The following is a 141,927-nucleotide window of genomic DNA, read 5'->3' on the forward strand; positions in this document are numbered from 1 at the left end:
AAGGAAAAATAAAAACTTGCAAGATAGTATTTTAGACCGTTTAGTATAAGGAGAAAAATACATGTGTAAAATTACTTATAAATTGTCCCAAATGAAAAACAGAGATGTCATATAAATAATAATATTTCTCCTTTATATATTTCTACAGCTTCCATTCACCCTATTGAGAAAGAAATGAAAGAAAAGGAAAATATTAGAATAAGTGATATGATATAATAAAAAGAAAAGATTTGAAAAAGAACAAAGATGAAGTGTATCAAATAAATGTTTTTTTAAAAGCATCAAATAAATGTTTATAATGGTGCCTATGTATCATTACCTTTTATATTGATGATTTAGAGGTAGATACTTCAATTTTTTTTTTACCCATGTAATTTAGTTAAATGAATATATATACTTGCTTGTGACTCGAATAAATCTTATTTTCAGGACTAGATTGATCCGAATCTTCCCCTATTGTATACACATATGGAAACAGATCACAATAACTGTTGTGATGCATTAAATCAAAGTCAAATTTTATGGAACTATAATTAAATCAATGAAAAATGGGTAAGTCTTTAGTAGAGGCAAGTATCCTTATAATTGGATTTTTTTTTTAAATGAGTCGGAAATTTTTTTATTTTACCCTGGAAATTTGTGCTTTGATTAGTTTGATACATATGGATTCTGTCTATGAGCTCCACCTCTGTTGTGCCCAGGTTGATAGCAAAAACCTTAGTAAACTATTCATGTTTTGCTGGTTAGAACAACCTCAGAGTCAGAGGCAAGCCTTGCTTGAAACAGGCTAGGTATTTTTGAAGGTTAGTTTCTAACATTCTGTTCAATACTAAATTTCATATACTAGAAGTTAGGTTTGACTAACCTTTCTGGATTCTATATGAGGATGACCAAGTAACTGTTAAATCAATCAGCAAGCAACTCCATGATGTAGTGTTGCCTCGAGCTTAGATAAGACACTAGAGCTGTATACATGAATATGTTGTATGTTTCTATTGCAGGCAGAGACACCTGAAAATTTGAAGTTTGTGTTCTCAGACAATATCAATTACCTTAGAAATATTGGATAGAAAGTAGAAATAATAAAACAAGGATTTGTTTCTTTGCTGACCCAAATAATGTCTTCGAAGAGGCCAAAGAAGTCTTGTTTGGGAAATATTTTTGGAAGGCCCTTTCAATAATTGTTATTTGATTAATTTCAGGTTTGTTCTCTAAGTTCTCTTATACCATTTGAAGCCAGAGAAGATCTCAAGTAAACTTTTGTTTTGCAAACTTTAGCTTCCTTGTCTCAGATAACAGAAACATATCCTTAAATTACTCAAGCAGATTGGCATAATTTACTTGAAGCAGACTAATCAATTCAAGATACAAGTAACTTTTGCCAAGCTTAAAATTAAATTATGTGGGAGCAGAAACAAAGTTAATTTTTGAAACATAAGAGGCTAAGAGGTTTGAAAGTAAGATTTTAATAGTGCATTATCTAACAATCCAACAGTATTTCTAATTGAGCAAAGGGTACTTGCATGATAGTACCATAATACAGGTACAACAAAATCAAAAGCCTAAACCCACTCACGAGCTGTTTTCCACTACTGCTACACACTGGAAAAAAATATGTAGTGTTGATTTTTTCCACAAACATCTCTTTCATGCACCAATTGGTGAAATAGGAAAACAATTACTGCACTTTTCAGCTTTGTGTTTTAATAGTTACGTACGTGGAACATTGATGTGCGACTTTGAAAACAGGTTCTATTATAGTTGTATAGCATTTACTTTTTTTGAAAGCGAAAACCAGATCAACAGTAGCAATTGCCTGCTTGGTGCTAAAGAAAAAGAGGGGAATTGCTGGCATAGACATAGATCCCCTATCAAATCAATGGCACCCCACCTAGGGTTAACAAACTACTCAATAAACATTGTTGGTGATAGATAGGGATTACAAAGAAGAGAAATCCATTTATTGATAATCATCCTTCTCTGTATAAATTAAAATAACTATATCAAACAAGAATGAACGTATTTAACCATTTTTTTTCAACTAGAATTTAATTCTAATCAATGTTATGAAAATCGAACTAGTATCAAGACATTTGTTTAAGGTTAAGTGATTGAATCGGAATTAATAAAATAATAATAATAATAATATTTTTTGGTAAAAAATAATAATAATTAAATAACAAATCAGAGATATAATACCCTAACATAATAACACTAAAAACTAAAAATAACACATAATTTTATAGGTTTTTAACATGATTTTGAGATAATAATTCCAGGTTGGTCTCCATTCTCATAGCCCAAATCAAGCACTCTTAGAAGTTTTTTGCTATGCTCAAATTGAACTAAAATACACTGAATATTATATGTCGATTATATTAAAAACTCCATTCCTAAACCTGACATTATTTTTATTCTAATCCCTACTACATGTTAAAACTTTACATTTTGCTTTCTGCCTGAAAAAATTATTTGACAATATTTTTTCATTTTCATCACTATATCAAAAGATAATTATGTTCTATTTTATTCTTACGAGAAAAAATATATTTTAGTCTCTATATATATTTTGGCACATTTACTTTTGGTCCTTACATGAAAAACAACAACTCCATACCATTATAATTTTGGAGACTAATTTGTAAAACAAAATTCACATAAAAATATAAATATAATTTTTCATATAAAAAATAAATCTAAAAGTTAAGTGTAAGAACAAAAATTTTCATTTAACCTTCAACCTCATTTTCGCTGGTGTTAGTTGAAAAGGAGAATCACCTACTATTGTCCGATTTATAACTATAATCCCTGAGAAAACAAGACTCGTCTTCCATCGTTTTAAGGAAGAACAATTGCACTGGAAAGATCTTTTATCCTATATATTTTGGGACACGCACCTTGCGTTTAATTTTTTTTTATTGTAAATTAAATGCATCTAACTTTTGGTAACTTCATTACGGTCTAATGGTATCTTGGTCATACTAAAGTTGATACGAGAGGCTATCACCCTCTCCAAATATAACTTTTTATATACGTAGCTTTACATGATTATCCAATTGTTTATCACATCATTAAGCAGTGTGAGTGTAATCATGTAGTTCTGTTAGCAACAAATACCAATACTAATTGATGAGGAGTTGTTTTAACCAAAACACCCAGTAACAGACCAATATCCAACCACTCCTTTATAGTTTTTCTTTCCACTTTTTTCGTTGACCAAAAATTCTATCAGCTCCACTTGAAGATTAAACACATACCCTCCAGTTGTACGTGTGTGTATATATATTTATAACACATCCCCAAATCAGGTTCATCAACAACGAAATCTTCCTCTGAAATCATAGTAAAATACCTCCCCACTGAAGTTCAAGTTCTTGTGTGTAAAATGGCCAACATTTTCCTACACAATGGGGGCAACACTTGCAAGGCTACCCTCTATCTCTTATTCATAACCACAACCTTTTTTATCGCAAACTCTGCAAGGATTCTAGATGAAGTGGAATCCCAACCCCAAGCCATAGGCAATCTACCAGCACCTGGAGCTACCAATCCTTCACTCACAACAGCTCCAGTCACCACCACACCACAGATAGATCCTGCCACCACTTTGCCAAGTGGCCAAACATCTGCACCCACCACCATATCACAGGTAGGCCATGAAACACCCATACTTTAATTTGTTTCACGTATATGTATATGTATCCTAATCTGATACACATTAGATACTATATACTCTTGCATACTTTTTCCATACATATATGTGAATTATCCATGCCTTTAAAAATGCTAAGAAAATCTAATACAACTAATCAATTACATATGAGACGTGGAAGCATGTGTGGTATAGAAATATAGAGACATTTTCCATTAATGACCAAAAAATGGACATTGTCCTATTTATGAATGATCTCAAAGAAAGGAATGAGATTGATATACTACTTTTCATAGGAAGGAAGTAATTTAAGATGATGATGATGATAATGATTTATAATTTTTATTTTATTTTCACTAATGTCCTAGAAGTATGTTATTAATTTGGATTTGTAAAATTGAAATTATATATTTATTATATTTTATGAATAGACATGTATGTTACACGTGGTATCCTGTATTGGATTTAATACATGTATCGTATTTGTGCATCATAGCAGGTAGGTCCTGCCACCACTTTGCCAAGTGGCCAAACACCTGCAACCGCCGCCACCATGAACCCTGCTACTACAGAAGACTCTGGAGAGGAAGATGATAACCAAGTAGAGCCACCAGTTCCAGAAACAGAAGCTCCAGCTGCTGTCACTGCACCGGCTGAAGAGGAAACTCCAGCTATCCCTAGTGCGGCTCCAGTGACACCAAACTCTTTGGCAAAAGAGCCATCTTTTTCTTTCTTCATGCATGACATCCTTGGAGGGTCACGTCCATCAGCAAGAGTGGTAGCAGGAATAGTAGCAAACACTGATGTCACTGGCCTACCATTCTCAAAGCTCAACAACAACCTCTTCCCAATCACTGGAGGAATTCCACTGGTAAACCCCAAGCTCAACGGCATCATAACCAACAACAATCTCCCAAACCTTGTAGGCCTCAGTGGTGCACAATCCTCCACTGTGTTCAAGAACAGTGGCACCAGCAACACTGTCACTGGTGGCAACAACCAACCATTTGTCTCAGCAGGTAACCTCCCTGCAGGATTCACCATCCAGAAGCTCATGTTCGGCTCGGTGACGGTGATCGACGACCAGCTAACTGAAGGGCACGAGCTTGATTCTGCTGTGATTGGAAAGGCACAAGGGTTCTACTTGGCAAGTTCATTGGATGGTAGCAGCCAGACCATTTTGTTGACAGTTTTGGTGCATGGTGGTGAGCATGATCAACATCATGATGTGGTGGATGACAGTATCAATTTCTTTGGGATTCATAGGACAGCTTCATCAGAATCTGAGGTAGCAGTGATTGGTGGGACTGGCAAGTATGAGAATGCTAGAGGGTATGCTTCACTTGAGACTCTTCTCAAGGAGGACCAGCACACCACTGATGGGGTGGACACCATCCTGCATTTCAATGTCTACCTCACTGAGTAGAGAGACTAGCTACCTGTCATTGTGATTGATTGCCTTTCATATTTAGAGTTTGAATTTGAATATTTGTGTATGGTTTGTTCAAATTGGTGCTATATGTCTCTGTTAATGCTTCATCAAGTTTGAAACAAAGCTCATTCTGCTTTCTTTTACTCACTTTTAGCTAATGTCTCTTTTCTTTCCCCATTTCTACTACATACCATACCATGAGAACATTCTCTTATGCTACATATCTCATATCTGCCATGCCATCACCTATATGTGTATTATCATTATCTTATAACTAATACTTCGTTTAAGTTTACTTTTTATATGATCATGATTACTATATATAGTTACCTTCATGAGAGATTATTAGTGTCATAAAGATTTCAAAAATTAAATATGATAGTTCAAACCCGTAATATTTAAAGGGTTTAATATTTTTTTTAATTCTTAATTTTTTTTAATTTCTAAAACTTTTTTTAGCATTTTTTATTCTTATAATTTTCTTCTTTAACAGTTTTAGTTTTTTCTATAACATTAACAAATGACTTAACAAGTACAATAACACTAACTGACCTGTCGTGTATACCTATAGTAAATAAATATTATTAATTAGCCGCACCTCAGACGATCCAAAGAAAGAACAGCGAAAATAAACGAATACACAATATTCTGGATTTTTTGTCACTAATTTGAGTTGTTAGGTCATCAATGACTTCCAGACATCCTTAATGATCTTCATACAAGATAATATGACAAATATGATGGACTTTTGTCCCTGGCATTAGTGTATCAAATAATGTCGCCACCAGTAATGCCAACATAGAAAAGGGAGATAAATTAGCTGAAAAAAGAGAGTAAGAGAAGTAAATTATTCACGGGCTCTCAAATGCCCTTGATTAGAGTCATAGGAAGCAGTATATCACCTTGTCAAAATGTTTTGATTCAAGCCCTAAAGGAGCTAAAGCTCAATAATGGTGGCCAAAGAAATTATGTCCATGTGCTGCAGAAAGCCTTTTTTTTTCTTACTAATTTATCTCTATGAATTACATTTAATTTGTATACGTTATTTTCAAACTTTATTATTCTTAGTTTAGAATTTTATATTTTACACACCTCATAAACACAATTTAATATAGAGTCAGAAATACTCGAACTGTTGATAACTTATTTTTAAACTAACGATTGAAAATTTGTCAATCAAAATTGCAATCGTTCTGTTTTCCTAAAGTTCATCAATACAGACCGAGAAGGTGCTACGAGGATGTGAATGAAGAGGCTTTGAGTTCAGGTAGTATGGTTCAACTTTTAATGTGACATTTGGGCATTTGGCAATTCTTTCTCTCATTCCTGACAGATATCTTGTAAATTTTCTTCTTTTTCTCTGGTTTCTCATTAATATCTTCCAAATCTAAAAGTTAACATTTTGCAATTCTTTATCTTATTCCTCACTAATATCTTCCAATCCTCAGCTTCTTTAACTTGAACCAATTTTTCTTTCCTAGTTGAAGAAGTCCCTCTGTTGCCTCTTTTAAAAGCTCTTCGAGATTATGTGCCTTCTCTACTTGCAGGTTGCTTCCTTTTAATCCCCGTATACATTCTAGGCTCTCCAATCTCTGAAGTCTTATAAACATCTCAACATGTAAGTCCATTATCTCCCTCAAAAACCCTTTCATCTCCAACTTCAGCATCGTCCCCATCCATCTCTCTGACTAGTCACTCATTACATTCATCAATATCACAGAGGTTAATTGGATCAACTTCATCCTTATGGTTTGCTTAAGGGTTGGTTACCAAGTCATGCAATCTTTTATGCTCAAACCTATTCCTTTTCTCAATATAATCTTTAACATTGAGATAAATAACTAAGAAATAATTATAAGAAAGATTTGGAATTGATTATTGACTTTAAAAAAAGCAAATTACTTCCTCATAGACACTTCATTTATGTTCACAATTGAATGCACTACAAATAAAGCTTTAGATCTTTATAGCTAGCTTTTGCAAATTGGGAATTGAGCTACAAAGCCAAAGAAAATGTATTAAACAGTATTTAAGCAAGTGACTTAAAAAATAGAAGTTTAAAAGTTATATAAGCTTTGTTTGTTACTCGGTGAAACAGTTTCTCATTAATATGGCAATATCACTCCCCAAACATATCATCCACAATTTTATAAGTGTGCAACTTCAACATGATCTTCTGCTCCACCTAGATATCCCACCAACTTATTGATGCATGTACATAATTCCCTTATAACCTCACTATCAAATTGCATATGAGAATTGTCATTGAACTCTGTATTCGAAAAGTGGACAACCACATGTAATGGGTGATGAAGTTGGATATTCCATCTTCGTTCAATGATTTCAAACACATCCTTGTATTTACTAACAAAAAACTTCATAATATATAGTTTCCTTTGTCTTTTCCATTGCTTCAGATATAGCTCATAATTGGCTTTCCCTCACCATCAACAAGCCGAAACACTTCCACAATAGGAGTCATGACTTGGAGTATATACACCACATTCTCCTAAAAACTCGACATCAATATATAGTTTTACTTGCTACCTGTTTCTTTGACAACTTGTCTGCATTCCACACGTCTAAGACAAACATTTTTCTAAAGATTTGCTTTCTCTTGGTGAATCTTTTTCCATGTAAAGAAAACAACATCTTGTAAATCTAGTTACTGCATGTATCACTAACTCCCTTTTGTTTGTAAAGGGCCTCAACAAACTCAAAGTACTTGAATAGATATAAATAAAGTAAACAATTTGGATTATTCATTGTATTGTCTTCTTTATACTGGGAAGTTTACCAATGTCCTCCAACATTAAGTCTATGTAATGTGCTGTACAAGGAGTTCAATAAATTTTAAGTCTTTCTTCTTCCAACTAAGAATCAGCAAAAACATAATTACCCCCATTATTAGTTATGACTTGGACAACTTTTTTCTCACCAATCTCCTCCGCAATAGAATCAAGCAATTCAAATATTTTTTTCTCCTATCTTCACAAAGGTAGACCCATCAACTGACATGGTGAACATTGTTCTGGCAAAAGAGTTCACCAAAAAGTTAATCAAATACTTTTATTCATTTCCATTCAAGCATATATGACATTATGAAACATCCAAAACTTGCCAATTGTTCCCTTTGACCCATCATTAAATTATCAATGTACTCCAATTCCTTTTGGAGGAGTGAGACTCTTATATCATGATAGCTTGGAGGTCGTAAATGCGGTCCAAAACTTCCAACAGCTGCAAGCATGACATAAAAGCTTTGCAATTTGATCATGTGGAAAGAAAGCTCAGCTTGGTACCAAAACTTAGCAATATATTGGTGGACCTTTATTGTAGCTTGTCTGTCACAAACCTCTTTTACACTTCAATTTCATCTTTCGGTGTTTTGCAATTACAGTTTTCCGTCGTCTACAAAATAGAACAATAGGTCTTTTCAAATCTCTCTTCTTAAAAGCACTAAGAGCATCTTCAATAGATGATTAAAATTTGTGATCTTAATTAATTTTTTTTTATATATCTCAGGTTTTCAGGTTGCCATGTCATTCCAAAAATCTTTCTAATTTTTTATTCCAATAAAAAATCAAACTTTGTCATCTTAAATCATTTTGTTTAAGTCTCATAAGGGATCCATCTTCTAATTCAATAATTTATTTTAGAATAAATTAAAAATAATTAATTATATAATTTTTAATGATGAAGAAAATTATTCAAAAATATTTTTTTAATAATTAAAATATTTATTCATCAAGATAATTTAAATTTACAATAATACATATTAGTAATAAAAAAAAATACACATCAATATTGAGCAACAAAAATTAAATTTAATCATTATTCTGATTGAAATGCTTACAAATATATTCCATTAAATTTGTTTCCCAATGGTTGGATTCTCTAAGAGATATTTGAACTTTAATTCTCTAAAATCTCTTTCCTCCAATATATAATCTTTTTAGTAAAATATACTCATATTGTGCCGTCTTGGATATTTTTGAGGTCCGAAGCAAAAACTTAAAAAAAAACCCCTAAACAACGAAAAACGGAAACGTATTTTATAAATAATTCATCGACAAAAAATTTCATGAATTTATAAATTCAACTGTAAAAAAAATAATACACAAAACTCTTATACATTAAAAAGTACACCAAAATTATAAAGTTAAAAAAATTGGATTTTTTGAAAGTTGTGGAGTCCCTCAAAATGGGAGACCTGAGCCGTAGATCACCTTACGCATGTGTATAAACGATATTGTATTCACATTTTTTGATATTTTTTTCAAATTACACATGATATTCCTCTTATTTCTATTCCTACACTAACCTCTTTAATTGTTTGAGAAACTTTACATTGACATCTCTAATACATTATACTAGCCTCCTTTAGTTGTTTGAAAAATATTTCGTTGCAAATTGACGGAGGAGAGGTTGTTGTAAATGTTAAAAAAGAGACATTAAATGCAATCTAAATAAACCTCAGAGTAATATCAGTATAATTTACTCAATTTTTTGTGTTTATTTTGCATCACTCTTTTTCATCTTGTTATACTTCTCAAGTGCCCACAACTCTTCTTTAACTTCTTCTGGACACAGCTTAGGCAAGCTCAAACATTACCCTTATTTCCCCATAGATGTTTTCCTCTTGTAATTCTTCCTTTCATGGTTATTTTAGACAATTTCATTGGTTTAATTTTCTTTGATAGGATGGCAATGTTCCCATCCTATGTCTAACCAATTACTTTTGGTAATAGAGTTTGATGATACATGACTATGATTTTGGGTACTTAGACATTAAACATTATAGGTTTAGTAAGGTAATATTTGTATAGTACAATTCCTCTAATGGGAACGAGAAATAATTTACAGGAAATGGCATATTACTACAAGAAAATCACAAATACCTTGCACAATCTCAATGTTACAAAGACTGGTTTTCTAATATAACTCGAAATTTACATTCTAACCTAAAAATTAGAATATTTACACTAATAAATCAAGTCAGTGATATTTATTGACAAATTTTAACAAAGTATGACCTAATTGCCAAGAGTTCATAAGCCACCATTCCATTAAACTAATATCTAAAACATCTCAAATCAAGATCAATTCCAGGGGTACATACTTCTCTTGAAGCAATTTTATAAATCGATCTTGATCTTTCAAGCACATAAGTGCATATGAACAAGATCTACTGAATCTAGCCTCCAGTCTTCAATTAACAAATCTAGATGGTGTAAAATGCCATCAGAGCATCAATAGGAGCGTGAGTATCATCAGGAAATCACAAAAAAAAAGGTCTATCATCACGAGTGGTGAACTAAGCTTACATCATAGTCTGACAATTACCAATTATGTCCAAGACCCATTTGTTATAAATAAACATATTTTTTTTAACTCGTTAGAAACCACGTAATATAAGCTTCCAAGAAATATATCAAGGTATTCGTTCAACTTATTTTAGAAAACCAAAAGTCAGCAAAGTAAACCCAAATCCATTTATTTAATTTGAATCATTAGTCTACTTATTGTACGTAATTAGACTAAAAATGGTTGAATATAATTCATCAATTCCAAAACAAAAATAATAATAAATATATAAAGTATATTAGGCACTTTGGTATTGATTGGTCCCACTTTGACTCAATTGTATACTGAATTCTAAAGATATTAAGCAAGTCTGTTGGTAAAAAGAGAAGAAATGGAGGGAGAGTTCACAAATTTAAATCATTCCGCTTACAAAAACTAATAATAGTAACAACTAACATTTACTGATTAAGATAAATTGTGTATTGAGTTCCGTATAGCCAAAAGTATTGACATTTTTCGTTTGCATAGTATTAACTTCTATCATGACTACTCAAGCTAGTTATATATGCACATTTATCATACCTAAACTCCGGAGGCAATGACACAATCGGCAAGTACTTCCATTCGAATTCTCGATTTCTTTTCATTTTTATGAAGGTTTGATGTAATTACAACTGTACCTATCCAATGACAAGTTACAATATCTCAGCAAGTTTCTTGAAGTTAAACGGGCCGTAATTGTGGCCATGAATTTCAAATGAAACATTTGTAAAAAGTTTGGTGACATCTTTCCCTTCATTATAACCAGAACACCAATGGAAATCGCCTTGAGCCGCCAACATATACCGCTCAGCTGGGGTTATGACGAAAACAATGGGAAGAATCAGATGTACTATGTACAACACTGTCCTTTCAAGGAAATGGTACAATCCATGAGAGAAGTTGTTGGACAAACAATTCATCTTCAGAAGGAACTTAAACGCATAATATTACAGTAAAAAATCTGCAAAACAAAATAAAATGAATGATATGGCTGAATAATGAATTGCAAAAGTAGCAAACTAGTGAATTCGAAAACAAAGCAGAACTAATTTAATCACCAGATTCATTGAAATGAGACGTTGACTCTAAATATGAAAAACTTGTAATGCAGAGGAACCTCAGAGAAATACAACCAGAGACAAAAGGAGATGACCCGCTATGTCAAAACTCAGGACAAAAGAGACACGACAACTAAAGGTTCCAGGGTTGTATAAAACCTGTATTTTATATTGATTTAAAATTTGAAAATTTAGTCTTTTAATATTAGTCTTTCATTATTGATTTATCTTATACAACATACAATGTGATCCTTCTGCACATTCAATTTTTTTCAACTTGACTTCTCATGATTAATGTTAGCTTTTTTACTTAATATATTGTATAACATTGAAAAACAGGTATTTAACTATCATCATTTTAATTCAACTACAACTAGTTATTGTCTACACCAGTTCAATAATCAATTTGGTTTTTATAACATCACTGCTAAGTGCTAACATTCGCATGAAATACAAGAAACAATGAAACCTGAATAAGATATCCCATCTATATTAAAAATAAAAACAATGGGAAACAAAACCCTGCCACCTACAAATCATGTATGGTGTAAACATGCACAAGCATGTGCAAATTACTCCAAAGAGCTAACGTGGTGCAACCATAGTTAATCCTATTTTACCCTAAAATGACCTCCATAAAATTATAATTCTGCTAGCAATGCCTAGTGTCAACAACAAAGACTCAAATCCATGCAGCAATTGCTCCCTCTGCCTCAATTGCTTAAAATGCAGACTGCCAAGAGAGCTTTTGACAAAAAAGAATACCCAAACAATGGGTGAAGCAAACATGTTCTGCCCACCCAAATAATCCACGTCAATAAAAGTTATGCTTTAAAAGTTCAATATTGACCAAAGGTGACAGACAAAAAAGATCATGGTTGCTTACCTCATTCTCCTCTCCAATCTATTAATTCGCTTCGTGGTGCATATAGGGTAGCTGCTCGTTCTTCTGCCTCAGTATCATTTACAATACCTCGGCACTTTGGGAAGCCACAGTAACAAGCAAGTCGTTCATCAATTGAGAAAAATCTGTCACGTGAATTAAATAAAGTTAGCACAATATTAAATTAAAAAGAATTACAATATTTGCTAAGTGTAGTGCTACACACACTACTAAAACCAATACAAAAGTGAGTTCTGTATGGTTTTTTGTTCACATGTCAGTACTCATTTGGAGAAGAGGTAAACCTGTAATCATATGTAAGCTCTTCCCACTGTTTAATGTCCCTCTTCGCAAATATTATAATATGTTCATCGCCATTAACACTTATAACTCTGGAATAGCAATTTGGCTGCACTCAAACAAAAATTATAAGCAATTATTTTTTTTCTTTAGCAACCAAAATAAGGCTGAATGAATTCTTCTGTAAATAAACAAGTTGAATTGCAATTTTTACAAACTAATGTCAAAAGCATAGGAGTCAATTCCATACAGTGGCACAGAGCAGCCATATAGAAGGTAGCAAGATGACATGTATTTTGAAGTCAAGGTACGCATTACATAAATTCTGCCACACATATATGTTGGAAAAAAATACCTAAAATTAAAGACATTCATATTAAGCCATTAAAGTTAATCAATGGGAAGATCATACCCAATTAGAATAAAAAAAATGAAGGGAAGAGCTTAGAAGAACTGGAGAGCACATTAAAAAAAACAAAAGGCCTGATTCAGACTTTGAGAGAGGAGAAACAGCAGAGGATAAAACAGGAGTCAGCCAGAAGTGGCTGGAAAATGCTGTGTGATGTCAGAAATCTAGCCAGAGAAAGTTGGGTCTTCCGCAGAGAGAAGGTCTGAAGTTCCTCACTGAGTGGGTAGGGCAAGCGAGGGAGAGTGTAGGGTTTCAGATCTGATTAAATGAAAATGGAACAAAATTCCAAGATTGTCCAGCACCAAACAACACCATTCGATGGCCAGAAGACTGAGAAGAGGGATTTTCACTTGTGGAAAGAATAAGTGCCAAGATGGCCACAATTTCACACAAAAACAGTTGCAATTTGCAAAGCTACACAAAACTGATCCGCAATGAGCCACACAGAAATGGCAGAGGGTCGCAAAAAGACCTAGCAGTGCTACCATGCACAATTGACTACTAAGGGCTACTTTCATGTGACAGGGCAACTATGTATAGTTAAGGCCTTATAGGTCTTACCAAACTGTTCCACAATCAATGCAATCCATCTTATCAAAAGTCATTTAACAATGCTATAAATCTGTCAATACAATATAACAGGGCTTAAGTATTCTCAAGCATACAATCCCCAATATTAAGAATTAGAAATCCTCCAGGCTCCAGTCTTCAAATAATAAGCTAAAAAATGTACATTAAACACTATCAAGTGAATATCATACATCAAATTAAGGCTAATTGATATGAAAATGTTTAACAAGCAATAAATGAATTCATGTAAAACGTAAGTTTAAGTGTGAAAGGACATACTGCACAAGAATGATTAATCAAATGAGCAATGCTTCCTGCTCTAGTAGCATCAATGACTCGTTCATCATCAATACGAAACATATATGTTCCAGCACCCTGCATCAGGGAAAGAGACAAGTTACTTCATCTTTCATAAGCACCTACATAACATTCCAGAAACACTATCTTGTTCATAACAGAAGGTGCAATAATTGAAAATACAAGCACCCCTTGGGAATGAGAAAATAGAGAGAAAAATAAAAATAAAAAAGCCCAGCTGAAAAGAATCTAAGAATACCATTAAACTTTACTAGCTAATCTAAGCCAACATCATTTTCAAACAAATTAGCTGCAGACAACTATACCAGCACGTTTGATAATTCAGAAACACTTACCACCAACGAATTGTATATGAAGTGCTCTCTCCGGTCAGCTATAGGTGGTCTAACAAGTTCACCAGTGTATTCAATCACCTGAATAAATAAAATCAATACACTCATCCTTAAAGTTGAAATGCTCTAACAAGGGAAGTTAATTCAGATGGAAATTATTCACTTTACCATGTCTCCACCTTTATATGCATGCTTTGCAAAGATGCCAAATCCATGAATTCTTGATTTCCCTTAAAAAAAATCAATATTTAATGGTAAGACAGGATAACTCCATAGCTAAATCTCAAATTACAACTTTAATCAGTAATAGTCAACTTTCCAAAAAAAAATCACAATTGCAGCAGAACTATTCCTACCAAATGCCAGTCGTTTCCGAAAGGTTTCCCTCATGTACGTATATTTTTCAGAGATAGAAAGTATGCTGTTTGATGTGTCAACCAGAGAGGTTCTCAGCCTTTGTTGGCTACAAAAGAATTTAGAGCAGACTCCTCTGCCAGAAGGCTCTAGGTTGTTTAGTGAACCATGCTGACAGTATCCACCTACTAAGTAAGGTTGATTCTCCACAAACAAACGTTTCAACGATGCAGCTGCAAGTGCTTCAGGTTCTTTTCGACCTCTCCTGCCAAAGTAATCATATGGCTCTGCCCAAGAATAAAGACAGACCTTATTTAATAAATTTATCTTTAAAATATAAGTTGAGTAATTTATAAGTTAAGAGGGCCAAATAGAGATAACAAGAAGTGCATATCCTAGACCAATAAGAGAGCTAAAATGCATAGATGAGAACCTCCAGCAAAATCTTTCCCACGAAAGATATAAAAAGTGCAAAACTCATCAAATTGAAAAAGTGACTCATCTTGCATACCCATTACCCAATCCAAGCAACATACAATAGTGGTCTACATACTTCAATATTATATATGTATCTTCATGGCCTCTAGTTGAGCCTTAGAAGTATCAATGCAAAAAGCATCCTTAACCAAATTATATAATTCACACCTAAATCAACCCAAGACACGGCATAACAAGCTGGACAACTAATAACTTGAGCAAGAGATGCAAGAGCATCCTTTGTACCAGTGCAAAATAACCCATTTTATGAACTAAAATGATAGATTGAGGTTGCCTGTATGTATTCATTGGCTGATTACCAGATACAATAAATGGGTGGCTTGGCATTGATCTTTGGGGGAAAAAAAAAGACACCACTCATAAGACATTTTACACATCAGCTCAGCTACTCTGCCACCCAGCTCCTAGCACGCTACTATTTCCCTTTCCAGATGGCACTAAAAACACTGTTTAATAAACAGACAATTGAAGACTCAATCAAATCAAAAGAAAATCATTTTCAAGCAATGTGATTTGACTATCCTTGCCAGTCATCCAGTATGAAGCGAAGCATGTGATTTGCAACTCAATTCAATTTATGTTAAATAAGGAATAACTGGAAGTGAAACAAAATGCTGAACATGAACAAGAATTTATATAAAATAGCAACGTAACAAGAGAATGGATTGAAAGACAGTGCAACAGCAAATGGTCACCAAACATAATTTCTATTTTTTCTTGGTTGCTGGAAGTTAAGCAAGCAAACGATATGAAAGTGATGATTTGCTTTAATAAAACAAGTGTCCAATATCATACCACTTCGAGCACAACCAGACAGATTGGGCGGTGGTTCATAGTCTGAACATAGACCAGCAACTCGGACCATACGTTCATCAGCAACAGAAGGCTCATTAGATGGTTGCCTATGTTTCTTGCAGAAAGAAAGCAAGCGTATGCACTGATCTTCATCATCATCAACAGAAAGGAGATACAGTCTGTCCTCATTCTCAAGCTATACATCATAAAATTAAATAAATAAATGAAAACAAAATTACTTTTTGGGCTACAAATTGTATCAAACCAACACACTATTGAGGTTAAAACAAAATAACTTAAAAAACACGTATTGGAAAAAGGAGGGAAAAAAAGGAGAAATACCTCAACACAGAGACCAGCAGCACGTGCACAGAGTGGATGGTATGCTACTCGACAAGAATTATTTGAACACTACAGAATTGCCATAAGAAAAAAAATGCAATTAAAATTTTAAAAAATCACTTAACATGATAAATACTAGCTAAGCCCCATGAATTATGTGTTATACATGCATAAACATAGACACATGGCACACATCAAGTGAGAGTAAGACAAGCTAATATAGACCCATACAATCAAACATTGATATTCAAGATTGGTTTTACTTAAGTATAATCTTGACCGTTCTTGTATATTTGTATGGTTAAGAGTAGCTCCTCTCAAGCACACACCAGCTATGCTCCCCACATACACACATGAAATCTTTTCAAAAAATGGCAGTGAAATTCATGTATGTTTTGATTGTCACTTTAGACATAAGGTTGTTGATTGATCATTGATGTGGATTAGGTAACAGATATTTGGTGCTTCAGCTGTCAAGAGTTACCTGCCAATTGACCAAGAAAAGGCCAACTTAAACTACTATTTAATTTAAAACTCAGATGACTTACTTGGATGCAGGCACCATAAGATACACCGCATATGCTGCATAACAACTTCCAGCGGTCCTGTTCAGATACAGAATTAAAAGGAAAGCAAATGGAGCAGTTCATACTGATTAAGAACTAATGACGAAATCATTGACACGAGCAATTTGGTAAAAAAAAAACTAACAAAAATGTTCATAGCCAAAAAAAACTTAGAAACACAAAAGCAAAACAAAAGAAAATAGAGAGTAATAATTAATGAAAGCCTACCTTACTGATTCTACTCAAACCATCAATAGGCTCCATTCTCTTTACATCAGCTAAGCAAGTTTCTGGCAAAAAATTTAACACTTAGTAAACATAACCAAACTAAGGAGTAAAGAGAGTAAATAAAGTCATACACAAACAAACCAGGTATCCACATGGCACAAGCCAAATGAGCCCACCGGCCATCTGTAGTAGGCTTCATTGCACCACCTAGAAGAAACTCCATTAAATACCCAAAGACATATAATTCTAGTTTTCAGTATAAATATATTAAAAGATTTCAGCATACCTATGAGTGGACATAAGCAGCAAGGTGGAGGAGGAGCACCCGAACGACATAAGTTACATAACCATAGCACCCCATTAACAGGTTCAAGTTCCCCATAGCATCTAGCATGGACCTAAGTGAACATTACAATTCACAGTTCAATATCAATAAATGGATAAAGTAGTAGAGCTTTTAGCAGTATCACATTGTGGGGGATTGCATAAATTTTTTTACAGAAGCCATACCATCATTCTGCATTTGTCACACTGCAGAAACAGATTGTTTTCATACTCCTACAACATAAATAACTCCCATTTAACAAGCAAAACATGGAGTATATAAGCAAACAAGCAAGAAAGGTAACAACATTTCTATTTCCTTAAAATGAATTTAAACCGCAGGATAAAGTAGAAATAAGAAATACAAATTGCAACTAAAAGAGCATGCAAGTGTATAAAACAACAAGCAGGAGCTCTAGAGGATTGAAGAGGAAAACAAAACTCTGTACCTCATCCATGTGGCACACATTGCACTTATCGAGGTCAAACCAATTGATATGAACTTGTCTATAACCAAGAGGCAAGTTATTATTATATCTTCTGGAACCTAACTTGCAAGTTGAGTTCTTTGAAGAGATTTTGGATTTAGACAATCCCTGAAAATAACAGCATTTCTTTCAGTAAAAATTAAGCGCCAGGTACACAACTTGAAAAGTACATGCATTATAGCAAAAACACTTGGTTGGCTCAAGAACTTGAATATAGCATAAGAGAAAGAGGGGGGAGAGAGAGAGATGAAGCTAAACAATGATCACGCAGCCAATAACAAGCAAAAAAGATGCAGAATAGTAGAGAGAAGGGAAGCACATGAGTAGATTGGCAATGCCTGCAAAAGTGTCAACTTGGTACAACAATAACCAAGCTTTATCCTACTGGATGTGATCAGCTAATATGAAATGATACACACCATTGAGTTATATAAAAAACAAGCACTCTTAGCTCACTGTCTTCCTTCCAAGGAATAAATTACAACATTTTCAGGTTAATTCCATTAGTTTCCAAATTATTGACTTATGTTCCAGATCAAAACAAAGAATTAATAAAAGAACATACCCGTATAAGTTTAAGTACTATAGGATTGGAGAAACCAAACATATCAGACCCAGATTCGTAGCTCTTTTCTTCCCCACCAGCAACAGTACCTTCAGAAGCATCCTTTTCCATTTTCTTTATCTTTTCGTATACCTCATTCCAGCAAGCAGATGGTGTATAACCATTGAACTGCAACCAAACATTAATAACATGTCATTGGTGGGACTGTGGGAATTATAAGGTTGGCAGGGGGGGGGGGGCGTGAGTTTGAACCCCCTGACCCCGCTAGCATTCTAACAAAAAACTAACATTAGCTGATAAAAAAAATATATAGCAGCGTAAACATTAGATAATTCAATATCAAATTATCAGAGAAAGAGAAACAAATGTCTACTGGTGCAAAATCATTTCTTATATATAAAAAAAATCATATAGTAAAAACCAACCTGCTCACCACCTTCAACTGTCACTCTAAACAGAGGACGAACTTTGGATTCTGGATCTCTCAACACCTCCATCTTATAAGGTGCAGAAACTTTAGGGTCTAAACAAAAAAAAAAAAAAAAACAGAATTACAAGAATTAAGAATATAACATGTTTAACTAACATTCAAAAACCAATCAAAAGAATATGACATGTCAACACCCCAAACAACAACAATAAATGTTTCACCAGTAACTGAAGTAAACTTCCTCACTGCTGTGTACCCTTCAGGCCAGATGAATCTTCCATCCCGGAAAGCAGAATCTTCAACTATTTTTCCTGAAAACAAAAAAGAAAGTTTAACATCCCTATGATTACATTGGCCATTTGGCAACAGCCAAAATGCCAATAACCTGGAAGTAACACAATAAAGGGGAGAGAGCCAGAGAGAAGTCAGCCTCTTTCCTGATATATAATTAATAAAATATGCATGCAGTAAATCCAGAGATTTTTTTCAGCCATTGCATTTATTAGAAAACAAGGTCAATTTTGGTTGAAAACACAACTATGTTGCAAGATTAATAAAATAAAGATCCAAATACCCAATCTATCCTATGAAAAGAATAATCAACATTTTGATGGTTATCTTGGAAATCAGAAAGTTGCAAGATTAATAAAATAAAAATCCAATCAGGTAAAAAGATTAATAAAAGGTTAACATGAACAAAAAAATAATGGTAATCAAGAAAAATTACCAAGGCTTAGAATTTGGAGGTCTCCTACTTCATATGGAAAAGTTTCAATGGTTTCCAGAGCCGTCAAAGTCCCATTGTCATTTAAACAATCATCACCTGAATCTGTACATCCTCCATCCTCTCCACTTATGTTGTTACAGTCATCAGCTGTACATCTTTTCCGCAACTCTAGCATCTCTGATGGAAGCTTCTGTTCACTTAAATATCTGTTTGAGTGAAATAATTGCAAAATCAACAAATTTGAGCAACCATTTGAAAATTCTTCCCTTTTGATTATCAATGCAAAGAGATATATGAAAATGCAACATTACAGACAATGAAGGCTTAGCTCGTTAATTTAATTAAGCTGACTAAGCAGGAGACACAATGCCTTAAGAATTACCCTCAGCAACTAAAGCACACATAAGATATAGTGCATTTGAATGAATCTAAGATCACAGGTCAACAAAAAACTGAAAAATCACATTATTAGCCAAACTACTTAAATATTAGACAACTTGAAAAATAAATACATTGACCCGTTGTAGGTGATAAGAAAAAGGAAAAGAAGATTATCAAACTTGCTTCCTCAGTTTAATATACTTTATTCATATTCCACAATGCAATTTTTTAAGTAGCCACTCTAGCACATTAGACCAACTACAAGAAGCTGAAAAAGAAAAACATGCAAATTAGCAATAAATTTGTCCAATAAAATTGCAATATCAACATTTTACGGTTCACAACATTTGATGTTCTGTGTAAGAAATATAATAACAAATGGAAAGAAAAGAAAAGGCACAATTAACATTACCTTTTTGCCTCTTCTAAACCTTCAATAAAACTATGTTTCTTGCATTTTGAGTGTAGATCAGTAAGAAGTCCACTGAGAAATGATTTCACCTGTTGCAGTCTAACCCTGAAAAACATGAAGAATATGCAACAGAGAAGTGCATCTTAAAAAGGAGGAAAGAATTTTACAATATAAAGACAACGGTCTCCCACTATTTTTCTTAATTTTCACAGAATATCAAACCTTGCAAAGTCATGGGTGCCAAAAAATTGGACAGGAACTGATCTTCCTCCCAAAAACATCTTTAAACCCTTACAGTTGCTAGCAAGTGATTCATCCAGAACAACAGCTGGCCACATTGCATGGCCTGCAAAATAATAAAAAGACACAAGCATTATAGATGATACAAAATTAACAAGATCTAATAGTAACCAGAAATGCAAGTAATAAAGAAATAAGGTAATTTGAAGTAGACATAGTATGATCTCCTGAAAATAGAGTTTACAAGAAGGATGTAAAACAATGGTAAGGTTAAAATTTCTTATATTCTGAATTCTGCTTTGTTCTATGTTGTGTGAATTTTGTTTTGACATTAAGGGGGATAGACTGTATACCAGCCTCCTTCAGTATGATACCAGATATAACTTAATAATTTACTATATTAAGTTCAACTTTAATGCTTGAATTTGAGGATCATGGGACAGAATGCATTCCAGTCAGCTTCAGTATGATACCAGATACAAGTTAATAATTTACCATACTAGTTTCATAAAGTATACATATGAAATGAATGCAACAAAAATAATAATGGAAGTTATTCAAAGACATGGTGCACCAAAATTCTAAAAAATAGGGCATCAATTCAAATAAAGGTTTCTGCATACAACCATTTGCAAATGGAACAACAAAACAAGATTGAGAACAAACCTGTTAGCTTGGCCCATATGATATCCCCAGGCTCAAAGTCTTGACAATCATCCAAACTAGCAGCCAATGCAAGCATCTCTTCAACATCATAATCAGAGACATTATTGTCACGAACTTTGGCAAAATTCAATTTTAAATGTTTCATCTCATCGCGGGAAACATGGAATCTTATATTTTCATTTGCAAGAATTAAACTTTCCTCATCACCATCATCATACTTGACCTGCATATAGTTGTTAATGAAAGGATGAAATTTCAAACATGTACAATATTGTAAAAAACACATAGATCAAAGATGCACAAATTTATTCATTTATTTAACTCAAAGCGATCCATATTAGAGTGATAATTTAGATAATAAAGGCCATACATGATGTATCTTAGTTTCCTTATCATAACTTCTGACATAGCCAATGTATGCTTTTAAATCCATGGGCCAGTAAACCTGCAGAAAACAAGTTTCAACATTGAAAAACCGTAATTGCATAAACAAACTCAGTGGAATGAACATACAACGGAAACGTTACAAAACATAACCTTGCATCGTAATCCAACAAACGCCTCAGGATCAGCATTATCAAAAGTCAACCTGCAGCAAGTGCAATTAAAAACCATGTAACTCCTACCATACAGAAATCACAAACCCACAAAAACAAAACCTCTCACAACCCTATCCACAGAACTAAACATTTTCCTTTCCCCCTACATATTAACCAAATCAGAAGCTCTCATTCCTTCAGTCCAAACAGACACTACATTTCAAAAGAAACAATAAACACTTAAATAAAAGCTGATACTCCGAATCTTCCATTTTGGCTAGTGAGATCTAGCAACTAAGATTTTTTTCATCTTTCCCCTCCCTACCACAAAACACGAAGCAGAAATTCAAGCAAAGCTCAAATTCACGGAGCTTCTGCTTCTAAAGTCCAAACAAGCAATACTTTTATCAAAACACACAAAGTTCCGAAGCAAACCTACGAATCTTCAATTTCCTAAGTCCAAACAAGCAATACTTCTCAAAACCCACAAAATTCCAAAGCAGACCCACAATCCCCAATTTCCACAAGAGCAACACTTTCTCCCAAAGCACCATACAGAGTTAATAAACAAAAAAAAAAAAGTGAATTACCCGACCCATTTCTTCACATTGCGAGATTCGGGCAACATTTTGGGCAAATTCTCCAAGGAACCACACTTAGCATTCCCAGCAGCACCGGAATTCCCAAATTGATTTCTGCATTCCCTCAATCTGGGCCCGTCAACATCCCCAATCGCAGTATTCAAATCCACACCCAGCCTCTCCAACTCAGTGCTCCCAATTTTCCTCTTCTTCAGCAACCTCCTCTCGCTCTCGTCGTTCTCCGCGCCGTCGGCAAACGACGCCGTCGCGGAAGGGGAATGCCTCTTGCGCCGGCGCCGCGAGTAGACGAAGAGGAGAGGGGGCTTGGGAGGAAGGGTCAGGGACGAAGAAGAAGATGGCGCCGTTTTCTTCTGGTCGTGGTTGTTAAAATGGTTGTTATGCGTTAGGGTGAGTTTGCGAGCTTTGATTTTCTTCGACATGACGTTGGAGGAGCCGCTGGCGGTGACGCGGCAGGGAGAGGTGGCGGAGTAGAGGTGGTCGAGGGGAAGGTAGCGGATGGGAGTGCCGCGCGTGGTATGCACGTCGATGGTGGCGTCATCGTCACCACCACCGCCACCGCCGCCGCCGCCTTCTTGGAACGCTGCTGTCATGTTTGAGAAATGAGAATAGCGGAATCGGAAGAAGAATATGAAATGTTATATTGAGTTAGGGTTTTCGAGAGAGAACTAGAAAGGAGAGGGGTGGTGTGTGTGCGTGTGTTTGGTTTGGAGGGAGAGGGGTTATTCGTCCAAATAATTCAGTTTCCCGCCGTGTGAAAGACACACTTTCACACACGCACACAAAACACACTCGCCTTTGTTGGTGGTGTTGTTCAAAGTGAAGGAAAGGAGGGAGGTGCAGCACTTGTGTTGTGCACACACAACAAAAAAGACAATAAAGAAAAGGTTCTTCTATCTATTATCTACCAGTCACCACTGTGAGAGATTATATCATATACTATCTCGTACTATCAGAGAAATAACAAGACCCTCGTCACCATCGTTTCAACACGTTTTTGTTTTCCTGTTGATTGTTAATTGAATTTTTGTGTTAATTTCTGTTTGATTAAATTTAAATTGATTAAATTTAAATTGATTGTTAATTGATAGCATCCCAACACCTTTTTGTTTGTGGAGGTTGAAATTAAATTGGATTGATGATTTGAATAAATGTGTTAAAAAGTGGAATTATTACTGGTATTAACTTTCTTGTGGTGGTTTGATAAAATATATATTAAATAAATGTGTTGCAAAGTGGATAATTAATTTTAATTTAGTAATGCGAGTGTGACATCTAATGCTATGGGGTTTGGAATTTGGATAACTCTTGATTGATATTTCTGTCCAATAAAATATCACTCCTTAATTAAGAGAAATAGAATTTAATTATTTTTTATTTATTCTGGGATCATACCCTTTTCAAATAGAAAGTGTAAAACTTGGGTGGATCATTAATTCTAGGGTAGTAAGCGAATTGACCTTAATCCACTCACACAGTTCATTTAGATTTGTGTGGGTTTCATTTCGATTGGATTAATTTTAATAAACCCAATTAAATTTGAATTAATGGATGGATTTAGAATTTTTGATCGATTGAAACTCGATTCAATTTATATATAATTAACTTCCTAATAGAATTTTTTTATCGATTAAAACTCAATTCAATTTATATATTTCTCAACCTAATATATTTTTATTTTAAGATAATATATTATTTTAGAGTTTATTTTAAAGTAAGATATTTTTTATGATATATATTTATATATTTTTTTCCTATTTATCATATGGATAATACTATTTTATGAATATTATTTTTAAAAAATATCCTTATGTGAGGATTTTCATAATTTTTTAAGACTTAAAAAGGTGATAATTTTTTAATGATCAAACTCGATAATTAACCCAATCTAATTTAATTAAAGTTTGATTGAATTAATAAAATAAAAAAAAAAGATAAATTCAATTTAATCAGATCTAATTAAATTTAATTGAATTAGATTGAAAAAATATATCAAACTTAACTCAATTTAGATCACTTACACCTCTAATCGATTGTATTTAGTTTGTTAGTTTGTACTATTGGAGTTATGTGGTATCTAGTTTGCTAATTACATGATTATATCAAACTATTTTCGTAACTTCCTCATTGCTTGTTTGCAAATTACATAAGTCATGTTTTGGTGCATTTTCTCACAAATGTAATACTATGTGATTCATTATCTTTTTTTTAAGTGCAAATGAGGAGACAAAGACACCTACTCGACTAAGTCTTCTACTTTTATAAATTTATGATATGTTAATGTAAGTGTTTTAGTGTAGACATAGGAGAAATTTGCTTTGAACCACGATTAACTTTGTATCCTTTGTTTACGTTTTGTTTTCCCTTTCATTTGTATTGTTTTTGTGACATTCTTATAATCAAAACTAGTCTTGCATCAAAAGATTACATTTTTTGCACAACAACCGATATCTAAAGCCTACTTCGGGAGCATTTGGTGATGATTACAACAAAGTTCGACGTACAAATTTGATCAGTGACATTGATTTTAGCGATTAGAAGATTAATATTGAAGTTTTTCTAAATCATTAAGGCCTTAAAGATGTGTTAGGAAGCATTAGCAAACTCTCAACAACTTTCACATGAAAGGAGAAAAATTAAATATGGTCGACATGACACACAACACGATTATCCTTTCTCTGAATATGAAGTTCGTAGAGAAGTAGCTAGTAAGTTCACTGCAATAAGATTTTCATGCAATTGATGTTTTTGTGGTGTTTATATAAAAATCGCTTGATTTATCTTAATTATTTGGGTTTATAAATGTTGAATAAATAAGCAAAAGGGGAGGATAACATCCAAATGTAGAGAAGTGGACTCTCCTTATTGGGAAAAATACCTAAGTCCCACATCGGCTAGAGATATAGCTAAATTAGAGTTTATAAGTGAGGGACAATCCTCACCTATTGAGCTAGCTTTTGGGGTTAAGTTAGGTCTCTCACATTATTAGATGATATATTGGGCTGGGTGTGAAGGGGTGTATTGGAAAAAATACCCAAATCTTACATCGACTAAAGATAGAGTCAAATTAGAGTTTACAAGTGAGGAACAACCCTCACCCAATGAGTGACCATTACAACACCAATGGATCTAGTCCTTTTAGGTTGGACCTTGGTTGAAACTATTGTAATTGATTTTCTTTTTGAATCTCTCATTTAGTTATCGAATTTATATTTAATATTTTTCCATGTTGACACTCTTTAGGAATTGATGTGTAACATAAACTTATAAGTAAATTATACTTATACTTTTTGAGTTTTTTTTGAGATTGTACCATATTTCTTTTTAATGTTTATAGCATTGTTCTTTAATGGAATGCATGATTTAATATTTTTCAAATACTTAAGTATATGTAAGTATATGTTTGGATGAATGTTAGTTAAATTGATTTTAGTTAAAATCGTAGTGTGATTTATTTTTTGATGTTCTCTCATAACTTAAGTTGGCGGTAAAAATTGGTATAATTTATTTTAATACATTACAAAAATTATTTAAAATTATTTTAACTTAGGATCATGGACCTAAAATTGTTTTTTCAACGTAGTTCTCGTGTCTTTGTTTTATGTTTATTAACACCATCAGTTTTTAAGTCAGGCAAGGATGAACATTGATAGGAACTAGGGTAATTGATTTTCTTTTTTGATTATGTTGATTTACTTATTGAGTTTATGTTCGGTACTTTTCACGTTTGATACTAAGTAGAAATTGATATGCAATGTAAACCTATGAGTAAATTATACTAACACTAAGTTTTCTTCCTCCCAATTTTTTGAATGTTTATGGCAATCTCCTCTACATGGATACACAAATTTCAATGCTTTAAAACAATTAAGTGTTTGTTTGGATGAACATTAGTTAAATTATTTTTATATTAAATTAATTTTGGTTAAAATTTATTTTGAAGTGATGGAATTTGTATTTTAATGTTTTTTTTTTAAAAAAACAAGCTAGTGGTAAAATTAAGGATAAATATTTTGATCCAACAAGAAACTATTTAAAATTACTTAAACTTATAATCATTTATGAACCTAAATCAATTCATCAAAATATAATTAAATATGTGAAAATTTATTTAAAATCATGTTAATTGATGTTCAGCATGATTATGAAAAATCCAATGTAAAACCAAACATCATTGAGAAAGTTAGTGCAATGTTAAAAGAATATGGAAGTAATATTTTTCAAATAATTAAAGGGGTAATGTAGAGATAAAAAAATGAAAACATTGAGTGCAATCTAAGAAAACCTTAAGATCTGTGATTGTAATTTACTTTAAACGTAACAATTGAGAAATTACGGTTTAGACTATTCCTATTCAATATTTAGAGTTTTTGAGCCCAGGATTACCACTAATTTTGCTCACACGAGGGATTTAAGTTAATAATTGGGGATAAATGATTTATCACCTCCATTAAAAAATGATCTATCACCTAAGAAATTAATGTCAAACTAAACTAGAGAAATTGATTGTGAATTGTATAACATAAAAGGATTTTGAAAACAACAACACTGCATGAGCCCCCTTAAAAAATAAAAAAAAAACTGCAACAGCTTTTGTCAAATTATACCATCAATTTTTTCTATATTACTAAACTAATCCTTTTTAAGTCTAAAAATATTACACTAAAACTTTCATATATGTTAGAAATATTACACTAACACATTCTTAAATCTTACACTAACATCCTTTACAAAGAAAATAAATTTAATAATAAAAAAATAATGAGTTTTTTTTTATAATTATACAAAATCTTAAGAGATATTATTATAATTTACTTTAAAAAGTATTAAACAGTAAATGCCAAATAATAAATAATTACTTTTAATCTTTACGATATCATCGTAATTTTGTGAAATAGAATTTATTTTTTATATGTTATCCAAACATAATGTTACTTTATATTTGAACATGAAAAAAAAGAAACACACATATAATAATAAAAGAAAAATTGAAATCATTAGTATGCAGTTCTCTAATTAGGTGGAGTTGGCAGCCAAACCCATCAAAGCGGCAGCTTCCTAGACGCGAGTCCAAAAGCGTGAAATATCCTCCAGCCGCTACAAATGTCCTCACCAAACACCAAATAACGCAAACGGACGTCAGAGGGTTTAACCTATCCCCGTACGCCTCTAACGTATCCCCGTACCCAAACACACCGCCAAGTGTCCAACTAGACAAATCAGAGAGAGCATGTGTTTTGTTTTTTTCTCTCTCCCTCGTCGCAATGAAAAAGTACTATAGGTAGTAGTAGCAAGATGGTTAAAAACCCGTAAACGTAAACCCTAGTAGTTTAAATAGCCTCCATCTTCTCTTCTTCTTCCACTGCTTTCTCTCTCAACTCAACACAAATCGCAAGGCACTTCTTACTCGCTGTTCGATTCGAGTTTGCTCTCTCGCTCCCGTTCTAAACCCTAGAGCACGCTCTTTCTAGGGTTTATATTTCGATTCCTCCTTGATTTCGCAATTCGAATTTCGCACGTTGTCGGATATTTTTTTTTGATCGAATTCTCGGTTCCATGGATCTTTCGAGTCTCGCTGTTATACTCCAGGCCGCTCTCAGTCCCAATCCGGACGAGCGGAAAGCAGCTGAGCAGGGCTTGAATCAGGTGCGACTCTCCTTTCGGTTATTATCGAATTTTGGTTCTGATCAGAGTTTTGATCGGTTTTCTCTTTTTGTTTATTTGATTGGCTTCTGCTTAAGTGTTTGCCAAGTACGGATGGTTGTGAAACGCGGTGATTTTGGTGTTGTTGTGAATTTTGGCGTGTGATTGCTAATTGAATGCAGCAGTGCTTTAATTGGATGAATTTAAATTTGGTTGTGTGTATTAATGATCTTCTTGAATATGAAGAGTTGATTTTCACGAATGTGTTTGTGAGGCTCTGATACTTGAAAATAAAGTAAAAACACATTAACTTTGTTGTCTGTTGGTATAGGTGTGCATTTATGCGTGCTAGTTGAATGTATTAGTGTTTTAATTTGATGTGTTTTTTTTTTAACTATATTAAATTAAATATACATACAGTTTCAGTATGCGCCTCAGCATCTGGTGAGGCTGTTACAAATCATTGTAGACAACAACGTTGACATGGGTGTACGACAAGTGGCTAGTATTCATTTCAAGAACTTTATTGCCAAAAATTGGTCTCCTCTTGATGGTATGCTCTTTTTATTGTTGGTTTGAGTTAGATAATGAATTTTGATGTTTGCTGATCATACTCTTCGTTTTTCTGGGTTGTCTGTGTAGATACCCAACAGAAGATCTCTCAGAGTGATAAAGATGTGGTGAGGGATCACATTCTCGTGTTTGTAACCCAGGTTCCTCCTTTGTTGAGGTACAGTTGTTCACCTCTGGCTGCCTGGTGTTTGGTAGCACATCTTCTCTATTTTGATACTTGTTGCTCTCATGACTCTCTTTACCCTAGTGGATGACCACAACTCTTGCGGGTCAACACTCTCTGGCATATTTATTTTTCTTTTGCAAATGCCTGTTTATTTCCATTGTATTGACTTCTGTTCTTTGCTTACATGTTCTGTTTATAGGGTACAGCTTGGTGAATGCCTTAAAACAGTTATACATTCTGATTATCCTGAGCAGTGGCCTCATCTTCTTGACTGGGTGAAGCATAACTTACAGGATCAACAAGTCCATGGTGCCTTGTATGTGCTGCGGATTCTTTCTAGAAAATATGAGTAAGTTTGTATCTATTAGATTTTAATTGGGCTGCCTTGGTGAATATGGTCATCCTATTTTGGTTATATTATTTCATTGAACTATACATTTGTTATAAATGATGTGTGTGTATTTATAGTTAGAAGAGTGTGGAGAAAGATACAAATGTTAGGATAAGAAACCCTCAAGAATCCAAGATGTCATGAAAAAAGAAAAAAGAAAAATCAAGAATAAACCGTAACCAAAAAAATTTCTTCTGCTTTTCTAGTACAAAAAGTAAAGACAATGGGCAAATAATTAACAATAATTATTTTTTGAACAATAATTTCGAGTTTCTTTTGAGGTGTTGAAGAGAATGAATGAAAGATTATGATGTCACCAATAAATTGAGATGTTTCAGAAAGTATGGAAAGGGAAATAAAAAAAGACTGTAGTTTACTTTGTTTCAAATGGAAGGTGCAAACCTCATCCCATATGTTTTAGTCAGTATGATTATTTTGCCATCTCCATCAATAAGATGCAAAGTGGTTGAAGATCTCCATTTCCAAACATTTGATATCTGATTTGGCCAGAGCTTATATTTCAAAAGTATCCTGTCAACCTTTAATAGTGATTGATTCTTCTTGTATATGTTAGTTTAATAAACTATTTTATTTTCTCCTCCCAGGTTCAAGTCAGACGAGGAAAGGGTACCAGTTTATCGCGTTGTTGATGAGACATTTCCTCACCTGCTCAATATATTTAACAGGCTTGTCCAGATTGTTAATCCATCACTTGAAGTAGCTGATTTAATCAAGCTTATCTGTAAAATATTCTGGTCCTCCATATATGTGCGCTTTCTCTCCTCATATGTATTGCTTAAATCAAGTGAATTATTTTATGCATTATGCTGTTGATCAAACCTTGTTCAAGATGCATGTTACATTTATCAATATTCATTCTGTTTACTACCTCTGGACTGAAACATAAACAACAAAAAAATGGTGGATGTAAATATAAGCAAATTTAACTAGTTTCGCCCTATTATAATGATATCATCCCAAAAATACCCTTCAATTAATTGAGATTGTATTTTCAATGACTCTGTTTTTATTCTTGATTCAAGTTCCAATGAAGGACATTTTAGAAAAAAACATTTTTTTTAAATGTGATTAGTAGGATTAAATCATGTTAACTAACTTTCTTAATTAGCGCAGAGTTAGTTAATTTTGCTGTGTAGCATGTATTCCTTTTTAACCCTAGGTGATCAGATCAAGGTTGTCAAATTTGAGAGAGTATGTAAACTTGTGGATTGTCTGTGGACTTGACTCATAAGATTTTACCTACAATTTAAGAAAACCCTATCATAGTATCCAAACAACATATAATATGATTAAATATTCTGCATTCCAGTTTCATAATTAAGCAAACCATATAATGAAACTTGATCAGAAACAACACCGCAATACCTTTTATTTATTTATTGATATACAACCTTAATCCCCAATCTGGTATCAATGTGATAACTGAATAGGGATGGGATTGAACAAACAGAAGAATGAAAAGAATACCCAGCTGTTCAAGAGTCCTGGGGCTCTTCTCTCCAGTCTCTAGTGAATTCTAAAATACATGATACCCCTCTCTCTTAGTTCTCCTTTCTTTTTATAAGTTCTCTCCTTTAGTCCTTTCACCTAACTAACTAACTAACTGCAGTTAATTTATATTCTGTTACATTGGGGACCTTTTAAAGACATACTGTCTGCCCTATGTGTTCTGACATAGACCTTCATTATTGAAGGCCTGCTATCTCCATAAGATTGATATTACAAGTTAATATCATACATAAATGATTAAATTGCAAGTTTGATATGAGTTTCTGTGCGAATTGACTCAGTTTTCTCCTCTAAAATACAAGTATACGAGTCAACTATCAAGTTTGACAACCGTGAAGGTTACTGCTTTAACATCCCTTGCCATTGGGCTGATATTGCTTTTTCATCATATTAAATTTCATTAAGAAAAGAATAGAAAGTTATCTTGGGGTTACTAGATCTTCAGTGACATGTTTTTCACATTGTAGTTTATGTAGCAGTGACTAGTGAACGATTCCTCTCATGTCAAATATAAGGCAAAAAATTATGGTATAAAACGTTAAAAACCCCAAAAATACTCAACTTTACAGTATCCATGTAAATCCTAGTTTCGATTAATGTGCTTGTATTTGAATAAATCTTGGTTGCTGTTGTTTTTGGTTGACCTTGCTGTTACTGGGGAAGTGGGGATAAAATGAAAGAAAGGAGAACACATATTTTACAATTGAGATTGCATTGTCAGCCACCTCAATTATTTTGATGCTTTTCTCCACTCAAATTCACATAGTTGACACGTGCAATTCTGGGTTTTGTTGAATTTTTTCAGTTGGAGATTCCTAAGCTGTTGTTTGATCAAAATATCTTCAATGCTTGGATGATGCTATTTTTAAATATATTGGAGAGGCCTGTCCCCTCTGAAGGTCAGCCTGTTGATCCTGATCTTAGAAAATCATGGGGTTGGTGGAAGGTCAAGAAATGGACAGTTCACATTCTCAATAGGCTCTACACTCGGTATGTTTAGGTGTGGATTAATTTATATAATAGTTATGAGCAATTTTTCTGTATGACTGACTCTGAATTTCTATGGCTGTTTTAATTACCTTGTGACAGTTTTGGAGACTTGAAGCTGCAAAACCCCGAAAACAGAGCCTTTGCTCAAATGTTTCAGAAGCATTATGCGGGGAAAATTTTAGAGTGCCACTTAAATCTGTTAAATGTCATTCGTGTAGGTGGCTATTTACCTGACAGAGTTATCAACCTAATTCTTCAATATCTAAGCAACAGGTGGGTATACTTTGAAGTGTCATTCTGCATCATTGATTTGGTCCAATCCAACCCCTTATTCTTGAGAGTGAAACTGTGGAAGGGTAGATATGCAGTTTTTATATTGTGGGTGGGTGGGTGTGTGGGGCGGGGGGGGGGGGGGGGGGTGGGTAAGAGGGTGCTTATGCCCATTCATATGCTTATGCGTTATGCGTTTTATTAATTTTCCATTAAGAAGATATAGGAGGAGTCTGTTGCAGTTATAACTGATACAAGGAAAATGAAAGCCCCATGTGTGATGATAGTATATTTCTGCCATAGGTGCAACATGGATGCATGTTTTCCATTTCTGCATGTCAAATCAGACCCAGAAACAAAGTTTCTGTTGTCTGCAAAGTTAGGGCATATGTGAAGAGAGATTATGAGTTGTTGAGTGCCTTATTTGCTATTGCTAAAGTGGGTACATAATAATTCGCCCTCTTATTTTTTTAACATATGCAGCATTTCAAGGAATAGTATGTATACTCTGCTGCAACCACGGCTTGATGTCCTTCTTTTTGAAATAGTGTTCCCCCTTATGTGCTTCAATGATAATGATCAAAAGCTTTGGGATGAAGATCCACATGAATATGTAAGGAAAGGCTATGGTAAGTTTGTTAAACTCAGAAAATTAGGATGAAAACTGTGTCCTCTCCTCTGGAGATTTCTCATTTAAATAATATGATACAATCTGATTTCTAGCCTTGAAGTTTGCTAAAAAACTATATACGGTAACCTACAGCTGGGCTAAGTAATTAAGGATATAATTACACAATTACAGCTATACAATCATACAAGATATGCTGGTTTAAAGGGCCAATAAATCTGCACAAATAATGGCAAATAATCTGCCCATCAATCTTGTTGACAAAGTTGTGTTGCTGTGTAAACATGGAATCAATATTTCAACAAATTGCACAGGGATATCTTATAGCTTCTAATTGTTTGTTACAGACATTATTGAAGATTTGTATAGTCCTAGGACTGCTTCCATGGATTTTGTGAGTGAGTTGGTTCGAAAACGTGGGAAAGAAAATCTTCAAAAATTTATTCAATTCATTGTTGAAATTTTCAGAAGGTAATAGCTTACTTACTGTTAGAACGAATGATCTATAATTGGGTGCAATATTTAGGATCTGTTCTGTGCTAGGTATGATGAAGTTTCTGCAGAACACAAGCCCTATAGACAGAAAGATGGTGCGCTTCTTGCTATCGGGGCACTTTGTGACAAATTGAAGCAGACCGAGCCATACAAATCTGAACTTGAGCGTATGTTAGTGCAACATGTCTTTCCTGAGTTCAGCAGTCCTGTTGGCCACCTTAGGGCTAAGGTATGTTATCCTATTCTAGTTTTTACCCCATTAATCCCCATGTGATATAGGATTTAGGTGGGGAAGAGAGAGAAACTGAAAGACAGAAAGAAAAAGAGGGAAGAACATAACAGGGAGGATAGAGAGGGAGAAAAACAGAGAGATCAAAGAACTGCATGCTGCAATTTTTTTATTATTATTCCAGTCTCCTTCTAAAATACAATATAACCATGCGATGGAATTATTATTTAGACTACACTTTAATTTTCCTGTGAAAAACAGGCAGCATGGGTTGCAGGACAATATGCCCATATTAACTTCTCAGACCAGAACAACTTCCGGAGGGCTTTGCAGTGTGTTGTATCCAGAATGCAGGATTCTGAACTTCCTGTGCGTGTTGATTCAGTTTTTGCTTTGCGTTCTTTTATTGAAGCTTGCAAAGGTGGTTTTTTTACCTTTTTGTATTTGTATAATTATATTGGATAAACCTTTATATATGATTAATGTTGTTTATGCTTATTTTGTCATGATGTATCAATGCAGATTTGAATGAAATCCGTCCTATTCTTCCTCAACTCCTTGATGGTATGAAGGCGTGAGAATTTTGTTTCACTCCAGAATTTTTATTTGACTTGCTGAATAAGTTTTAACTAAGCTGAATTTTATCCAGAGTTTTTCAAACTTATGAATGAAGTTGAGAATGAGGACCTTGTATTTACATTGGAGACTATTGTGGACAAGTTTGGGGAAGAGATGGCCCCTTATGCACTTGGGCTTTGCCAAAATTTGGTAATATATATTTTTTTCCATTGACAATTGTCTAGAAATTGTGTATAATATAGAGGTAGGAGAATAATATTTTAGTTTTGATTAACAACAGGCCGCTGCATTTTGGAGGTGTATGAACACTGCAGAAGCTGATGAAGAAGCTGATGATCCAGGTGCTCTTGCTGCAGTTGGTTGTTTACGTGCTATTAGCACAATACTTGAATCAGTGAGCAGGCTTCCACATCTTTTTGTTCAAATTGAACCTACTTTGCTTCCCATAATGCGTAGAATGTTAACAACCGATGGTCAAGGTACTTCTACCCATCCTGCATTTCTCATTTTTATGGAATTTTCTTTCATAGAAAAAATGTAATTTCCACTTTGAATGATGGCTACTTGTTGAAATTTGAGGCTTAATTTGTTTTTTTTTACCCTTCCTATTTTCAATGTCATTTTGTTTTTGTGCATGTATTCACACTTCTATTTTTCATTTAGAGAAGAATTATAAAACTTTTGGTGGAGAGGGGATCCTCTTAGAACTATAATGACAATGCAAACTACAAAGGAAAAAAAAAGAAACATCAATGGAGCAAAGCTACCAGAATCTCCCAGCATATCAGTCAGGGAAAACTCCTTAAAAAAGACCTCTTGGTTTCTCCCAGCATATCTGCCTAATCTTATTATGTCAAACTATTGTGCTATAGAAACCTCCTGAAAAATTACAAGAGTTGCCCTCAGACCACCTGCACCAAAGTGTAGTGTATATTGCACATTTCCACAAAAAAATTTCTTCTTTAATTGTTTTTTTTTTTTTTTTGCTCAGCAAAATTAAATATATTATAGATGAGTACCAGAGGTACTAAAATATACAGATTTAGAGCCATATTACAAGTAGTTTTGGACAGACAATGATACAGTAGCTGAAATATCCCAAAAACTACTCAAATAAGACTTGGAGCTATACTCTAAACCTATGATGCTGTCCTAAGAAAAGCATCTTTGAGATTTGAAGACCATTGATTGAAATGTAGAGAGAAATCTTTTTCAAAACATCTGAGCCATGTCCATAAAATAAACACTGCATCATCCATTAATTTATGAGTGTCAAAATTAGCATTGGAGAAAATGATGCTGTTCCTATGCTTCCAAATCGAGTAAGTGAGAGCGAACCACCACCACTGCCATCTTTTTTCCCTGCAACCCTACGGAAGCTCCAAAGATATGCTGACTAAAATGCTGATCCGGCTGATAAGGGAAAACACCCATCATATTTACCCAAGACTGTGACTCCCACCATAGAGGACTAACTTTACTGCAGTGGAAAAATAAGTGACTTGCAGTCTCTTCCACAGATCTGCATAAGGGGCACAAGTACTCTTGTAACTCAACCCGCTTCTTTCTCAAATTGGCTTTAGTTGGCAGTTTGTCTTGAATCAACCTCCACGCGAAGATAGCCACTTTCAATGGGACCCTAAGCTTCCATAATTCCTTGAACTTTCCATCCTGCTCTTCTCCCACTGTGACATGATGTATTGCCTTATATGCACTCTTAGTCGAATAACAGCCACTAGGCTCTGCTGCCCACTTCCATTGGTCACTTAATTCCGGCCTGATTGTGAACCCTTCCAGCTGTTGGAGGAAAGCTACCGCCATATCTATCTCGCTATCAAACAAAGGTCTCCTCCACTTAAGACTCCATTCCCACCCACCTTCTTTCGCAGCACCTATTTGATGAATGAAATGATGTTTTTGAGCTGATATGGTATACAATCTAGGATATTTATCAGCTAAGCAGTTGTCTCCGCCTATCCACCTATCCTCCCAAAACTTAAACTTGTCCCCACATCCGACCCTCCACAATATCAACCTATTCAGCTGTTGACCTTGATTCATGCTTTGATTTACTATCTTTAGATCCCTCCACCATGATGATTCAGTACTAGCCCTCGAAGCTCCATCAAGACTCCTCCATCCTCCATACTTTGATTCAAGGACTCTAGCCCAAGTCTCCTCCTGATTCTGAAACATCTCCCATTTCCATTTTCCTAATAATGATGTGTTGAACGAGATGATATCCTTGACTCCCAACCCACCTTGTTCCTTTGGCAAACACACCTTTTCCCACTTGATCCAAGGGATCTTATTTTGATCAGCTGCACCACCCCATAAGAAGTTCCTTTGTAATCTGGTTATCTTGCTAATCACCTGCCTAGGGACCCTGAAAAAAGATAGAAAATAAATTGGAATAGATGTTAGCACTGAATTTATGAGAATCACTCTCCCCCCAAAAGACAAGTGTCTCTGTTTCCATCCTGCCAGTTTTCTCTCACACTTATTGATTAAAGGTTCCCACGTCTGACATCTTCTAGGATTAGCACCAATAGGTATGCCAAGATATGTGAAAGGAAAAGACATCAATCCACAGTTGAGATAACTGGATGCACCATAAGTCCACTGCTCAGGCACCCCAAAGGCCCCACAACTACTCTTGGCGAAATTTATCTTTAACCCCGATGACATCTCAAAAGCACGAAGTATTGCATTGATTGTTCTTACATTCGCTAATGTTGCCTCTCCCAAAAATAGTGTCATCTGCATACTGAAGCAGGCTAATCTCCACCTTCTTTGAGCCCACTAAAAATCCCTTATAGAATCCTCCCTCAATTGCTTTGGTCATTAGACCGCTCAAACCTTCTGCAACAATATTAAACAAAAGGGGTGATAATGGATCCCCCTGTCTAAGACCTTTCTGTGGATAGAACTCCTTCGTAGGGCTTCCATTTACCAAGACTGAGATGGAAGCTGATTTTAAACATCTCTGTATCCACTGAATCCACTTCGGTCCAAAACCCAATCTCCTCATCATGTATATCAAAAAATCCCAAGACACTAAGTCATACGCCTTCTCATAGTCCACCTTGAAAACCATGCATGGTTTTTGACATCTTTTGGCCTCTTCAACTACCTCATTTGCAATCACCACACTATGAAGCATGTGCCTACCTTGTATGAATGCTGACTGACGATCACTAATTATGAGGGGCATAACTCTCTTCAGTCTATTAGGCAACACTTTAGCGAGGATTTTATAGGTACATCCGATGAGTGAAATAGGTCTATATTCATTCAACCCTTGAGGGTCCGCCACCTTCGGGATTAAAGCTATGAATGATGCGTTCAAGCCCCTCGGGAAGACTCCGTTGACATAGAACTCGTCAAAGAATCTAAGAAAATCTGGTTTGATGACCTCCCAAAATTGCTTGATGAATTTGAAATTGAACCCGTCTGGGCCCGGACTTTTATCACTTCCACAACTCCAAACAGCCCTCCTTATCTCCTCTTCCTGAAAGTGCTCGACTAACATGGCATTCTGATGGGAATCAATGGTATTGAAGCTGATCCCATTCAGAGTTGGCCTATCAAAATCTGTTTCCTGGAACCTCTGTGAAAAAAATCTCCTAACTTCCTCTTTGACTTCAGCCGGCTCCTCCTTCCACATCCCATCAACCATCAGTCCATTTAGGCTATTGGATCGCCTCCTGGAATTTATCAGCAAATGTTAATACCTCGAATTACAATCACCCTCCTTAATCCACCTGGATCTTGCCTTCTGACGTAACAGCGACTCATGAGTTTGGGCTGCCTCCCAAACCTTCTGCTGCAACTTCTTTTTGAGTATCCGCTCATTATCATCCAGTGGTCTGTCTGCTGATTCCTCTTCTAGTTTGTTCAACTCTTCCTCTATCCTCTTGAAACGGCTTAAAGTGTCTCCAAAGTGATCTTTATTCCACGCCTTTATCTTCTGTTTGAGGGCCTTGAATTTGTTTTTTAAAACATGACCCCCCCATCCACTCTGAGTATTGGATGACCAGGTTTCGGACACCAACTTCTTAAAAGATACATCAGATAACCAACAATCCAATAGTCTGAAAGGTTTTGGGCCCCAATCAATGGTTTTAGATCTAAGCAATATGGGACAATGGTCCGAAAAATTCCTGGCTAGCGGTGTTTGGACCGATCCGGGCCATTTGGAAAGCCACTCTGGGGAAACGAAGGCTCTATCCAACTTGCTTTTAGCTGTACCGTTCGGTCTAAACCATGTAAATCTCTTTCCCACCCAAGGCGCTTCTTCTAATTCCAACTCCTCAATCCAGCTATTAAAATCCCGTATGCTTCCATCCACCATCCCCCTCTGCGAAGACCCCACTCTTTCTCCACTTATCCTGATGTTGTTAAAGTCCCCTATAATACACCAATAACCATTTGGATTCTGGATTTTCAGCTGAGTGACTTTATCCCATAACACCCTTTTGTCCTGCAGGTTACATGGGGAGTATATATTTACAACATGCACTGCTATGGATTCTTGACCCCACTTTCCTGACAGTAGTATGAAGCCCGATCCAGCTGATTTGCTCTCCACCTTCAGAGACTTTTGATTCCAAATACAGAGAATACCACCAGCTGTATTTACGGCTGGAACCTCCTCCCAGCAGAAATCAGAATTCCCCCATAGAGCCCTGCACATACTCTTATTGACCGTTTCCTTCTTTGTTTCTTGTAAGCATAAAAGGTCAATATGATACTCTTTGACCATACGTCTAATTGCTGGCCATTTAACCCCCCTCCCCAACCCCCTTACATTATAAGAGATGATATTCATGAGTCCCTTCCCCTTCCTCCCAAGCTATCTGCCTCTTTTCCATCTCTATCTTCCATTTCTGTCAACTGTTGAACATAATCTCTTTGAGTTTTTCCTGTTGTCAGTCCCAACTCCTTGATCATTCTCCATAGACTTTCTTCGTGCGAGTCAAAAGTTTCCTCCTGGAGCTGATTTTCCTGCCTATTGTGAGTTGATGATGTTTCTGTTTGTATTTGGGGGTTGGCTGATCCACGTCCCTCGTTATCTCGCTGGAATAGTCCATTTTGAACATGCTCTGGGCTTGAAAGCACTTGGTTCGAAACAACCTCACCTATTTGGGCTTTAACTCTCTTCATTTTCCCTTTACGGGAATACGTTAACAAAGGGGTTAGGAGAGGTGTTGTTTTTAAAACTGGGCCATTTTTGGGAGAAGGACATAATTTAGGTGGGGTGTTAATAGCTTGGCCCAAATCCAGCAGCCCCATCATCTCCTTGTCACGTGACTTGGGTGAGGGGGATTCAAAATTATGTTTGTCTTCCTCGTACACCATGCCTCCAACGTTTCTTGTCTGCCTCCTCATACTATTTTCATACAAATTGCCCAAACCGTCAGGGCCGACATCCCCCCCGAGGTTATCTTCTTCCCCTAAATCGGTCTTCCCTTCTTCCTGCGACACTGGTAGCTCACGGTCCCTGGTCTGCACGCATTTATCACCTGTCAGTGCATTATCTGCTTGCTTCACGACCCATCGGACAATAGCTTTGTCCTTTGGGTCATGTCCGCTCTTCGTCCCGATCGCCTTTCCGTTTTGGTCCGCACCGGCCGCGACTGTCGCCGGTCCTTCTGACCGAGAGACCTGCCTGAGTCGCCCTTCTTCCACACCACGCGGCGACCTCTCCTCGTCGCCACCCCTATCCTCTGTGTCATCCACCGTCTCCGACTGGGCTGGAGCTCCCCTTTGGGTTTTAAATGGCACGATTTCACTTCTCCCTCTGCGGTTATCTTCCTCGCCCCCCACCACTCCCTCCGTCGCCATATCCTCCATGGCTTCTGCCTCCAAGGTCCCTCCCTTCGCTACTGTTCGTATTTCCTCCGCCACGCTCTCTATTCGCGCTTTGTACCGCCACCCCTGCAGCTCACTACCAGACCACGCGTCATCGTTACATTCGTCAGAAAGGATTTCCTCTGATGAGCTGAAGTCACGTTCCCTTTTTGGCTGCCACCTAGCTCCAAACAACCCACTCTCCTCCGCTATGTGCACCGGAAAAATCTCCCCCTGTATATGAATATTTACCGTGTGCTGAATCAGCGGTTTCCATGGCGTTTTGACCAGTATCCTCGCGACGTCGAACCTCCTTTGATCTTCTAAGCTCTCCTCAGCCTCCACCATCTCACCTATTCCCGCGACTATCTGCTTGATACAGTTCATGTCCCATGCAACCAAAGGTATTCCCCAACATTGGATCCAAGTTAGTCTAAAACCAGGGCGTAGACTTGGATTCCACTTCTCTATGGAGTAGAACAGGTCGCCCCATCCTTCATCTTCTTCATTCACCATTTTCTCTGCGTTCTCTTCTGTGAGCCCCAGTAACAAAACCATGTCATCACCGATGTACTTTGGTGATATGTTTTGTCCGCTATCCCACCATATGGCTTCTTCTATGCTATCAAAGCTAGCCAAGTTTTTCAGTCTACCCACCCAGGCCTCCTTGAGCCATTGTTTACCCGTCATCGAAATGTCCAGGTTCACTTCCGATGTGGCATTGGAACTTATGTATTGGAGTTTGGCTGTTGTTCTCCTCTGTGCTGGTTTCGGGATATTCGTGTTGACCACCTCCGCATACGACCGTCCTTGGATTCCCATATTCGCTTCTGGTAACCTGCTCAGGTACACTTCTGTTCTTCCCTTTTGTGTTTGTCCTGTCTCTGCTGTCCCCCTCTCGACTGTTTGTGATTCTCCCTTCTTTGGTCTCCCATATTTAGGGATATTAACATTCATCTTCATTCCTCCGAAGAACCTATTGTCCAAATGCTGCTGAAGTTGATGCACATCTCTCACCCCCTTATACCTCACAAAACCATATCTCCTTCCTTGGTTGTTTCTTTTCCTGGGTATGAAAACCTCTCTCACGTCTCCTTGCTGTTTAAAATGGAACCACAAATCCTTTGCTGTTGCGTCTTCCGGGAACCTCGTAAAGTAAAAGGATATAACGTCCTTATGGTCTCTCCAGTTCGCTCGCGTGTAGGATTGACGCTGTCCTGTGGCTAACCCTTCGATGGTCAGATGGGAACCCTCTGACTCTCGAAATCTGACTCTAGCTCTCCTCTCTTTCCTAGTCCTAACTCTCTCCCACCCACTGTTTCTCTCTCTACTCTCTCTCTCTCTCCATGATTGGATTGTTCTTTTCTTCTTTAATTGTATCAAGACCATTAAAGCTTATCATTAAAAAAATGGTCCGATGATTGAGGACACACTCAATATCTATTGGAAGCAAACTAGATTCACTCTTATAAGTTGCCAAAATGCTCCAAGAAAAAAACCCTTAGGTCACCTTGTCTTTTTTGGCTGTTATTGTTTACCTAGTCTAACTGTTCAATTAAACTGGTTGTTAGGCCTTGTGGAAATATTTTTTCCTGTAACAAATGGGCATGGCTAATGGTTTTTTATTCCCCTTCCAATGATGTTTAGGATGGATGTATGATGTTCTTGATAATTCAGGGCTTTCTCTGCATGCTTAAATTTGTGTAAAATGAATGTGATGCTTAAGCTTGTATAAATTTGCTTCTTTAACTTCTTGGACTTTGTATTTGTGTTTGTTTCATTATTAGATTGTGGTATGAAAGCCATGGTTTGTATATTTTAATTTTGCTTGTATTTTCTGGCTCTATTGCATTATCTTCTGTGTGTAACTGCAGAGGTTTTTGAAGAAGTTTTGGAGATTGTATCATATATGACTTTTTTCTCTCCAACAATTTCATTGGATATGTGGAGTCTTTGGCCATTGATGATGGAAGCACTGGCGGATTGGGCAATTGATTTCTTTCCAAGTATGGTGCTCAACTACTTTCAACTCTTTTTTTCCTCTCTGATAATTAATCTCCTAGTGCATGAATAATTTGTGGATGGCCTCTTTTGTTTGTTGATATTAAAGAAGTGAGTTGATCTCTGAATTAATCTGAAGATAGACACAGCTATAGACTGCTTAGAAACATCTTTTTGATAAAGAAACAAGCTAAAAATAGAATATGGACAATTTTCTGGTCAAATGAATATTCTATATCATTTTGGGTATTTATTTGTTAAGTTTTAAACTTCTGCAGATATTTTGGTTCCTTTGGACAACTATATTTCAAGGGGAACTGCTCATTTCCTTACTTGCAAAGAGCCTGACTATCAACAGAGTTTATGGAACATGATTTCATCCGTGAGTTACTTTTACATCATTACTTGAGTCACCACCTGTTTGGTTGGCCTGATATTATTATCATTTTTTCCGTTATTACTGATGTCTGTTATTTGTATATCACATTGCAGATTATGTCGGATAAAAATATGGAGGACAATGATATTGTGCCGGCTCCAAAGCTTATTGAAGTTGTCTTCCAGAATTGCAGAGGACAAGTGGATCACTGGCTTGAGCCGTATCTCAGAATTACGGTTGAACGCTTGCGTCACACTGAAAAATCTTATTTGAAATGTCTTTTCATGCAAGTGGTAAGAAGGGGTTGTTACAAAATCAATATTTGCATGAATGAATAAAATTGCCAGGAAATTGGCATTTGTTGCTTCTTTCCTTTGCTATAATGTTCTGACAGTCAATATTATCTTGATTTTTTGGGGTCTCTGGTACTGATGAACACTTAATACCCATCTGTTCTGGAACTATGTTAACTCAAAGTTTTGTTAATTACTTAATTAATTTAGTTTTGGAGTTGCACGATATATTTTGAATTTCAATTTTATTGAATGTGAATGGATTATAAAAAGTCGGATAGGTATAGTTTTGTATGGTAGTTTTCTATCCAAACACCTAACTTGTTCTGAACTTAATATGGATTGCACTTCCTTGAGTGTTATAATTTGTAGTTTTCTTTAATTTAAAATAGGAAGAGAATAAACGTAAAGGTTTTTTTTAAAACAAATCTGAGGCCTTTTCTGATTCTCACCCAGTGAGTTTAGTTTATCTATGGTAAGCTTGTCTACGGTTTCAAAGATTATTTGTCTGCAGGAAATGGCATCATAAGTTAATTCCTTCTAAGAGAAGCTAATTTTTTCAGATTGCAGATGCTCTTTACTACAATGCAGCTCTGACTCTCAGTATATTGCAAAAGCTAGGTGTTGCATCAGAAATATTCCATCTTTGGTTCCATTTGCTGCAACAAGTTAAGAAGAGTGGAATGCGTGCTAATTTTAAAAGGTTTGTTATTTTCTACCCTTTGACCATCCCTTGGTCCCACATTTGTATGTCGTTTCTGTGCACTTCCATACAACAGTTGAAATATTGTGTGACAATTTGAAGGTCTCATATGATGGTAAATTAACAATCAATATGCAGGGAACATGAAAAGAAAGTATGCTGCCTTGGTTTAACCTCATTACTGGCACTCCCAGCTGATCAATTGCCAGCAGAGGCTTTAGGTCGGGTGTTCCGGGCCAATCTTGATCTTCTAGTTGCCTACAAGGAACAAGTTGCAGGTCTGTATGTTTGCCTTGTCTCTATAACTTTGAGATGTCACAATTCATGAGGGGTATATTGATGACATTTATATCGACTTGCTCGGTAATCCTAACAGTAGTTTGTTTTGTGAGTGCCTAATTTTCAGTCCATTGTGTACTCACTGCAGAAGCTGCAAAAGAGGAGGAAGCTGAAGATGATGATGATATGGATGGTTTTCAAACCGATGATGAAGATGAGGATGGCAGTGGTTTTGACAAGGAAATGGGAGTTGATGCTGATGATGGAGAGGACACCGATACTATCACACTTAGAAAGTTGGCCGAACAGGTGTGGATATGAAGACCTTAAAAACCTTTGCTTGCATATAAAGGATTATTATATTATGTCTATATGCTTGTATGACTTCTGCTCAGGTCATTAAGGTACTTGACTTCGTGGTCCAATTTTGGTTGAATTGTAGTTACTTCTATAATATATATTTTATTATGAAGTTAAATTTTAAATTAAATGTAGTGAACAAGGAAGAAGGTTTAAAATTAAATTAATTAATTTATTTGTTAATATTGAAACTTGATGTATTTTAATTTGAATTGTTTTGTTGAAATATTTTATTGATTACCATTACCATCTAGGCATATCAGTCTCTTGGTACAGCTGCTGCCAATGCTTAGTGGCAGCATTGCATTGGTTTTGACCCCCCATACCACATCTATTGCTTAAAGCTCTGTCCACCTAGTAAAAAAGAGGGTCTAGGTTAACACTGGGTTCACGGGCTGATACAGTCAAAGAATTGGACAAGTTTCAGCAACAACCAGCTAATTGGTTGACTTCTTGTTTGTTTATTGGGGCTTTACTGGTCCAGTAAACTAGGATGTTCACTGGTTTCAGTTGAACTAGATGTTCAATTCTAGTTTTCAGAAATGGGATCCTATTCATTCAAATTTTGTGCATGTTTTGGAAACAATTGTTTTTAGAGAAATAATTGTTTAATTTTCAAAAAGTTCTTTAAGAAACAAGCAATTATTTCTCCAAAATAAGTTGAACTAAATGATTTTTTTTTAAAAAAATTTATATTTCCTTACTCCAAACACAATTGCTGTACTTTGTTTCATCTTGTATTTATTTGTTAATTATTTGTTGGCTTACTGGCTTTTATTTTTAAATCTTAGAATCTTATTTTCAATCTGCATCTGTTGCATATAGGCGAAGTCTTTCCGGCCCCATGATGATGATGATGATGATTCAGATGATGACTTTAGTGATGATGAAGAGTTGCAGTCCCCAATTGACGATGTTGATCCTTTTGTTTTCTTTGTGGATACAATCAAAGGTAAGCTAAAAAATGTTCAGGTTAACCATTGCCATCATTATTGTTCTTTGTATCATCTGACATGCCCTCCTTACCAATTAAATTTTTCCTGTAGTGATACAATCATCGGATCCATCGAGGTTTGTGAACCTTACCCAAACGCTTGAGTTTAATTATCAAGCTCTCGCTAATGGTGTTGCCCAGCATGCTGAGCAGAGAAGGGCAGAAATTGAAAAGGAGAAAATAGAGAAGTCAACGGCTGCCACAGCTTCTTAAGCTTCTGAATGTACATTATTACTGTTGCTTTTTTAATTCTCAAGTTCTCAGTTACCCATTCTTTAGGAAAATCAGAGGGTTGCCTATATTTGAGGCATTTGTCGGCTTTCTGGTCACCAGTTGTTGGTCTTTGATCATGAAGAGTTTGCAGTATTGAAGTGCCTGGGGCACTGTGCACCGAAGTAGCCATTTGCCCAGAGAGAGAGGATGATGCATTCAGGGAACTGTGGAGTCAGCAGTTTCTCCAGGTCTTAGTTCAGCTTATTGTTTGGTGCTTTGGGGCTATCCTTTTGGAGGAAAGTGCCCATTCTTGCAAAGACTGTGTTTGTCCCCTTCCACCCCTTTCCCTTTTGTGGGCTCCTTTTATAGTCTCCATGTATGTGCCAACGTATTTTTGTTTCATGGATACGATTTCTGTAATATTTGTTGCCTGTCACATAGACGGGTATGTAGGGTCGCCAATTGCTTTATTGGTAATTTTTGGTGAGGGATGATATAAAAAATTTTGTTTTTTTTACATCCTTTTTCGGTCATTATTTTTGGGTTGAGAGTATAGTCCATGAGTATTGATGAAGGCATCAGTTTTGGGTTATACAAAGCTTTTCAAGGGTCCCTTACTCTGCAGGTTGTAAAACAGTTTGATCATTCATTATATAAATATTTTGTGGCAAGAAATCAGCTCGATTCATGTTTAAGCGGGGATTATCAATTTTCTTACTAGTTTGTTTTTTGTGTTTCGGAAGATTCAACACAGAAAAAGAAAAAGAGTTCTGATTGTTTTCTGAATGAATTTATTGTCAAGTTTTCCAAACAGCTCGAGTTTTCCAAACAACAAACCTGTGGAACACTGGTTTTCATGGTCACCAGTTGTTTAAAATGACAAAAAATAAAATAAAAGAGAACAGTACTTTTTGGGTGTGGAATAGTTTTGATGAGATGAAGTATGGATTAAAAATTAATAATATAAAGCGTATAAATTTGTGTGTGAATACTAATATAACTTCTTGGAAACTTTGCGTTTTATGTTATGACTCAATAATTTTTAACTAACTTGTTTGAAGCGTCATTTCATAAGAGAAAATTCAACATTCAATTTCCTGGTGTTACATTAATGAAATTACTTTTTTTTTAAGAAGTTTTTTCTTAGGCAGCGCTTGGTGGGATAGAAGTAGTAGAAAAACTTAACTACTAAACCCTAAAATATATTTATTTAGTATAGTATTTCATGGAGTTGAAAAAAGAAAAATATAAGATACCATTTGGTTTTGATTTGAATATGAAGTGAAAAAACTAGTTAATAGAATGAATCTGAAAAAACAAGTAATTTGTTTAGTTTTGATTCTCGATTTCATAATGTATGGTCAAGTGGTCGTCATGTGCCCGTTCTTGTAATCAAAAGTGTTAAGAGTGTTCCTAGAATAAATAAAAATAATCCTAAGAGTGGATTTTTCTTTAAAGAAAAAAGAAATGGAGAAAGTGCTTGTATTGTTTTAAACTTTCTTAAAAAAAATACTTTTATATCAATGTTTTTTTTAAAAGTTTATAGAATTTGTATTTTAAAAAAAATACTTATTTTTAAAAACAAGCTTAAATAAATTCACCTATTATATATTACTATTTCTCTTTTATTATTATTAGGGGAAGAGAAACATGACTCTCTGAATTTTTTAAATAATAATAAAAAAATAAAATTAATAAAAATGGTAGAATAAAAAAATTAATAATATAAAAGTAGTGAAAATTTAATGTAAATTAAAAAAAATTAAAAAATAGTTTAAATGTCAAATTGTTGAATGAAAATGAAAAAATAATTAATGGATAATTATTTAATTTTGATTAATGAGTCAATATTAATCTATATAATTAAAGATGACTAATTATTATCATTATTACTTTAATAATATTAATATTAATAATAAAAATAAAATAATTTAAAAATAAAAAAACAAAAAAAATTACATAAAGTTATATTCTATATATTATTATTGATATATTATTATTATTATTATTCTGTATCCTCCACCAATGTGATTCTCCATACTCGTGCTGCGCGCGTGGACCCCAACTTCCCTACTCCAACAGCATTTCTCGAGTCTTCACCAAACAATCGTGTGACCACGACGACGATGGAGATGCTTCGCAGAAGCAGCAGAAGACTCTTCGTCTCCGCGTGTCTGTGGTTGCTTCTGTCACCGTCACCGTCACCGTCACCGTTGAGTGTCGTTAGCGCCGCCCACGGCGTGTTCAACGTGAAGTGCAAGTATCAGGACCGCACCCTCTCCGCCCTCAAAGCCCACGACTACCGCCGCCAGCTCTCCCTCCTCGCCGGCGTCGACCTCCCCCTCGGAGGCTCCGGCCGCCCCGACGCCGTCGGGTCAGTCCCTAACCACTGATTTCTTCCTTCAATTTTTGGACCATAGCGTTGTTTCCGATCATCTTCTGAACTGATTCATTCTATTCATAGGCTTTATTACGCTAAAATTGGTATTGGAACTCCTCCGAAGAATTACTATTTGCAGGTGGACACTGGCAGTGACATTATGTGGGTGAATTGCATTCAGTGCAAAGAATGCCCCACCAGAAGCAACCTTGGTGTATGCTTCTCATCTTTTTAGTTTAAGCTACCCTTATTATCTTCATTACTTGCCAAACGTGCTTGCTTAGTTTTTCTTTTTTTGTGTTTTGTGTATGCATTTTAAAATTAGGATGGATTACAACCTGAGTTTAAAATCTATGCATTGTGTAGCGATCTTTTGCACTGTCAACTAATCGGAAATCATGCTAGGGGTGACTTTTAAATGAGTTATTATAAAATTCAACATAATTACCTTACATGGGAGTTTCTGATTGGTTGAGAGTGTATAAAATCCTTTACACTATCAGGGCGTGTACCATGGTAGACCATCCCTTGCAAGACAATTCTCACATGGCTGAATCATGTACAGCCTTCTCATTTCAACATTTGATGTTTTTATTCATTTGAATTTCTTTTTCTCTGTGTATCGAAGATGGACCTTACACTCTACGACATAAAGGAATCCTCCTCTGGTAAATTTGTTCCCTGTGATCAAGAGTTTTGCAAAGAGATCAATGGGGGTCTGCTGACCGGATGCACTGCTAATATTTCCTGTCCATATCTGGAGATATATGGTGATGGGAGCTCGACTGCTGGTTACTTTGTAAAGGATATCGTACTTTATGATCAAGTGTCTGGGGACCTTAAAACTGATTCAGCAAATGGAAGTATTGTATTTGGGTGAGTTTTCTTTTGGCAGTAATGTGTGCTATTATGTATTGTGTATGTCTATTACTTTTGATCTGTTGCTGTTAGTGGACATTAATTTCTCATAAGTCATGAACTCAGATACCAATACCATGCATGTTTGTTCATAGTAATTTAACCTGTTGCTTTAGTTGCAAACTTGCAATAGCATAATTTCTCATATCTGGATATGATATTAACATAAAGTGGGTGCACTGGTGTGCAGGCATTGCTTTTCAAAAACTGTCGAGTATGCTTTTTATTTCATTATGAAGCATATAAATTGCGTCCAACTCCTCACCAAAACTAATATTGGAGCCTGAAAAAATACTTGACTTTGATATTGGTTTGGGTCAGCTACCAATTTGAGTAAGATTGAGAGTGAGACTGCTGACGTTGATATTGATATAGGCTTGTACTTCTTGCAGTCCTCCTTTTGTTGTGTTCCAAGCTTGAACCCTACTCAATCTGAAAAATAAATTTATGTAAAAAAAATATTGAATAATTCAGCATTTGTGCAGTCAGTGATGTATCAACAGGAACTATTTCCTGGACAATAATTTCGTTTGTTTTATCTTTGTTAGGTATGTTAAATGCTAATAGCTTCCTTTAGCACAATATCAGCGCTTGAATTTATAATCTTCCAATGCTAAAGTTTTCAGTTTTACCAAACATGCTGTAAATAACATGGTTTAGTAAATATTGAGGCAGTGAATAGAACACCTTATCACATGGTTTAGTAAATATTGATGTGATTTTGGAGGCATTCAGGTTATAATAGTTTCCCGGTGATTCTTATTGTGTATGATAATTTAATGTTGTCTTTGGTTCATATTTCTCCCTCTTTTTATATTTAAAATGATTTTTTTGCTGTTTTGTAGGTGTGGTGCAAGACAATCTGGAGATCTAAGTTCTTCGAATGAAGAGGCACTTGGTGGAATACTTGGATTTGGAAAAGCTAATTCATCAATGATTTCACAACTTGCTTCTTCTGGCAAAGTGAAAAAGATGTTTGCTCATTGCTTAAATGGAGTAAATGGAGGTGGTATATTTGCTATTGGGCATGTTGTGCAACCTAAAGTAAACATGACTCCATTATTACCAGACCAGTATGCCATTCACTTAATATACTTTAGAATGAGATTAGTTTTTCTTATAGTGTTATTAATTACTCTTTTGAGGATAAGTTTGTTTTAGTTTTTTTTTAATCATGTTTTTGTTAGTGACTACATTATTTTTTGTGCAAATATTTTAATGTTTTATGATATAATAAAACATGTAGCTTCTATTGAATTTGGGCTAAATTAACCCAAAAGCTAGCTCATGAGGTGAGGATTCCCCAAGCCTTTATAATCTCTACTCTAGCCTGTCCTTGCTAGATACTCCCTTTGGACTCATATATAAGCAAAAATAACTAATTTCACACTAATTAAGAAAGTTAGTTTACATCATTTAATTTTACTAATCTCAAGCGAAAAAATAAGGTTATTTCTAAAATATCTTTCGTTGGAACTTGCTATCATGAATAAAAAAGAGTCATTGAAAATAGAATTACAATTAAATGAGGGATGTTTTAGGAATGATAGCATTGAATAAGACAAAATTAGTTAAATTTGCTTATATTTAAGTCCAACTTACAAGATCACTTTTTTGCTTATATATGAGTCCAGAGGGAGTATTGATTAATGGTTTCTTCTCAAGTCATCAGTGACATGTCTCAACACATCTACACTCTAAATGGAATGTAGGCCTCAACTGGCTAACGAGGTCATCATTTCAGTGATATTAAAATTTTGGTTTAAAAGATTCTTTGAAGCTGAAGGTGTCATGTGTAAACTGTAATTGGAATGTAAAGTGAACTCATGTTAGTTGAAGCTGGCGGTAGGATTTCAGTGGTTTTCAACCATAAAAGTCAGCACTTTCTTCCCCTATATTCTAAATGAAAAAACAATATATCTTTGTTAAATGTTCATGTCCATGCTTGATGCTTCTATATGCTGGATGTTGGTCAATTTTGTTTATGCACTCATAGTTTTGTTTACTTTTACTAGAATTGACATCAGACTGGGGCTGAATCAACCTTGGAAGCTTGCCCAAGTCATTATAAGTAGTATCTAGGCCACTTATGTAGGTGTTTGGCCCGGCTCTTTTTTCCTTTTTCTTCTCCTTAAAAGGAGAAATTGAGCCAAACACATTTAGAGAAAAACTCTTAATATTTGAGGACCATTTAATAAATGAAAAGGGAGAAAATTAACATTTAAAAAAACCCTAACTAAAGTAGCTTTTTAAAATTAGCCGCATATCTTCGCCTCCTCCTTTTCTTCCTTAACTAGTTGAAACAAATCTTTTACTTAAAAGGAGTTTTTAAGCTAAGACTACCAAACAACTTCTACTTTAATTTTAAGGTTTTTATTTTAGCTTTAACTTTAATGTAGCTTTTAAGCAACAAATAAGCTGGGTCAAACATAGCCTTAGCTATGAGATCTTAATAATAGAATCTCTCTTCTATTCAGATATTGGTTTACAAAAATCCATATTTTGAGAAAATATGACATTTGAAAATGTGGTTTTTTAGGCCACACTACAGTGTTAATATGACTGCAGTTCAAGTTGGCCATGCTTTCCTTAGTCTATCAACAGATACATCAACACAAGGAGACAGAAAAGGGACAATAATTGACAGTGGTACAACCTTGGCCTATCTGCCTGAAGGAATTTATGAGCCGCTAGTATATAAGGTACATAAAAGTCTTAAATTTTGCAAATTACTAAATTTCTAAATTTACATTGCAGTTGTCTGAATTGCTTTCTCTTGTTAGATAATTTCTCAGCACCCCGATCTAAAAGTTCGGACTCTCCATGACGAGTATACGTGCTTTCAATATTCCGAGAGGTATGATGCATAACATTCATATTAACTAATCCTTATACTATATTGCTACTATAAGTGGGGGTTTAACTGTTAACATAATCTTTTCTTTCTTGAACACATCTGAAAAGAAATATGCATATTGCATGCATGCATATTGTATGTATATAGTGTCTTGCTGTTGGTTGGAACAAGCGCAAGTGTTTTGGCTAGCTTACTTCGGCATACAGGCTTTAGAAGAATTCTTTGTTGTCAAGTTTGTTTTGGAAGGAAGGGCCTAAAGTGTGTGGTTTTGATAATGGTGGTTCAGGGTTGACAATGTTGTTAAAATTATGTGCTTCCATACTGGGTGTGTTGAGGGTCACTTTCTCTAAAACTTCTTTTGCATACTATTGAACATGGCACAGTTGCGCTCCCATAGCTGTGGTGTCCATGGTGCGTGGCATAGGTCACATTAAAAAGGCAAGGTGGTGAGTGTTTTTCTCCTCTGTTCTAGGTAGAATTGCCCTTCAGCAATAGTAAACCAGAAGACTGCACAAAAACACATAAGAAGTGGTTTTGACTTTTGACAAATTCTGTTTTACTTTGATCTCCTTTGAAAATTGTATGGTGAGAAATCTTTTTGAACAGGGTGAAATTACCATTAAGTTTACCAGACCAGCTCCTCTAGTATCAACTCAGTTCTTCACTCACTGATTTCATTGTTTTGTTGTTATTATTTGTTTAAATTAGTCACCATCCTTCAATATGGCAATTGAATGCCATGTTGGCATTGTTTAAGCTTGCTGTCATGAGCATTGGCATCTGTAGTGGTTGGTGTTTGAGGTTATATTCCTGGATCTTCAAGTAACTTTTTCATGGCATAGCAAGTTTTCCAGGATAGGACTATTCACTCTCTTACTTTGTGATTCCACTTGGGAAAATTTTACTGTTCCCTTTCATATAATTTTTATAGCATCATCATTTTGTTTTTTATTTTGGTAGATGTCTTATCCTCCTGTTATATATTTTTTCTATTTTCACTGTAGTATGCAGTAATGAATGTATGCTTTGAATTTTTTTCCTTTTAATTCTGTTGCTCGTTTTACAGTATCGGTTCACATATTGTTTTATGATTTTTATTTGATCATGTTAATGTTCTTACTTAATCTGCAGTGGCTGGTTTATTGTTTTATGCTCTTTGTTGGTTTGCCGTGTTGCAGATGTCTTGATTTCTGTATTGAGTATGTATTGTTGGAGTTCTTTGATAACTGGACTGCTCCCTTTGCATATCCTATGCATTTATGTCTGTATTATCAGCTTCATGTAGGGGTGTAATGGTTATTTTATTTTATGTTGCAGTGTTGATGATGGATTTCCAGCTGTCACATTTTATTTTGAAAATGGGCTCTCGTTGAAGGTTTATCCTCATGATTATTTATTTCCCTCTGTAAGTATATTGCAAATCTCATTGTATCTTTGTGTGTTTTGTTATGATTAGCAGAGTTTTATTTGGCTTGTTTTGGGACCTGTTGTCGGTCTTCTATGTCATATACATATATATGAAGAGGAATCAAGTTACTTCAAGAGTAACTCTAAGAGAGTTACTCCTCATCTTCACCATTCATTTCCTTAAAATCTAATGATTAAGATTAGTTACTCATTATAACTATTAGATTTCAAGAGAATGAACAGTGTGAGGATGGAGAGTAACTTTAAAAGAGTTTCTCTTGAAGTAACTTGATCCCTCCTCTCTCCCTCTCTCTCTCTCTCTCTCTCTCTATATATATATATATATATATATATATATATATATTAGACCAACTGCATCTTGGCCTAACTGTATTTTGGGCTAAAGTAATAAAAAGTTGCTTCTGCCCAAAGTGCCCACAATGCATTTTAAAAACCTTTTGTATCCCATCTGCTTCAAATTAGTTTTGAGTTCCAGAATGGATTCTGGAGTTGCAATTTGCAAATGCACCAAATATTATCTTTTTGTATTTTCAAACCTTATTAACTGTTATTCTTTTTGTAATTTTAGATACTCGCAATAGTTTTAAAATGATTTTTCAAAAGACTCATTAATTAATGTGCACTAGTACTGAGCTGGGTTTTTTTATGTCAATGATTTCTATGATCATAACCTTTATATACCATACTATAAATAAAATACTAATGTGCATCTGCAGGGAGATTTCTGGTGTATTGGTTGGCAAAATAGTGGGACACAATCAAGAGATAGCAAAAATATGACCTTATTGGGAGGTATTCTCTTCAAATCCTTTTCTGTACCGATAGATATATTTGCCACCAATTTGCTGAATACTGCTTCCAGCTTTAGAATGAGACTGCCGTAGCCATTATAAGAGGAAAGAAAGGGTTACTTTTTAATGGCATTTTGAGATAAAAGATATTTTTGAACCTGATTACTTCTGAGTTCTTAAATAAACAAGACAAATACATTATAAATGCATATCCTGGAATACATTTGTATAGGATCTTGTGAGTATCTTAACTGGAGATTTGAAAGAAATTGGGCTATGTTCTGTATTTTTTGATACAAGTTCCTAACTCAAAAGGTAGTAGAAGTTTGCTTTCGATGACTACATCCTAAATCTTCCTTCTAAAGCAAAAGAAGAGGATTTAGCTGAGAAGGGCCTTTTTCTGTTTTTTCTTTTTTACTTTATATTTAATCTGGTCAAAGATGTGATGATTAATTGATAGGGGGCTTAAAGGTGTGAATGTAGGTTCTGACAACCTTTTGCAATTTGCTGGTGAAAGTTTTGTAGCATATTATTGGTCTTGAGATTTTTTATGGAGACAAGTGGCCCCATGCTTGTTTTGGAAGAAACTTACAAGCTAAATATTCTAATAAATGTATTATTTTTACTGGTGGAAGAAATTTCCTTATATTTTTTCTAGATGTAAATTATAATGTAGTTATCACAACTTTGAATCACTAGAAAGCTTGCTTTCCATGACCTTACTATGCAGCCTCACCTGTATTTTTATTTTTTGTTGCAGATTTAGTGCTTTCAAATAAACTTGTCTTCTATGACCTTGAAAATCAGGTTATTGGATGGACTGAGTACAACTGTAAGTATCATTATTAGTTCTTTATAATCTTCTGTATTTTAAATAATATAAATGAATAATATAAAACATTTGTAGATTTTTGTGAAAACATCTATAATAGAACATGTAAATTTAGTATTTTTTTCACATTTGTCTGAACTCTCCCATTTTTGTGAAAATTGAAAATGAAAAATAATAAAACATTTTTCTCAAACCGAGTTGACCCTTAGTTCTTAATTCCGAGAAAGGAATAGTTCTGTGTAGTTTAACGATCCATTTTAAAACTTTAAAGTATCTGCATGCTCATCCTGGAGGTGTTTGATGTAAAAGTGTCGTCCTTATTTCTTTTTATCCACTTTCTTCTTGTTTCACATCAGATTTCTTAGTTATGTTTAATTGATGAATTAAAGATAATATAGGATTGACGTGTTATATAAAGGTTTGGGTAGAATTGCCAAAGAAATTATAAGAAATCAAATTCAAATGACTTGCATTATTTCCTTTAATTTTGCATAATTGCTCATTAGTAATATTTTCTATGCTGTATCTCACAGGTTCTTCAAGCATTAAAGTGAGGGATGAGCGAACGGGAACAGTCCATTTAGTTGGTTTCCACTACATTTCTTTTGCTTGTGGTTTAAACATCAACTTGGTGATGATTTTGTCTCTACTTGCTCTACTTCATAAATGGGTATATTGAAATGAAGCAACAAATACATATACCAAAGTCAAAATTATGGTCAAAGGATTTGAAAATAGAAAGAACATGAAAAAAATGCTGTGAGAAATTGACTTTTCAGGAACTTCCATGATTTATAAATGTAATCTTCAAGGAAAACTAGGACACTGACCATTGGGAAACTTCGCTGTGGGTAAAAATTTTCTTCTCAATTCCCATCATGGTGAATATGTAAATTGCAAAATCTTACCACCAATTGTATATGTTATTAGACTTTGATTTTTGACTTAGCTTGGATCTCAATGCCAAATGTATAATTAACATATACAAGTCACGCACGGAATTGAAGTTATAGTTGCAAATATTTAACAGTAGTTATTGTAGAGCATTTCTGTGCTGGTTGACTCCATTATTTGACCTATTTTTAGCGAGAGTTATAATATTGTTACGACAAGTTCTTATTACATTTTTTACAATTCATTTTTTTCTTCTTTATCTCTTTGTATTGCATTAACTATTTTATTTCGTATTTCTCTCCCTTTTCATCTTATTTCTCTAATCTGTACAACTATATTTTTTTTAACAAATGGGACGAATGAATATTTCATTTAACATTAACATAACCTCTTTAGAGTTTTAGATAGGATAATTTGATAATCAATGTTTTACTTTGGAGCTTATAATTTTTCTTCTTAGTCATTTGAATAATTAGCTTTAACAATTAAACGTGCTAAATGAATTTGTTTTTTTTTCTTCTTCTTTTGATGGGATGTATATATATATATACTTAAATATTGAAGTTTTCATGAGAGATTGATTAAAAATATTTTTGAAAAATATCATTTTACATTAGTATTTATTTTTAAAAATGTATATCAAATATGAGAAAATATTTTTTTAATATATAATTTTTGAGAAAAAAAAAACTTCTTTTACATGACGCCCCTTAATTTAATATATTATTCACAAATAGAAAAGAAACAATAGGTATTATAAATATGTAAGACACAACTCCAGACACGGAAAGGAAGCAACATCCATTCTCAATTTGAATATCCGCTATTTTAAATTGGAAATTTATTTGGACAAAGAAAATGGAAATGGGGTCGGGATTAAAAAACAAATATTATGAAGGATATTGAAAGACTACAACTTATGTCTGCAATGTAAGATGGCGGGCCCACTTGCATTTCCCTTATTCCAGCAGTTCTATTTTGAGCTTACAGCCATTCCTGGGCTCCACATTTTTGAGACTGTTAGCCAATTCTTGGGAGGGCCATGAAACATGCACCAGTCGTAAGGCAGTCATTGACCAAAGTTCTTCTGGAAGCTCTGACAATCCATAACATTCTTCAATGAGCAGATGTCGAAGTCGAGGCATTGCATCTTTCTCTAATCTCCATTGTCTTACATTTATTTGCGTCATATGAAGCACTTGAAGTTGCGGGAACTCTCCCCTGCCAATATCAAGATGAATATCATTATGCATGCAGAAACTTACTTTCAAGATTTGAAGGTTGGGAAGTCGCCCTAGTGTCTTCATTAAAGATTGGGGATCACGGAATGCATGTAGATCCTTCAAGGTTATCTTGGTAAGATTTGATGGAAACGCATTGGTGTCTAATAGAAGTTCACAACCGCGCATTACTTTTAGGCTATGAAGATTGCTGAGGCGCTGTAGACTTGGTAACATGGCTGATTCTGCATGTGTTTTAGGACAGCGCAAAGCTAATTTTCCCAACCTAGGAAATATGCCACTGTTCAACAGGGAAATAATTTGTTGTGGATACTTACCCGATAACAAAAGGGTTTGGAGATTCTCCATTCTATTTGTTTTTGGCAGGACGACTGGTAACTTCCCTTCCCCACTCAAATAAAGATGTCTCAGTCGCTTCAACGTCCAAATTTTACTGGATACTGTGGTTTCATATGTTACATGCAGTGTTTCTAGATTCCAAAGGCTGCATACACAATCTGGAAGGTGCTCCACTTCTATTCTCAAGTATCTTAGATGGATCATCCTCTTCAAATCTCTTGAGGCTGAATAAGACCAAACCTGTTGAATCATATCACAACCAAGCACACGAGCCAACTTGAAGTTTTTCAAAATAGGAACTAAATACGTTTTAGCATCCCTACCAAAGATGAACATAGAACGAGTGCATGATTTGTTAAATGTGGTTTCAGAGACATCCGAGTCTGGTTTCCAGTGGAAGGACATTCTACGGGGATTGGTATTACTGACGGTAAAAATGTTGGAGTTTGTGCAAACCTCCAGAAACTTATCATACTTGCTTTCTGATAAGCAAAGATCACGTAGAAGTTCATGAATCCGACATGTCTTGACACCCCCATCACTCCTCCTTTTTGCCACTTGCACCAAGCTGCGATCCACCAGCTCATCCAAGTAAAAGTCAGCTACATCTTCCAGTTCTGTTGTATCTGCAATTCCAATGTTTTGTGAAAACTTCAACAGTCTCTAATTCTTTCGCTTTCCTCTCCTCATAGCTTTCCACATAGTCTCGTGGACAGATTCCAAAATACAAAAAGCAAGGCATTAATCTTTCAGGCAAGTTGTCATACCTAAGGTTCAGCATATCCATTACTCCATTCTTATCCTGTGTAAGACGCCAACTCACTTCCATTCTTGACCACTCTCTTTGTGACTTCTCCTTCTTGGCAACGAGTCCTGCTAAAACCACAATGGCAAGTGGTAAACCCCCACAAGTTTTCACAATGGATCTACCCAGAGGCTCTAAATCAGACGGGCATTCTTCACCTCGAAAAATCTTCTTTGTGAAGAGTTCCCAGCTTTCATCTTCATTGAGGATGGGAAGGTAGTAGGGAGACGCAGTTCCAGCATAGTGTGCCACCTCTTTGTTGCGACTTGTTATGAGAATTCTACTACCTATTTGGTCATCTGGAAAGGCTCCTTTAACCTCATCCCATACTTGGGTTTCCCAGATGTCATCAAGCACTACCAGATAACTCTTCCCTTTCAACCATTCTGCTACCTTCTTCTTCAGATCTTCCTCACTTAATTTTTCAAATTCAGATGTGGAAGACATTGAACATTTGAGAAGGCTGAGAAGACATTCCTTGGGTCTGTAATCATTGGACACAGAAACCCATGCAAGGCAAGGAAACCGCAGCTGCACTTGATTGTTGTTATAGATCTTACGGGCAAGAGTGGTCTTACCCAACCCTCCCATTCCAATTATGGACACAACTTTAAGACGTGACTCACTTTCCATGAGTTCATGAATTACATGGCTTGAGTCATGCACTAAGCCCACTATATCTTCTTCCTCCACCTCCCTCCTTCTTTTGAGGAGTGATTCTGCTTCTGCAGCAGCTTCTTCGCTTCGGAATTCACCTTCTCCAATGCCATATCTGTCCCCGTTCTTATAGATCTCTTCGATCTGACTCCTGATCTTCTCTATCTCAGAGTTGACTTGGTGAAGCACCATGACATGTTCTTTGAGGTGGAATAACTTGCTCAGTTTGCTTCTCTGTTTTTGTTGGGCGATGTTGGAAAGGTAGGTGTCAACCACATCTTCAGCTTTGAGGGAAACATCTCTGATCTGGCTCACCACTTCTTTCACCATCTCGTGACTGCGCTTGCCCTCAGAATTCTTGAGGAAGATGTGTATAAACTTGAGCTCATTGCAAAGAGAGTTGATTTTGTCCTCCACGCCAGAAAGCAACTTGTGCTCATCTTCAAGCAGGCGAGACAAGTTATCTAGCAGAAAAGTAACAACACTGTCAACCATTTTTTCGAAACAGGAAATCTTAGGTGGAAACTCTAGAGAGTTTGTGGACACATAATTTACAGAGTAGAGAAAGAAAGATAACAAGTGGACGCCAATACAGGGAAAGAACGCGAATACGCGTGGACCCACGTTTCTGTCAACCTTTTTAATTATAGGTTGCCTTCTCAACTTTATTTGTTTTTTTTTTTTCTGTCTTTAAATATTAATATATTTGATGACTCTGTTTTTTTTTTAAATTGTGAGTTTTGTTTAATTTTTATTGTGTTTATGAAATAAAAGTCTTCCATGGTTTAGAAACAAAAATTAGTTAGAATTTTAAAATGCAGAGTCTTTAACAATAATCTTTAAAAATTGTTATTGTGTTCTAACTAACTTTTATGTTGTATTCAGCAAATTGTTATTGTCTTAAATATTTTTTTATTCTTTAGTATTTTTTTATTTTTTTTGTAAAAAAAGTTTAGTCCTTATAAATTATATTTTTTTATTTTTCGTTCTAACATTTTAGATAACACTTTTTTTCACTTGTCAAAATATTATTTAAGGTGCTTTAAAAATTAAAAATAAAATAAATATAATTTACAAAGCTTAAAAACAAAAAAAAAATTATAAAGACTAAAGGCAAAAATATAATAAATTATAAAAATACAACTGTATTTAAACCTTTGTTAAAAGTTGGTGTAATTTTCATCCATCTGTCCTAGTATATCTCATCAGCAAATTATTTTTCCATAACCTAGTTAAGCGCAAAAATGTAGGCAGATAATATGTAAGAAAATACTCAAGTTTTTTTGTGTTGTAAGACAATTTGGGAGAATATATACATTGATGTAAAGAACAAGCTTTTGCAAAATTCCAACAATTCCACAAATTCCAGTTTTGAAAGAGGGTAGTTACAACTTGCATGTCTAGATTTTATTCTTTCAAATTAATATTTGTCCGATCATATTTTGCCAAGTGGATTCGTACTTCTTGGTGCAAGACTAATTCGTACTATATAGCATCACCGAAAAGAAGAAATGAATTTTGGTAGAAAATCTACCAAAAAGATCATAAAATAATGAATTATATCCATGATAAAACCAGCAAAGGTTTGGGTAGAGTAGCAGAGACAAGGCACAAAAGCAATATCTGTATGCTTTCACTCCAATTCTAAAACTGATCACTATGATTTGTCTCCCATTATCTACATACACTCTAACATCTTCCTTTCCAACTAATTGTGTTATCAGGTATCTATTCTAACTAAATCATGAAAGGACCTTCCATTGGGAAAAGAGAAAGAAAAATAACATGAAACAACACTTTAGACCAATAAACAAAAACATGATCCATGTTTAGAATGGAAAAACAAGGGAGAGAGGTTAACATTAAATATGGTTGTACAACAAACAAATCAATTGATGCATAATTTCTCAGGCTTAAATGCTAAGCTATCTGAAAAATCTGGTCAAGTGGTTGTGGAACACAAGAAAGCAGAAAAGTGAAAAGAAAGAAGCAGAGCAATTGCAAATCATCTCATCAAACTCTGCCAGAGCAAAGAGCCTTTTACAATAAACATGTAAATGATGTTAAAACATCAGCACAATAATGACCATGAAAGAAAAAAGGAGACAAAAAACTGACATCAGCACAAGAAAGTAGAAAATAGTCTTTTACTGCCAGAGTCATTCTCCCCTTGATTTTCTTTTGAGTTCAAAGCAGCCTTGACCTCATCCATTGATAGAGTAGCCTTTCTATACAACATTGTATCAGCAAAATGATCAAATGGCTTAGGAAGAAAGCTCAACAGAATGATGGCTTGATCTTCATCATCTATCTTTACGTCAATGCTCTTAAGGTCTAAGATGATCCTATTGAAAATTGTTCCTGTACATAGTATGCCACCTCCTTGTTATTAGTATTCTGCTACCATTTTGGTCATCTGGAAATGCACCTTTAACCTCATCCCATATGTCATCAAGCATCACCAGGTAATTTTTCCCCTTCAACCATTCTGCTACCTTCCTCAATCCGTTGTTTTCTTGAATAAATCATTATATTCAGACGTGGACAACAAACACTTGAGAAGGCTCAGTAAAGCAAATGAATAGGTGCCACATACATACTAGCTGCGTTGATCACGGAGATCAAAACTTAACTTATACGTGTGTACAGAAATTACAACTTATAAGTTTTTTCGTATATGAAAAAATTATAAAGACAACCCTGAAGGCCAAAATGTCAATCAAACCTAATTGTTTTAACCTTGTTTAATAAGTGAGTACGGAGAATAAATCCAGTTTGCCTTGAGTGAAAACTTGACTCCAACTCCACTTCATGTCATGTTTTTCTTCTTCAAGTCCGGTACTCCATGTCAAGTTGAGTAAATTCCTACAATAATTAACACTTAAAAATTTCGGGAACTAAATTCCAAATTTATTTGACATGTTACCATCCTCACTTCCCTCATTCCTTCGTGGGTTAGTACTTAGTAAACCTTCCCTTGACAAATAAGCCTTTTTTTAAAATAATTTATCCTTCTCAAAATTAAGTTAAAATCATGAAATAATAAAATTTAAATCAAAAGGTAAATACAGTTTTACTCGTATAGCTTAAAGACACATTTCCGTCAGAGTAAATTTTCCACACAAAACCCATAATAGGATCACACAGACAATATCATTAATCCCTGACGGCAACACAACATGGAGGTACAAAAACCTGACTCGAAAGTCCATAAGAAATAAATCCAATTCTTTCCAGTTCTCTCATGTTTTCACAGACTAAATTGGAAACTATAACCTAAGAATGATGCAAATGAAAAACGGCAGACTTCAGAACAGACTATATAATATGAATCTAGAGAGTTGGATTTACAAAAACTCCAAATCTACCAAATATACAGAGAAGGAAAATGACCTCCAGCAACAAAAAAAAAAGCCCGGTACCACTTTTCCTCCAGATAAGAAATATATATATATATATAACCCCCCTCTTCCCTCAAATGCTGTCGAAGGAAATGAAAGATAAATAATGAAAAGAATATTGGCAGAAAACTACCGAAAAATCATCAAAATAATGATCCTTTCTCTTTTGACTGTTGCGGCACAATTTACCCAACCTTTTCGATAAAACCAACAAGGCTTGGGAGAGACATGGTACAAAACTTGCGCTATTGCTGCTTTTTTTCAGCTTCATTTCCAACTCCCTTTTCACCAAGTAAAGCTAACTGCTCAGATTGGTCAATAGATGCCTCCGGTATTAACTTGTCTTTTGTATCTGTTGACTTGAAATCTAAATCAGAATCAAAGAAGAGGCAAACTGCGGCACAATCATCAACCTTACAAAAAGGAAATTTTGTCTTCCATGCCCGAACAGCTGACTCAACCAGTGCTCTAGCAGCAGTAGACTGTGAAGCAGATGCCACAATGTCCACAACTTCTTCATTTGACAGAACATCCCAAATCTGCTCCCAAGAATCCAACAGTTTAAAATAATTCAATATTCCATCTAATCAAGTATGTATTTGTATATATGTGTGTGTGTATGTATATATATATATATATATAAGACAATTCAGAGAATATAAATTTTCAAGTTACAACATAATATGGACCATAAGAGAAAAATTAGAGTTACAACTTCAAAGGAGAGGCAAAAGAAAAGGGTAAATCGCTATATTGATGTAAAGAACAAGCTTTTCCAAAAGCTCAACAATTTACAAATTCCAGTTTGAAAGAGAATAGAAATAACAAGTGTATCTGTGTATATGAACATGGGTTTGAGATACAACTGGATCAAAAAATATATATTGATACAGCTTTTGATATTAGGTTTGTGTTCATCATTTACATTAGTAGTTAACTCATAATAATAAGTTTTACATGATAAGTAGTTAGCTTAAACAGTAAGATGTCAATTTAAATACAGTGAAATTAGAACCAAATTTGGTTTTTTTAACTGTTGCAAGTGGCATTCAAATACTATTTAAAGTCAATTTCATATTTTCATTTTAGAATTGGCTAACTACAAATATGATATTGAAATGAATCAATTTCAACACATGCAGATCATAGAAGACAGTATATCATAAGAAAAGAGCCTCATAAGGCCTTACCCCATCTGTTGCTAACACAACAAATTCATCCTTCTCGGTAAGGCGGTGATATGAGATATCTGGAACAGCAATCAATCCAAAGTCCTTAAGGCAAAAATCTCCAAATGCCCGAGCCATAGCAAGACCAGGGAAATCAGAGTTAGGCAGCCAAACTCGAGCCACATCAGGTTCATTCTGAAGGGAAAAAACCCTTCCTCTACGAAGCTTGATCCTCTCTTCTTCCCCTAAGTGAAAACAACTTTACATCACACATTCATACCCATATAGATATGCCACACTGACTGATGTATCAAAAATCAAAATAAATTCCAATTTCCAAGTCACGGCGTTTATTAAATCATACAATGAAAATATAGTTTCACCAATCCTGAAAACATTTGTCTCACAAAAGTCAAGTTGTTCTAAAAGGTAACCAATGAAATATATTGGATAAGGGTCCGTTTGGGTAAGCTTCTCTGGAAGCACTTTTAGGAGAAGATATGAAGAAAAAAATAAAATGAGCTTCTCCATAAAAATGAGTTGTCCATTAGCTAACCATTAGCTAATTTGTAGACGTCCTCTCATCTTTTAGAGAAGCTATATGAGAGAGCTTCTACAAATTAGTTAATGGTTAGCTAATAGATAACTCATTTTATCTTATGAAGAAACTCATCATTATTTTCTTCTTATTTTCTTCTCTTGGAAGTGCTTCTAAAGAAGCTTATCCAAACAGGCCCTAAAACAAAAGAGAAAAAGGCATTGAAGTTAGATATAATAAATCAGAGAAACAAAGAAAAAAGTAAGGTTTCAGCTACAGGGAATTTGTATTGTTTGATAAAAAAAAAATAGAGATTATCTCCATAAAGCAGAGGGAAACCTATTTAAATCTCCCAAAGACACAGGGTAAAATCAAAACAGAAAAGAGAAAGAGATGGAGTTCTTCAACTTATCAAGTTCATTTATCTAAATCAGACAAGCACTGTCACTCACATCATAATTATGAAGCTGGCAATATTGATTCAATATTTCAAGGGAAATAAAATAAGGAGATGGAGTTCTCCAACTTATCAAGTTCATTCAGAAGATACACACAAGGGGGGAATGGAGGGGAGAAGAGAGAAAGCGAGGTACTTGGAAGATTTGGCTTAAGGTCAACGGTCAACTGAACAGCAATAAGGGAATCCTCATGATCTCGGGTACCCAATACAGCTCTCGAGTCACCAACATTTCCAATAACAAGGTTCAGCCCCTGAAAGAACATCAGTAAACCACATGTAAAAAGCAAATAAGAAATAATCAAGAGAACATTACATTGTAATTTATATTTCTTACCTGCTTGACCAAAGTAACTGCTGTAGTCCCACTACAAAAGCAGTCAATATCAGGATGATGTTTCAGTTCTTTATCCATAATCTTACAAGCCTTCAAAAACGATTCTCGTAATGTCAAAATCGTATCTGTTTCATCAAGTTCATGATCAGTGGGACTAGTTTTCTCATCCACCAGTCTAAATCCATTCCCTTCAGATTTATAACTTCCTGTGGCGCTGCTATGATCACTGAGTCCATCTCTATTCTTATGATGCAAATCCCATTGGGCATTAAGCTTTAAAGGAAAAGAATCCCTAACTTTCTTTGCAACCCTGTGGCCATAAGGTCCATGACCATCAAAAACACCACAAAAAATGGTGTCTTCCTTTGAACAAAAGTTCTGCACAAGGAAAATAGACAAAGTTTTGTACACATTATTAATATCTAGATCATTAATGTTAGTGCAGACTGAAACAACAAAACTGTGAGTACACATCTGAAGACTCAAATTGTAAGAGAAAGAGAATAAAGAAACTATAAGCAATGGGTTAGGTTTAACTCAACCCCAAAAGTTAACTCAAGGAAAGAAGATTTTTTCAACTGTTATAAGGAGTATTTTGGCCATGTTCTTGGCTGATGTAGGACATTATAACAAAAACTATTGTTTTGTAAAATTGATGTATCTCATTCAAACTATGCTGAAGTGGGAAGAGATGGAGAACACAATGATCTATTAGAAAAGAATGGAGGGAGGATGTTATTTATATTTTATACTGCATTGGCAGCATGACAAGGCACTACTAACAACCTAAGAAGATTGAGAAGAGTATTTGGAAAAGAAATGAACAGAGGTAAAGGTCAGACAAAGGTAATAGCATACTCATTACTTCAAGGCTCCACATATCAGCTCATATTTATTCCAAATACACACAAAAAAAAATAAAAATTTAAGCACTAAATCATGTAAACTTGTTCTAAGCTGAAAGATATGCTAAACAATAAGACATAACTAACCCATTCGATGATTTAAAAAAAAAAAAACTTATGACAAAAGCAGAATACCTACTCAACTTTGATTCCTTTTAAACTTCCTTCATTTCTATTACTGCAAACCACATAATGTGCATACAATCATACAAATGCAATGTAAAAGACAATATCCCGAAACGACATTAATAGATGCTGAGAGGGGGGGAGGGCAGGCTAACCTCCCAAACAAGCATAGCATCTTGGTTGATCCCTTTTCTTCCTTGCTTGCAATACATGGATGCAACCTCGCTTGACCCATTCAAGAACATCCTCCCAGGCACTTTGAAATCAAAGGAAGAGGAACCCCTTAACCTTCTCCTCTTCCCACCATCCATGTTCGATTCAGGCGAAAAAGGAAGAAGAGGAGGGGAACTTCCACCAGCTCCAACCTCCGAGATGCACGATCCCATTCCCAATGCCCTCACAATGTTCAGAAAACACTCAAAACCCGCCAAACACTCAGAATCAGAACCTCTCGGCTCCCCCACCAGATCCGTCCCATACCGATTCAGCACCTCCACCGCCTGCCACAATCATCATCATCATTACAACAATAATCAAACATCATCATAATCAAAATTATCGTCATCATCGTAATCATGTTCATATTCATATTCATCGTCATCATCATAATCATATTCATATTCATCGTCATCATCATAATCATGATCAAACACAAGAATTATAATCATTTCATGAAGATATAAGTTTGGTTGGGTGGTTAAGAAAGAAGGAAAGGTGGAAAAGGTGGAAAAGGTGGCAGGTTCGATTCCTATTGCTAACAAAACAATTAACATTTGATAAAAAAAAAAAATTATAATCATTTCAGAAACCACAAACCATGGCCCTAGACATTCAGATTCAGAAACTAACACAATCAAACGCATAAAAGAAAAAAGCAATTAAAAATGGAACCTGAGTCATGATTGCAATGAAATCGGAAATTCCAGCAGCGTATCAGCCTATGCGACAGTAAACTTGTCGGAAAGCGCGAGAATCGGAACTGAAAAAACGCGTATGCTGAATAGCGCAAAAATCAAAGCGTGAAATCGCAAATAACTGAATCGAGATTCTCGATCCAGCGCTATCTCCTTGGGTTCCTTGAGAATCGCCCGCGAAAACTGAGAAGCGAATCTTCGAATCAAACAAAAATGTCGGTTGAAGAAGAATTGAACGAGGCGTTCGTCGTCTTGTGTCGGAAAACGTTAAGGGCAGCGCTACCGTCACGAGCGGGTGCGTCACCGGCAGGTGGTGGCTTTGAAGCAAACAGATTTTGTTTCTCCGCCACGCAAAAAATAAGGGAATTAAATATTGATTGAGAGTATGGATCAGAACGACAACGTCATAAATAAACAATGATGCGCGGATTGGACGGTGCGGATGATTGGATTTCTCGGGAGTGGATGGATAGGATTATGGAATCAGAAAACAAAGTACTAATAAATTATATTCATTTCAACTTTTTTTCAGAAAATTTTCTTTTATTATAATTTTACATCAATATTTATTTTTCTATTTTTTATGTGTTTATTAATTTATTTAATATGGGTGGCTTTATAATCCAATCAAACCACCTCAAATGTAATTAGATTGACTCAGTTTAGGTTATAATTTTTTGTTTTTATGAAGAGAAAATAAGTATCTCCTATCTTACTGTATTTTCATGCTTTTTTTTTAATTAAAATAAAAGACAATACTAGTGAATAATTTGTAAAAATAATTATAAAAATAAAATAATAACTTACTAATATAGTTGTAAAGATAAAATAAATATAAAAATATGTATACACTAAAACGTCATGTTCACATTATAGAATTTTAGAATAAACAATTCATTCAATCTTATCAATAAATTAAAATTTTCAAATTTAAAATCACTAATGAATTAATAGATCCACACTGACATTTTTTTCAACGTTAAATAAGTCTCATATAAAATATTATACTAAATAATTTAAATGTATTTTTGTCATAGAATTTTACGTAACACCTACTTTTAATGACTTAATTCAATGTTATATTTATTTATTAATTTATTTTATTTAAGTGGCTTTATAACTCTGCCTAAGTAACTCAAATCTTATTAGATTAATTCGGTTCAAGTTATAATTTTTATTTTTATAAGGAAAAAATAGGCACTTCATGTCTCACTGCATTTTCATATTTTTTAATTAAAAATAAATATAATATAGTGAATGATTTGTGAAAATAATTATAAAGATAAAATAATAACTTATGAATGCAATTATAAAAATAAAATAGATGTAAAAATGTATACACAAAAACATTATATTTTCATAGATTTTTAGAATAAACAATCCATCCAAACTTATCAATATTTATTGATTTAAAATTTTCAAATTTAAAATCACTAATTAATTAATAGATCCACAGTGACAGTTTTTTTATACCTAATATTTAATGTTAAATAAGTCTCATATAAAATATTTTACTGAATAATTTAAATATATTTTTTTCAGAAAATTTTACACAATCGTTAAATAATTAAAATTATGTCAAAAAATATGTAAAAGGATATACCTAATATGACGGATGAACTTCATGCCATTATCATAATTTCGGTTCAAATACGGTTTTAAATTTCGTAAATTATCAAAAGTACGTAACACTTACTTTTAATGACTTAATTCAATGTTATTAATTGTTTATCATTACTTGATCTATTCTTCTCTGTTAGATGTCGGTGGTTCGAAAAACAGTCAAATCTATTAAAGACAATAAATCATGTTTTTAAGTTAAGTAGATTGATTTGAGTTTAATTTCCAATTGCCTGTACGAAGAAAAGTTTATTAAGAGTTTTTTTTTTTTACGGAAAAAAAAACTTTCACATTAAGCATATTTATTTGAAGAGTTAAGACATGTTATATTTATTTTAAGCATATTTTTTTCACTGTAAGGGAGAGATTGGTGCATTTCAAGAAGAGATTAAAGTTTTTTTTTTTTGAAATATTAAAGTAATGCTTGATTCAACTTATTCCTAATTTTTCGCCTACCAAAAAATAGTTATTCACATTTTTATTTTTTTCATTTAAAAAAAGCTAGGTTAATTAAAATTGTAGCAAAAAAAAATAAAAATAAACTTATTTTTTAAATAAGGAAAATAAATTTTAAAAACAAGTTATATTTTTTGTTTCTTTCTACTTTCATATTGAATAAATTGGTGTGACCGGAAAAAAAAAACTTTTTTTTAGTTATAAAAATATTTTTTAGTTAAAAAAACAAATAACTTTTATTTATTTTTTTAAGATTTTATGTTAAGTTTTAGATTTAAAGTTACTTTTAAATCATAATAAATTTAGTCCAAAATAATACTAGTCCCTTAAATATATTAATTAGTTTGTGTAAAAATAACATTAAAAAAAGTTATAATAATTATGATCTCTTTACCTTAAAATAGAGAGTCTCTTAAATACGTTAATTGGGACTCAATTATTAACCATGCATGTATAAGACATTTCTTCCAAAAAAAAGTGTATACGACAGAGACTTTATTCAAAAAATTATACCATTTTTAAATTTTTTTTCATTTAAAATATTAGTCTTTTTCCATCTACTATAATTAATGGTCAATTAAAACAATTGATGTACACTGTTGGTTGACAGAATCAAATGGAATTGTCATAGTCGTCAAATTTTACTAATTGGCATTCATTGTTGATTGATTTACAGACCAAAAAAAAATTATAAATGGAATTGGTGTAGTTGTCATAAGTTATCTTTCTTAGTAAATAAGTTGCGTCAAAAAGTAAATAAGCTATTTTTTTTATCAAAATCACTAAAATAGTCTCATAACAAACGACTCGTTAATTAATTATAAGGGATTGGAAAAATTATTATTTAGACCACCTTTTGTTCAAACTTTATAGGATTATTATAGACTATAAACTCTTCTTTCAAATATTTAACACTAGGGATGTAAATAAGGGTAAATCCAGTTGAGCTCTAGAAACTTGGACTATGTTTGTGGGAAAAAAAATTAATGACTCAAGCTTGATTTATTTATTTAATCTAGCCTTGTAGAAAGTTTGGATTTGGTTTGTTATGAAATATTAAAACTTTAGATTGACTTATTTAGCTCATTTATAGTTTAATTATTTTTTTATGAAAATTTTCTTAAATAAATTTTAAACTTTATCAATATAATTTTTAATAATTATCTACTAATAGAAAAATTAGTCTAGCATGTGATAAGTGAAGTTAAAAATTAATAGAAAACATACTTAATAATCTATTTAACTTATTTTTAAGAGATAAAATTATTTTCATAAAAAACATGATTTATATATACATAAACGAGCTATTCATCAATCTTTATATAATGTTGAATTTTCAAAGCTTGGGTTCCATTCATTTAAATAAGTTTAATTTTAAGTTTCAATTTATTTATTTAATTAAATAAATAAACTTGAACCAGTAATGAATGAATTAATCGAGTAAAAAACAAATATGAGGAATTGGGCAGGCCGATTTTATCAACATTGTAAAAAGACTTTTTAAAAAAATTTAAGTGATTTAATTGATTAAAAATAAGGATAATCAATATCTCATGTTATATATATGATGAAGACAAAATAGATTGTTGAAGGTTTTTCTTTGGAAAGATTGTGTAATAGCAGAAAACACTACCAAAGTTCCTCCTTGTCTAAATTAACGACATTCTAGATTCATCCATTTTTTACTCGTAAATGTACATGCACGTGTTTGGCTTCCATGCGCGTCAGTTTCACGATTAAAAAACTTAACGTGAACATGTTGGTGACTCAGTCAACAAAGTCGATTATTTCAATCACCCAACTTCTATTATTTTAAAAGAATACTGTTTATGCAACAAGTCTAATTCAATTCACAATACATATTAAATTTATGAGAACAAATCTCATAACTGATCAAACGATTAAAACTAGTAAAAATATTTTAGAATCTCTTTAAAAAAAATCAAAGATCCCAACTAAAGTGGTAAAAAAAAAAAGAAGAAAAAATAGTCTGTGCATCAATTTGATTATTAAAATTTCTATTAAGAAGAAAAAAATCATGCATGGCATGAGGTTGAGGTAGTTTATCTGGTCTTCATCCTTGTTTGTCCAAACTCGATCGTATTTATTTGACTGTAAATCTGGGGAACAAGTTTGTCCCGACAACATTTTTTAAGGAGTGGGACTTGGAAAAAGTCTACAGAGATTTCATGGGAGAAACAAATGAGAGAAAAGACTTGTGTTTTCCATGTTTCCTATAATTGAAGTGTGTTCATCAACATATTCAATCAGAAGCACATTGTGATAATTGAACTGCAAAGTTATAACTACATAAACTGAAAATTGAAAAAGTTATCTCGAATATCAATCTGATTCAAATTAAATTGAACTAGAATATGCATTTTAAGATGATTCAATAATTAGTCACATGTGCTCAAAATAGAAATCTGTTATCACTATATAATTTGTTTATCATAAGTCTAAAATATATTTTATAAGTTAAAAATATTATTTATTTTAAATTTAATTATAATATATTAATATATTACAAATTTTAGTTATATAAATTAGACAATTATCTTGTCATTGCACAGTCTAAAATACTAATTAGTCATAAGAGTAAAATTGCATGCCTAACCTTTCATTCTCTAAAGTTAACATGAAATTGTTTAGGTAACATTTGTGCAACAAGAAATGTAGAAACACTACTTCATCACATAACTCACACACACACTCTTTATAGTAAATTTAAGCAGCAATGCAACATTATTGATTAAATATTTCTAATTAAAATACTTAATTAATATTATTTATTTTACTTAATGATTGTAAACTTATGAGCAACTAAATAATGTAGACAAGTGTATTAAAATACAAAACTATCTAAAATGACAGTATCTATCTGTGAAAAAAATGTCAACATCGTAAAAATGATTCTTTTTTTTTAACAAAACATGATAACTATACCATTAAATCATCAATACATATCAATAAAACTAAAATAAGTTTAATATCATTTTTATTTTTGGTGCTAAAAGAGAGTTAAGCTCAAACTAGAAACCACAGTAAAAGAAAACTTAAAAAATCCGTTAAAATAGCAATCCGAATCCACGCCGGAGGACACTCGAAAATATGTCAACCATAATCATTTGTGCCCATAACTACTAAATTTAGATATCTAATCTATAATAAAAATAAATAACTAGAGAAATCGTTTTTACATTTTCAGAAAATATTATCTAATACGATTATTTTCTTGTGCACGAACGCTTTCATGGAGAAGGTTAAATGAGTTATAAGATTATTCGTTACCGTCTTAATTTTTTTCTTCTAAATGCTTATTTTAGATGTACTTGTTTTCTTAGCCTTGTACTTTCCAAATATTAGACTTGATCAAACTACGTTATCCTTTTTTTTATCATTGTGTATTTAAATTAACATTTGAATTCAATAAGTTAACTAATACATTGTAAAATATATATATATATATATATATATATATATATATATATATATATATATATATATATATATATATATATATATATATATATATATATATATATATATAACAGGGATGTTGTGAATCATAAAAACGAGAAAACATCACTGTAATCCAAGTAAAATTGCGCTCGATCGATTAATTATGAACAGATACAGCCTTTGGGCCTATAGTCGTGCAAGCCACATTGGCCCACAGTGGAACGCCACTCTGATTTGTCGCTCACGACAGTATGTTTGTCATATGATCGGAACACCGTTGACAATTGCCGCCACACCTCCATGAAGGCCTCTGTTGGGAGTTCCACCACCATGGATTTGTCCCTGGAGAAGCTTATGTTTGCGCAGGAGTTCATCTTTGAAAACACCATTGCCAAAGGAGTACTCCAAAACTATTATTTTAGAATAAGATATGTTTCCACACAATACGAAAACTTACATATATTGAAATAGCTATTCTGGAATGCAAAAAATTATATTCTAGAGTATCATTTCAGAATAAGACTCTTTTAAAATAACTATCTTAGAGTATGATTATATTCTAAAATAAAAGAGGACTCTATAACCTACCCGAAATAGGTATTCCAAAATAAGAAAAGCCACTTTAGTCTTTAGAGAGGTGAAGGATATAAGTCCCTTTATTTATTCTGCTGTATGAGTAAAGACCGGTCCATTTATTTATTTCTATAAACGACAATAAATTTTTATCTCAACTTTTCATATTATTAGATTCAGATTTATGGACAAATGTGGCAACTGATCATATTTCGGCCAAGAAGATAATTTTATTAGGTTGCAGATTTACATTACTTATTTTACAGACGATTTATAGGGATTACTTTGCAAATTTTTGTATTGAAACCTACAAGATGCCCTTATTTGAATTAGAATGGAACACATTTCCCCTGAAAATATTTTCATACCTTATGCTTTCATTATAGGCTTCACAAAAATCATCAAAATACTACTATCTCGTGTTGCTTCTGGTAGATTTGATATTAACATGAGGCAATCACCCCGAAAGGAGGATAATTCTAAAAAAAGACATTTATTACTCTTGTTAAAACATAAAGCAGACTTTATGTCAAATGCAAAATTAGAACATAACCCTGTCATCTTAAAAATTAACACGCAAATCATTTTCCTCTATTTTCTCTGCGTGGCAGATGTACAATAATGCTATTTAATTGAAATTTTAAATACGTGGCATAAATAACTTATATTGTTAGCCACTAATGAAGACCTAGATGACTCGAAATGGATTTTGTTTGACATGACCATATTCAAATTTACATTGCAACCAAGGAATGTATATATAAAAATAACAAAATCGCCCATAACGTACATATATACCAGATACAAATTTTTCACGACATATGATATTACAAATGACTAAAACTTCTAGATAACAACGAACAAAAGCTATATAATGAATTCCCACACTACCACGCAGTTCAAAATTATTGCATACCAATAATTTCAAGAACCCTTATTAACTTTCACTTTCAAAGGGATTGGTACAACAATATCATATGCTAATAAATATAATCTTAAGATGAAGAAGCAGGTTTGGAAGATGGGTTGAAAGGAACCTGCTCAGCGCATGTAAGGATTTCATGGGGCCCAGCCTGTTCTCGACCAACACCTAGAAGGTCAAGATAATACTGGTAATGGGAAACGATATTGTTCATCGAGTCCACATCACCTTGTCCACAAACACCATCCCCATAGAGAATGTTCATTGTAGTGCCAAATCCAGGAAGACGATTCTCCATAGTATCATTCTTGCTAGGCTTCCAGTTGCCGACAAAGGCATCATGCGCAGAGGGCTGTGACTTTTTCATTGGTGTCATCCATCTCCAAATAGCAGCCTGGAAAGCAAGGGTGGCATTCTGCTCTATGTATTCTGGATGGCTGAGTAGGTCGATCTTCAAAGCTTCTCCAACAGCACCATAGTTGTAGTTCCTATATTGATGATACCATTAAGTATAACCTCCACATTCAACAAGCACAATGATGTTGATAAAACCTAATAAATAGTTTTCTTACAGCCTATCTATACGTTTCAAGTAAAAAATGGCTCCAATGAAATATAACTAGACTTGCCTAAAAATATGCATAAAATACTAGTTTAAATCTTCAAACAATTTCTTCTTTGACAAAATGTCAGTTGACAGTCTGAGATGCTACTTAAGTTGATCACACTGCCAATATACTGATATGGTCAAATATCCTACCATTCAGACCAAACAGAAACTAGTATATCAGAACAATAGAAAGTAAGGGAACAGGTTTAAGACTTGACTGGTCTTAACTGAAAATCTGCACATGCATACATTATTTTTAATTTTCATTGGTATCACTGATAATTTCATAAATCATTTACACAAACCCAGAAATCCAGCTCTGTATCTCTGCAGTAACTAATCAATTACTGCTTTTGTTCTATTTCCCCCACCCTTATCCTACTTTATCTCTTGTTGCAACAGTTTCTTTTTCATTACTATAATCTTTCAAAACTTTGCAATGCCCACTTAACTCTTATATTTTCTTTATTGTGATTTGAAGGACCTATAATCGCACAATGGGAAGCTAAATGATATTTTAAAGGTTTTAACCATATAATAGTTATCTTTCTATGAAATGTGTCATTTACATTTCATAGACTGCTCAGGCCATATACTTCTTTGCTAAAGTGTTTATGATCATAGCCATTGAGGTGCTTCGGATGAATTAATTGTTGAGAGCACTAGTACCTAACTGCTATCTATTAACTCATTTTTTCAGACAATAGGGGAAGCTATAAATTAAGAACAAATAACCTTGGGATGTTTGGTTAACCTTTCAACAAGTCTAATTGATTTGGTACAGACTGGTCAGGGATATTGCAGAATACTTAAGTTAAACAATACAAGAAAAATTTGAGAAGAATGGCAATTTTCAGGAATGATAAAGAAACTTTCTAAGACTAGCTACCTTTAGGCATCTCTATGTATTACAGCGCAATTTATTCAAACAATGACAATAAACAGGCAATTCCAAAACCAGGAAAATATGCTTCTATTATACATACAGCCAAACAAACATACACATACCAGAAAATGGGAATAGCTCCACGACCATAGTACTCAGCACCAGGTGTACAGGGGTATGTGAGTTTGAAGTAGTCATCACAGTATGACTGCATAGGACTCATTTCATGGTTGTAACAAAGACCCCAGGCCAAAGGTCCTCCGGTAGCCACTCCATAACCACCTGACACCAGCATTATAAGAACAATAACACCACACAGTTGTCCAAATTTAAAGCAAAACTAAATCAACCGCTGCACCACACGCAACTCCCACAACACAAACAATAAATCCTATTCACATGTCTCCGATAAATCAACTCTCACAAAACAACATTCTACCTCACAAAATGTGCTTAAACACATCAGACACCATGTAAATCACAAATAAAGACATCTAAGACAATTTTCCACGCATTCACACATTCATCTACTCAGATCCGTTGAATGAAGATCGGATGACTCATGCTTTATTTTGATAAACCAGACCATAAAATACACATTCAAAATCCGAGTCGTCCAATCTTCATCCAATAGTCAGTTACAAATGCAACAACTGCCTGAATGCATGAAAAAAATTGAATGCACAGAATACAGTTCCAAACAAATCAAGGCTTACAAAATAGCAATCAAATCAGACAACACAATAACAAATCCAAATCATTCAATGACTATGTAAATGCATGAAAAATCGACTGCACCGACTCCAGTTCCAAACAAAACAAGGTTTACAGCACAGAAATCAAATTATGCAACACAACAACAAAATCCAAATCATTCGAAGTCTCAAACACTACAACACACACAGATCTCACAACCTCAAAAACCGCTAGCTCAACCTAAACAAACTCTCTCTCACGCGCGCGCAATCTCAACGAAGTTGACAAAACTAAATCAACAAATTATCGATAGGAGAGTAGTACTCACAAGAGGTCTTGCTGCCGACGTGTCCGAGGAACGCCGCAATCTCCATCATCTGCATCGTCTTGTTCCCGGTGGTGCCGAACCCTTGCGGCTCGAAAAGCGCGGCAGCGGCGATGAACGAGTGGTAGTCCCAAAATCCGACGGCGTGCGCCACCGGCGAGTTCCGCTTGGAGAAGAGATTCTCGAACTGGTAGGTCTGGAAATAATCAGTAATAGTGAGGTTACAACAGTAAATTGACCAGCCCTTACATTCCCATCCTTTGTCGCAGTACTTCTTCCCGTGCATGTGCTTCACCAGCGTCTTCACGTCCGAGTTCTCCTGAGCCTCCACCACCACACTCGCCGCGAGTAGCACCACCAACAACAACGCCGCGATTGGCGCAACGACAGCGTTTCGCTTCGCCGTCGTCTCCATCATCTGGTGTCGCAGAGAGAAAGAGAAGGGAGAGAATCGATGAAATAATACTACGACTAGTTATGGGTTGATGGAAGGTCCTTCTCCGATGGTGTTATGTGTGCTTAGTGTGTGTGATTAAATGTCGAACACGTTTAGGGGAATCGACGGTGGGTAAGGTCTAGGTGGGACACGAAGTGTTCGATGTTTAAGTAAGAACAGACTGGCTTTGAGGCAAAGAACCACGCTACGGCACCGACAAATAATAAGGAGGACACCTCGAATGACCTTATTGCCCCTTCACTCGGTTTAGTTGGCAAGTCTATTTATTCCTATATTTTTTCTGATTCAGATTCGCGGGTCTATTCTCTTCTAACGTGATTATTATTGCAAAAGAAATGGACTGAAATTAATTGTTGACATAAGCTTATGTTAAAATGTACATCTTTTATTAAAATATGAAAAATGATTATTAAAATTAAAATAATAATTTTTATACACTTTCAATCACAAAATATAATTCAAATTATTTTAAAATAATTATTTTAATACTCAAAAAATAAGAAAATTGTAATCAGGGATTAAGAAATTGTGATCACAATTTAAAATCTTTTATTAACACACTTTTTAACTTAAAATTAGTTTATATATATTATTTATTTATTGTAATGACATTACTAATTTAAAATTAATTTTATTAGAATTATTCTCCCTAATTTGAAATTATAAGTTTTTAACTATGGAAAGAATAGAGTGAAGAGGGGGGGGGGGAATGGTTAAGGAATAAAGAAAGAACTGGAGCATGACATAAGTAACGGCAACGGACAGAAACTTATCAACGAATTATCTTCTATAATTAATTGTACTCAATAGTACACACTTCTTTGTTTGTCAACTCAATAGTACACACTAAACCATAAACAAATGGTCTTTTCTAGAACATAAACTTAACTTTAATGACAAAAGCTTGGCATAATTTTATAATTTTGATAAATTATTTCTTAAATTTTCAATTATCTGTTTGGATTTTAAATGTTTAATAATTCACAATTTTTTCATCATTAACAGTTAAATATCTTTTATTCTTTCTAATAATTTTTTAGAATATACATATAAAGTTGTATGGAACTTAGTTATATTTCTAGAGAAAAAATTAAATAACTACTATATGTTTAAAGTTTGAGTGAGAATAATGTAAACTTATAATTTTGGGGGAAAAAAAGTACCAATAGGTTAAAATTGAAGCAATATTTTGTAAATTAATCTAAAATATATATTTTTATTATATCAGTATGCAATTTAATCTAAAACTTAATCACTCTTTTACTCTTTATATCAAATTATAGATTTATATTATATAACAAATATTTACACCATTTTCTATAACATTAGTAGTTTTTTTTCTCTAGTTCTTTTCATCACGTTGCTTGTTGTATTTAACACTTCTCTGTCTTATTCAATCTCTGTCATGATTATATAAATTTTTGTATAACTTTTACTGTACAAAAATATATATTATTTAATTATGAATTGTTTTATATGTTTAAAAAGCTAAGGAATATGTTTTAAAAATGATGCTTTAATCTTAGAAATATATTTGTTGAATGAACATGCCAATTTAGTTTATGAAATGACTAAAGAGCCACATTTGTTGTCGGCGTATATTACAAGCCTCTAAGGAACCGTATTAATTAATTAATGAACCCAAAAAAAATCATTTTACTAATTTTTGTGTCTATTTTTAAAAAAAATTAATTGTATTGGCTATGTTGTGGAATGATCTCCAAAAATTAAATAAAAAATAAGACATAGCTAAAAATGTTTTTTTTTTCATTTTTGGGCTTCAAACGAAATAAACTGAGACAAAAATAAAAACATATATGATCAAAGTAATAAGAGAATAATAGAAAATTATTAAGAGTAATAAAAAAAGTGTATTATCATTCATATGTTTGCTTCTTTTTTTCCTGGAAATAGAAGGATATATCATTCAATTTATTTAGTTTTAAGGTAGATTTATTGTCAAATCAAAATTTACATGTGTAGAGATGACTACAGCATCCACACCAGTGAATATTTATAGGTAAAATCTGTAATAAATGAATACCGATGGATAACTTAAAACAAATTTTTAGTTGATAAAAAGTGAGTCCTACTAAGCTTTTTTCTTTCTTTTAATTGATAAAATATTATAGACAGAAAAACTCAATTTTAAAATGGAAGACTTGAAGTAATGAAGCTTAGGCAATCTCAAGAACCGAGCAAAACAAAGAGTGAAAGAGATTACAAACATTCACGAATTTTCAATTTATGCACTTGTATATGAACTCCTAAATACATCGTCATCAATCATCATTAATCTACAATTAGAAGAAGGGACTTGGAAGTGCCAGCATTCCCATAAGGTGTTCTAACCACGTTTTGAGGAATTAAGATCGTTAATGAGAGGATATTGAGCTTGGCTAGCCATGGCCAATTCAAATTGCTTGAATGAAATTGGAGACAGAGACAATAATTCAGGTGCCTTCAGATTGTCCCAACCCTTGACATTATTTGTAATGGTTGTTGACCCATCAATTCCAATATGTGTCACATGCTTCACATCTGTTGGATACCCAATTTCCATCTCAGGTTCCATTTTTTCGACATCCTCTTTTTTGTAAACTAAATTCAAGTGAAGAAAATATTCAACAATCCATACATTACAAAGATGCAACAGAGCGAATATAAACATGTAGAGTTTAAATAAGTTAGAATATTATAATAACTTAAGCAAAGAATTATATTAAAATTAACCTTAAATGTGGCTCTAGCCCAGTCCATATGCTGTAAGCAAAGCCCAGTCCAACGACATTTATTCTATTTTTGAAAAGGCACCAATGACAAATTTTCTTGAATGATAGATCAAATTTTAATAACTTAATGTGTAGATGTTAAAAAAACTTAATAACACACAGAGACAGTTTTAGATCAACGTAGGGTTGAGAGTTCTTGCAAGAGTCTTTTAAATTTGTGTTTAGTTATTGCATTCCTTGTTTTCCATTTTTTGCCACAGAACTCAGGTTACTAATTTCATTATTGGTTGTACAGATGATTTCATAACTATTTTCGTTAGTTTTATCATTATCTACTTTTTAACTTAACTAACGAGTATTTTTTTTTAATTATACATGATTTCATATATTTTGCTAAGGTCTCATTTATTTAATGTTGTGTCCGTTTCTTTAGTAGGTAGGATTCAGACACTAAAATCAAATACAATTATGTTGTATGCATATTATTAGAATTTAGTGTCCCCATACTGCACAGCTGGATAAAATCATTTCAAATAAGGGAGACGAGTTAATATAATCACCTAAAATCATAATCGGCCTTCAAAACTTCAAACTACTCCTCTGATCTAACTAACTCCTTCGATGCCTCTAAATTTCAGCTACATATATATGTTTCATTTTTCTAATGTTATGGGCCCATAAAAATTGTGTTCAGTATATTCAATTGGACAAGTTGAGTAGCCCAGGTCATACATAGTCCAAAAGTAATCATATAACACATAAAAAAAGAAGAAGAGAAAGATCCAAAAGAAAAAGAGAATTATATATCAGAAAGGATAAAGAATAATGCACCACCTACCATAAATTATATACATTTAAGAAATAATTTATGGGCTGTTCAAGATAAAGACTTTGGAAACTAATTTTTTGAGATATGAAGATATATTCAAGAAGCTTATATCTTTTATTGAATTTTTTTTCACACATACACACAAACTTAAGAATCAAATATTTGATTACTCAAGGAGTAGTATGATTGTCTGCTAATTAGAATGTATTGATAAAATGATTTATATGTTTCTTTAATTTTTATCGGGTAATGGAAATTGAAATTTCATGTAATTAAGACCAGCCATGATTCATAACAAACAAAATTAATTAATAAAAATAGAGATTGTTGTACTCACCAAATAATTGAGATAAATTCTTGATGCCCTTGATTATTCTCTGTATGCCAGTAGCTACATTAGGCTTTGGTAGAACCAGAAACCCAGAAGGCTTGCCTCTCTTCATTTGGGTCCTGATGAATGATCTATCTTGTCCTTCTTGTCTTCCTTGCATAACGAATATCTCAAATTACAAGATAGCACTCCAATCACTTAACAAAAAAAAAAAGAATAGAGAAATGGATGCTGATAAGAAAGAAAGCAGAAACTACTTGAAACAATAGTTCCTTTTGAATCTTCTTTTGGTCCTTTGGGTGCACCTAATTTCACACTTGAATGGGAAGCACAGCTGAAAGACCATGGAACTACTAATCTTTCAATACGGTTTCTCATCTCTCCCTAACCCCAAATTTTATGTGTGTATAGCTATAGCAAGTTCTAATATTCAAGAGCTTATTAGTCTATATAGCTATCTATCTATCAAAAAAGGGTACCTATAATGGGGTTATATTTAGGTTCCTGTTTGTCTTTATGAGCAAGTTAGAATGATTTACGTGCGGAAAGGAAACTATTTTCAATCCAAGTTTGGTATGTGTATATATAAATGATAATGGAGTGGGTGTGTTAGAGTAATAGAGTGGTTAGTTGGTTAAACTGTGCAACTCAACCTGCTTTAGGAATTTGTATGAAAAATAAAAATGCTTTTAAGATTGCTAGGCCAATAAGTTGGATTAGTACTGGGTTCTATAACTAACTCCTGTTCCTCTACAAGCTCCCAAATAATAATCATATTCCAAAGTGGGCTCCTCCTAACTAGCATCACTTGTGTACTAAGGCATTCTTTTGCAGATTTTTTCACATCTTTGCATTATAGAGTTTTTGTTCCATCCACTTTATTTCCTTTATAAGTATGTCATTTAGAAGTAATTAGTTAACTTAGTCTGAGCCTATTATTGAGTCTTACTTAACTTGTGTATATCAACATCATAGAGTGAATCACAAGGGAGCTCTTCTAGTAATATTTTTTGCGCGTGGCCATCTATTTGTTTTTTATTCATTTTATCCTTATTTCATGATTGGGTAAAATACATTTCATTTTTTTTTAACTTCAATTAGTTGGGTGGTGTGATATACATATACTTTTATTAGTCAAAGTAAATTTTGCAGATTTTTTAACTTCGACTGCTGGTTTTATTGTGAATGAATGCAGGTTTCAAAAAATTTGTATATGTTTTAATGAATATTTTTTTAAAAACATTTTTATGTGAAAATATCACCATAAGACAACTTTAGAATTTTAATATATTTTCGTAAAGCAAAGCAATTTTTTGGGAATCTTGACTAAAAAACAAAATTTTCACCGATGGGTGCATTCAAAGGTAAGATAAATTACTTTGGAAAAAATTACCATCATCACAAGGCAGAAAGTATTCGAAATATTTTTTAAGTGCATAGCTTGAGGGAAGAGCCACTCTCCAAGGAACCCAACTATTCCAAGTGGCAATGACAAATTGAGTCATGTATCACGACATGAAAGTAGGAATGTTAAATGTGTTAAGTCCAATAAATGGAGGAATAACTTGACAAAAAAAAGAGTTGGATTAATAGAATATAAGTTTTAAATATATTTTATTTTGACTTGAGTCTGTCCCATATGACTTGGTACATGTCTAATTAATTATTTATTAAAATATTATGAACAAATCATATGATATGTAAAGGTTTTTTTTTCACTTTCTCCAACGTAAAATTATTAATTGTGTTACAAAAAATATTTATTTGATAGTATTTACTATGATTTAAACTATATAAAAAAATAAGAGTGATAAATCATAAAAAAGTTTTCAAGCAACAAAACTAGAGAAAATTGGTTGTAAGATGATTGTTGACTATCCCACTCATAGCAATACTGGGTCATCATTCTAGGATGAGTTTTAGCGGGAGACAAGTTAATCATGTGGTTTATTCTTTAGTAAGGACTTTAGGACTTCAGCTCCCCATTGGGTTTAATCATTGATTATGAATGAAATACCGTAACCATATTTTGCATAAAAGACTAGAGAAAATTGAAAAAAAAATATATATTACTCAAGTTAACAGATTATCATCATTAATTCAGAATAAAAAAGATTATCATCGTTGATTTGTAACTTGTGTAAAAGTAGGTTAAATCATTGTTTTTAAAATAAAATAGTTTAAACGGTTAAATCAATAATTTATTGGCTCTGAAAATTTTGACTTGCTCAATCTTATTTAAAGGGGGTGATACTATTGATTCCTATAAAATTACTCTTGACACTATAAATCAAGAACATAGACCAAGATACCTTTTGAATGATTTCACCTCACCCTTCTCCAGCCACCACTCTTTCCTCTTTTCCTTTCTTCTTTCCTCTTATCCTTTTCTTCTTTCATTCATTTCTTTTCTTTTTTTTCCCTCTCTCCCCTCTCATCACTCTTTGCCGTCATGCTTTTGAATGTATTTTTGTTTTGTTTTTGTTATCATAACAAAATCATGAGTTTAATTAGTTTTTAATCCAATAGGTTAAAAACACCCACGGAAAGACCCTAGACTAGTAGGGGAAATTTATTTAGTAAATAAAAATAATAAATTATTTGTAATTTTATCATAGTGAGAGACTATTTTTGCACATCCATATGTCAATATATGGGTCTGTTAGTTGGTAATGGGTTCCATATATAAATTTAGAGGGTGCAAAAGGTAAAATTTTAATATCATGAATGTGATGGGTGTAATTGTCCACCATCAATGACTTTGGGTTGGCCATTAAGAATACTCATGATCTTTGATCTAATAAAAAAAACATGAATTTGGTCCTCATAAAAATAAAATATATTTTTAATGGTCCTTTATTAATAACTCTATTAGATGGTTTTTTTAAGTAATTAACTAACTAACTTAATCACTTTCTCTTTTTACCTTATTTTTCAAGCACACTTAGAAGACATTAGAACTCATTGTTATTTTATTTTTCTCATCACATCACAAAATGCGAGAAAATCATACAATAAGTGACAAAAATTGCAATTTTTAAGGTTTTAGCAGCAAAAACATTGTTCAATTCATTTAGGGAATTTTAACCGCCACAAATTATTTAATTCATTTATAATTAAATTACACATATAAATATATTAATCAGAATATTGTCTATTAGAGTTACTACTGAGGATCATGAAAAATATGTGTTTATTTTTACATGATCAAATTAATACCAAAAGTCTTATGAAAATTAAATTAATACTTTTCAAATTTTACAAAGACTTTAAACATATTTTACTCTAAAAATTATAATTTTTTATTGTTAAAAGTTATAATAAAAAAAAACATGAATGAGAGGGTAAACCTTTTAAATTGTTAAAAATGGTGAATTTTTTAATTTTGAAATTTATTTGAAAATTAACCTGTTGTAGGGTTGGTCAATGGGTTATAAAGGGCGTTCAATAATAATTGTTGAAATTGCACAGTTTAGCCTAAGTAATAAAAACCACTATTTGAAGATGTGAAAATGATGTCAAATTTTAGGAACTCATTTAATAAAAATAATAATTTCAAAGAATATGATATTTTTAAAATTAAAAATGGTGTAATAATAAAGGTTAAATATATGTTTGGTTCTTGATAAATATGGGCTAACAATAAGGATCCAAGATAAATTTTTTGAAATATTAGGAATTTAATCCGAAATTTATCAGGATCAAATGAAAAAATATGTATTTATCATAAAATAAAAGTATATTTAAGTCTAATAATAATAATAATATTGAAAAAGACAAATCTATTAAATGTAAAAGAAAAAATGTCTTATTGATCCCCTCCAGCAAATATGAAGGAACAATTCTTTTTAAATGCCTGAGAATTAAGATAAAGCTAACCTGTTGTAGGGTTGGTCAATGGGTTATAAAGGGCATTCAATAATAATCGTTAAAATTGCACAAGTTAAATTAATGATTATAAATATAAATACTTATTATTAACAAACATTTCATTAAAAATATGGTTCATATAAACCTCTCTAACATTCTCAGAAAGCTCGGAAAATTAATTACTCTACGTGCCTAGCAGGGTCCCCTCTAGCAAAGATGAAGGAAGTCAAGGAACAATTCATTTTGAATGCTTGAGAATTAGATTGTTGAAAATGGTGATTTTTTTTAATTTTCAAAAAATTTGAAAATTAACCTGTTGTATCGTTGGTCAATGGGTTATAAAGGGGCATTCAAGTGTTGAAATTGCACAATTTACTGTAAGTAATAAAAAATTACTATTTGAAAATGTGAAAATGATGGCAAATTTTAGGAACTCACTTAATAAAAAAATCGCATTAAAAAAACAAAAAAAATAAATTCAAAGCATATAGTATTTTAAAGATTGAAAATTGTAATAATAATATATTATTATTATTGTTGAAAAAGACAAATCTATTAGATGTAATAGAAAAAAATGTCTTATTCACCCTTATTTGAAGAAAAAACTAGCTCCCAGCAACCCTATCTTTATATCTTTATATAGAGATAAAGATAAAGACATCATAATTGTTAAAATTTATTATTAATGTATTCTTAAAAAAATAATTTTTAGCTATAATTAAATAATTAAGTTCATATTTATTAATCTTATTATATATAAATACTTTTTTTTTCTAAATTAGTAATTATAAATATAAATACTTATGATTAACAAACATTTTCTTAAAATATGATTCATATAGACCAGACTAACCTTCTCGAATAACTCGCAAAGTTAGTTACTCTATCCACCGTGGTCCCCTCCAGCAAAGAGAAAGGAACGATCCTTTTAAATGCTTGAGAATTGAGAAGAAGCAAATGATGGTCAACCTTCTAAATTTTTAAAAATAGTGAATCTTTTAATTTTGAAATTTATTTGAAAATTAACCTGTTGTATGGTTGGTCAATGGGTTATAAAGGGCATTCAATAATAATTATTGAAATTGCACAATTTACAGTAAGTAATCAAAAACTACTATTTGAAAATGTGAAAATGATGCCAAATTTTAGAAACTCATTTAATAACAAAAAAAATTAATTCCAAAGCATATGGTATTTTAAAAATTGAAAATTGTAACAATAATAATAATAATGAAAAACATAAATCTATTAAATGTAATAAAAAATTATACTATTTACCCTTTTTTTTAAAAAAAAAAAGGGTCCCAACAACCTATCTTTGGAGATAAAGATAAAGATATAATAATTACCAAACTTTATCATCTTAAAATTTTAAATTTTTTAGTTGGAACTAAATAATTAAATTCATATTTACTATTCTTATTACATATAAAAACTATTTTGAAACCTAGAATAATAAATTTAAATTAGTAATTATAAATATAAATACTTATGATTAATAAATATTCTCTTAAAATATGCTTCATAAATCAAATATTTTTAAACTACTAATAAATACTTCCTTAAAATACAAACAAAGTCAAACAGAATTGATAGATGATTGACTTCTTTACAAACAAATGTTGACATCAGTTTAATTTTTTTTTTTTACTATAGATATGTTGGAAGAGATAAAATTTATTTTGATAATTTTTACATAGTTTAATCTCATGATTTTTTATTATGCCAACAAAAAAAATGTTTTCTTAAAATCTGTATTTATTTATTTAATAAATACTTATGGATAATAAATTAATATATCTTTATTATATATATATATATATATATACATTTTTTTATATTTAATAAAGATGACTTTTTTAAAATACGAAATTGCATAATTAATACTTTGTATTAATGTGAAATTAATTCTGTTTCATAATTATTGTGACTTTTTATGTAGAGTATGAAATTACATAATTATCCTCAAAATCTTTGAGGGAAAAAGTTAGACTTGGTGTACATTACTTTATAATTTATATAATAAAGATAAAATAAAGATGACTTTTTTTAAATATGAAATTGCATAATTAATACCTTCGTATTTTAATATTAATACAAAAGTATTTATAAATAATTACGTGACCTTTTGTATTAATATGAAATTATATTTCATAGTTGTTGCAACGTTATTTTTAGAATATGAAATTAAATAATTATCCTTAAAAGTTTTTTTGAGGAAAATTTAGACATGGTGTATATTAATAAAGATATTTCATAGTTGTTGCAACTAGCTTGAAGTTAAAAATTTAATTGAAACTTAAAAAATTGACTTATTAAATTATAAGATTTTGATATGATTAACGCTGAACTGAAGTAATTATGTAAAATAATAATAAAATTATGATTTATTTTAAAAAAATAATTAGAAAATTTGATAAATATATTAAAGATGAGAAAAAAGAAAATATAAAAAAAAATTAAAAATTAGTGTTTAAAAAACATTAGTTCAAATCACCAAATATTTAGTTGTTCCTCTCAACTTAAAGGAATACTCATTACTATATTTTAAAGTCAATAATGTCTTTTCTTCTTTTCTTTTCCATATGAGATCATAACTTTGATACAGGCCCCAAATAACACTAAAGCTTTACACAAATCTCTCTATGTCTCCCCATATCATAAGAGAAAACACATTCTCTTTAACTGAATTTTAAAAGGCCAAACAAAATGAAGGGTTTCAGCTCAATTAGTTAAGCATGGTGTGTGGGTTAATGTAAACATCTGGCCAAACAGAAAACATGGGCAAGCCTCCGTTGAGGAAGTACTTTGATAAAATCCGGTTTGTGTTTTTCACCTCCTTTATCTTATGTTTGTCATTGCTTCTCTTGGACTATTACATGGCTGTGAGTGGTCATGGCATTACCTTTTTATTTTTCAACATGAATGATGCAAAACAAGCACACATGCCTAAACCCTCAAATTCTTCTTTCAATCTTAATGACACTGCCGATTGTCCTAGAAAATCTAATCATACCAATCAAAATGGTGTAACAAGTGGTGCCTCCAATATACCAAGGCGCATTGTAGAGAATCACACAGAGACCATAGTTCCTGCAGCACATGGTGAAGTGGATAAGAGAGTCCACATGAATTCCCCTCCTTTGGATAGAGACAATGTTGGAGTTGTTACAAATGTTCCCACAAGAAATTTGGATTCTTGTTCTGGTCAATATATCTATGTTTATGATCTTGCTAGCAGGTTCAATGAAGATTTGCTGAAAGGGTGTCACTCTCTCAGGAAGTCGATAGATATGTGTCTTTACATGTCTAACTTAGGCCTTGGACCTAAGGTTATTGAGAAATCAAAGGAGAAGGTTTTGTTGAAGGAAAGCTGGTATGCAACCAACCAATTTTCACTTGAAGTTATTTTCCATAACACACTGAAGAACTACAAGTGCTTAACCAATGATTCCTCACAGGCTTCTGCTATATATGTACCCTACTATGCTGGCCTTGATGTGGGTCAGTACCTCTGGGGAGGCTTCAATGTTTCAATCAGAGATGCTTCACCAAAAGAACTAGTGAAATGGCTGGCACGACAACCCGAGTGGAAAAGAATGTGGGGTAGGGATCATTTCATGGTTGTAGGGAGAATTGGTTGGGACTTCAGGAGAAGAACAGAAAATAATAATGACTGGGGCACCAAGCTAATGCTTTTGCCAGAAGCAAGAAACATGTCAATTTTGCTAATTGAATCTGGTTCAAAGGACAATGAGTTTCCAATCCCATATCCAACTTACTTTCACCCCTCCAAGGATAAAGAGTTTTTTCAGTGGCAGAAAAAAATGATAAAAGTTTCAAGGCCTTACTTGTTTTCATTTGCAGGTGCTTCAAGGCATTCATCATCCTCCATCAGAAATGAAATAATCAAACAATGTCAATCCTCTAGGAGCTGCAAACTTCTAAGTTGCAATGATGGTCATAATTATTGCAATGATCCTGTGCATGTTACAAAGGTGTTTCAGAGCTCAGTTTTCTGTTTACAGCCTCCAGGGGATTCATTCACTAGGAGATCAACTTTTGACTCAATTTTGGCAGGTTGCATTCCCGTTTTCTTTCATCCAGAATCAGCATATAACCAATATTTGTGGCATTTGCCCAGAAATGGTTCTAGCTACTCTGTGTACATACCAGAAAGAGATGTCAGAGAGAAGAGAGTAATGATCAATGAGAAGTTGTCTAAGGTTCCAAAAAGTGAAGTGTTGGAAATGAGAAAGGAGATAATAAGTCTTATTCCAAGAATAATATATCGTTATCCAAGTTCTAGATCAGTGACCGTTGAAGATGCATTTGGTATAGCAGTTAAGGGAATTCTTGGGAGAATAGAAGCAGTAAGAAGGAACATTACAAATGTCAATTATACCATTTCCTAATGTGCAGGAGACAAGGATTCTATGTTTCTCTTTGCCTCAGGTTCAATTATCCAGTCAGGTGAAATTACAAATTAAATAAAAAAATTCAGAAAATATATCCCTTTTCGAGATGGATTTTAAAGGCACTCTTTTAAGAACTTGGAATGGTCTTGCAGGCAGAAGATGTTGTCACTTAGCTGCATGTTCAGTTCAGTTTGATTTTCACCCGGATAAGACTTTGTTGTTATTTTTTCAGAATAGACATATCCTATGTATTTCCCCCAATAAATATTGCGTTGTTATTCATTTTTAAGGCAAAGGTTCGATCTCAATTCTAATGTGGTGATGTCCTAGGTACATACATGTATTTTTTTATTCGTCTACCTTGTATGGGGTTCATTTATTTGTAGAAGAAAATCTTTGAACCTATAACAGGGTTATTTCTCAAATCAAAGAATTTGAGGTTGGAAATGAAGAATTCTGAAGCTAATGAGACGGGGTGTTTAGGAATAAAATCAAAGACAAAAATCTGAATATGTTTTGTTAATATCCAATACAATAATAGTAATCAATCTCTAATCAAGGAAGAATTAATATGTATCCGAATGTCTTTAGTGATGTGTCCAATTGGACATGTATAGTGTGTTTGAAGTAGTAGACCGTTGATGTTTGAGTTAGACGACTGATGTGTGTGTATATGCTGTAGAAATTCATTTCTAAAGAAGAAAGAAATACATAAATACGGGCATATACTTTTTCAATAATGATTTTATATACTTTTTTTTGTTATTTTTTATAACCCTTTTTCCATCATTTTTTGTTTTTTTATCTTTCCTTTTCTTTCTCTTCACTTGACCTATTGCATCTCACGTATTTTTTGTTATCTTTCTATCTTTCTCATCATTCAAAATAGATACACTTCTAAAAAATTATAAGACCATCAATTTTCATAATTTTTAAGACATCTTCCTTTTCACTAATTTTTTTAATAAAAAGATAAAAAATATTATTTCATTGTAATTTTTTTAAAGTAGAGATATAGTAATCCTATAATTTAATGTAAATACACTAGCACTAATCCAGTACTACAGAACTCATCAGTCAGGAAACAACAAACCTGAGGATCACTAAATCATATAGCAGTTCAATAACAAAATTTGATAAGAGGATCATGCTACTCCTTCAAACACACACCTGGATTCAAGCACCACTGAACATATGAGTATGAAAAGGATGCATCGAAATTCTTGAGTCAGGTCCACGAATGGAAATTAAAATAATATCCTGTATGATGTTCTGCCTATGAAAGATCTTTTCGTTTAAATCAATATTATCTAATGTGTTCCAAGAGTACACATATAACACCCCCACCAAACTACTCTTCACTTGCTTGCATAATCTTTGTTCCAAGCAACAAAAACTCGTGCTGTGAGTTGTGTGATTTTACAGATGCGGGTAAGTAACTATTCAGATCCACCCAACCAACCATAGCAAAATGACAACTATAAATGTCACCACTAGTTAAGGTAGTCTAACTCATTTGGTTGAATATAACGCGTGATTTGTTATAATTTCCTTAACACTGTTTTTTATTCTCAGATAAAAAAAAAAAAAAGCAGCCACCACTTACCACGACGTTCCTCCTTAGCAGATTATCACCACTACGGAGCCTGTTTCTGACAAGTCTCCAAAGGAAAAAAAAATGATCTTTGGAGGGACTTTCAGATTCCAAGTATTTGCCAAAGTGTCATCAATACAAGAACCGAATTGAAGATCTCACAAAGCTATGTATGTAGTTTCCTGATTGATCTTTCCGCCACCTCCATGAATAATCCAACACAGCCACTTCGATCTCCATTAAAAACCTCTTAAACACTTGGATTTCCCAAGCAAACCACTCCCCTTGAACCCATTTATATTCACCCATTATTCATGATCATGACTCATGAGTGTAGGCCAACATTAATTATTTAATTTTCCCAATATTTGAGTTTAGGAGAATTATATATTATACGAATTAAAACTGAAAAATAATGAATGAGCAATCACTTGCAGTGTGATTAAAGAAGCTTTAAAAAATAAGAATACATACATACATACCGTGAATAAGGGAGAAGGGCTGCTGCCATTAGGAAAATGTGATCCCTGAACGCACTCTTCCAAGTTCCAACTAGCATCTTTCAACCTCTTCACAGTAACCCAGTAATTATGTAACTATCAACCCCGTTTCCATCACTTCCCAATCAGCAAATCCTCCAAACCAGGGCTTGTCCATGGCGCCAGTGAACTGCTCCACTGCGTCAAGAAAACGAATAGAAAACTGACTTAACTCCTTCGTGCATACTTCATTTGGCTCAGGGGAATATAGATCAGTTGATAGAACTCGGCTCTTGCAATTTAATCTTTGCAACTACGAGTTGAATGTCTAATTGTTCAGGCCATAATGATAGAGGATAATGATAGTATCGTGTACTACCCTTTTTGCATGCTTCTTGGATCTGTTCCCCAAAAATAACGAAGTTAGCAATAATACTGTTCTCTTTTTATTTTTTTATCTGGTATCAAGGATTTATCATAATTTACACACTCTACTGAACTTAAGATGCAAAAATCAATGAATAATTTGTAAACAGGCTTTTATAATTTACATGATATTATATCATTAATTACTTCAGCAGTTATATATATTTGCAATATTCATATCACCTATAACTAAAAATTATCCAGTCCATTACACCAGTAATTTGTAAAAATTCAAAATATACCTAAAACGTAAATTTTTAATAAAAGAATAAAACTTATGGATAATAAAAAATATAAATTAAAATTTAAAAATAGATCTTGAAAATTTTAATCTAAAAATAAAAATAATTTTATTTAATGAAATATTACTTTAATAATTAATTGTTAGTAATAAGTAAAATAAAAACTATAACTTTTAATTAATAATTAAGTAGATTTCGATTTTTATAATATAAAAGGTGGATTTTGGAATTTCATATAGTGGGTGGCTATATATATATATAGTTATAAATAAGGTGGCTGAAGCCTAAAGGTCTACATTGTGCTGCTTCTCTATGGTGTTGCTATCTGGTGTCTCTGGAACAACTATAGAAAATCAATGAAGACCATTTCGATACTAAATGATAATGGGGAAGCATTGCCCAAGATCTGGACCCAACCGTATAATATCATAAACATATATGTATGATTATCAATATTATAATAAAAGAATCTCAATCTTAATGCATTGAATGTATGTTGTGAAGCACATCTCTTGAGAAATATTCATGTACGGAATTACAGTACTATTAATTTTGGTTTTTGATCCTTTGCATGATTTTATTTTTAATGCTTTCTTCAATTAAACAGTAATGCTTTGATTACTTTCCATTGTTATTCAGTCTTTTCAAGTAAAAAAGGAAATTTTCAATGTCAATAATATCTTTTCCACTTTTCTTTTCCATATCAGATCATTCCTTTGATAAAGTCCCCAAATCACACACAAACTTTGCATTACACAAATCTCTCTATGTCACCCTCTCCCCATATCATCAGAGAAAAACACATTCACTTTTACTGAATCTCAAAAGGCGAAAAAGAAAACATGGACAACCCTCCGTTGAGCAAGTACTTTGATAAAATCCGGTTTGTGTTTTTCACCTCCTTCATTTTTTGTATGTCATTACTTCTCTGGGACTATTATATGGCTGTGAGTGATCGTGGCATTACATTTTTACCCTCAAATTCTTCTTTCAATTATAATGAAAATGCCGATTGTCCTAGAAAATTTAATCATACCAATCAAAATAGTGTATCAAGTGGGGCCTCCAATATACCAAGGTACATTGTAGAGAATCACACAAAGACCATAGTTCCTGCAGCACATGGTGAAGTGGATAAGAGAGTCCACATGAGTTCCCCTCCTTTGAATAGAGACAATGTTGGACTTGTTTCAAATTTGTCCACAAGAAATTTGGATTCTTGTTCAGGTCAATATGTCTATGTTTATGATCTTGCTAGCAGGTTCAATGAGGATTTGCTGAAGGGGTGTCACTCTCTCATGAAGTGGGATGATATGTGCCCTTACATGTCTAACTTAGGCCTTGGACCGAAGGTTATTGAGAAATCAAAGGAGAAGGCTCTGTTGAAGGAAAGCTGGTATGCAACTAACCAATTTTCACTTGAGGTTATTTTCCATAACACAATGAAGAACTACAAGTGCTTAACCAATGATTCCTCACTGGCTTCTGCTATATATGTACCCTACTATGCTGGCCTTGATGTGGGTCAGTACCTGTGGGGAGGCTTCAATGTTTCAATCAGAGATGCTTCACCAAAAGAACTAGTGAAATGGCTGGCGCAACAACCCGAATGGAAAAGAATGTGGGGTAGAGATCATTTCATGGTTGTAGGGAGAGTTGGTTGGGACTTCAGGAGAAGAACAGAAAATAATGATGACTGGGGCACCAAGCTAATGCTTTTGCCAGAAGCAAGAAACATGTCAATTATGCTAATTGAATCTGGCTCAAAGGTCAATGAGTTTCCAATCCCATATCCAACTTACTTTCACCCCTCCAAGGATAAGGAGGTTTTTCAGTGGCAGAAAAAAATGATAAAAGTGAAAAGGCCTTACTTGTTTTCATTTGCAGGTGCTCCAAGGCCTAATTCTAATTCATCATCCTCCATCAGAAATGAGATAATCAAACAATGCCAATCCTCTAGGAGTTGCAAACTTCTAAGTTGCAATGATGGTCATAATTATTGCAATGATCCTGTGCATGTTACAAAGGTGTTTCAGAGCTCAGTTTTCTGTTTACAGCCTCCAGGGGATTCATTCACTAGGAGATCAACTTTTGACTCAATTTTGGCAGGTTGCATTCCTGTTTTCTTTCATCCAGAATCAGCATATAACCAATATTTGTGGCATTTGCCCAGAAATGGTTCTAGCTACTCTGTGTACATACAAGAAAGAGATGTCAAAGAGAAGAGAGTAATGATCAATGAGAAATTGTCTAGAGTTCCAAAAAGTGAAGTGTTGGCAATGAGAAAGGAGATTGTAAGACTTATTCCAAGGATAATATATCGTTATCCAAGTTCTAGATTAGAGACCATTGAAGATGCATTTGATATAGCAGTTAAGGGAATTCTTGGGAGAATAGAAGCAGCAAGAAGGAACTTCACAAATGTCAATTATACCATTTCCTAGCGTGCAGGAGAGAAGGATGCTCATGTTTCTTTTTGCCTCAGGTTCGATTATCAACTCAGGTGAAATTACAAATTAAATAAATAAAATTCAAAAAATATAACCCTTTTCAAGATGGATTTTAAAGGCACTCTTTTGCAGGCAGATGATGTTGTTAGTTAGTTGCATTTTTATTTCATTTTGATTTTGACCTAGTGGGATAAGGGTTTATTGTTGTTATTTTTTTCAGAATAGACATATCTTATGTATTTTGCCCCAACAATATTGCGTTGTTATTCAGTTTTAAGGCGAAGGTTCAATCTCAATTCTAAAGTGGTGATGTCCTAGGTACATACATGTATTTTTTTTTATTCGTTAGGTTTATATATATGTATGATCAAAATACAGTTTTCAGTGTTGAGTTTAATCTTTTCCATTAAAAGTTACAAACTCACATTTCTCGAGAGTATTGACTCTGGCATGCCTGATGCCTAGAAGGCCAAGATAGGAGTTCTTCCAAGGTGGACCGGTGTTTCCTTGTGATTGAGGAAATACTATGTAAGATAGTTTAATATATAGAAAAGACACTCCCATGTCCAACTATATCCTATTTTGATGTAATAACAAACTAATTTTACTTTTAACTGTGGTATAATCCATATTCATGAGTGTAAGTCAATTTTCCTACTACTTATCTTTACTTTGGTCACCAAATCCATGACATTTACAATGTATTAGATGAATAAAACTGAATAATTAATGACCAACCACTTTGGTGTGAGTGAGTTAATATTTGATTTAATTGCACTTAGATGTTTTTGAGATTTATGCCACATGGTCATCCCTGCAGAGTTGGGAGACCAAGGATAGTAGGATACCGTCGTCTGTAGGATCAGATTCAAACGATGATGTGTATAAAGCCTCTGTCCAAGGCTAGCTTCAGGCCATATTCGATTTTGTTTGACCAATAATTAAAAGACAAAAAGAAAGAAATAATAAGATACTAGCCGGAAAATCACATAATATTGCACATATTTCGTTACTTTTTAAAAAGGAATATTACAGATTATTTTAGGATTAAATTTGTTTTTTTTATCTCTAAACTTTTTGTCAAATTTATTTTTAATTTCTAAATATTTTTTTTAGCGTTTTTCGTCCCCTACATTTTTTTCTCTATTAACAGTTTTAATGTCACTTACCTGATTGTGTGGCAAATGGTAATCACGATTCATAACTTGTTACGTCATGACACAGTTCAATTTTGATATTCACTCAATAAATTATTTTTAATAATAATAATAATAATTAAATATTTAAAAAAGAATGAATGTTGAAATCATAAATATTAACTATCTTAATTTGATTAAGTTATATCTTTAAACCATGGAATGTGATGATTGTGGTTGATTTAATTTTTTTCACATATCAAAAATTGAATACAGATTATTCTTTTAAATAGATTATTGGGCACATTAGTATTAAAAAAAAGCCACAATAATGAAAGATAATAATTAAATTAACACTTAATAATAATAGTAATAATAATAACAATAAAATAGGGATCTTCATGGCTTGGGCGACACAATGTTGAAGAATTTGGAAACCACTTAAAGGAAGAATGGCCTGGTTATCCAAACTTCTAATAAATAAGGTAAAAAAATCTGACATGAAACCAGACAGATAATTAGGCAAATGAGATCTGCTAATTGTATTTACAAATTTGATGACAAAGATTTTTCTCCTCCATTTTTTTATACTCATGTTCATAGTGATAAATATAGAAAATTAGTTCATATATACTTGCAGAATAAATTAATTTTACAATGTAATCCAATCTCAAATTAAAAGAGATAAGTTTATAAACATAAATAATAATTATTTTAAGAATTTAGTAATCATGTATGTATAAATCATATGAAATATTTTATTATTATTGGTATGATTTTTAAAATTTGTCAATTTGTTTAATGAGGGAGAGGTGTTATCATTAATATTTTATGTCAATTTTTGTATTCTACATTATCTCTCTTCCTTTAGATAATAATATAAATTTATTTATTTAAGAATATAATATTATAATTATTATAAAAAATAACAAACTTATCTTACATAATCATTTATAATTTAATGATAATATAATACATTATTGATATATCCACTTATTTTCTTTTATTTTAAAAATATTATGAATAATATTTTTTTATTAATTAATTATATAAAACTGTTTTATACTGTATATGAGTCTATATTTTATAAGTATTAATGGTATGCTTGATTTACATGATAAAAAATAAAAAATATAAAAATAAAGATAAATTTGAATTGAGATAGAATATAATGGATTTGTGAAAAATAAAAGATAGAGTATAACCAATAGGTCCCAATAAAAAAAGTACAAAAGTTTATCTTTAATAATATTTCCATCTTTCATTCAAAACACACTCTAAACTCATATTTGTAATTGTTGTTTGTTGCACAACTAGAAAGGGAATATACTATTAATATACTAGTATTTTTATTTATTTTCACAGCTTCAAAACTAGGGTCGTCCACTGAGGAAACAAAGGAGCAGGGAGCACCGCAATCGCAAGGGTTTGTTCGATTTCATTGTCTTCTTTGTCTCGCTGGTCAATTCTCACCAGTGCCCAAACATAAACAATCTCAACGCACAATCGCACATAGCCTAATCCTAAACGCATCGTTTCGCGCTAAATGCTTCGCAACAGAGTGCGCTAGCTTGTTTGCTCAGACTCACTGGCGCCATGGCTCTTTCACTCGGCAAGCTCTTCATTCTCGTCGGCGCAGGTTCACACACACTGTCATTCTCTTTATTTAATTTTAATTATTTTCTCCAAATCTTTTTTTCCCCCAAAATTGATGCCATCTCAATTTAGGTTCGTTTGCTCGTGGTGGCACGTTAATCTAGGTTTTTCGACGAAACTCGAATTTTGAATGCCTCACTGAAATGCGTTCGTTTGCTTGTTTGTGTTTTAGGTATAGCTGGTTCAGTAATTGCAAAAGAAGGGCGTCTGCCAGATGTCTCTGGTCTCGCCTCTGGTGCTTTTAAGGTTGGGTTTTGAAAGCTCAACATGTTTCTCTGGGTGCTGCTGTTTTTGTTATTTTTTGTATGCATTTTTTTTCCACTAGTGAAGGATGTATACATTTAATGAACTATGCTGACGGGTACAAATTGATAAATGCAATTTTTTTTCCCTCTCGGTAAATGATGCTTATGATTTTGCTACCCCTCCCATGTTTTAAGATGCAATTATCCTCTTTTCGGTGTCCAAAGTGGTATGATTGAGATGATATTTAAAACAACAGAAGTTCAAGGAGAGCTAGTCTGTACTGTAGCTACGTTGTGTGAATGTGTAGGAGAGGGTTTATGGTATGGGGGGTGCAATTTCTAGACCTAAGGTAAGGGTATGGGGGGAATTGTATTTCAGAAATCGAATTTATAAAACAAAAAAAAATAGTGTTGAAGACTATCATAATGCTCTAACTCATGCAAGCAAAAAGAGAATGGCAACATATAGGATTTGATTTATTTTACTACAATGTACACTACAAAGCAATATAGATGAGAATGGCATACATATGGGATTCCTGTTAAGGGGACTATTTTGGGTATAATATGTGATTATAAGGAGAAGATGATGGAAACTTTCCTAAGGTAGTTTAGTCATGTAAGAAGGCCAATAGAGGCTCTAGTCTAGTAGTGAGACAAATGGATCAAAGGAAACATATGGAAGATAGTTTGATTAGATGAAGGCCAAGGAAATATTAGGAGACACTATTAAAAAATAGTAAAAAGACCATGTTCTAAATAGTTTTACTAAAACTTTGGTTTTTTAATAGAACCCTGCTTGATCTATGTGGCTGATTCCACCTGTTGGGATACACTGGTTGTTGTTGTATGTACTTGAGAAGTTTAGGCAAATTCTTTCAACTTGTCTTGTATCCTAAAATCCCAAGTTTGGCAATATTTTGGTTGCTATTATTTTATATCTGTGATTGGGTCCAATTTCTATTAATATAGTGAGTATATGGTAACTGTCATTTATTCTTGGTAATCAAGTATGCAGGCTTTTTACTGATTGTAGACTTTTTTGCCAGGTTGTTTTGAGGCAACTTAAAAGCGATGATCCTGCTCCAACTGTTAAAAAGCAGCCGCATAATGATGCTTTGTTGGCTCAGGTATGCATGTCGTTGTTGTTGTTGTTGCCTTTTCATTATTGATTATATTTAATTTTATTTTAATTAGGAATAGTTCTTTGTCTAGTTAAGTTTAGTCTCATGCATCATGCTGAACATCATTTAGTGAATCATATACATGACTTGAGTTCTGAGCATATGCATATTTTTTTTACTCATATATATGTCTTATTCATAACACCTGAAGTTGTATTTTGAACATATGCTATGTACAAGTAAATGTATATAATGTTAATGCTAATCTTAACAATTAACCTTGTACTTGTCTGAGAACTAAAAATAGCTTCTGCTGCATGTTTCAAAATTGAAACAAACAACTGGGTCACAAGTACTATAATTCATAGCATTGATTCTGTTACAACATTCATTCTGAAGTAGGTTGTGATCTGATCATAAATTATTTAAAGTTAAAGTGCATGCTGGGTCTGCTGCTTTGGGAATTTATGAAGTTACACTGTGCATTCATTTTTATCATAGATTCCCAATATAGAGTGCTAATAATGCTGAGTTCTGACATTCTATGAATTGAATAAAAACATTTATATGATTAAAGTTATATCTTTTAGCACTTAGCAGTTGAAGTGGGATTTTTATTTCCCCCCTGTTGAATTGGCTACTAAAACAAATGCTATATTTGTAAATATATACCAATATAGCAATACAGGGGTAATTGAAAATTCTGATTAACTGTTAATCTACAGGTTAACAGTCTTCGGCAGGAACTACAACTTCTTGCTAGAGATAGATCAATCACTATTGTAAATGCAAGTGGAACAGGTACTGGTTAGCTACTTTCTTATACACATTATAGGGGCCTTTTGTTATTTCTTCAGCAATTTAATAAATGTTGACGTGTTAATTTGCAAACCCATGATAACTGGTTTTAATTGTGGGCTGTCTCCATACTCTACACAAGCTAAACAATGTTTCCTTATTATTTTTTACTCCTGTTTTATTTTCTGACTTGTTTGGGAAATGCACAGGTGGGAGAAAATATGCAACAGTGATTGTTATTGTTGTGGTAGGATATGGATACGTTTGGTGGAAGGTAATGTCTTTTCTCTCTCAATTGTTGATTTAAGTAACAGGATGCTGTAGTGATACATTCTTGTTGGAAGCTTTATGGCTAATTTGAATTTAAATATTGGTGCTTATAACGAGTGCCATCTGCTCTTTGCACATGGATACTCTCCACTTAATTTCTCTCCCTCCACTTAATTTCAACTCATGTTACTAATATTTTCCACATAATTTAGAGCAGAATCAACTATCCATTACTTGCTGTTAGATGATTATTAGTTGGCAGGTTTGCATGGAGTGGCAAATCCAGGAATTTTAGTTTCTGGGAATAAAATTTATGCACCCAAAAAGAGAACTCTTAAAACTATGGAAGAAAATCAATAATTTTGTTGCTTGTTATATTACAAAAATCTACATGTATTATTCCCACAAATTCTTGAAGGCTTGTCCCTTCTCTCTTACACTTAGATCTGTCATAGTACATGAATTTAGCTATACTAAACTTTATGCCTGAGCAGCTGGCTGCTAGTTCACTTATTCTCTAATTTTTTTAAAAATGAATTTTCTTTTATCTCACCATACTATCTCCAAATCTTCAACTACCCCACTCTCTTATGAATGAGTTTTATGGCTCTTGTGCGTTTGCAGGGATGGAAGCTTCCTGATCTGATGTTTGCAACAAGGCGTGGTTTGTCTGATGCTTGCACATCAATTGGTAATCAGATGGGAAAGCTTTATGAATCAATTGGGGTAATTTTTCCCTTTTATTGCATAGTTTGCTCTTCTTAGACTGTGTCAAAACCAGACATTCTTTATTAAAGATGACAATGAATGATAAGTTGATAACTATCTGTTAACTAGAGTACAGCTATATAACAAAATGTCAAGGAGCAAATCATTAAATATTTTTAGTAACATAATTATGTATTATTTATTCTGATGCTTTTGAACTAGAAAATACGTAACATATGAACTTGATGATGATCTTAGTTTGTTCATGTTTTATACATCGAGCTCATGTGTGGTTCCCCTGAAACACTGGAAGTGCACGTTAGGATAAATGTGTCATTTAGATCAACAGAGAGACAAAAAATACTACTTAATTGAGCTCATTCTCTTTATTATGACTGCATTCAAATAATCTTTGAGCTTGATTTTACTGTCAAGCCTTTGTGGTAATATTATTCATGTAAATATTTTGTGACCTCGTTAAGTGCATAACTTACATTTATCACTTTCGTTGTGAAAATTGGTATGGTTCCATTATTGAATCGAACAAATCTTATATTTCAAACAAAATTTTGAAAAGGAACTTTGTGTGTTCTATAAATGATGATGCTTTTAAATTTTGCATTCAGCTCAGTTTACTTTTCTTTCTTTATCTGGACATTAAGAATTACACTGACAGTTGTTTTACCATGAAGTTATTGAGAATGAAAAATTACTTATCTGCAATGGTTTCAGGATACCAAGAAGAAATTATCTGCAAGAATCAACGGTCTGGATAAAAATTTAGAAGAATGTGCTGCCATTACTGAAAGTACCAGGGAGGATGTGAGTAAGGATTTTTTATGTCTAATTTTGTCTTCTTCCTTGTTTAACAATAGAATATCTCCTGTTGCAGATATATGTAATTCAACGGAAAGCAGATACAATAAGTGAAGATTCGAAGTCTTTTCATGTTGCAGTCCATGTTCTGGTAAATCAATTGCAACAATTCAGTTATTTCTTTAATTTATTGTTGGGTGTTTTAACTTAAACCTGATTACTTGGCTTCTCAGGAATCTAAAATTAAAGAAATAGAAGAGAAGCAGGTATGGTCAATTTGACTTCAGTCACTGCATAATTTAATTATAGACCTTTTTTAGGTTATGAATATTGTTTATATCTGTGATTTACTGTTTACCGGCTTTAATCTGCTTAGGTGGCCACAATTGAAGGAGTGAACATGTTGTGTCAATTTACCAAGACTTTGGAGAATAGCAGATCCACAGAGTATATTCAGGCATGAACCAGACTTCCATTAGTTACGATGGATATTTTTTTTCTGGCTTTGGCTTTGCAGTCTTAATTTCAGATCTGCTTTCAATTATCTTCTTTCTATTTGTTTGCTGTATATAGTATATAATATAATATACTAAGACATTTTTATATTATATAGGCATCTTCTTCCAGTTCTTCCAGGCCAGCCCTTGAGCTTCCACCAGTTTCACCCTCTTCCAGGGTAAAGCATTTTCCTCAAATCCCATTTATCAATGCAATTATGCCTTTTGGGAGAACTGTTATTATCAATTAGGCATAATAGGCTATTTTATAGGATGTCTTGTTAGTTTAATAGTATATATTTTGTTCATTAGCTTAGTAAATTTATTTAACTATAAGCCAAAGAATGAATGCAGTCAAGTTTGGTTTTATATTGTAGTTCCCCCTTCCCCCACCCCTCAAGGTTTTCCCTTGTTTACTTTCCTTTGAAACTTGTTCCTATGTTTACTCTGTAATCTGAATTATACAGGGTTCACAGTCAGGTTCCGCTAGGCTATCTCTTGAGCCACCATCAGTTACGCCATCATCAAGGGTAACTTCTATATAAATATACAAATAAAGACTTAAACTTGTGCTAGTCTGTTATGAATTATGATTATATTTCCTGGACATGCATGGTCTTGGTATCTGCTTGGTTCGGTAGGTGGATAGTTAGCGAATTTATGATTATATTTCCTGGACATGCATGGTCTTAGTATCTGCATAGTTTGGTAGGTGAATTGAGATGAATGTACACTTGCCTTTAGCAGAAACATGAGAAATAGGAAAATAAAATATACTTATTTTCACTTTGAGCCATGACTTTAATTTATTTTTTCTTCATTCCATCTTATTTTCAATCTTCCCTTCTCACTTACACAAGCAAGCAAACCTCGAACCTAGTAATGCAATTGAAAGGCTCTAGCAGTTGTTCTACATCAAGAATCAGAAAATCATATATCCAAATTAAGGGTGGGGCTATTGGTGCATTTGTTCATTCACAATCCTGTACTTATCAAGACTTTCCCATTCCATCCCATCTCATTAAATATCTTCTACACAAGGGTTTGTGTCATTTTTCTCTTCTCCTTACCACTCATCCAAACCCATCATAAATGTTATGCAGCCTTTGTAAATTTGCTTTTAATTGAAAGCTTTTACTGCTGCTTCACTATTTGTGTTGATCATTAGTTCTTCCTACCATTTGTTTTGCTAACAGACTGCATCCTTGCCACCGACATTGTCTACGGATCCACCATCTCCATCAATTTCTGGTGGATCTTTCCAGGTTTGCAAAATTTCTGATTTGGTAAATTCAGATTATTTTCCTAAAGAGTCATCACTAGGAAACAATTAGTTTTTCGCACGAGATCATGTCTAGAGATGCTTGGCTATGTTTGACTACCAAAAATAACCAATCCCATTAAGTGCGTTTTAACTTTTAAGATAATTTTAAGTGGTTTATATATTTGTGGGTTGTGTCTAACAGTTGACAAGTTTATATTCGATATTTGTGAAATGAAATATTTTCCTTGCAAAAATATATTTTTATTTACGTGATTTTTACAAGGAAATAAAAACTACCCCATTCGGTTTGACTTGTGTCTCCAGTTGTAATTTAATTTTTATTTGCTTGATTTTATCGTCTGTGTTACCCTTATTTATGTCTGGGTATGTGTCTTTTCAGGAACCTAAAGTAGACAAAAGCAATGGATCTAGTTCTGGCTTGTTTGGGTTGATATCTGGCGTCTATGGTCCATTGCTGACAAGAACTCGCAGTGCGACAGATGCAGTAGTCCAAAAAACTCGTTCGACTAGTTAACAGTAGCATGTCTCTTTTTCCTTTTTTGGACCGCAGTAAACTATATATAGATTATTGGACCTATGGTGGGGTTGAAAATCTTCACCAGTTGGTGACTGTTCAGAAGAATTATGAACCGTTAATTATAGTATGCCCGAGCCAAATTATAAACGACTGGGCATTAAATTTTGCAGCAGAGAGGCTGTTTCTCTCGAGTTTCATTAGGATTAAAATTAAAATAAGAATTTGTCCGATATTCAACTGGGAAAGCTGGTAAAGGAAAGAGTCACTATTGAATTGTTCTAAACCCTTTTGTTCACCGTATTATTTTTGAATTTTGAGAATTAGATGTAAAATCTTGTTAAGCATAGTCCTTAGTTTTTTTTTTTTTATTAATTAACTATGTGCCTGTTTTTCCAACTTTTTTTAATAAAAGAAAAAATAACAAAAGTAGGCGGTTGGTTTGTGAAGGTAGTTATTATAGGAATAAAATAATAAATTATAAATTTAGTTATAAGAATAAAATGAGTATATAAATGTGTACACCAAAATATTTTATTTTCCATCATCCTTGTTGCCCACAACCACTGTCTCTTCTTCCATCATGAATGACGGCAAATCTTACAATTGCATGGGAATCATGCATGCATGTTGGGATGATCGTAGTGACAGGAATTGTTCGAGTGGCCATGAGCAAGGATGGTGCTGGAGAGGAGGTTTTGGGAGAGGTCGAGGTGGTTGATGGTGGTGCATGCAGAGAATGCGGCGGTGGGGAGGATGGTGTTGAGGTTGTTTTTGGAAAAGTTGGGGGAGGCAAAGGAAGGGCTGCATAGGGCGGGGGTGGGGACGGTGTCAGAGAGGTTGAAAGCAGCAATGCCTCCGATTGTGACATCACACATGACAACAATCCAGTTGCATGGTGTGGTGTCGTGGTGGTTCTAGTCGGAGAGATGACATTTTGAGGTCGGAGAATTGGAGTTTGGCTTGGAGGAGGTAGAGATTGTCTTGGTTTAGAGAGTGGGGGTAGAGAGAGAAAAGGAAAGAGAAGCAGAAACAAAAATAGTTGTTGAACCATGGTAACCATTTTTTTAAAATTATTAGTTAAAATAAAATATAATAATTGAATTTTTTAAATATGTTAAATAATAAATAATAATATGACTTCAATTTAGATATGTATTAAGTGATTAGATTTGATGATGTAATATTACAGTAAAATATAAAAAAATATTAAGTATATAAAAAAATATTAAGTATATAAATGGACAAAAATGAATTTTAGATGATAAATTAAAAATGACATCTTTTTTATGCTTAGTTGTGTTTGAACATATATCAGGATAAAAAGCTGTAATTCTTCTCTGATGTGATATACTGTGCGTATCTATATCTATCTTCACTAATGTGTCGGAGAGAGTACCTACAGAGGTCCTTCAATTACTCAAATAAGATATTAGTAAATGAGAGTAATAATAATAATGAACAACAATTAAACTTTACCTAAAAAAATTAACCATATATATATATATATATATATATATATTATTTTATTGAATCTGAAATTCATGTGCCTTATAATACGATGATATTGTTTTTTTGTTTGTAAGATGGTAATTTTTTTTTGTTATATTATTATTATAAAGATATTTTGAGATAGGTATAAGGACCACGAGGGGGTGCAGTGTTAATCCCAAAATTGCTATGTTCATATTGTTCTCTCGGTCAATGTAGGTGAAAATAGTGGCGCAATTTGGTGCAATATTTTCCTATTTGCATTAGGCCTAAAGTTCGTCCAAGTTATAATTTTTTTATGTATTTTTGTTATATAAACTTATTATTTTTAAATTAAATTTAACATTGAATAAGCATTTTAAAAAATATATTTTAATTTTTGTTATATATAATATAATGTTTATATTATAATTCAAAAAAGTTAAGTGGCTTAATAATTTAGGAATTCAATAATCAGACTAAAATTATAGATTTTGCAAAATTAAGAAACTAAAGCCGTAAAATGAAAATCATAGAAAAACAAAAATATAATTTAGCCTATATATTTATTTATACTATTTTTAAATATTTATGAATTTGGAACTTTACTCTCCTTTTCTTTTTCTAATAAAAACAAAAGAGATATCTTGGACTTAAATTTCATTTACCGAGTCATAAAATGGTGAAAGTGGCGGGAGATTTGAGGGTTTCATCATTTCCCTCTCTTTTCCTTTGTGCAGTTTGTGGCAGTGGCAATGCGAATGGTACTTACTGGCAGAGAAAGCTTGATTCGATTAATCGGTAAACGGAGACGCTTCCTTCCTAATCGTCACACTATCCTCTCCGATCCTAACCCTAACCCTAACCCTAACCCTAACCCTATCCAGGTATCGCATCGCATTTCTTCTGATCTCTTCCTTGTTACTTATATCACGAGTGATACCTCTTCATTTTCATTTTCAGGCTGTTGAAGAGCCACCGCAATCAGATAATAACGACGACGTACAATGCCCTGTTTGCGGCCGCAGCCTTCCCGGGGACAACGACCACATAAACTCTCATCTCGGTATGTATGCACTTAACGTGATTCACATATATATTATATATTCTCTCTTGTTTCAATCTTTCTTCGCTCTTTCTCATCTCAATTTACACTTTCAGATGCATGTCTCTCTCAACCAAAACCAACAACACCATCAACAAAACGAAAGTTCTCCCAACGCACCCTCCTTCAGCTAAACTTCACCCTATCCAATTCCAAACCCAAATTTCAGAATCTCACTCACGACAGTAACAATTCTCCCGTGCCACTGCCCCAGAACGACGAGTCTGAAAAAGAAGAAGAAGAAGAAGTCCCTGAAAATCATGAGGCCGAATTTGATTCTACAATTGCCGCCACTTCCTTATCTTCCTCGTCCGTGAACAATGATGTGCCTGATGATTCCAAACCCGAGGACGTGCTTGGTGCCACGTTTGAAACATTCATCGTTGGCAGGAAATATGCTGATAATCCAGAAGAAATGTGTGCTGGTGCCGCCATCTCTTTTTTGAGGGACCCTCAAAATGTCAAGGACCCCAATGCCATTAAGGTTTGTTTCTTTTTGCCTCTATAATAGTTATATCTTCTGTTCTGTATGTAGTTCAAGGAGCTCATTGTTGCTCTTGGTTCAGGTTGTTTCTGCGGATTCTGTGTGCGGTAAGTCATTAGGTTTTCTCCCCCGTGAGCTAGCACAATACCTATCACCTCTAATTGACAACTATGGCTTTGGATTTCAGGTATTGAAAAGGTTTAGTCTGATAATGAGTTTATGCATTTATGTGCCTTTATCAAGTTGAATTGATGCAGGACATCAAAAGGGTTTCAATTTAATGTGTAAGGATTGCAGTCTTTTAGGATAAATGAACAGTTAAAATAGGTGGAACAGACACAGAACATCATTTTTAAATGTGTAAGGGTCCTCATCATTTTTTTTATTTGGAACTTGTTCCAGGGACATGTTACTTCTGTTCCCAAACATTCTCTTGATATTGTTCCAATTCAGATTATGTGCCGCAGAACATCAGATGGTGAAAGCAAATATGCCAATGAGACCTTTAAATGCTTATGGAAAAATGCTCAACGTGTTGTTGAATTTGCAAGCAGGAATCCTCCTTCATCTGTAAAGTATCAGCTGAATTTTGGTCTTATGCTACATGAAGTGTTAAGAAATAATATTCACCTTCTAACAGAAGATGAAAAAACCTATATGGGTATTAATACTCGTGACATTAATTTTCTTTAATTTTTTATCAGATATTTCAAACAATGTCTTATCTATGGTTTTGATTGGACAGAATCATTCACTTTACTCTCAAATGATAGTCAGAGGCTTTTTATCCGGCTATACACTAGAAAAGGTTATTTGAAATTTATCTTGTTACCAAATTTATTTTTCATGCCAGTTGTCTGCCATGAGGCACTAGAATTGGTACAGTGCCATATTACCTACATCCCAAGTGTAGAACCATGATTATTAATGTCATGGCAGTGCCTGTTGTCTCTGAAAGATTGATTTGTAGTGCATCTGTGCGTCTAAAAGAAATGATTCCATGTATATTCTAGTAGAAATCATAGTGTGTCAGGGTTATAACTTATAATGTCTATTGGTTAAAATTTTGATTTTACTGGACTAGCTAGTAATCTTTTAAATTGTTGCTTGTTTTGGAGTTGATATATTTTTCACATTTGATTTTCATGAAGGACCTTGGTTTCGCATGTCTAATATATCATATCCTGAAATAGTGGATACTCAAAAGGCAGTCAAGGGACTTGCTGGTAATTCAATATAATTAGTAAAGCTTATTTTTTCTTTCCCTGAAAATATAATTTGATTCCTTGATGTTAAACCTTATTCCACCTTTGTAACCTGTAGCTTTGGTATGATCATATTGCAGAGAAAGAATACATACATTCTATTGAAGATGCAAATAAACTATGTGAGAGTGATCTGAATGATATCTTGAATATCCTCAGCGTCTGTGAGTTGCGTGAAATTTGGTGCATTTTGCTTAAAAAGGTTAGAATCAATTACTAGTTTTTGGGTGGTATATATTTTCATATGAAACTTTATTATGAATGGATTGCACTAATTATGCAAATAATGTTTTTCTTAGAGTTTTTCATAGAATGCAGTTGACCTTACTTTGTGTACAAGTTGCTTGCTCCATGAGTTTGTAACCTGGGTATCAATTTCCTTTTGTTATTATATAATACTTTTTGCCTTTAGTACACATGAAGTGATATGAATTTACTTGTTGTGGAATGTATCACGGACAAATTTATTATCTGTTGAAGGTTCTATGAGTTTATTGTTTGTTACTTTGCTTCAAGAGAAGTTATTGAAGTTGCCAAGTTGGGCAATGAAATTAGTAGTTAATGTTCAGTGCCTACCCATTAGGTTATTACTCTTTTTTGTTCTTTTTTAAAATAAATGAAAAACATCAGAATATTATATAATAGCCTTTTAGTTTTAGAAAAAGACATGTTTTGTAGGATTTGCTTTTGTTTTTTTTGGATGGATGATTAATTTTGGTGTGTACTGTGTATGGAGAATGATCTGATTTGTGTTGAATGTTGATTTGATTTTATCAGCAGCACAGTTTATCGTGTATTGCAAAATGTTGTCAAATAGATGGTTTTTACTTATTTGGTCAATTAAGTTATGTGTCAATATTTTAGAACTTATATAGGCATAACGCATCCCCGTCCCTTTTTGTTTCTTTTGGTTTACTTTTTTTCTTAATTTGTTTTCCTTTTTTAGGAGAGAGTGTACTAGCCATATGTGTGCCTTCTATCATAAGTGAGTGGAGCATTTTGGATGGATCCTTTAAAAGTTTGTTGTATCCATAGTAGATGCTCCTAAATTAATGATTGGCTTCTGATGACTACATAGTAAGAGACATGCTGTGTGGACAGATACGGGCCAAACAATTGAACTTATTTTTCTTTCTCTATATAAACATAGATGTGAATAAAGTAATCATAAACCAATGGTAATGCATTTCATGTGTTTGCCTCTCCTTGAGTCCTTGTCAATTCTCTTATGAGCTAGCTATTGAATTTAGTATATTCTATTAATGTTCTAGAGTGGCGTTCATGGGATGAAGAAGCAGCATCTGATTTCATCTATTCTTTCTACAGATAATAGTGTACCATGGTATTGAATTTTTAGTTGCACTTTTATAATTTGTGGAATCAAATAGTCTTCTATTTAATACTTGGTTCATGTTGTATGCAGGCCACAACTATCAACTATGATTTTGGATAGAACTGGTTCGTGTATTAGGATTTCTTCAAAAGCTGAATCTCTTATGTGGCGCACTGAGGTGGCTCTTTGACTTTTACTGCTTATGTTGATTAAAGGATTCAGCCATATTTGGTAGTAGTTAGATCTGATGTAAATGATATTCCTTTTGCAGAGACTTTTCTTCTTAAATGGAGAACAGGATCTCTCGTCCTTTCTACTTGTTGATATGGGAAAAATAAAGTATCCAGCTTACAACTGCATAATATCAGAACCAATTTTCTCAAATCGCAATAATCTGCTCTCATACGAAGAGGTACGCGTCTAAGTTTAGAGATTTGAATAGTCTTCTGTTCCTCCCTCCATGTGTGACATTAGGTTTTCAGGCCATTGAAGTTGCACAAATTACGGATGAAGCTCTTGATGCAAACAAAATTGACGTGGTATTAAGGTGCATAAATATAGCTGAATCCTGTGTATCTACTGATTTTCCCATCCAGTGCTCAACTTCTGAATCAGTATCTTCAATTCGTCATGTATTTACATCATCATGGGTATACTCCAAAGTGGTCACAGTAGGGATTTCCTTCCTTGAGCGGGAGCACAGGTATGGAATTTTGTGGTATATATACTTCTTTAAATCTTGGTTGAATGAATACATAATGACGTCAAAACGTATAGGGCACACCCTCTTCTACTGCAACCCTGGCCGAAACAAATAACGCCATTGATTTATTGACTCCAGTTCTACACAGCTCATGTCCTTGCACCTTTTCATCCCTCAACCTCATTAGTGAATTCATTTACCATTCTTAGTGAAATAGCTTCACATATAAAAGATGAACTCTAGATCCTGCTCCTAACTAAATGAACTTCAATGATGATGTTATCCTTCCATACAACTCTAGCTCAAAAGATTTTGCCCAATATAATTCTATATTTGATGTTAAGCAAGTATGTCTTTGATATGCTTCTTTAAATGGATGTGGGAGTGGGATATCCAATTACTTGTGGTCCAGATTCTTGAATGAATAGTAAATTTCTTCATTCATAAAATACACTGATGCAGCAGCATCACTTGTGTTCATACCTCATAGTTACCTGGTTTCTATTTATGTACAAATAGATGGAGCTTATATATTTGCTTACACGGGTGTGTTATTACCATTTTAGTTTTTTTATCTTGTGCACTACAGATATTGAAGAAGTGACATTTGTTTCTCAGGTACATTGATGCTATTAACTTACTCCAATGGTTGCTAAATGTTTTCACTTGCGATGTAAGAAGAGGATATTGGACACTGAGGTTATCAGTTGACTTGGAGCACCTTGGCTACATTGATGAGAGCCTTCAAGTAGCTGAAAATGGGTTGCTGGATCCATGGATACGTGCTGGTTCAAGAATGGCACTGCAAAGGCGGGTTCTTCGCCTAGGGAAACCACCAAGGCGCTGGAAAGTTCCTAGTTTTTCTAGGTCTGCGTTGCGGAAGATCCCTGAGGTAAATTGCTTTATTGTTTATTGTCTCCATGATTCTCACTTTGATTAGCTCATGTCGTTTTCTTGTCAAATTGATATTACTGATTTTCTTTAACATTATGGCCATCTCATTGTGGCTCATGCTGATTCAGGTTTTTGTTCAAGGGAGACCATTGAATTCTGAATTGGGAGAAAAGAATAGGTACTACAATGAAGCGGGGAAACAATGTGGAGTGGAAGAGATTGCTTTGCATTACTATGCCGGGGATGGAGGTGGATGGCAAGGTGTCCATGCAGAGAGTGGCATATGGTTAACCATTTTTGGGCTTCTTATGTGGGATGTCATATATGCTGATGTGCCAAATGTCTTCTATACTAGATTTCAGGTACATTTTTTAGTGAGTAATTAACCTCCTATCTTTCTCAGCTTTCAACTTTGTGCTGCATTAATATATTTCCTGTATGTGTCATGGGATGTTATGAAATAAAACTTTCTAAGTTTCATGTATAGATTGTTGACAAAGATAATTTTTTTTCTTCCTTTTTTTTACCCTAGTCCCCCTTCCATTGTTCCTCTACGTTACCTGTGTAGCAAGTCTTTTTGACCAATGCTTGTGGTTCAATACTTGGCAAGTAGTCGTTTGCATTGTCCAGGAATCAAGCCAAGGCCTCTAGTATGAGGGGGGCATGTTACATATATAAACCATTCGCCCGATGTCTTCATTTTATATCAGCTGCTCTTTATGTTGATTAACTTTACTTAATAGGGTTAAAAAAATACTTTTATTGATAGAAGACTCTGTGTGTTTGAATATAACCAGTTATATTCATTCATTTTAATTTTTCTGTTTTTTTTAAACACATTGTAATTTTACTTATTAGTCTTTGAATTTACAGAATGCTCCTTTAGATTTCGGCACTGATGACTTTTATACTGCAAGAAAGAGTAGCATAGAATCCCATCTGCAGCAAATTCGTGATGGCATGGCTGAGGAGTTTCTTATTAAGTCATGGGAAACACATATCGGAACAGCATGTAGAGGAGTTAATTGGGGCTGCCATTCTTTAGATGAGCTTCGCGCTGTTGTTTCTTGTGTTGGGGGCACTTGCTTGGCATCTCTCTGCAAACTTCTGGCTCAAGACTATCGGAGCTGGTCTAGTGGAATGCCGGATTTGCTGCTATGGCGTTTCCATGGAGAATACAGTGGTGAAGCCAAGCTTGTTGAAGTGAAAGGCCCCAGGGACCGACTCTCTGAGCAGCAGAGAGCATGGCTATTGCTGCTTTTGGATTATGGATTTACGATTGAGGTTTGTAAAGTGAAACCTTTGTAGATCTACACAAATCATTACAAGTTGCTTAAAATTACTAGACATTGAAGTTTATTGCTCTGGCAAATTTTTCATCGCGAGAGGAAATTCACTTTGATGTTCGTTATTCATTTACGAGCATTACTCTTGGAAAGAAGAGGAACTGCTCTATACCATGAATGAACTACTCTAGATCGAAAGTAGCTCCGCCAGAAGAGAAGTATACGACGATAGAGTCAATGAACTAATGACGTATTGGAGCCCAAATCAAAACACATTCATGCTGTTATGCTTTCACTTGCTGATTCTTCATCCAATTAGTCTCCTTATGTTGTCTTAATTCTCTGTATGTTAAGGGCTAATCTTGTGTAAATTAATTTCTTTGTCCATAAATGAAAATGAATAGTAATGTCAGACTCAATCGCACAAGTAATATATCTAGAACAAGTTACCGTTTTCAACTCGTTTGTCTTTGTCAAAAGTGTGTAGGATACCTATTCCAGTCAATTGCTACAGTAAACATCATTTACCTATGTCATTTCAGCTCTAATATTTAGCTGGGTTGTTGATTTTTCCATTTGATGGGGGCCTATATCAATACGAAGAATAGTATGCATCTCATTCGTGTCCATTAAAGTCTACAAGCTATTAATTAGGGTGTAACTATTACGATTAAACTATGTCAAGAAAAAGCTTTTTCCTTCGATTTGGTTTTTTGCCGATGACGGACGTTTCGAAAGTAGGTAGTTGATGAATTTAATAGGAAACTTTTGATTGTGGTTTTTAGCATGCCTCCACTTTTTAAATGAGCATGTCTCTTTCGTCCAAAAATTTTATATACTAAAAATAAAATCTAAAAGCTACGGGACCTAAAAAGTGATAAATTAAAACAAATAATGTTTTCATCAAAATTCTGGTTGTGATTGGTGCAATAACTATCTCAATAATTTACTGCTCGTTTATTTGCATTTTTTTAAGAATTTTTTTTTCAAAGAAAAAACATATTTTGGAATAAATTATAATAATTGTAAATGCCAAGAAAGTTTGTTTAAATATTTTTTTTACAAATTTAAAATGTAGTTTTCATAAGAAAAAAAAAAGACTAAGGAGTAGTTATTTCATAACTATAACATGATAAAGAAAAGAAAAAGAAAAATACTCAATGTAGTGTGGGATTTTAACTCTCCGCTATCTTAATTATACATTTTCACCATTCTCATTTTTCTTTCTTTTATATTTGCATTTCACCCTAATTCTGCAAAGAACAAAAAAAAAAAAACAACAATCTCAAACTATTTTTTTTATCTTTACTGGTATACTTGATTTTCTTAACCATCTATTCCTTTCAATCAAATGTCAATAAATTTTATAAATAATTAAAATTAATCTTATATAAAAAAATTTAATTCATCATAAATATAAAATAAAATTTTATATATTTAAATATATTTTTTTATTATAAAATTTAATTATAATATTATTTATATATTTATTATTAATATTAATTATATACAAATAAATATTTATCTTGTGCACAAGCTAAAATGCTAATTTATTCTAACAATTAATCAAGGTGTAACTGTACAAATGTTCGAAATAATTCCATTTTTTTCAAAGGAATTTTCTCAATAACAACTATAATTTTCCTAAAAAAAAACTATAATTTTGTTACACTGAAAAATAACATCAGCTTATTTTCTATCAAAATGCTTTATTACAGAACTTTGATTTTCTGTCAATTCAGTTTTAACTTTTAAGAAACAGAAGATAAACATGTAAATCCCGCACAGTTAATGTACAAACCAGAGAAGAAGATTGATTAGTAGAATAATATTCATTATTTTAAGTGCAAATAATAGATTTGTGATGTGAGTAGTAGGGACAAGCTATTGGGTAGTGCGGTGGAAGATAATAAAGTATAAGAAGAAGCAAACATCTCAAGTGTCCCACGAGGTTGTCATCATCTCCTTTTTCGTCCACACACAACACACAATGCTCCTTTACTCGATTCACATCCACATTCCCATCGCAATTCGCAAAGCAATAATATACCCATTGTGTTTCCCTGCCTTGCTAATTATAGCTTATATTGGAATCATATGATTTATAAACCAATACTATATTTTGTTTTTAATTTCTATATGCATCCATTCAATATAAAGTGAATAAAATGATTTAATGAGACCCATAAAATTTATATTATAAGAAAAGTGTGTTAAAACACATATAATTCATATTTATTTTAAGATCTTAATATCTTATTAAATAGTATCGTAACAATGGCATTAATTAAGAAAAATGCGATATATTTTTTAATTTCTTAAAGTAAATATTAAGTTATTATTTTCGTTAAAAGTTTTTTTTTACAAGATTTATAACGTTTCTTTTGGATCTACACATTAAAAAACAAAACAATAATAGCTTTCTTATAAATGATTTTAAATATATTAAAAAACCAAGATATTAAATATTTATATTGATATTTTTTAATTTTTCAAAGCACACAGAAGAAACCCTTTTATCCCATTTATTGTTGCTTTCTTTTGTTCCTTCCCTAGGAAATTTTCTATTGATGTATTAAGATGCAGAAGAGGTAACCGTGTTTGTTCATTCACTTTCCTAATCCTAGAACCAACGAACGAACGAAGACACTGCAATCTAGAAAAAAGTTTTGAACTTTGATGCACGGAAAGCCTTCATGCCCGACCATGACATGTACCATTTTGATCACATGGACGAAGACGATTTTTTTGACGAAATTGATGACCAAAACCATGGTAGGGGTGTTGGGGATGCTGCTCTTGATGAATATGAGATGGTTTGTTTCCTTCTTTTTCCTTTTCTCCTTTTAGATTTGCATTTTTTTTGAGTTGTTTTATGTATGTATGCATGTATTCATTGAACTTGGAGAAAATTGGGTTTTTGATCTCTTTGATTGGAACAGCTTACTAAGGTGACTGATACAACAGCTGCTCAAGCAAGAAAGGGAAAGGACATTCAGGGAATTCCATGGGAAAGTTTGAACATATCTAGGGAGAGGTATAGATTGACAAGGCTTGAGCAATATAGGAATTTTGAGAACATTCTTAAATCTGGGGATGCTGTGGACAAGGTTTTTTCTATTTCTGTTTCCTTTTTTTGACCTTTGTTTGGGGTTGTTTGGGAGCAGGGAAATGGAATCAGAATTTGTTTGACAAATGTTTTGATGTTCAAAGTTTACTTTTTTTTTTCCCCTATTGGGGGTCCCAGGAGTGCAAGCAAATCGAGAAGGGTGGGAATTACTATGAATTCTTCTATAATACAAGAATGGTTAAGCCTACTATCCTTCATTTTCAGGTTTGTTGACTTTTTCATGTGCTGCATGCACCTCACCTAATATTGTCCTGCTATTTGAATGGCTAATAAGCAGTTGCTACAATATGGCTTGAAAGTTGAAACTTATTATGCGTGTGCTTGGATATATGTTGTTTTGGTGGTTGCATGTCTTCGTTAATTGGCCAAAATGTTGTGGGTTGTGTGGCTGTACTTCTTATATATTGATTTTATTTGTGGATATGGAGAAAAAAAGATTGGAGAATCTTCAAATTTACTAGTGTCTCTAGACTCTAATCATTTGATGTACTATACTGTATACTATACTGTAGAAGATGGACTTAGGTTGTTTTTTTATATATATATATATATATATATATATATATATATATATATATATATATATATATATAACATGCATTTGCCCATTTGCATTGGACACAACAGTACTGTTTCTTTGTATAGTTTGTTGTCTTACAAAAATTAACTTTAAGCCTAATGTAATGGCTTTTACGGAAAGAAAAAAAATCTAGCCTAATATCATATTTGTTTGTGGGATGCAGCTGAGAAACTTAGTATGGGCAACTTCAAAACATGATGTCTACCTTATCTCCAACTACTCTGTTAATCACTGGTCATCATTAAGTGGTAATTTGTCTGAGATAATCAATTTTGCTGGGCATGTGGCACCGGCCCCTACTGAGGTAATGCAGTCTCTTAAACAACCTTATTCATCTATAAAGAAAGAGGAATGGTGTTATTTGCGTTTTTTCATGCTTATTAATGCAAGATTTATGTGGAACCTACATTTTTTTTAAAATCATAAGAAACCTACTAGCTGTTCAATATACATGTGTGGTCAGTGAATTGGAGAAGATAACATGGTTCATTTGAGAAAAGAATTTAGTTAAGTGTGCTAATTATGATTAATTTTATACAAGAATACAATTTAAATGGCTTCAATAATGCTTTACTTAGGTATACATATATAATTTCTTTGTTTCACTTAATCTATGCATTCTTTGGTCTTGTAGAGATATGCAGGAAATTTGTTGGAAGGATTTTCTCAGACCCAGATTAGCACATTGGCTGTCAAGGATAATCTTCTTGTTGCTGGTGGTTTCCAAGGAGAGCTTACTTGTAAGGTGAGTCTACGTGATTTGTTCCTTATCATATACATGTTCTTTAGGCTTCTGATACTTGATTGAATGATGTGTAAGTTTATCTGTCTATTGGGAGATTACCCATTATCATATGCAGATACATCTCTCTCTTGAGGGCAGGGGGACTGCTATTGTAGTTGCTTCACTTACTTGCCAATATGATTATTTAAAATGAGGGAATAAAGTCTGGTATGCCACTTTTTATTTTTCCATGCTTGTTCCCTGGGAAGGGATACTCCTTTATAGCTGTACTTCTGAAGAATGTGATCACTTGAGCGGTTGTAGATTGTGTATATGTGGCGTTGCTTGAACATTCATCCATTGGGAGATGATGAATTTTCTTGAATGAGTGGGTTGCTGTGAACAAATTCTACCATGGCAAATGTAGGGCAGGCGATTATAGAAGGCTACACATTCATGAAAAGAATTGCAGGTTATCAATATGGAATCAGTGATCTGGAGGGTTCGGTTTAAAATACCACTTTGTTTTCACTTTAATAAATGGGGTACCTCTGCTTGTGAGGAACTTGGTCTCCCTTATTTCTACTCTTCATGTTTCTATCACAGTCACTTCTCAATCAAGCTCCACTTAATAACCTAAGATTAACTCATAGTTAATCACACTTGCTTTTGGAGGTCAAACCTTCCTTAATTCACAGGGCTTGCCTTAATAGATATTCATGATTCTGTGATCTTGGTGTTTTTTCCTCTCTTTCTCCTCTTGTGGCTCGCTTCTGTCTGGTTTGGCAATATATACTTGGTAAATACATTAATTTATTCATTTTATTGGATCTGTAGTAGGAATTATTGCTGCTACACAAGCCTACTACTTCTCTCTGTTTCACTAGTTTATCCTATTAGAATTATGTTGGGTGCAGCTTATAATGTCTATATTGGATGCAGCGTTTGAATAAGAAAGGAGTAAGCTTTTGTACACGGACCACACATGATGATAATGCTATATCAAATGCAGTTGAAATATATGACAGCTTGAGGTATTTTTTATACCAAGTTTATTTGTCTTAGTTTGGAACATGAACTTTGCTTGACATGGAAACTTTTGCAGTGGTGCAACGCATATTATTGCCTCCAATAATGATTGTGGTGTGAGAGAATATGACACAGAAAGGTTTCAGCCTTTGAATAACTTCCAGTTCTCTTGGCCAGTGAATGTGAGCACTCTCAATGCAATCTGACTGATGCAGTATATTTTTAATTTTCTTTTCCTTTCTAGCTAATTATTCTCCCATTCAGGTTCATTTCAGCTTTGCTCTCTTATATACTGTTGTGTTTTTTCCCTTTCTGTAGTTGATTAGAAAAAAAAATTGTATTAGAGATAGCAAGAGAAAACAGATAAAAAAGATGCAGGATAGAACTCTCGGAACTGATAAAGAAAACCAAAACAGAAACACAAAAATTGAAGTCCTATACTATAAAATTAGTTAGTGTAGAGAAGCTGTCTAATCTCTTTGTATATCTTAGATGTTGATATCATGAAATAATACATGTGCAGTAGACCAAAGAGAAGCCACACACACTTCTATCTATAGCAAATTTAAAGGATATGATGCACCCTTATAGATCGAAGCATTCCTTTCCAGTCACATACACTGCACACCTCACAAACCACACATGGCCATATTGTTTTGATTTTCATCTTAATTCTTATTTCCAAACCCTTGAAAGTGGGTATGAAGAAAATGATCCAACCAACTAGGACAAATTCATTTCTAGCCAGAAAAAAATGACTTATCTAGGGAAAGCTTTCCCTTGTAGGAAAGTAAATGAGAAATTGAAAATTTGCATGAAAATTTGAAAAATACCAGAACTTGATTAGAAGGAAAGGGAACGTAATCAAGTAAAGCAAAGAGGGATTGAATTTGACTAGTTTCTCTATTGTTCAAATTTCTTGTACTGTTTGATTGTCTTAAACTGATTTTCTTGTTTTTGAGCTTGGCAATTACATTCACAATTTGTATGAACTTCATTTATATTTCAATTAACTTTTTAAGAATAACTTATAATTTATATTTTATATGTTCTGCCTTGATTCCTAAGTCCTAACCATTTGCTCTTGATTCAGCACACATCAATCAGTCCAGACCGGAAGCTTATGACTGTTGTTGGAGATAACCTGGATGGACTGCTAGTGGATCCTCAAAATGGAAAGGTACATGGTTCCTCTGATCATGCATTTTATTGGAAATTTCTTTTCAAGTACATTTTTTCCTCCTTTTCCCAGTGAATATTTTGTTGCTGTCTTTCATTTAGTTCATGCATATGTTAAAGGATCAAATCGTTTAATTTTTTCCCCCTAAATTTATGTCTATGATTCTTTTTGTGGTGGAGAATGACACATATGGTTGTGAAGCTGGTAAAGTTTCCTATTTGGGTTGTATGTAGATATTGTAAATGCTAGAGAAAAAAGAATGTTTATCGTTTCATTATTGGTAGAAAGCTGGAAAATATTTTGCAGTTTTATCCAACCATTAAAACAAGTCTCTAGCTCTGTTAGTTTTGGAAGCATGCCTTTAGATTCAGGAGGGCTAATCATTTTAGATGTTCCTTATTCCTTGGGTTATCATTTTTTTGTGAATTATTTTTATCAATTTGAAACTGATTCCTTGTACTTATCATAATTTGCTTGTGTGCATGTTGCCTGTCTATCTTTCGTTAGTTTAAATGATCATACAAGGAGAAAATTTGAAACTAGTAAAACTTTCATTGAACATATATATGATATGGCCACATGGGTACTCACTGTTAAACATCTCCAATGGATAGTGAATGCATGCTAGATATGAATGGGTTGGGAATGGGAGTGTTTCAAAATACGAATGCAATGAAATTAGGCACTACGTGGTTACTTTATAGCTTTATACTTTCCCAAAAAACAGCATACCGTGCTGAAGAAACTTCCACTAACATCTTTGAGACTTGTTTGAGTTTTTAGACTGTTGCAACTTTTGTTGGTCATCGAGATTACTCTTTTGCTTCTGCATGGCATCCCGATGGACGTACCTTTGCAACGGGGAATCAAGACAAGACTTGCAGAGTATGGGATGTTAGACACTTATCATCTCCTACTGCCATTCTCAAGAATAACCTAGGGGCAACCCGGTCTATTCGGTTTTCTTCTGATGGTCAATATATGGTGGTTGCTGAGCCTGCAGATTTTGTGCATGTTTATAGCACAAAGGCAGACTACAGAAAACGTCAAGAAATTGATTTCTTTGGGGAAATTTCTGGGGTTTCTCTGAGCCCTGATGATGAGTGTATATATATTGGAATCTGGGACCGGACTTATGCAAGCTTGCTTCAGTATAATAGGAAGCACCAATATAAATATCTTGATGCATACTGATGATCTTGATTCCTGCTAGCTGATTTAGGAATATCATGCTGATTTATAGAGCAGTTTAAGATTCTAGATCCTTCCCCCATTTGTTTTTCACAGTACTTTATGTAGGCCAGTCTGATTAATCAAGAGCGCAGCATCATAAGATATCTGCACAATGAAATCATGCCTCACCTTCCTTGTATTTCTGAGCTTTTATTGCAAATCCCAAATTGCATGGTATTAATGTTATTATATACATTGTCTTCATGTCTGTGCATCCTACAATGGATAATAATATAGCTTGGTTTACTTTTATTCGGAAAGCAAATGGTGCTCGGTTAATTAACTTCTAAGGTGTAACTGTGCCTTGGCATAGGATGCTAAATGTTCTTTCCCTGGATATTGTGTTTAAATGATTCTTTTGAAAAACTTTAGTAACATTCTTTATTATTAGACAAGTTTTATGTAGATGTCACTAATAAAAAGTGAGTGCAAGTTAATTAGTGGAGTGCATATGAAATTTATTTATCTAATAATAGAGATTATTTTGGGAATGGTATGTTAAATTTTTAATGACATTTCTCTCGTTCTCTTTATAGTTTTAAAGTAATCTTTGAAGGAAACATCATTGCTTTGTGCATAGTAGATGGAAAGAAAACAGAAAAATGAATAGAAAGAAGCAGAGGAATCTCAAACCATTTGAATGCCACTCATTTCATCAAACAAGTGGTTAAAAGCTGTAGATAAAAGCGATACTTCTTTCAAGCATCCTTTTAGGATTTTTATCGTGTTTGGCTCTATGTTTCATAAATGATTTTCTACGTTTTAGATGTGATTTTCATAAGCTAATAATTTATAGCTTCTACGTTTCAAACCTAATTCTTACATCTTAATGATCAAACTCATTCTGGTCTCAACCTTCATAGCTTTGAGACAACGGATGCTATATCCATTGCAAAAATTACTACTTCGGCTGTTATGGTATGTTTACATTTCAAAAACTGAGAAAATGAATTCTTAGCACCTAATCGTTTTTAGGAGTTTTGTTTTTTTAAAAGCTTTATAAATCTAGGGATTTCATCTTCAAAGAATCTTCTGAAATCTTGATAAATGCTAGTGTTTAAATTGGTTAGCTATGATCTCCTTTGTAATTTTAAAATAGTTTTATGAGCAATTTAGCCTATCTTTGTTTTACCTTGGCCAGCCCTTAGTGGATAGTGATGATAATGATTTGTTTTAAATATTTTCATGAATTTTATTTTAACTAATTTGTTTTGGTATTCTTGGCTAAAATTATTTACTTGGCTACCAAATAAAGGAGGCCTTCAAAAGAAATATATCCCGTAGAGTGGTTTGAAATTGAAACTACTCCCTTCTGTCCCAAAATTGTCCCAAAATAATTGTAGGTTATTTCATACAGATAAAAAATAAATAAATGATAATTTTATAAAATTAACCTTCATATCATTAATTTATTTCTAAATTTTGTAGTTCATCATCATTATATAAGAAATATAAGTAAAAAAAAATAAATTAATGTTACATTAAAAAATTAAAATAATAATTATTTTAAAATAATTTTTTTATACGACTTTGATAATGTGACAAAAGTAAGTAACAACCACCTTGAAGAGAAACACAACTCTCAAATTATTTTCCTTTCAAACTCTAACAAGCATGCTAGTGCTAGAGTACCAATTAATGGAAAGAATCAGGGAACAACAGACAAAATGGAAAGAGTGAAGGTTTCCTGGTTTAATGCGTTGACATGCAGATATCACGGAGGATAAGGTGCATGAAATCATGTGGCAGCAATTTTTAAATTATATGTGGATGATTTTCCAGGAGCTAATCTTCTTATTTGAGAAGCTGGTGAATAATGTCGTAACATAGTATAACATTACTCTTTCCAAATGAAAGTTGCTAAACTGTACGAAACAATTTAGCCCCAAAATTCATGAAAATTTAAAATCTAAGGCTCTCCATGATTTTATCAAATGAACATTGCTAAATCTTACCGAACAATTTAGCACAAGATGCAGATAAACTTCAAATCAATGGTTCTCCGTGATTAATTCCCTCAAATGCCGTTATCCTTTTTTTTTTTCTTTTTTCTATTAAAATTTCTAACTAATAATTTCGTAACACTTGGTCATTAAAAAAAAATCGTAACATATATAGCAATATAGCATCCTTTTTTTCTAAATTCTAAAGAATGTGAAATAACTGAGACAGTTAGATGGGTCATTTTGATAATCAATTTCATGATATAATTTGAATAGAACTCTAGCAAAGAAGAATAAGGAGCGAGTGCCCGAGTGATCATTGCATTGGTTTGATTTGAAAACATATATATAAAATGGTGCATCACAAATCTACGTTAAGGGGATTGGATTGCGTAGGATAGATGAGGAATGTTTGTTTTGTAGCAGGAAGGTGACTAACAATATCCCATTTCCCAGCATAAAGTACCAACTCAAGAGTTAACACACACAATTAATGAAAGATCGATCGACTTTATTCAGATATCAACATACATGGATTCTTTTGGAAGACTAAGGACCACAATGTGTAGAATTTAGATAGGGTTATAAAGTATGTGTAGTTATACTTCCTGCATTAAAAGAAATTGTCCTTAAACTTCATCTGAACAATAAGTTTAGCCTTCATGTCCATACACAATGATGTGTCTATACTTGGAGTTATTACTTAATACTTACGTTATAAGTAAATAAATTAATTTAGTGTACCTTAATTCTAACAAGTAAAACAATTTGTTAATATTAAATTGATGAAACAAAAATTATTAATAACAAGTGCAACATCTAGGTGCTACATACTTAAAGTATCACATCGAAAAAAAAACCTTACTCTTCCATAAGCAAGATGTTTTCTTTTTCTTTTTCGAATCCTTCAAAAATAAAAATAAAAATACTTAAGCTCAATGTAAAATATAAAGCTTGTATTGTTTTAGTATAATTTTTTAAAAGTGAGAATCATGAATATTTTCAAATTTTGATTTTGAATAATTTAATTTTCAATTTTTTTGCACATGACTTGATAGGTCAAATTTTGTGACAATTGTGATGAGTATGTTTATTTATTTTCTAGGTTGAGTTTCAGGAAATCCCAACCCAAATGAGCATGACCCAAAAAGCATATCTTAATACCCTTTGCATTGGTATTGTGAAAGAAGAGACGAGTAAAGGACAATATTCATATAAATGAGATTTAATTTTTTTTAATTAAAACCCAACCAAAATACTTTGATATTTTTTAAGTATGTGTATTAAGTATTCAATTAGCACATCTTTTTACAGTGAAAATTTTAGAGAAGAGAATAATGTGTCTGTTGACTCGGTTCAAAGAAGAGAAACTATATATAAAAAAATACATTTATCTTATTATAAAGAGACAAGTGAGGCTCAAACCTACAAATTATTATATGCAAGATCCTCTTTGCATCTTGTTTTGTTCTACTTGATTAGCTCTTTAATTTTGTTTTTAACCAAAACATGGATTAAACTTTCAAAAAGGGAGGAATTGAAAATCACTTTCAAGGTATAGTTGCTTAAAATGGGAATTTGGCTAAAGAAGAGAAGAGGCCTAACTAAATTTAATGCACATAATTGGATCTTGTGTTGAAATATGGGGACAAAGAAACAAAATATGAAGAGTTAATGTGTGTAGGGTAGTGCCCCAAAAGAATCCCGTGAATCAGATTTGGATCTTCTGAGTGAGTTCGGTTGTGACCACCGCCGGTGCCCATCACGCGCAGCCCGTGTTGCCTTGGGTCCCACATCGCTTCCCAGTGGTCCTCTATTCTTCATTTCTTCCGCGGTAATGAAGGAAAACTAGTTAGTAACATTTAAATTTAAAAAACGAAAAAAATAATATTATTATTTGATTTTCTTTCATGAACAATAATATTACTACATTATTTTTTTACTTTCTATTTACTAATAACTTAATTTAGTAATCCAATGAGTATAACTTAGTTAATCCCATCCCATCTGGTTTTGAGAAAAAAAGACTTAAATTTGTTTCCCGCAAAATATATTGTTAGAAAGAAGTAAAAAACTTTAAATTTGATTAGTGTTATAGTTGATGAAAGGATGGAAGCTTATAGAAATATGGATATCAAGAAGCCAAAAAATCACTTAATATATATAATAACAAGGAAAAAAATTAATCATAAATTTTTAAGTTGAAAGGGGAAAATTGTTCTATCTCAGCCGGACCATTAAAAGAGGTTTTATTAAATTAAAAAAAAAAAAGTTTCCACAACGGCTTGTTTAAGTTGCCATATCCTTTATGTGATGATGATCTTAAAAAAATAAAAAAGTATTCAAGGAATGTTACTTTCCTCATTCTTCTCTTTTGTCACAGTGTTAGATGATGGTTGGGTAGGCTCAAGTTTGTAAGGTTTACACCCTATTAGATATACGCATAATGGAAATTCAGAGTTCAATTTACAAAAGCAAGTAATTCAATCCTTTAATTTAACAAGCATAGAGTTGAAAGTGATAAAATTCTTGTAATTTTATTCTATTATTGTATTGTACCATTTAGGCTCTTTATCAGAGCTTATCTTTAGTACTGACCTAGCTTAGTTGCACACCTATGGGGATCAAAGGTTAAAGAATTTGTGCTTTCTTAGTTATTACTTATTACCCGAGGTTTTAAGACTAAGATTTGTGTTTTTTTATTATATTTTACTGCATAATCTCAGTTTAAGATCACCAACATTATGGGGTTGAATAGTTTGGTCGATCACTGTGTGCTCCTAACAGGACGATGTGTACCTAAGCGCGAATATATGGTTAGTTTGAAACCCTAACAGTCTGAAATTATCTCATTGTGAAAAAAAATGAAAATGAAAAATTTGGCTACAAGTTAAGAGTTTTGAGGAAAAAATAACTAAACCACTTGTAGGAAAGAGAAAACCTTTGGAGAGTGTTAATTAAGGCACCGTATCGATGAGATTGACATTGTTGTTCTTGTATTCCTATTATTTTTCGTAGTGGTTTTTCATAGTGGAAGACATTTTTATTATCTCATTGTGATAACACGATGTGTAAAAAAGTCAAACTCAATGATAATATGTTATTCATTGGCCTTATATTGGGCAATTTTATTTGATATGTTTTTCAACATGTGTTTTTTTTTTAATTTTCCACAAGAATCCTCTTCTAAAAACAATTTTATTTAATATATATGCGGTCAAATCAATATAAAATATCAACACTCCTCTCAACAAAAATTTAAAATTTGATTTACTATGTTGTAGGAACTAATGTCTTCCATTAAACTCAACCCCATTGATGGGTTCATTTTGTTTTACAATAGAAGGGACATTTGTTTTAAGGTTTATTGGATTGTTTATAATTATTATTTTTATCCGTATAAACTGAAGATAAATACTAGAGATTTTATAATAAATTACACAAACTATTTATTAAGTTAGAACCATTGATCGATATTGTTTACAATGATTTGATTCTTGGATGACATACTTAAGAAAACTATTTTTATGTTTTGTTAAATCCACAACTGTTAATTATTTCGTTTAATTATCAAGTTTCCAATCAGTGGGACAAAACCAAAACAAAAACAACTTTTCTGGGAAGAGGAAAATAAAAATAAAAGATTTAAATGTAATTTTGTTCTCTCTTTCTTAAAGTTCCTAGTTTTTATCTTTTTATTTTAAAATAAAATATTTAATTTCTATATTTTTTAAAACTCACAATTTTGTTTCTTTTACTTTTAAAATAAAGATATTTAGTCCCACAATTTTTTTAAATAATATGTGATTTTATTCTTTCCGTCAAACTTGATTGTTAAAAGATTAATATTAATTATAATATTGATTAATCAAATAATATCATAACCTATTACTACATAAACTTGGGTCATATTAGGTTGATCTATTCATTTGTCCATGTTTCAAATTTGATGAAATGATTAAAATTACAAATTTTATATAATTGAAGGATTAAATATCTTTATTTTTGGTATTTTAAATTAAAAAAAATAACTACAAATTTTTAAAAAATAGAATGATGAAAATTATATCTAAACCAAAATAAAATAATAAAGGCTAAGGAACGCGTGGGGTTGAAAAAAGAAGTGTACAAACAAACTTTCGAGGAAACAAATTTGAAGACTCGTCACTGATGAGAAAAGTTAGAACAGCGAGTGTGAGTGCAATACAAGTTAGACATCAATGGTTGGCTGTATTTGAATTTTTGCTTAAGTATGTTTTTTTTCCTCAATTTTAGTCACTTTAGATTTTAATTTTTTTTTATTTATAGCCCTATAAATTTATGTTTGTATGGATCAAAATTTAAAAAAAAAATCAGTAAACTTAAAGAGATTAAAAATAAATAAAATATCTTAAAAAGTAAAATTAAAAAATATAAACTTATAAACACTAAAATTAAAAAAATAAACTTACCAAAATAATAAAAAAAACACTAACTAACCGGAATAAAAAATATATTTAACCTTTATATTTACTCAATAACTTTGTATTTGTATTTTTTTTTCACGATAAATTTGGAGTAAATAATAAATTTTATTTTTATATATCTAACAAAAAAATGATTTGTTAAAGGTATAAAAAAAAAATTAAGAGTAACATGCCATAGCTTGAATGAAACCCGATCAACAAGTTACACTAGAAACGTACAAACTACAATTAATACACAACTTGCTTAATCCTGACACAGTCCACGGTCCAGTTTGCTGTGTACTGATGGATTCGTAATAAAAAGGAGATGTACACAATTCAATGATTGCACTGCCATTTTCGAACTTTTAAAATGACTATAAATAAATAGATATATCAGGAATTGCATAGAGCATATGAATCATAATGATAATAATAGTATTTTAATTTTTTGATATATAAATTTGCACATTATACATTTCTGACATTGCACTAAGTCTAAAAGATTCAAATAATAAGAAATGTACTAAATCTAAGAAACATACTACTAGCATTAAAAAAAAAAAAAAAGAAACATACTACAAGTGTAGTCACTAAAATGTTAAATTTTGAACTTGAAAATCAGCACACACAAAAAACACCGGATAAAATAGAAACACATTGAAATTGATAATGAAAAATGTAGGCCTGGCCTTTTGAAGAAAAAAAAATACTGAAAATTGTAGGTAAATAACTTTTGAAAAATTTCACATGTGCATTTCATTCTTGTAAAGTCTCTAAAAGGAATGAAAAAAAATCACAATGTTAATGAATATACCTTATTATAGTCATCGAGGGTAGGTTCTAACAACTTAAGGTAGTCAAAGTAGGACTTATCTTTGCTTTGGCGCTATTTGAAGAATAATTAAAATTCTAATTGATTCATTGCCATAACATCATTATTTGTTATTAAAGATTAGAGACTTGGAAATAATTGAAGGAGTAGTAATTGAAATGACCAAGTTGAAAATGTTTTCTTTAAAAAAGTTAAAAATGGAATATTAGATGATGCTTGCTTTAAGTGTATATTTTTTTTTTCAAATTTTAAGATTTAAAAAATATGTATCAATTCGAAAGTACTTTAAGGTGTTATCCTATTTTTACTTTTTTTAGAAATGACTGAAAACATCAATATATTATTTTCAGTTTTTAGCATGTTTTTGAGAATATTTTTTTTAAAAAAATGTTATCTAAATTTTAAACAAACTTGTTTTCACTCTTATTTTTTGTTTTATTTAAAAATAAAAACATAAAAAAAATACTCAAACCAAACATCAAGTTAACAAGATTATAAATATGTAGTAACATAATGCTACATCCGTTCCTATATATAAAAAACAAATAAGAATATTTTTTTTTATTCCTAAATATATGAAATTTATGATCATTTTTCATGCATTAATCTAATTTCTTTCTATGTCCTTGTTTGTTGTAAAGACTAGTAATAAGTCATATTCATTGATGAAAAAAATTATCCATTAAAAAGTTAATAGTGTCATTAAATATCATCGTCACTTAAATCATTTAATTTAATAAGTATTATTAAAATGAAATTTAAATTTATGTATTAATTATAGTTAATCAAATTAATAATTTTTATTGGTGTTAATGAATAAAATAGGTATTTAATTTTTATATATAGGAACTTAAGAAGCAGTATAAAAGAAGATCATAAGAAAAAATTGGCACATTAACTAACAGGTGTAGTAACCTTATTGTGAAGAGAAATTGAATAAGTTTTTTTTGGGTACAGATATTGAATTAGTATAATTTTAGGAAAATGAGAGGGTCATAATGGTACGAGATGTTAAAAGCAGATTTTGTTATTTCTGTACAATAAATTATTCAAAAGATAATTGCACAAGTAATGTATAATCCACAAGCAGTTTCCCATCAAATGAGATTGTAGTAACGTAGTATCATGGATTGGAGAAGATGATAATTAATTCTAAATTCTTAACCAACATTGCAATTAAAAATAGTTTAAAATGATTAATGTTTCATAAAAATAAAGAATGATTAGCATGTTAGTTTTATGTCTTCGCTTTAAATTTTATATATTAAAATAAAAATAAAAATAATTATTATAATAATAGATAAGAGAAATACTAATAATATTATTTTAAATGTATTTTTATTATAGGTTAAAATTTATTAGAAATAATAAAATTTTGTGGGTAACATTTTTTTTTTTGAGTTTCTCTCAGTAATTCTTTAATTTTAATAAATTTTAACGTATAACAAAGAGAAAGTTGAAAGAAGAGTGTTGCCAATAATTAATATCCTCAATATAGATAATAGATACATTCATATCCACACACACAAAAATAAAGAGAAAAAAGAAAAATTGGAAAGCTACCTTACAGCTGGAAATTCTACCTAAAGTGAAGATATTCACGTAAAAACTCCCTGATAGTATTTCTTCCTACTAGAGTTAAACTATGGAAAAAGTGGTAGTTGTCATGAATCGCCTTACTTTCAAAAAAATTATACTGAAAAGCGAATCATTTTCTTATTTTCATTACACAAGAAAGCAACATGATTTTTGTCACCTATTGATATAGGATCTATTGATATATACCAAGGCAGTATTATTATAATGGAGTGATTATGACTGAGGCTAAACGACATTAGGAATCAAACAATTCTATATGTGATGTAGTTGAATTATTTAATTATCTTGTATATAAATTTATTCTTCTCAGTTTTATTATTTACTTTGCTTTAGCAACATAGACATTTTCTACGCCCACCTTATTGTTGTACTACCCATTGTATATTATTTTTTTCTTGCATTCATAGCAAATGGAATACAGTATTATTTTTCATCTGAACAACATTAGTCTCTCTCTAATATTCTACCAGAATCAAAATTATTTTCTCTAGATTGAAGGACAATTATTTTTTTTCCTCAATTTTAAAATCTCCAAAGAAAAATAAACCACATAACATTATGCAGAGACAAGAGTTGGAAGTATCATAGTATCTGTAATTTAAACTAAAAAAAAGGGACCTTGTTAATAGACTGTCAGCTTCTACTCATAGAAGCATCAATAGCATTCAACAACAATATTCTCACCAATAAAATACTCTTCCCCATTTGAATGATTGTAAAACTACAAAAAACCTCACAAGGAAATAGTAACACATATACATATGCACACAAAATTATTCTCCAATCCACATTAAAAAAAAAAAAGAGCATATTAACTCACTCAACATTTGAAAACAAGAGAAAAGGAAGGCACAAGGAGGTAGAGGTTGTAGGACGCGACAAAGACCTTGTAAGGGTGGCAAAGATTTGTCAGTAGCTTAGCCACGTTTGTTGGACCAAAACTGTTTGATCACGGACTACACTAACAATACCATATTCACCCATTATTGGCTTTCTCAATGACCCATCTCTCGCCCCATTTTGGTAAAATATTCTTCTCTTTCTCTCCTTCTGGTGAGCACACATGATTTTTGCCAACAAAGATTGAGCCAATTGATAAGAAACGAACTCATATCCCTTAAGGATGTGGATTTGATTCTCGTTGTCGATATGAAGACCTTGTTGGTAGGTAATCTATACGTACCTTATAAGCGTTCTTTGAGTCTTGAGCCCTGTCTTGACCTCGGTGAATCCAGGATCCAGCTCACCTAAATTTTCCACAAATAAAAAAAAAAGTAATATTGCGTTCGCTAAGGTAGTGTAACATCTATCCGTCATTACAGTTTTCACATACTATGTTATCCCTAAAGAAAAAAAAAGAAGCCATAGTTTTAACATAGTTAACTACTAAAGATAGTAACATAACTCCATCAACCTCAGAAAGAGGGAGAGGAAGAAGAATGACTAGTTTTCAGTTTCACTTGAGAGTTTTGAGTTTGCTGATTTCAGTTTCCTATTTGCTGACATGCTTGGGGAACAATGGCATACCTGTCCAGTTGAATGATGATGTTCTTGGCCTGATTGTGTTCAAATCAGACCTTAATGACCCTTCTTCTTATCTTGCTTCATGGAATGAAGATGATGCCAATCCATGCTCATGGCAATTCGTGCAGTGCAATCCTGAGAGTGGAAGAGTTTCTGAGGTCTCATTGGATGGCTTAGGATTATCTGGGAAGATTGGAAGGGGTCTTGAGAAGTTACAGCATCTAACGGTATTGTCCCTTTCTCACAACAACTTGAGTGGGAGTATTAGTCCATCACTCACTCTTTCCAATAGTCTTGAGAGGCTGAACCTTAGCCACAATGTTCTTTCTGGTTCCATTCCCACTTCTTTTGTGAATATGAATTCAATAAAATTTCTTGATCTTTCTGAGAACTCATTCTCAGGACCAATGCCTGAGAGTTTTTTTGAGAGCTGTTCTTCCCTTCATCACATTTCTCTAGCTAGGAACATGTTTGATGGACCAGTTCCTGGCTCACTGTCTAGATGTTCCTCATTGAATAGCATTAATCTTTCCAATAATCATTTCTCCGGTAATGTGGACTTTAGTGGGATTTGGTCATTGAACAGGCTTAGGACTTTGGATCTATCTAACAATGCCTTATCAGGGTCTTTACCTAATGGAATTTCATCCGTACATAACTTTAAAGAGATCTTATTACAAGGTAACCAGTTTTCAGGTCCATTATCCACTGATATTGGATTCTGCCTGCATCTGAATAGGTTGGATTTCAGTGATAATCAGTTCAGTGGAGAACTGCCAGAGTCACTAGGGATGCTTAGTTCTTTGAGCTATTTCAAGGCATCAAATAATCATTTCAACAGTGAATTCCCTCAATGGATTGGTAACATGACCAGTCTGGAGTACCTAGAGCTCTCAAACAATCAGTTCACTGGAAGCATCCCACAGTCAATAGGGGAACTGAGATCACTGACTCATCTGAGCATTTCAAATAACATGCTTGTTGGAACTATTCCATCATCATTGAGTTTCTGCACAAAGTTATCTGTGGTCCAGCTCAGAGGAAATGGTTTCAACGGCACCATTCCAGAGGGTTTGTTTGGCCTAGGATTGGAGGAAATAGACTTGTCCCATAATGAATTGAGTGGCTCAATTCCACCCGGATCAAGCAGGCTCTTGGAAACTCTCACCCACTTGGATCTTTCAGATAACCATCTCCAAGGGAATATCCCTGCAGAAACCGGTCTTCTATCAAAACTAACACATTTGAATCTGTCTTGGAATGATCTTCATTCACAGATGCCTCCAGAATTTGGCCTCCTTCAGAACCTGGCAGTTTTGGATCTTCGCAATAGTGCCTTGCACGGTTCAATTCCAGCAGATATATGTGACTCAGGCAATTTAGCTGTCCTCCAACTTGATGGAAATTCATTTGAAGGGAATATTCCGTCCGAGATTGGAAATTGTAGCTCTCTTTACTTGCTGTATGCATCCTATTTCTCAAGCTCTAGTGTCATTTCTTTTAACACATCTTTTTGGAAGATATACTAATTCCTATCTATTTTATGCAGGAGTTTGTCTCACAATAATTTGACTGGTTCAATTCCAAAGTCCATGTCAAAGCTAAACAAGCTCAAAATCCTCAAGCTGGAATTCAATGAACTAAGTGGAGAGATACCAATGGAGCTTGGAATGCTTCAGAGTCTTCTTGCTGTAAACATATCATACAACAGGCTCACAGGAAGGCTTCCTACAAGTAGCATATTTCAGAACTTGGACAAAAGTTCCTTGGAAGGAAACCTGGGTCTTTGTTCACCCTTGTTGAAGGGTCCATGTAAGATGAATGTCCCCAAACCACTTGTGCTTGACCCAAATGCCTATAACAACCAAATAAGTCCTCAAAGGCAAACAAACGAATCATCTGAGTCTGGCCCAGTCCATCGCCACAGGTTCCTTAGTGTATCTGCTATTGTAGCAATATCTGCATCCTTTGTCATTGTATTAGGAGTGATTGCTGTTAGCCTACTTAATGTTTCTGTAAGGAGAAGGCTAACATTTTTGGATAATGCTTTGGAAAGCATGTGCTCGAGCTCTTCAAGATCGGGAAGTCCAGCCACAGGAAAGCTTATCCTGTTTGATTCCCAGTCCTCACCTGATTGGATCAGCAATCCTGAGTCCTTGCTCAACAAGGCATCTGAGATTGGAGAAGGAGTCTTTGGAACACTCTACAAGGTTCCATTGGGATCACAAGGTAGAATGGTAGCAATCAAGAAGCTTATATCCACAAACATAATCCAATATCCAGAAGACTTTGATAGGGAAGTTAGAATCCTCGGGAAAGCAAGGCACCCAAATCTAATAGCATTGAAAGGATACTATTGGACTCCTCAACTACAACTTTTAGTAACTGAGTTTGCACCAAATGGTAGCTTGCAAGCCAAGCTACATGAAAGGCTTCCTTCAAGTCCTCCTCTTTCTTGGGCTATAAGGTTCAAAATCTTGCTTGGAACAGCAAAGGGGCTTGCTCATTTGCACCACTCTTTCCGTCCACCGATCATCCACTACAACATAAAGCCAAGTAACATTTTGCTTGACGAAAATTACAACGCCAAGATCTCAGATTTTGGGTTGGCTCGGCTTCTGACAAAGCTGGACCGGCATGTGATGAGCAACAGGTTCCAGAGTGCACTAGGATATGTGGCACCAGAATTAGCATGCCAGAGCTTAAGGGTCAATGAGAAATGTGATGTGTATGGTTTTGGGGTGATGATCCTTGAGCTGGTGACAGGTAGGAGACCAGTGGAGTATGGAGAAGACAATGTGCTGATACTGAATGACCATGTGAGGGTGCTGCTTGAGCAAGGGAATGTGTTGGAGTGTGTGGATCAAAGCATGAGTGAGTATCCTGAAGATGAGGTATTGCCTGTTCTGAAGCTAGCAATGGTATGCACCTCTCAAATTCCTTCTAGCAGGCCTACTATGGCTGAAGTGGTGCAAATACTGCAGGTCATTAAAACCCCAGTTCCTCAAAGGATGGAAGTATTTTGATGAGATATGCTTCTCTGTTGAACTAGCTTGACATATAGAAAATCTGTGACTGATGAGATTTTTTTCTTTTCTTTTTTCCTTTATGTTGTGTATCCTTTTTAATTTCCTTGGCTATTTGGTTTATGTAGACTCTTGTTTTATGTCCAAGTAGATTTTCCTCGTATAAATGGAAATCACTATCATATAAATCCGTTATTCGCAACTCTTGTTTTCTCTTTTACTGATTTCAGTTTATCGATTGTATTATCAAATTTTAATAATATTACAACTTACAAACTATAGCAATGTAGCCACATGATTAAAAGTAGTCACATTATTCATTGGAATGAACAAATCTAAAAATCTTAGGCATGAATACAGAATTATGTTGTTATTATTTTTTGGGTGAGAAAAAGTTTTAGGGAAGGAAAGTTTTCATGTGAGCAAAATCGAATTCAAGAAATTGTTTTATCAATATTATTTTATATTAAAAAATCAGCACAAAATCTTTTTCTTTTCCGATCATAGTAGGTACAAAGTTCTCTGTGTTGGAAGCAGTGATAGATCTTCATCAAGAGAGATTGTGAACATACATAAGATACACAAGCTGGGATGAGTATTATCCACCATGTTTTAGGCACGACTCACCAAGTCTGCGTTTCAAACACAGATAAGTGCAATCCATGAAATAAAAGAACTTTCTTTTCAAGATCCGTATCCAACCCATAAAAACCCATGAATAAATGAATCAGTCCACAAACCCAACTATTAATTTGAAAAATATTTTTTATAAATAAATATTTTTTTAAAAGTGAAAATTATATAAAATTAAAAAAAAAAATTGACTTCATTTTTTAAACTAAAATCTATTAGACTAAAATATATCAACATTTTAAATATAGCTAGATATGTAGACCTAACGAATTGAACTCAAAAATTCAATATATTTATACGGTCTTAAGAAAAATTATCCACCCACCGATTAGTAGACCTGAATATGTATACTCATCCCTAGACACAAACAACTATCACTTATATCAACCATTATTGGTTAAACCAACACAATCTTATATCATCTCAAGGAATGCTCAAAATCTACATCTAAAAAAACCATCCCGTAAAATATTCAGAAGTTAATACAAGTTGTTTGGGATTTGCTTGTTCTCGGGTAGTTATTCCTTAAACACGTATTCCTCAGCAGAACAGAGCCTATTGATTTAAAAAAAAAAATTGCAAAATGCAAAACTAACGTGTTTGAAACGATGCTCCGAATAAAAATGATGAAGCGAGAACTTCTAGTTGTGATTGTTTCACTATTCGCATTGTGATTGGTAAAAATACTTTCCACAGAAATTAACTAAAGTAGTTGGTTAATATAACTGGATGCCAAATTTTGTAACATAGATAAAAAGCAGCAAGTGGCACTGCATGTATCTCTAAATATTCAATAACAGATTATACTCAATACAATTGGATGGGTTTCATAAAATAAACAAAAATTACGTCGCCTTACAAGCGTGATCCTCTAATATACTACCAAATTCGCCATAAAATTCTCATCCTATATGGAAAAGAAATTGGATCAAACCATCAGAATGACAAACAAAAATTGCCTTATCAATCCTCATGCAAAGCCTTCATCAAATAGAGTCTGTTAAAGCTCTGCCCTGACACCCTGCAGAACATGCAACGGAAAATGTAAGGATAATTAAACTCTATTGGCTAGAGAAGAGATACCCATGATGATATAGGAAAACGAAGAAAATCAGAAACTTTAAATTGGTAACTTAAGTATCGTGCTCCTCAAACATGGAAAAAAGAGCCTTAGTCACATACCCATTGATTTGGTTGCAGTAGTTGGAAATTTGATTTGTTATGAGGAAGCTCTCCAACCGTGAAGGCTCTGGGAGCGGCTTGAAAATGGGATTTGAAGGATCTTCCTCTGGCAAAGGTTCTTCTCCAGCAGCTTTACGAGCCATGTTCTCCGTCCTATTATTACAAAATCCAAATCAGATGAAGAACCAATAGTTCAAAGTAATAAACTTAACACAACAGACTAAATGGGTAAATATCCATACTTCTACAAACTAAACTATTCAAGAAACCATGAGAAAATAAACCCAGAATCTAAAACAATTAGAAAATCCGTATTCTAAGACATGGAATCTTAACTAAAACAGAACAATTAGTTAGCAATGCATTCCAATCTTACAACAAAAACATAATGTAGTTATTAGTTTAAACAATTCAAATACAAACTGAATGATACCTTCTCTTTTGAAGCCATGCTTGCTGCTGAGCTTGTTGACGAGACAAGCTTCGATAATAGAATTGGAACTAAAATAGAAGAAATTTCAGTCAAATACATTCTAAAACAGCACACAAAATAAATGAAGACCTAAAAGAACCTTTTGTTGTTCTAGTGACAAGTCATCCATGCATTCAATCAAAAATTCAGTATTCCTCTCCATCAATGAACTGGTTGACAATTGCAAACGATCATAATCACACTGCAATGGAACAACAACATATGTAAAGATAAACTAAAATTTAAAATGACCAAAAGAATCTCTACTAAAGATCATAGATAACCTGGGTGACTGGAGTATCAGGTTCCAGCTCTGTCATAAAAGCACTGATAAGGGCAGAATTTGAAACTTTGATCTGATATAAAAATATATATGAAGCAGATCAGCATTGATTACAAACCTACTAACAAAAATAATCCAAAGCTAATTAATACACTTCCATACAATAAAATATATTAATATCTACCAAAAAATTATTGATCTTAAATCCAATAGCATGTCTAATTCATTCTTAATATGACAAAGACTAGTATCATTCTAATTTACCATGAAAGATGTGTTTAATAATCATATCAAAAATTTCAATCACCTTACTTTTAAGATGATTTAGTGAGTATAGATATTCATATTAAAAATGTTAGAGGAAAAAAACAGGAATTCATTATATGAAGGGGCTAATTGGTGAAACCACTCAAGAGAAAGGCAAATTTAGGAAAGCTTACTGGTATTTCCTCAAAGATATCCACCCATGATAAGTTCTTCTCCCTCAATCTATCTCACAAGACAGAAAAATCAGAAATCAAGTGGTTCAACTTAAAGACAACAAGACATCCAAAAGAAAATTCATACTTCTCTCCAGTAAAATTATTGCTGCGATAGAGTTCCATGAATGAGTCAGAAAGCTTCAATGCCTTCAGAGCTAGAACACCTTGATCAGACCTTGATGGATCATATATTATGCAAACACAGCGTCTAATATTCTCCTGAAAAGCATTGCCAAGTTTGAAACCAATGGTCATTTAACAGATTAGATACTTATGAAAATGTTGTCTTCAGCCAAAAAAACAAAAATAAAGTGCACAAAGGAAAGCATCCAATAACGAACTTTTCTGTTTCAAATATCAGAAATCATCATCAGCAATTTATAGTAAATTTTAAGCAAAAGCAACAGAAAACCTAGACCATGGAAAAAATCATGGTATATTCTAATCATCAGGTTAACAAATGTAGTTGTGTTTGTCATTCTACCTAGTTTACTCAACTTCCCCTAATTTACAAACACTTGTTTCTACTTCAAAGCAATTTAGCAACAATGTTTCTAAATTTAGCTCATGTAAAATTCTCAGTTAATTGTAACAGATAACCATCCAACAAATTATGCCAATATCTAACAATCTTGATCAAGAATGACACTGCCTCATTATCATAAATTCATAATAGGTGCCTATTTTCAAGTTCAAATCCTTGGTGGTGCAGACCACATCCTGTGATGGACTGTTGGGCATTCTCAATTTATAGTTTCAAGTTATTATCATATTATGTAACTTAGGGATGTGCAAAAAAATCGGTTCGGAACAAACCGAATTGTAACTGAAACCAAACTGGTTTGAACAAAAAATAACTGTGTTGTTATACAAAACCAATACAGTTAACCAAGTTGTTTCTACAAACTAGTTCGGTTAATCAAACTGGTTTTAACCTGAATCAATTAAGCTCAGTGCATTTACAATAAATATCAAAGTATAGGAGCATCTGGTTTGCATAACAACATATAACTAGACAAGATACTAAGTACTAACCAAGAAACCCCAGCTTAAGAAAAACTATGAAAAATAAATAAATAAATTGACAGACATTCATTACCTGGTAATTCATAAAGGTTTCAATAAGCTCCACAGTCTGGAAGGAGCCAAGCAATGTAGACTGGTACCTAGATTTAGAGAATTTTGCCACATGTTGGAGAAATGATTAAAAAACCCATATTGAGCCAAAATTCCACCACAGTTATAAAACCATTAAAATTCATTTGAAAAGTGGTATTTTCATCTTACATACCATCCAACTGTGTTGTTGTCAACATTAACCTCCCTCAGGCATCTCATCATTTCAAGCTGATAATTGGCACCATCAGCTTCAATTTCCTCATCCTCCTCCCTCATCTGCAATTTTTAGTAACAGAATCGATGATAACTTTATGAGGGCAATGTTTACAGATTAAAAAATGGAGAAAAAGAAAAGAAAGTATATCATACTGGAAAGGGGAAGCAGTTGGTAACTTCAAGAACACTGCCAACATCCAACCCAAGAAGTTGTCCAGTGACTAAAGAAGGCGAGTGGTCCTTACAATGCTTAATTATCTTCAGGATAACCTGTTCAACCAAGGGACAAATACCAACCAGATTGGTATCAGTATTTTCTTCACAATGCAAAAACAAACATTGAATATTCTCTTCCAATACAGAGACCTGCCGCATAAATTTACAAACATCTATGGTCCAATGTTAACAAACATAGAGGTACACATAGAACATGAAACCTAGCTACAACCAGATCCACATCAGCATAATAGACTATGGGTTACTTAAATGTTGCAATTTCAAAATCCTATATAATTGATGAAAGCAAGTATAGATTAGACAGATGCAACAACAAATTGAGGCTTAACAATAGACCCTTCAAAATTAATCCCGTGTAAAGGTAAAATTATGAAACAGTGGAGCAATTGAAGTTTGAAAAGCATAGAATTGATACCAGTCCTTCAATCTGGACGACTCTGAGAGGCGGCGCAGCCTCCTCCGTTGCGGCGACTTGGAGGAAAGATCTGGCAGGAGCTGCACGAATAAAACGAGACATCATTCAATGGTGTGAAAAAATAAAACAGAAACCCTAATTTGGTGGAGAATGTAGGGAGCGTAAACGTAAACATACTGGTAGCCATGTTTTGAATCAATGGAAAGGAGCGAAGAATCTGCGATGGAGTTTGAAAGAGGAAGAAACCCTAACGCCGGAGCAAGAGGAAGAAGAAGGGGTTTTGCTTAGAGTTGGGCTCAAATAGTCCACACCTAAAATTACAGTTAGCCCAATTTTTATTTTTTAAAATTAAAATATAAATATAAGGAGAAACAGAGACAGAATACAGAAAAAAACGATTAAAGCAGAAAAGGGATTAGAGTTGAACCAAAAGGATGCGTTTTAACTTTTAAGATAAGATAGGAGAATAGGATTAGAATAAGACAAAATATTATTTTATTTTATCCAATGTTCATGCAAATCAAATAACAGATTAGATAATGATATGATGAAATATAAATTATGTTCAAATGATAAAATTAATTCTTCGTTAAAATTATAGTTATTTTTCTAAAAAGTAATTTTTAACTTACTTTTTTAGTTTTTGCAAAATATAAAGAAAAATATAATTTTGATTATGTTAAGCAAAAAATAATTTTTCATTTTTGTAGTTATTTTTCTTATTTTTTTAAAAAAAATATATGATTTTTAAAATTATAATTACTAGTACATTAGTATGTGCAATGTACAAAATAAATATTTAAGTTATGTAACTAAAATTTATAATAAATAAATATTTTTAAATATATAAACTATATTAAAATTAAACTTCATCTTGAATAAAAATTTTGAATGTATAAATTATATTTTAGATTGATGATAAATTATTTATTATATTATGATAAAAAGGCTATTTTTTTACTGGTAAGTGCTTTTAAAAAAATATTGAAGAACAATTTAAAAATAAGCATAAAAAATATATTGAAAAAAAATTAAGAAAAATCCCATATTCCAAAACAAGTATTCTTATATTAAGTTTTGTTGATAAATGCAATTGCACAATACTATGGAGGTTGGACTTATTTTTGTCAAAAAGTTAGAAGCAAAAAGATGGGATTTAAATAGCAACGAGGGATTGCCAATAGCAATTGCTCAAATGTATTAATCAGGCACAGCTTCCTTAATAACGTTTTCTTTTCTTTCTTTCTTGTTGTATTGGTTCACTCAAGTAGAAGTACAAGAATGACTAACTACATATTTGAATTGAAGTTAAACATGTTGTGTGTAAGCAGTCTAATAAAAATTCTTCCAATAAAAGTAAAATAAAAGATAATGATCTTTTGTCTTAAAAATACTTTTTTAACCGAAAATAAAAAATGACATTAGGTGAGATCTAAGTTCACTTAGGTGATTTTTTTTTCCTTTCAAAATCAATTTAACTAAAATCCTTTTAAAATAAACCGTATTTATTAACTTTAATTAAATTTATATTCATTTTCCTATTTCTAATATTTGTAAAAAAAATTCTTTCATATTTCATTAACTTTAATTATTTAATTTAATAAATATTTAAATAAAATATTTAAAAGTAAAATTCATGTGATTTCTAAAAAAAATTATCTAAAATCTCCGAGATTTATCATTAAACCAAAAAATAAAAAAAAAATCTTAAAAGATATTCAATATTATGTAATATCATACGATACATAAGTAATCTAAGATTTTAATTTAAAATCTTACATTAAAATTGTTCTTAGTCCTCCTTAGCTTAAATGAGTTTTAATTATGATTAGAGTTCATTGGATAAGATGATACTGTTACCGTCTGCAAAAGTTTAATCATTGCCTGTTTTTATTTATTTATTTCGAATAAAAAAAGTGTTTTTTTTATAATTAAATGTGAGTATGCTTTGGATTGAGATGTTTGCACTGTGATAAACTGATGCTTTGCTGGACTCAATAATTGCTTATTAGAGAAGAGAGTGTGTGTTTGTAACAAGTATATATACATTAGCCTTTGTTTTTTCCCCCCTTTAAAAATACGTTTACACTATTGTAAAAGAGACTTTTAAATAAGTTGCTACAAAAGTTAGATTAGACCTTAAACTTATAACATATAAAAGATTTATGCTTGACACTTATAAATCTAACCTACGTATTTTTACCATTATTTCATGTTTTGAGTAACTTTAATTATAATTTTCACTTTCATAATTTATAATTTATTTTACATATACTTTTTCTTTTCACTGACTTATTAGTCGCGTAGTGCATTTAGAGATATGTCAAACCTTAATAATAGAAAAAAGAGAGAAGTTAAATCTATATTAAAAAACTTTTAATACGAAATAAATCTTCTGCTAGACTAAAAGATTAAATCATACTTTTAAAAAGCTGAAGTCAAACTTAAAAAAACTTATAATAAATAACATACCTTAAACTATTTTTTTTAAAAAAAGTAATGTGTTTATATCTTTTATATTTTGGTTATATTTCACGAAATTAACTAAAAGGTTAATTGAAAGCTAAAAAAATTATCTAGCATTAGAAAGTTGATATGATATTTAAAGTTAAAAAATTAACTTATTAAATAATATTCGATAAAATTAATTATTGAAATAATTAAAAAATATAAAATGACAAAAAATTAATAAAATTGTGATTTTCTTATAAATGACAATAATGAAAATAATAAATATATTAAAAACAAAATAAAAGAAATTAACATTTTAAAAAGTTACTTTGAATAACATTTTAAAAAATGACGAAAAACACTTATTTATTGAATAATTAAATAAAATTTTCAGATAATAAAAAAAGTTAAAAATTAATTGAAATTTCTTATAAAAATAATTATCATCAAATTTAGTGTTAGTGTTTGTATTTTTAAATCAATAAATTTGCTCATAATATCTAACAAATTTGATAAAATAGACCTCTTATCCAAATTATGTTAACATTTTTTTATTCATTCTATAAACCTTATTTTTTATTATCAGTGGGATAGAATCAGACATTGAATATTTCTTTCATCCAAAATCAAACTTTAGTTTACAATATCGTAAAAAAAAAAGCCTTATTCAGCCCGCTACAGCAATACCGTTGTTATTCTCTAAGCTTGTTTGTTGATAAGGTTAACTATAAAAGATGTTTTACCCATAAAAATAAAAATGCATTTATTTCCATATTTGGACACAGGCGAGACGCTACGCACGCAACGTAACACCTTTCGTCCACGCAAGATGACAAATGTTTCTTCGTTATCACGCCAAATACTATACTATACATATATTGTCCTTATTCCTTCTTCTCCCATCTCCATTCCTTCCAATGGCTTCAATCTCTCACTTCAGAACCTCCGCGAATTCCTTCCTCTCCCAATACGAACCTCTCTCTCTGCTTCTCGCTCCTCTCCTCTCTCTCCTCTTCGCTCACGCTCTCCGCTCCTTCTTCCACCTCCTCTCCCAGAACGGACTCAAAGCCACGCTCCTAGGGTTTCTCATTAACTCCCTCAAGTACAACACATCACTCCATGCAATCTTTTTATATGCCAACTGCTCTTTTCAATGTGTTTTCTTAACTAATTTTTGCTCCCTTTTTCGATTCGCAGATTAGTCCCTGGCGTGAAGGGATACATAGATGCCGAAAAACAAAAGGTCAGGTTCAGTGTAATTCTCTGTTGAATTAGATTCGACTGAACTTTGGTTTTTTGTCTCGTGAATGGAGTCAACTTCGCATGCATGCCTTTGTTTCTTTCATCGAACTCTGATTTTGTTTGTTGTTATTTTATTTGAGTGGTGGCAATCAGTTTGATTTGATTCTCGGAGATCGAATATGCAATTTGCATGTTCCTTTTTATTAAAATAGTGGTTAGTTTGGTTTTTGGAATTGCAGAAATTTTGAGATGAGAGAACTTGAACCAGTCTATGCTATTTTGGTTACAAGACCCAGTTATCTAGAATTGTATTATTGCATTACAATGAGTCAATCACTAAATAGAAGAGACAAGGTAACATTAGACAGGAACAGGATAAATATGAAAACCAAGTTTTTGAAAGGATTCACTGGCTCTCACAGTCTCACTCAATATTTTCCTGCGATGGAATATCAACTCAGACTTTTGTTTGGTATCCTCTTAAAGTTTGGGGTGAAAAATAGGTTTTTCACATTGCTTAACCTTCATCCTTAGGGTAAGTTTGGTATGAGGGTAAAAATCGAAATGAAATAAAGTTGTGAATAAGTTTCATTAGCAACATTGTATTGAGAACTAATCAGTGAATTAAGGGTGCACGAGGTAAAGAAACCTCTTGGATTTGTCCAATAACATTATTTGTCAATTCCAAAAAGAGTTCAATTCATGGTATCCTTCTTGTTCCTCAAGAGGTAGATCAGTGCTATGATTTGTTTCTGGACCTGAGTGTCAAAAATAACATTGGGGATTCCTTTTTGTAACATGTTAATAACTGGGTCATCAGGGTGTACACATAATTTTAACAATTTTCTGCTTTCTTTAAACCATAGATCACTGATGCTGACTAATTTGCTTATTAATCTGGTCACTGAGCATGTAGGTTGTGGATAAGTTGCAATCTGATGGTAAATCTAAAAGAGAAGGTTGGA

At 33.0% G+C, this 141,927-nt stretch overlaps 16 protein-coding genes across 24 annotated transcripts in view; 10 read left to right on the forward strand and 6 right to left on the reverse strand.

The window, feature by feature from the left end:
- Positions 1-3,260: 3,260 nt before the first annotated feature.
- Positions 3,261-5,225, forward strand: LOC100808391 (uncharacterized). Of its 2 annotated transcripts, none has more exons than XM_006601767.4 (2): positions 3,261-3,649; positions 4,149-5,207. In XM_006601767.4, exons 1-2 carry the CDS (start codon positions 3,386-3,388, stop codon positions 5,076-5,078), a joined length of 1,194 nt encoding a protein of 397 aa, XP_006601830.1. In that variant the 5' UTR covers positions 3,261-3,385; the 3' UTR covers positions 5,079-5,207. The 2 variants fall into 2 exon arrangements, with proteins under 2 accessions (XP_006601830.1, NP_001241330.1); NM_001254401.2 differs by having other exon boundaries at positions 3,319-3,649; positions 4,152-5,225.
- Positions 5,226-11,009: 5,784 nt separating this feature from the next.
- Positions 11,010-23,372, reverse strand: LOC100808923 (histone-lysine N-methyltransferase ATX2). Its single transcript, XM_003552599.5, has 25 exons — positions 22,449-23,372; positions 21,857-21,908; positions 21,690-21,764; positions 21,320-21,542; positions 20,636-20,759; positions 20,414-20,518; positions 19,621-19,826; positions 19,115-19,204; positions 18,889-18,986; positions 18,464-18,631; positions 17,860-18,006; positions 17,597-17,644; positions 17,373-17,484; positions 17,228-17,293; positions 17,087-17,148; positions 16,841-16,897; positions 16,293-16,361; positions 15,951-16,146; positions 14,660-14,944; positions 14,472-14,533; positions 14,307-14,384; positions 13,933-14,028; positions 12,680-12,783; positions 12,378-12,520; positions 11,010-11,394 (listed from the first exon to the last, which is right to left on the reverse strand). The coding sequence occupies exons 1-24, from the start codon at positions 23,048-23,050 to the stop codon at positions 12,379-12,381; spliced, it is 3,267 nt and encodes a 1,088-aa protein (XP_003552647.1). The 5' UTR covers positions 23,051-23,372; the 3' UTR covers positions 11,010-11,394; position 12,378.
- Positions 23,373-27,709: 4,337 nt separating this feature from the next.
- On the forward strand, positions 27,710-45,701 carry LOC100809471 (importin beta-like SAD2). Its single transcript, XM_003552600.4, has 22 exons — positions 27,710-28,103; positions 28,521-28,653; positions 28,743-28,830; positions 29,039-29,188; positions 29,836-29,998; positions 31,566-31,750; positions 31,850-32,023; positions 32,504-32,649; positions 32,996-33,119; positions 33,192-33,372; positions 33,634-33,793; positions 33,895-33,936; positions 34,022-34,140; positions 34,232-34,430; positions 41,679-41,810; positions 42,084-42,187; positions 42,298-42,477; positions 43,041-43,180; positions 43,319-43,458; positions 43,608-43,768; positions 44,645-44,771; positions 44,866-45,701. Exons 1-22 carry the CDS (start codon positions 28,014-28,016, stop codon positions 45,024-45,026), a joined length of 3,099 nt encoding a protein of 1,032 aa, XP_003552648.1. The 5' UTR covers positions 27,710-28,013; the 3' UTR covers positions 45,027-45,701.
- Positions 45,702-47,026: 1,325 nt separating this feature from the next.
- LOC100810006 (aspartic proteinase 36) lies at positions 47,027-55,252 on the forward strand. The gene is made up of 10 exons (XM_003552601.4): positions 47,027-47,400; positions 47,491-47,620; positions 48,035-48,282; positions 49,170-49,397; positions 50,864-51,026; positions 51,108-51,181; positions 52,499-52,586; positions 53,326-53,401; positions 54,161-54,232; positions 54,766-55,252. The coding sequence occupies exons 1-10, from the start codon at positions 47,153-47,155 to the stop codon at positions 54,909-54,911; spliced, it is 1,473 nt and encodes a 490-aa protein (XP_003552649.1). The 5' UTR covers positions 47,027-47,152; the 3' UTR covers positions 54,912-55,252.
- A 607-nt stretch (positions 55,253-55,859) lies between these two features.
- On the reverse strand, positions 55,860-58,996 carry LOC100790719 (putative disease resistance RPP13-like protein 3). The gene has a single exon (XM_026126913.2). It carries the CDS (start codon positions 58,661-58,663, stop codon positions 57,305-57,307), a length of 1,359 nt encoding a protein of 452 aa, XP_025982698.1. The 5' UTR covers positions 58,664-58,996; the 3' UTR covers positions 55,860-57,304.
- Positions 58,997-61,475: 2,479 nt separating this feature from the next.
- Positions 61,476-66,403, reverse strand: LOC100810538 (probable protein phosphatase 2C 33). The gene is made up of 6 exons (XM_003552602.5): positions 65,993-66,403; positions 65,257-65,601; positions 64,071-64,448; positions 63,870-63,987; positions 62,760-62,983; positions 61,476-62,108 (listed from the first exon to the last, which is right to left on the reverse strand). Exons 1-6 carry the CDS (start codon positions 65,999-66,001, stop codon positions 61,815-61,817), a joined length of 1,368 nt encoding a protein of 455 aa, XP_003552650.1. The 5' UTR covers positions 66,002-66,403; the 3' UTR covers positions 61,476-61,814.
- A 6,416-nt stretch (positions 66,404-72,819) lies between these two features.
- LOC100811072 (putative chitinase) lies at positions 72,820-76,049 on the reverse strand. Its single transcript, NM_001255201.3, has 3 exons — positions 75,569-76,049; positions 74,667-74,826; positions 72,820-73,536 (listed from the first exon to the last, which is right to left on the reverse strand). The coding sequence occupies exons 1-3, from the start codon at positions 75,981-75,983 to the stop codon at positions 73,122-73,124; spliced, it is 990 nt and encodes a 329-aa protein (NP_001242130.2). The 5' UTR covers positions 75,984-76,049; the 3' UTR covers positions 72,820-73,121.
- A 2,202-nt stretch (positions 76,050-78,251) lies between these two features.
- On the reverse strand, positions 78,252-80,667 carry LOC100812141 (CRIB domain-containing protein RIC4). Of its 2 annotated transcripts, none has more exons than XM_014770330.3 (3): positions 80,172-80,667; positions 79,921-80,063; positions 78,252-78,623 (listed from the first exon to the last, which is right to left on the reverse strand). In XM_014770330.3, the coding sequence occupies exons 1-3, from the start codon at positions 80,258-80,260 to the stop codon at positions 78,370-78,372; spliced, it is 486 nt and encodes a 161-aa protein (XP_014625816.1). In that variant the 5' UTR covers positions 80,261-80,667; the 3' UTR covers positions 78,252-78,369. The 2 variants fall into 2 exon arrangements, with proteins under 2 accessions (XP_014625816.1, XP_003552653.1); XM_003552605.5 differs by having other exon boundaries at positions 79,921-80,067; positions 80,172-80,646.
- Positions 80,668-86,395: 5,728 nt separating this feature from the next.
- Positions 86,396-88,499, forward strand: LOC100792827 (probable xyloglucan galactosyltransferase GT14). The gene has a single exon (XM_006602946.4). It carries the CDS (start codon positions 86,565-86,567, stop codon positions 88,197-88,199), a length of 1,635 nt encoding a protein of 544 aa, XP_006603009.1. The 5' UTR covers positions 86,396-86,564; the 3' UTR covers positions 88,200-88,499.
- A 3,286-nt stretch (positions 88,500-91,785) lies between these two features.
- Positions 91,786-93,941, forward strand: LOC100793351 (probable xyloglucan galactosyltransferase GT14). The gene has a single exon (XM_003551762.5). It carries the CDS (start codon positions 91,786-91,788, stop codon positions 93,385-93,387), a length of 1,602 nt encoding a protein of 533 aa, XP_003551810.3. The 3' UTR covers positions 93,388-93,941.
- A 1,938-nt stretch (positions 93,942-95,879) lies between these two features.
- On the forward strand, positions 95,880-102,792 carry BZIP55 (bZIP transcription factor 55). Of its 2 annotated transcripts, NM_001250063.2 has the most exons (14): positions 95,894-96,168; positions 96,358-96,431; positions 97,480-97,560; positions 98,280-98,355; positions 98,562-98,626; positions 99,247-99,348; positions 100,063-100,152; positions 100,223-100,297; positions 100,380-100,412; positions 100,523-100,603; positions 100,760-100,822; positions 101,111-101,173; positions 101,840-101,908; positions 102,308-102,792. In NM_001250063.2, exons 1-14 carry the CDS (start codon positions 96,126-96,128, stop codon positions 102,440-102,442), a joined length of 1,050 nt encoding a protein of 349 aa, NP_001236992.2. In that variant the 5' UTR covers positions 95,894-96,125; the 3' UTR covers positions 102,443-102,792. The 2 variants fall into 2 exon arrangements, with proteins under 2 accessions (XP_006601867.1, NP_001236992.2); XM_006601804.4 differs by lacking the exon at positions 101,840-101,908 and having other exon boundaries at positions 95,880-96,168; positions 102,308-102,728.
- A 1,799-nt stretch (positions 102,793-104,591) lies between these two features.
- LOC100793881 (fanconi-associated nuclease 1 homolog) lies at positions 104,592-111,294 on the forward strand. 5 transcript variants are annotated; one of them, XM_006602947.4, is made up of 15 exons: positions 104,592-104,799; positions 104,876-104,978; positions 105,074-105,501; positions 105,584-105,688; positions 105,904-106,162; positions 106,247-106,309; positions 106,653-106,727; positions 106,847-106,968; positions 108,038-108,108; positions 108,190-108,277; positions 108,371-108,511; positions 108,582-108,802; positions 109,421-109,694; positions 109,825-110,058; positions 110,555-111,294. In XM_006602947.4, exons 1-15 carry the CDS (start codon positions 104,668-104,670, stop codon positions 111,002-111,004), a joined length of 2,766 nt encoding a protein of 921 aa, XP_006603010.1. In that variant the 5' UTR covers positions 104,592-104,667; the 3' UTR covers positions 111,005-111,294. The 5 variants fall into 5 exon arrangements, with proteins under 5 accessions (XP_006603010.1, XP_006603011.1, XP_006603012.1 ...); XM_006602948.4 differs by having other exon boundaries at positions 110,570-111,294; XM_006602949.4 differs by having other exon boundaries at positions 105,955-106,162.
- Positions 111,295-113,475: 2,181 nt separating this feature from the next.
- On the forward strand, positions 113,476-119,062 carry LOC100813227 (uncharacterized WD repeat-containing protein C2A9.03). 2 transcript variants are annotated; one of them, XM_003552607.5, is made up of 9 exons: positions 113,477-113,798; positions 113,925-114,092; positions 114,230-114,316; positions 114,856-114,996; positions 115,327-115,437; positions 116,359-116,450; positions 116,522-116,627; positions 117,539-117,625; positions 118,409-119,062. In XM_003552607.5, the coding sequence occupies exons 1-9, from the start codon at positions 113,679-113,681 to the stop codon at positions 118,817-118,819; spliced, it is 1,323 nt and encodes a 440-aa protein (XP_003552655.1). In that variant the 5' UTR covers positions 113,477-113,678; the 3' UTR covers positions 118,820-119,062. The 2 variants fall into 2 exon arrangements, with proteins under 2 accessions (XP_040868150.1, XP_003552655.1); XM_041012216.1 differs by lacking the exon at positions 115,327-115,437 and having other exon boundaries at positions 113,476-113,798.
- Positions 119,063-128,482: 9,420 nt separating this feature from the next.
- On the forward strand, positions 128,483-132,432 carry LOC100813764 (probably inactive leucine-rich repeat receptor-like protein kinase At3g28040). Its single transcript, XM_003552608.5, has 2 exons — positions 128,483-130,666; positions 130,754-132,432. Exons 1-2 carry the CDS (start codon positions 129,120-129,122, stop codon positions 132,228-132,230), a joined length of 3,024 nt encoding a protein of 1,007 aa, XP_003552656.1. The 5' UTR covers positions 128,483-129,119; the 3' UTR covers positions 132,231-132,432.
- A 1,208-nt stretch (positions 132,433-133,640) lies between these two features.
- On the reverse strand, positions 133,641-137,697 carry LOC100814297 (eukaryotic translation initiation factor 3 subunit H). The gene is made up of 12 exons (XM_003552609.5): positions 137,447-137,697; positions 137,270-137,349; positions 136,771-136,887; positions 136,574-136,677; positions 136,382-136,448; positions 135,368-135,501; positions 135,241-135,289; positions 134,802-134,873; positions 134,618-134,719; positions 134,479-134,546; positions 134,046-134,198; positions 133,641-133,884 (listed from the first exon to the last, which is right to left on the reverse strand). The coding sequence occupies exons 1-12, from the start codon at positions 137,454-137,456 to the stop codon at positions 133,827-133,829; spliced, it is 1,014 nt and encodes a 337-aa protein (XP_003552657.1). The 5' UTR covers positions 137,457-137,697; the 3' UTR covers positions 133,641-133,826.
- A 2,912-nt stretch (positions 137,698-140,609) lies between these two features.
- The window catches only part of LOC100794395 (sphingosine-1-phosphate lyase), a 6,847-nt gene continuing 5,529 nt past the window's right edge, over positions 140,610-141,927 (forward strand). Inside the window, exons 1-3 of the mRNA XM_003551764.5 lie at positions 140,610-140,822; positions 140,918-140,963; positions 141,879-141,927. The exon at positions 141,879-141,927 is cut by the window's right edge and continues 103 nt beyond it. Of these exons, the coding sequence (XP_003551812.3) occupies positions 140,638-140,822; positions 140,918-140,963; positions 141,879-141,927 (280 nt within the window). The 5' untranslated portion in view covers positions 140,610-140,637. The remainder of the gene's footprint in view (positions 140,823-140,917; positions 140,964-141,878) is intronic.

The sequence above is a fragment of the Glycine max genome, chromosome 18, assembly GCF_000004515.6.
Source record: "Glycine max cultivar Williams 82 chromosome 18, Glycine_max_v4.0, whole genome shotgun sequence".
Lineage (NCBI taxonomy): Eukaryota > Viridiplantae > Streptophyta > Magnoliopsida > Fabales > Fabaceae > Glycine > Glycine max.

Bases quoted from the DNA above. Each gene is read 5' to 3' on its own strand.
- LOC100808391 (XM_006601767.4), top strand. From the start codon at position 3,386: ATGGCCAACATTTTCCTACACAATGGGGGCAACACTTGCAAGGCTACC. The intron at 3,650-4,148 runs GTAGGCCATGAA...TGTGCATCATAG, and splicing joins CACCCACCACCATATCACAG to CAGGTAGGTCCTGCCACCAC.
- LOC100808923 (XM_003552599.5), bottom strand. From the start codon at position 23,050: ATGACAGCAGCGTTCCAAGAAGGCGGCGGCGGCGGTGGCGGTGGTGGT. The intron at 17,485-17,596 runs GTATGGCTTCTG...ATGTTCACTTAG, and splicing joins GTGACAAATGCAGAATGATG to GTCCATGCTAGATGCTATGG. The intron at 14,385-14,471 runs GTAAAGTGAATA...TTATTTATTCAG, and splicing joins CATATAAAGGTGGAGACATG to GTGATTGAATACACTGGTGA.
- LOC100809471 (XM_003552600.4), top strand. From the start codon at position 28,014: ATGGATCTTTCGAGTCTCGCTGTTATACTCCAGGCCGCTCTCAGTCCC. The intron at 28,104-28,520 runs GTGCGACTCTCC...ATATACATACAG, and splicing joins CTGAGCAGGGCTTGAATCAG to TTTCAGTATGCGCCTCAGCA. The intron at 43,181-43,318 runs GTTTGTTATTTT...ATCAATATGCAG, and splicing joins ATGCGTGCTAATTTTAAAAG to GGAACATGAAAAGAAAGTAT.
- LOC100810006 (XM_003552601.4), top strand. From the start codon at position 47,153: ATGGAGATGCTTCGCAGAAGCAGCAGAAGACTCTTCGTCTCCGCGTGT. The intron at 47,621-48,034 runs GTATGCTTCTCA...TGTGTATCGAAG, and splicing joins CCACCAGAAGCAACCTTGGT to ATGGACCTTACACTCTACGA. The intron at 53,402-54,160 runs GTATTCTCTTCA...TTTTTGTTGCAG, and splicing joins AAATATGACCTTATTGGGAG to ATTTAGTGCTTTCAAATAAA.
- LOC100790719 (XM_026126913.2), bottom strand. From the start codon at position 58,663: ATGGTTGACAGTGTTGTTACTTTTCTGCTAGATAACTTGTCTCGCCTG.
- LOC100810538 (XM_003552602.5), bottom strand. The intron at 62,984-63,869 runs GTACCTCGCTTT...GTTTTCACTTAG, and splicing joins CCTTAAGCCAAATCTTCCAA to GGGAAGAAGAGAGGATCAAG. The intron at 62,109-62,759 runs GTAAGGCCTTAT...TCTTGGGAGCAG, and splicing joins TTGTGTTAGCAACAGATGGG to ATTTGGGATGTTCTGTCAAA.
- LOC100811072 (NM_001255201.3), bottom strand. From the start codon at position 75,983: ATGATGGAGACGACGGCGAAGCGAAACGCTGTCGTTGCGCCAATCGCG. The intron at 74,827-75,568 runs GTGAGTACTACT...TGCTGGTGTCAG, and splicing joins CGTCGGCAGCAAGACCTCTT to GTGGTTATGGAGTGGCTACC. The intron at 73,537-74,666 runs GTATGTGTATGT...TCATCAATATAG, and splicing joins GGAGCTATTCCCATTTTCTG to GAACTACAACTATGGTGCTG.
- LOC100812141 (XM_003552605.5), bottom strand. From the start codon at position 80,292: ATGAGAAACCGTATTGAAAGATTAGTAGTTCCATGGTCTTTCAGCTGT. The intron at 80,068-80,171 runs GTAGTTTCTGCT...TCGTTATGCAAG, and splicing joins AAAAGGAACTATTGTTTCAA to GAAGACAAGAAGGACAAGAT. The intron at 78,624-79,920 runs GTGAGTACAACA...ACTTGAATTTAG, and splicing joins GAATTTATCTCAATTATTTG to TTTACAAAAAAGAGGATGTC.
- LOC100792827 (XM_006602946.4), top strand. From the start codon at position 86,565: ATGGGCAAGCCTCCGTTGAGGAAGTACTTTGATAAAATCCGGTTTGTG.
- LOC100793351 (XM_003551762.5), top strand. From the start codon at position 91,786: ATGGACAACCCTCCGTTGAGCAAGTACTTTGATAAAATCCGGTTTGTG.
- BZIP55 (NM_001250063.2), top strand. From the start codon at position 96,126: ATGGCTCTTTCACTCGGCAAGCTCTTCATTCTCGTCGGCGCAG. The intron at 98,627-99,246 runs GTAATGTCTTTT...GTGCGTTTGCAG, and splicing joins ATGGATACGTTTGGTGGAAG to GGATGGAAGCTTCCTGATCT. The intron at 100,604-100,759 runs GCATGAACCAGA...TATATTATATAG, and splicing joins GATCCACAGAGTATATTCAG to GCATCTTCTTCCAGTTCTTC.
- LOC100793881 (XM_006602947.4), top strand. From the start codon at position 104,668: ATGCGAATGGTACTTACTGGCAGAGAAAGCTTGATTCGATTAATCGGT. The intron at 108,512-108,581 runs GTACGCGTCTAA...TTAGGTTTTCAG, and splicing joins ATCTGCTCTCATACGAAGAG to GCCATTGAAGTTGCACAAAT. The intron at 110,059-110,554 runs GTACATTTTTTA...TTTACTTATTAG, and splicing joins TCTTCTATACTAGATTTCAG to TCTTTGAATTTACAGAATGC.
- LOC100813227 (XM_003552607.5), top strand. From the start codon at position 113,679: ATGCCCGACCATGACATGTACCATTTTGATCACATGGACGAAGACGAT. The intron at 114,997-115,326 runs GTAATGCAGTCT...TTGGTCTTGTAG, and splicing joins TGGCACCGGCCCCTACTGAG to AGATATGCAGGAAATTTGTT. The intron at 117,626-118,408 runs GTACATGGTTCC...TTGAGTTTTTAG, and splicing joins TGGATCCTCAAAATGGAAAG to ACTGTTGCAACTTTTGTTGG.
- LOC100813764 (XM_003552608.5), top strand. From the start codon at position 129,120: ATGACTAGTTTTCAGTTTCACTTGAGAGTTTTGAGTTTGCTGATTTCA. The intron at 130,667-130,753 runs GTATGCATCCTA...TATTTTATGCAG, and splicing joins TGTAGCTCTCTTTACTTGCT to GAGTTTGTCTCACAATAATT.
- LOC100814297 (XM_003552609.5), bottom strand. The intron at 135,290-135,367 runs GTATGAATTTTC...CTTGTGAGATAG, and splicing joins AATAATTTTACTGGAGAGAA to ATTGAGGGAGAAGAACTTAT. The intron at 134,199-134,478 runs GTATCATTCAGT...TTGTAATAATAG, and splicing joins GCATGGCTTCAAAAGAGAAG to GACGGAGAACATGGCTCGTA.